The 107,161-nt window shown below is 48.0% G+C and overlaps 1 protein-coding gene across 1 annotated transcript; it reads right to left on the reverse strand.

Annotated features, from left to right (window-relative positions):
- Positions 1–1,675: 1,675 nt before the first annotated feature.
- On the reverse strand, positions 1,676–90,099 carry LOC139393678 (CCR4-NOT transcription complex subunit 2-like). The gene is made up of 15 exons (XM_071142021.1): positions 89,849–90,099; positions 53,996–54,118; positions 43,647–43,719; positions 41,111–41,258; positions 40,490–40,693; positions 29,530–29,609; positions 24,594–24,719; positions 22,123–22,247; positions 19,576–19,696; positions 16,486–16,642; positions 14,039–14,100; positions 13,892–13,941; positions 12,914–13,014; positions 10,309–10,453; positions 1,676–3,373 (listed from the first exon to the last, which is right to left on the reverse strand). Exons 1-15 carry the CDS (start codon positions 90,080–90,082, stop codon positions 3,287–3,289), a joined length of 1,836 nt encoding a protein of 611 aa, XP_070998122.1. The 5' UTR covers positions 90,083–90,099; the 3' UTR covers positions 1,676–3,286.
- Between the last annotated feature and the right edge of the window lie 17,062 nt (positions 90,100–107,161).

Below are 107,161 nucleotides of genomic sequence, written 5' to 3' on the forward strand. Positions count from 1 at the left end.
ATCTGGTATATGTTTATTGTTTTTAATATTTGACCTTGACTACTTTTCTTAAAGGGTTTTTAGTCTTTTTATGGGGCTCACCTTGGCTCTGGTATGAAATGCTACAACTCAAACCTTGACATACAAGGTCCTGGGGAAAGTTTATCTCCTCTGCTCTCTGTAAAACACAACAATTCCAAACCATTTAGTTTCAGCTCGGCCTGGCTGCATTTACAGGTGATTTATCTTTTGGAAAGGAATGGGTTTTGCTATATGAACCCAAGAGATCGTCTCCTTGGCTTTTTTGTTGTTGTTGTCAGTAATTGTAGAATTCTTTGCAGCTTCCATACTGTTACAGTTCATTTCCTCAGGTCAGGTTGTTTCCTCGTAGCCCAGCTGTGTTGATTCTGAGAGTATACCATATATATAGACTGGTGAGTAGAGTTTCTAAATTCTATCAACATTTACAGGTTTTCTAGATATCCAGGTTGGAAGAGTTCAGAAATAAAACAGACAATCCAGAATCCTCCAACCAGGATTTCTGGAAAAACCTGACAGAGTTTAGCTACTTTACTGCACTGAGGAAAGGTGTGATTTTTCTGCCCACTAAATCATAGGTTGACCACAAGGTGGCACCACATACCACAACTAATAATACTTAATTAACACATCTAGTCACGAGGTTTCCCTTTAGTGGAAGATTGTAGTGGATGGTTGTATGCAGTGGATCTATGCATTTGCATGAAGGCCAGCTACGTGTGAGCAATTATCAAATCCTAACTCCTGGCATGGCTGGGTCAGCCCTGTGGACTGAGGTAGTATGGGAAAAAGATGCACAGAATCAAAAGAAGAAATCAAATAAGATTTCAGATAATTCAATTGAGACCATAAACACACAGAGTCAGACACGCAGACAGACTCACACAGCACCACACAGCTCCACACGCAGACAGACTCACACAGCTCCACACGCAGACAGACTCACACAGCGCCACACACAGCTCCACACGCAGACAGACTCACACAGCACCACACAGCTCCACACGCAGACAGACTCACACAGCTCCACACGCAGACAGACTCACACAGCGCCACACACAGCTCCACACGCAGACAGACTCACACAGCTCCACACGCAGACAGACTCACACAACTCCACACACAGACAGACACACACAGCGCCACACGCAGACAGACACAGCGCCACACACAGACAGACACACACAGCACGACTCACACAGAGCCACACGCAGACAGACACAGCGCCACACGCAGACAGACTCACAGTGCCACACGCAGACAGATTCACACAGAGCCACACGCAGACAGACTCACAGTGCCACACGCAGACAGACCCACGCAGACAGACCCACGCAGACAGACCCACGCAGACAGACCCACGCAGACAGACCCACGCAGACAGACACACAGCGCCACACGCAGACAGACTCACAGCGCCACACGCAGACAGACTCACAGCGCCACACGCAGACAGACTCACAGCGCCACACGCAGACAGACTCACAGCGCCACACGCAGACAGACTCACAGCGCCACACGCAGACAGACCCACGCAGACAGACAGGCCAGGCACACAGAGGAAATCAACCCACCACACCGCAGCATACAGGAGAAAGCCTTTCTACTTGATTAAAGAGAAGCAGCTTTTCTCCAGAACGTGATCAGAAAACACAACTGTTTCTTCATCTCATTTTTATTGGCTTTTTCTTTTCCTATGAAAAGCTGCTGTTGAAAACAGCCAAAGTGAAGTGCTTCAGTCCTCATCTTTCTCCAAATCGCATCCCTCCAAAACTACCATCACATGGGTACGGGTGTTCTTATTGGCTCACTGAGAATGTATCTGACCCTTGATTGTAACGCTTGGTGTTCTTCATTGTTTGCTGTGGTTGTTGAATTGAAAGTGTTCAGGGCGTGAGGCATGGTCCCCTGTCCTGACCAGTTATTGTCGTCCACTGGCTACAGTACAGTTTTAATCCAGGTTGTTGTTGTTGTTGACAGGCATGGTCCCCTGTCCTGACCAGTTATTGTCGTCCTCTATCCACTGGCTCCAGTACAGTTTTAATCCAGGTTGTTGTTGTTGTTAGGCATGGTCCCCAGAACAGTCCTGTTTTATCCACGTCGTACAGTACGTCCAGTATTGCGTCGCACCGTGCTCACCTCCTAAAAACGAGGTACAGCCGGGGCGACAGTCTGTTTTTATTTATTTTTAATCTTCTCCAAAATAGATGTCATATATATAATATATACACATCGCACACATCTCTTTATTCATCTGTGATGCCTGTAAGCCCCCCCCCCCCCCCCCTCCCAAAAAATGGAAAAACATTTTGTACTTTTATTACTAAATTGTAACAAAGACAGTTCTTTCTTGTTCTCCTGTTCATCCCTAGAAGGAGGATGAGGCTCAGTGAATACGGACAGCTGGAGCTTGTCTGTCACTGATTGGTGGATAATTGTTGTGGGCAGAAAAGGGGATGGAAAGGGAGCGAATGACAGAATAAACAGAAGGAAAATAAATGTTATGTGTTTGAGAGTTAATGTCCAAACTGAACTATTGTGGGTCTCGTCTTCACAATATGAACAAATCCACAAACATCTTTTGTGTTCTTTTATTACGAAATAGAGCTACAATATGAACATTGCATTTTCTCCTGGCCTCTTGTCCGTCTGTGGGTCTGTCTGTCTGTCTGTCTGTCTGTCTGTCTGTGGGTCTTCCACTCTGCTACAGTAACATTGTGTTGAGGTATTTTCTGCGGGTCACTGTGTTCTTTGAACACTTCTGTTGGATAATGACAGATCAACCTTGTTCTGTCACAGTCAGAGGGTCTGTGTGTGTGTGTGTGTATTATGATGTCATGGTGCTTCGTGACCAATGGGGAGGTCTGAAGAATGAGGCGTAAACAAAAAGGTTCTGAATGTTTTCAAAATGACAACCAACCAAAACAAAGGGACAAGGTCAGGGAAAAACAGGGAAAAGAAAAAAAAATAAGATTTAAAAAAAAGAGAAACCAGCGTCTGATTGGGCGGCACATCATTCAGTTCAGGGGAAGAAGGACCTGCTCGGAGCCAAAATGGTCGCCGGATTTCCCTCCATTTGGCCTAAAGTCAATTTGCCAGACGGTGGATAGTCGAGGAATAAAAAGCAGGATGCCTGAGCCAGCCACAACGGCATTCGCTGTCTGTAGGTCTGTCCGTCTGTCTGCTGTGAGGAACCAGGGCCAGGGACCAGAACTCTAACCAGGTCTAGGATCCCATGGTGGACTGAGAACGAGGGGAAGGAAGTCTCTCAGAAGGCTTGCTGGGCTGGGTTGTAGTTGAAGGTGGATGGCACGTGGGGTCTCTCCTCTAGCTTCTCGTATTCCAGATGAAACTCCTAGAAAGGGGGGGGAGGAACAAGGGTTTTAGGGACAGCAGTGGACAACGGTAGTGGATAAGGGTAGTGGACAAGGGCAGTGGATAACAGTAGTGGATAAGGGTATTGGACAAGGGTAGTGGATAACGGTAGTGGATAAGGGTAGTGGATAACAACAGTATTTTAGGGAGAGCAGTGGACAACAACAGTATTTTAGGGAGAGCAGAGGACAACAGTATTTTAGGGAGAGCAGTGGACAACAACAGTATTTTAGGGAGAGCAGTGGACAACAACAGTATTTTAGGGAGAGCAGAGGACAACAACAGTATTTTAGGGAGAGCAGAGGACAACAGTATTTTAGGGAGAGCAGTGGACAACAGTATTTTAGGGAGAGCAGTGGACAACAACAGTATTTTAGGGAGAGCAGTGGACATCAGTATTTTAGGGAGAGCAGTGGACAACAACAGTATTTTAGGGAGAGCAGAGGACAACAACAGTATTTTAGGGAGAGCAGAGGACAACAACAGTAATTTAGGGAGAGCAGAGGACAACAACAGTATTTTAGGGAGAGCAGAGGACAACAACAGTATTTTAGGGAGAGCAGAGGACAACAACAGTATTTTAGGGAGAGCAGTGGACAACAACAGTATTTTAGGGAGAGCAGTGGACAACAACAGTATTTTAGGGAGAGCAGTGGACAACAACAGTATTTTAGGGAGAGCAGTGGACAACAACAGTATTTTAGGGAGAGCAGTGGACAACAACAGTATTTTAGGGAGAGCAGAGGACAACAGTATTTTAGGGAGAGCAGTGGACAACAGTATTTTAGGGAGAGCAGAGGACAACAGTATTTTAGGGAGAGCAGAGGACAACAACAGTATTTTAGGGAGAGCAGTGGACAACAACAGTATTTTAGGCAGAGCAGAGGACAACAGTATTTTAGGGAGAGCAGAGGACAACAGTATTTTAGGGAGAGCAGTGGACAACAACAGTATTTTAGGGAGAGCAGAGGACAACAGTATTTTAGGGAGAGCAGAGGACAACAACAGTATTTTAGGGAGAGCAGAGGACAACAACAGTATTTTAGGGAGAGCAGAGGACAACAGTATTTTAGGGAGAGCAGAGGACAACAACAGTATTTTAGGGAGAGCAGAGGACAACAACAGTATTTTAGGGAGAGCAGTGGACAACAACAGTATTTTAGGGAGAGCAGTGGACAACAACAGTATTTTAGGGAGAGTAGTGGACAACAGTATTTTAGGGAGAGCAGTGGACAACAACAGTATTTTAGGGAGAGCAGAGGACAACAACAGTATTTTAGGGAGAGCAGTGGACAACAACAGTATTTTAGGGAGAGCAGTGGACAACAACAGTATTTTAGGGAGAGCAGAGGACAACAACAGTATTTTAGGGAGAGCAGAGGACAACAGTATTTTAGGGAGAGCAGTGGACAACAGTATTTTAGGGAGAGCAGTGGACAACAACAGTATTTTAGGGAGAGCAGTGGACATCAGTATTTTAGGGAGAGCAGTGGACAACAACAGTATTTTAGGGAGAGCAGAGGACAACAACAGTATTTTAGGGAGAGCAGAGGACAACAACAGTAATTTAGGGAGAGCAGAGGACAACAACAGTATTTTAGGGAGAGCAGAGGACAACAACAGTATTTTAGGGAGAGCAGAGGACAACAACAGTATTTTAGGGAGAGAAGTGGACAACAACAGTATTTTAGGCAGAGCAGATGACAACAGTATTTTAGGGAGAGCAGTGGACAACAACAGTATTTTAGGGAGAGCAGAGGACAACAACAGTATTTTAGGGAGAGCAGTGGACAACAACAGTATTTTAGGGAGAGCAGAGGACAACAGTATTTTAGGGAGAGCAGTGGACAACAGTATTTTAGGGAGAGCAGAGGACAACAACAGTAATTTAGGGAGAGCAGAGGACAACAACAGTATTTTAGGGAGAGCAGAGGACAACAACAGTATTTTAGGGAGAGCAGAGGACAACAACAGTATTTTAGGGAGAGAAGTGGACAACAACAGTATTTTAGGCAGAGCAGATGACAACAGTATTTTAGGGAGAGCAGTGGACAACAACAGTATTTTAGGGAGAGCAGTGGACAACAACAGTATTTTAGGGAGAGCAGTGGACAACAACAGTATTTTAGGGAGAGCAGAGGACAACAGTATTTTAGGGAGAGCAGTGGACAACAGTATTTTAGGGAGAGCAGTGGACAACAACAGTATTTTAGGGAGAGCAGTGGACAACAACAGTATTTTAGGGAGAGCAGTGGACAACAGTATTTTAGGGAGAGCAGTGGACAACAACAGTATTTTAGGGAGAGCAGAGGACAACAGTATTTTAGGGAGAGCAGAGGACAACAACAGTATTTTAGGGAGAGCAGTGGACAACAACAGTATTTTAGGCAGAGCAGAGGACAACAGTATTTTAGGGAGAGCAGAGGACAACAGTATTTTAGGGAGAGCAGTGGACAACAACAGTATTTTAGGGAGAGCAGAGGACAACAGTATTTTAGGGAGAGCAGAGGACAACAACAGTATTTTAGGGAGAGCAGAGGACAACAACAGTATTTTAGGGAGAGCAGAGGACAACAACAGTATTTTAGGGAGAGCAGAGGACAACAACAGTATTTTAGGGAGAGCAGTGGACAACAACAGTATTTTAGGGAGAGCAGTGGACAACAACAGTATTTTAGGGAGAGTAGTGGACAACAGTATTTTAGGGAGAGCAGTGGACAACAACAGTATTTTAGGGAGAGTAGTGGACAACAGTATTTTAGGGAGAGCAGTGGACAACAACAGTATTTTAGGGAGAGCAGTGGACAACAACAGTATTTTAGGGAGAGCAGTGGACAACAACAGTATTTTAGGGAGAGCAGTGGACAACAACAGTATTTTAGGGAGAGCAGTGGACAACAGTATTTTAGGGAGAGCAGTGGACAACAGTATTTTAGGGAGAGCAGTGGACAACAGTATTTTAGGGAGAGCAGAGGACAACAACAGTATTTTAGGGAGAGCAGAGGACAACAACAGTATTTTAGGGAGAGCAGAGGACAGCAACAGTATTTTAGGGAGAGCAGAGGACAACAACAGTATTTTAGGGAGAGCAGTGGACAACAACAGTATTTTAGGGAGAGTAGTGGACAACAGTATTTTAGGGAGAGCAGTGGACAACAGTATTTTAGGGAGAGCAGTGGACAACAGTATTTTAGGGAGAGCAGTGGACAACAGTATTTTAGGGAGAGCAGAGGACAACAACAGTATTTTAGGGAGAGCAGTGGACAACAGTATTTTAGGGAGAGCAGTGGACAACAACAGTATTTTAGGGAGAGCAGAGGACAACAACAGTATTTTAGGGAGAGCAGTTGACAACAGTATTTTAGGGAGAGCAGTGGACAACAGTATTTTAGGGAGAGCAGTGGACAACAGTATTTTAGGGAGAGCAGAGGACAACAGTATTTTAGGGAGAGCAGAGGACAACAGTATTTTAGGGAGAGCAGTGGACAACAGTATTTTAGGGAGAGCAGTGGACAACAGTATTTTAGGGAGAGCAGAGGACAACAACAGTATTTTAGGGAGAGCAGTGGACAACAGTATTTTAGGGAGAGCAGTGGACAACAACAGTATTTTAGGGAGAGCAGAGGACAACAACAGTATTTTAGGGAGAGCAGTGGACAACAGTATTTTAGGGAGAGCAGTGGACAACAGTATTTTAGGGAGAGCAGTGGACAACAGTATTTTAGGGAGAGCAGAGGACAACAGTATTTTAGGGAGAGCAGAGGACAACAGTATTTTAGGGAGAGCAGTGGACAACAGTATTTTAGGGAGAGCAGAGGACAACAGTATTTTAGGGAGAGCAGTGGACAACAGTATTTTAGGGAGAGCAGAGGACAACAACAGTATTTTAGGGAGAGCAGTGGACAACAACAGTATTTTAGGGAGAGCAGTGGACAACAGTATTTTAGGGAGAGCAGAGGACAACAGTATTTTAGGGAGAGCAGAGGACAACAGTATTTTAGGGAGAGCAGAGGACAACAGTATTTTAGGGAGAGCAGAGGACAACAGTATTTTAGGGAGAGCAGAGGACAACAGTATTTTAGGGAGAGCAGAGGACAACAGTATTTTAGGGAGAGCAGAGGACAACAGTATTTTAGGGAGAGCAGAGGACAACAGTATTTTAGGGAGAGCAGAGGACAACAGTATTTTAGGGAGAGCAGAGGACAACAGTATTTTAGGGAGAGCAGTGGACAACAGTATTTTAGGGAGAGCAGAGGACAACAGTATTTTAGGGAGAGCAGAGGATAACAGTATTTTAGGGAGAGCAGAGGACAACAGTATTTTAGGGAGAGCAGAGGACAACAACAGTATTTTAGGGAGAGCAGAGGACAACAACAGTATTTTAGGGAGAGCAGAGGACGACAACAGTATTTTAGGGAGAGCAGAGGACAACAACAGTATTTTAGGGAGAGCAGAGGACAACAGTATTTTAGGGAGAGCAGAGGACAACAGTATTTTAGGGAGAGCAGAGGACAACAGTATTTTAGGGAGAGCAGAGGACAACAGTATTTTAGGGAGAGCAGTGGACAACAGTATTTTAGGGAGAGCAGAGGACAACAGTATTTTAGGGAGAGCAGAGGATAACAGTATTTTAGGGAGAGCAGAGGATAACAGTATTTTAGGGAGAGCAGAGGACAACAGTATTTTAGGGAGAGCAGAGGATAACAGTATTTTAGGGAGAGCAGAGGACAACAGTATTTTAGGGAGAGCAGTGGACAACAGTATTTTAGGGAGAGCAGAGGACAACAGTATTTTAGGGAGAGCAGAGGACAACAGTATTTTAGGGAGAGCAGTGGACAACAGTATTTTAGGGAGAGCAGAGGACAACAGTATTTTAGGGAGAGCAGAGGACAACAGTATTTTAGGGAGAGCAGAGGACAACAGTATTTTAGGGAGAGCAGAGGATAACAGTATTTTAGGGAGAGCAGAGGATAACAGTATTTTAGGGAGAGCAGAGGACAACAGTATTTTAGGGAGAGCAGAGGATAACAGTATTTTAGGGAGAGCAGAGGACAACAGTATTTTAGGGAGAGCAGTGGACAACAGTATTTTAGGGAGAGCAGAGGACAACAGTATTTTAGGGAGAGCAGAGGATAACAGTATTTTAGGGAGAGCAGAGGACAACAGTATTTTAGGGAGAGCAGTGGACAACAGTATTTTAGGGAGAGCAGAGGACAACAACAGTATTTTAGGGAGAGCAGAGGACAACAGTATTTTAGGGAGAGCAGAGGACAACAGTATTTTAGGGAGAGCAGTGGACAACAACAGTATTTTAGAAAAAGAAAAGCTGTTATTGTTAGCTTGCCTTGACACCCCCCCCCCCCCCCCCTCACACACACACACACAAAAAACAACAACAGTATTTCTGATTTCTAGTTGTAACTACAACGCATTGGGAAAGTATTCAGACCCCTTCCCCTTTTCCACATTATGTTACAGCCTCATTCTAAAATGGATTCCATTGTTTTTTCCTCATCAATCTACACACAATACCCCATAATGACATCACAATACCCCATAATGACATCACAATACCCCATAATGACATCACAATACCCCATAATGACATCACAATACCCCATAATGACAAAGCAAAAACTTTAATAATGAGAATTGATGGGAATTTATGTAAAATATATCACTAGCCACTTTAAACAATGCTACTTAATATAATGTTTACATACCATACATTACTCATCTCATATGTATATACTGTACTCTATATCATCTACTGCATCTTGATGTAATACATGTATCACTAGCCACTTTAAACTATGCTACTTAATATAATGTTTACATAGCCTACATTATTCATCTCATATGTATATACTGTACTCTATATCATCTACTGCATCTTGATGTAATAAATGTATCACTAGCCACTTTAAACAATGCCACTTTTATATGTTTACATACCCTACATTACTCATCTCATATGTATATACTGTACTCTATACCATCTACTGTATCTTGCCTATGCCGTTCTGTACCATCACTCATTCATATATCTTTATGTATATATTCTTTATCCCCTTACACTTGTGTCTATAAGGTAGTAGTTTTGGAATTGTTAGCTAGATTACTTGTTGGTTATTACTGCATTGTCGGAACTAGAAGCACAAGCATTTCGCTACACTCGCATTAACATCTGCTAACCATGTGTATGTGACAAATACATTTGATTTGATTTGATTTTTGATTTTAGATGCTTCTACAACTTGGACATGATTTGGAAAGGCCCACACCTGTCTATATAAGGTCCCACAGTTGTCAGTGCATGTCAGAGCAAAAACCAAGCCATGAGGTCAAAGGAATTGTCTGTAGAGCTCCAAGACAGGATTGTGTCGAGACACAGCTCTGGGGAAAGGTACCAAAATATTTCTGCAGCATTGAAGGTCCCGAAGGACACAGTGGTTTCTATCATTCTGAAATGGAAGAATTTTAGAACCACCAAGACTCTTCCTAGAGCTGTCAGCCAGGACAAACTGAGCAATCAGGGGAGAAAGGCCATTGGTCAGGGAGTTGACCAAGAACCCGAGAAGAATGGGAGAAAATCCTAAAATACAGGTGTGCCAAACTTACCCATGAAAACTCAAGGCTGTAATCGCTGCCAAAGGCGCTTCAACAAAGTACTGAGTAAAGGGTCTGAATTCTTATATAAATCTTATATTTCTGTAAAAAAAAAATATATTATACATTTGCAAAAATGTCGAATTGTTTTTTAGGGGGTTGAGTGTGTAGAAAAAAACAATTTAAATCAATTTTATAATTTTCTATAAGGCTGTAACAAAGAATATGTGGAGAAAGTCAAGGGGTCTGAATACTTTCTGAATGCACTGTAACTACGGTAACAGTCCTCAAGCCTCTGTCCTTCACCTTGGCTACTTTCCTCCAGTTAAGACAATCAAAGAAGTAGTAGGTGCCTCTCTCATAGGCGTTGGTCTTCAGAGTGGGCTCCATGCCCGGCGCCCGCGTGATCCACACACGCTCCTCCTTGTGGTACCGCCAGTCCCGGTTGAAGCTGAGGTCACAGGTCACAGGTCATACGTTAGGGCAGAGCATTGTATACGGTAGTATCAATTGATTATAAGACTTGAAAATCAAACTACATAGAGGTGGCAGAAGGGGACAGACTACATAGAGGTGGCAGACTACATAGAGGTGGCAGACTACATAGAGGTGGCAGACTACATAGAGGTGGCAGACTACATAGAGGTGGCAGACTACATAGAGGTGGCAGACTACATAGAGGTGGCAGACTACATAGAGGTGGCAGACTACATAGAGGTGGCAGAAGGGGCCAGACTACATAGAGGTGGCAGACTACATAGAGGTGGCAGAAGGGGGCAGACTACATAGAGGTGGCAGAAGGGGGCAGACTACATAGAGGTGGCAGAAGGGGGCAGACTACATAGAGGTGGCAGACTACATAGAGGTGGCAGACTACATAGAGGTGGCAGACTACATAGAGGTGGCAGACTACATAGAGGTGGCAGACTACATAGAGGTGGCAGACTACATAGAGGTGGCAGACTACATAGAGGTGGCAGAAGGGGCCAGACTACATAGAGGTGGCAGACTACATAGAGGTGGCAGAAGGGGGCAGACTACATAGAGGTGGCAGAAGGGGGCAGACTACATAGAGGTGGCAGAAGGGGGCAGACTACATAGAGGTGGCAGACTACATAGAGGTGGCAGACTACATAGAGGTGGCAGACTACATAGAGGTGGCAGACTACATAGAGGTGGCAGACTACATAGAGGTGGCAGAAGGGGACAGACTACATAGAGGTGGCAGAAGGGGACAGACTACATAGAGGTGGCAGAAGGGGACAGACTACATAGAGGTGGCAGAAGGGGACAGACTACATAGAGGTGGCAGAAGGGGACAGACTACATAGAGGTGGCAGAAGGGGACAGACTACATAGAGGTGGCAGAAGGGGACAGACTACATAGAGGTGGCAGAAGGGGACAGACTACATAGAGGTGGCAGAAGGGGACAGACTACATAGAGGTGGCAGAAGGGGCCAGACTACATAGAGGTGCATAGAGGTGGCAGAAGGGGCCAGACTACATAGAGGTGCATAGAGGTGGCAGAAGGGGGCCAGACTACATAGAGGTGGCAGAAGGGGACAGACTACATAGAGGTGGCAGAAGGGGCCTGACTACATAGAGGTGGCAGAAGGGGACAGACTACATAGAGGTGGCAGAAGGGGACAGACTACATAGAGGTGGCAGAAGGGGACAGACTACATAGAGGTGGCAGAAGGGGACAGACTACATAGAGGTGGCAGAAGGGGACAGACTACATAGAGGTGGCAGAAGGGGCCAGACTACATAGAGGTGGCAGAAGGGGGCCAGACTACATAGAGGTGGCAGAAGGGGCCTGACTACATAGAGGTAGCAGAAGGGGCCTGACTACATAGAGGTGGCAGAAGGGGCCAGACTACATAGAGGTAGCAGAAGGGGCCTGACTACATAGAGGTAGCAGAAGGGGGCCTGACTACATAGAGGTAGCAAAAGGGTCCAGACTACATAGAGGTAGCAGAAGGGGCCTGACTACATAGAGGTGGCAGAAGGGGCCAGACTACATAGAGGTGGCAGACTACATAGAGGTAGCAGAAGGGGCCTGACTACATAGAGGTGGCAGAAGGGGCCTGACTACATAGAGGTAGCAGAAGGGGCCTGACTACATAGAGGTGGCAGAAGGGGCCTGACTACATAGAGGTAGCAGAAGGGGCCTGACTACATAGAGGTGGCAGAAGGGGCCAGACTACATAGAGGTAGCAGAATGGGCCTGACTACATAGAGGTAGCAGAAGGGGGCCTGACTACATAGAGGTAGCAAAAGGGTCCAGACTACATAGAGGTAGCAGAAGGGGCCTGACAGACTACATAGAGGTAGCAAAAGGGTCCAGACTACATAGAGGTGGCAGAAGGGGCCAGACAACATAGAGGTGGCAGACTACATAGAGGTAGCAGAAAGGGCCTGACTACATAGAGGTGGCAGAAGGGGCCTGACAGACTACATAGAGGTGGCAGAAGGGGCCTGACTACATAGAGGTGCATAGAGGTGGCAGAAGGGGGCCAGACTACATAGAGGTGGCAGAAGGGGCCAGACTACATAGAGGTGGCAGAAGGGGCCAGACTACATAGAGGTAGCAGAAGGGGCCAGACTACATAGAGGTGCATAGAGGTGGCAGAAGGGGGCCAGACTACATAGAGGTGGCAGACTACATAGAGGTAGCAGAAGGGGCCTGACTACATAGAGGTGGCAGAAGGGGCCAGACTACATAGAGGTAGCAGAAGGGGCCTGACTACAGAGGTATGTTCTGCTTCATGTTCCACGTCAGTACCACTACAACCCAGAGGAGGGCGCTCGATCACAAGAAAAGGTGAGTAAAACAAACACCTCACCAAGCCTGTTACCATAGCAGACACTAGCTAGCCTTCACACAGTGTGGTGTGTCTGTATACGTACAGCTCTACTGCTGCCAGCAGCTGAAGGAGGTCTCCTCCGTTCATGTAGTAAAGATAGAACAGCAGGTCCTCCCCATACCGAGACAGTTTGATTGCAGCAAGCTGCAGAGAGAGGGAGAAAGACAGAGGGGGGGGAACGAGAGAGAGGGGGGGAACGAGAGAGAGAGAGAGGGAAAAGAGAGAGGAAAGAGGAAAGAGAGACAGAGAGAGAGAGTAAAGAGAGAGAGAGAGGAAAGAGAGAGAGAGAGAAAAGAGAGAGAGAGGAAAGAGAGAGAGAGAGGAAAGAGAGAGAGAGAGGAAAGAGAGAGAGAGAGGAAAGAGAGAGAGAGGAAAGAGAGAGAGAGGAAAGAGAGAGAGGAGAGAGAGAGAGGAGAGAGAGAGAGGAAAGAGAGATGAAAGAGAGGGGGGAAAGAGAGGGGGGAAAGAGAGAGGGGAAAGAGAGAGGGGAAAGAGAGAGGGGAAAGAGAGAGGGGAAAGAGAGAGGGGAAAGAGAGAGGGGAAAGAGAGAGGGGAAAGAGAGAGGGGAAAGAGAGAGGGGAAAGAGAGGGGAAAGAGAGAGGGGAAAGAGAGAGAGGAAAGAGAGAGAGGAAAGAGAGAGAGGAAAGAGAGAGAGAGGGGAAACAGGTTATTGATCTAGTCAGCGACCTGGCACCATCAACAGAAGCTAACCGTGCCATTCTTATTTCAACCATGCTAGATAAAAAGATGATTCAACTCTCACAGTGGACAGAGCAGTTACAACAAGTGTGGCTAGTGCACCCAAACAGAGGGGCCAATAACACGAGGGTCAAAACAACAACGTTACATTGAGCTGGTTAGAAAAAGTACTTTAACCATCCTTAATGAACAACTTAGAAGAAGGTCTGAATCAGAGAGGTGCGGGGGGGCTGCCATAAGGGTGAATGGGGGTGTGTTGTTGCCATGTTGGCCAACAGCAACCCAACCCTGGGTGGGTTTATTCTGTCTCTGAGGTACATACCTTGTCCCTTATGTGAATGTTGGTTAAATACTCAGATGGAACATGGAAGTCTGGAAGGAAAGAGAGAAGTGGTTAGAGAGAACCAGACGGGGAAACTGGCAGAATCTATCCCACCTCTAGAGCACTCTGGCTGGGTAGGATACGTACCGATGTCCTGGGGTCGACACGGTGCTGACGCCCAGGGAGACGCAAACTTGGGGTACAGGTTTCTGAAGGACGAGAAAGTGGTCATGCTGTTACTGACAGATTATTTTGTTGCCATGTTAACAGGCTACAATGGCGTGTCCTTTTCTTCGTTTTTAGATTGTAAAAAAATGACAGAATTGGACATAATAGCAGCCTATTGTCCAGTGAGTGTGTGTTTTTCAGGAGGCTACAGCAGAGATCAGCTGCCTGCTACTACTCTCAGGCTGTCAGGAGGAGACAACATGTAGCAGGAGGACTGATTAGTGAAGGCTGCTCATCTTCTTATGACTGGAGGAGGGAGATGCCAAGAGAGGTGTACAGGTGTGTGAAAGAGCCACTCCTCACCCCGTCCCAGTAACAGCCCGCTCCACTCCCAGTAACAGCCCGTTCCACTCCCAGTAACAGCCCGCTCTACTCCCAGTAACAGCCCGTTCCAATCCCAGTAACAAGCCCGCTCCACTCCCAGTAACAGCCCGCTCTACTCCCAGTAACAGCCCGCTCTACTCCCAGTAACAGCCCGCTCTACTCCCAGTAACAGCCCGCTCTACTCCCAGTAACAGCCCGCTCTACTCCCAGTAACAGCCCGCTCTACTCCCAGTAACAGCCCGCTCTACTCCCAGTAACAGCCCGCTCTACTCCCAGTAACAGCCCGCTCTACTCCCCAGTAACAGCCCGCTCTACTCCCAGTAACAGCCCGCTCTACTCCCAGTAACAGCCCGCTCTACTCCCAGTAACAGCCCGCTCTACTCCCAGTAACAGCCCGCTCTACTCCCAGTAACAGCCCGCTCTACTCCCAGTAACAGCCCGCTCTACTTCCAGTAACAGCCCGCTCTACTCCCAGTAACAGCCCGTTCCAATCCCAGTAACAAGCCCGCTCCACTCCCAGTAACAGCCCGCTCTACTCCCAGTAACAGCCCGCTCTACTCCCAGTAACAGCCCGCTCTACTCCCAGTAACAGCCCGCTCTACTTCCAGTAACAGCCCGCTCTACTCCCAGTAACAGCCCGCTCTACTTCCAGTAACAGCCCGCTCTACTCCCAGTAACAGCCCGCTCTACTCCCAGTAACAGCCCGCTCTACTCCCAGTAACAGCCCGCTCTACTCCCAGTAACAGCCCGCTCTACTCCCAGTAACAGCCCGCTCTACTCCCAGTAACAGCCCGCTCTACTCCCAGTAACAGCCCGCTCTACTCCCAGTAACAGCCCGCTCTACTCCCAGTAACAGCCCGCTCTACTCCCAGTAACAGCCCGTTCTACTCCCAGTAACAGCCCGTTCTACTCCCAGTAACAGCCCGTTCTACTCCCAGTAACAGCCAAACTGTCACTATTATCTTCAGAAGGACTGTTATAGTAGAGATCAGCCAAACTGTCACTATTATCTTCAGAAGGACTGTTATAGTAGAGATCTAGAGATCAGCCATCCTCACATCACATTAGACAGACAGCAGCTACTCCTCACAGCACATCAGACAGACAGCAGCTACTCCTCACAGCACATCAGACAGACAGCAGCTACTCCTCACAGCACATCAGACAGACAGCAGCTACTCCTCACAGCAGACAGACAGACAGCAGCTACACCACAGAGCACATCAGACAGACAGACAGCAGCTACTCCTCACAGCACATCAGACAGCAGCTACACCACACAGCACAGACACAAACAGCAGCTACACCACACAGCACATCAGACAGCAGCTACACCACAGACAGACAGACAGCAGCTACACCACACAGCACATCAGACAGAGAGACAGCAGCTACTCCTCACAGCACATCAGACAGGAAGCAGCTACACCACACACCAGACAGACAGCAGCTACACCACACAGCACAGACAGACAGCAGCTACACCACACAGCACAGACAGACAGCAGCTACACCCCACAGCACAGACAGACAGCAGCTACACCACACACACCACACAGCACAGACAGACAGCAGCTACACCACACAGCACAGACAGACAGCAGCTACACCACAGACAGACAGCAGCTACACCACAGACAGACAGCAGCTACACCACACAGAACAGACAGACAGCAGCTACACCACAGACAGACAGCAGCTACACCACACAGAACAGACAGACAGCAGCTACACCACAGACAGACAGCAGCTACACCACAGACAGACAGCAGCTACACCACACAGCACATCAGTTTATTATACTGCATCTACTGATGGATAATGAAGCGTCACTCCGTCTGACTCCATAAATTAGAGTCTAACTACGGCTGCAGCCTAAACTGCTCCTGGATCAGTTATTCCCAGGTCCTGTTGAGAGAGTTTCTAAATGTCCTCCATAAATTAGAGTCTAACTACGGCTGCGGCCTAAACTGCTCCTGGATCAGTTATTCCCAGGTCCTGTTGAGAGAGTTTCTAAATGCCCTAGAGACGACCAGACTTACTCTGGCGAGTTGAGGTTGAGTCCTAGTGTTGTCAGGTCACTGCCCAGTGCTAGGTGCACCATGCCAGGGTCCGTCTCCGCTGCCCTGATGAACGTTAACAAGCCAATCATCCCAAACTGGTCTGTTACCATGCCCCCGGGAATGTTCGTCACGCGACCTGGAGGGGAGGAGGAGAGGAGAGACCAATGAGGATGGGACCCGTGTGTGTGTGTGTGTGTGTGTGTGTGTGTGTGTGTGTGTGTGTGTGTGTGTGTGTGTTTGAGTGTGTGTTTGTGTGTGAGACCCCGTCTAACTGGAGTTGAACGTTGACCTTCGTGCCCGGCTGATGGCAAAATGACTAGGTTAAATTTTTCCTGACCATGGAAAAGTCTTAGTTAAAACGTTGTAATGTCACGTGAACAACTACAGTCAAATTCCTTTCTTGTAGCGCTAAACACAACAATGCAGTAATCAATATCAACTCATTACTAGAAAAAAACATCAGAAACAAGGAAATATAAAATACACGAAGTGAGCACCCATACTATATATAGGAAATGTTTAAAAAGTGGCGTGTAGCTCGGCCCCGGTGATGTACTGGGCTGTCCGTACGACCCTCGGCAGCGTCACGTGATCCAGGGCGGTGCAGTCGTCATACCAAGCAGTGATGTACTGGGCTGTCCGTACGACCCTCTGCAGCGTCACGTGATCCAGGGCGGTGTGGTCATGATACCAAGCGATGATGTACTGGGCTGTCCGTACGACCCTCTGCAGCGTCTCGTGATCCAGGGCGGTGCCGTTGTCATACCAAGCGGTGATGTACTGGGCTGTCAAGCGGTGATGTACAACCCTCGGCAGCGTCACGTGATCCAGGGTGGTGCAGTCGTCATACCAAGCAGTGATGTACTGGGCTGTCCGTACGACCATCTGCAGCGTCACGTGATCCAGGGCGGTGTGGTCATGATACCAAGCGGTGATGTACTGGGCTGTCCGTACGACCCTCTGCAGCGTCTCGTGATCCAGGGCGGTGCCGTTGTCATACCAAGCAGTGATGTACTGGGCTGTCCGTACGACCCTCTGCAGCGTCTCGTGATCCAGGGCGGTGTGGTCGTCATACCAAGCGGTGATGTACTGGGCTGTCCGTACGACCCTCTGCAGCGTCACGTGATCCAGGGCAGATCAGCTCCTGTTGACCTCTTGTTGACGTTGAGGGAGAGGTTGTTGCTCCAGCACCACACTGTCAGGTCACGGACCTCCTCCCTGTAGTCCAGGATCAGCTCCTTGTCTTGTTGACGTTGAGGGAGAGGTTGTTGCTCCAGCACCACACTGTCAGGTCACGGACCTCCTCCCTGTAGTCCAGGATCAGCTCCTTGTCTTGTTGACGTTGAGGGAGAGGTTGTTGCTCCAGCACCACACTGTCAGATCACGGACCTCCTCCCTGTAAGCTGACTCATCGTCGCTAACTTAGTGTTGGAGACCTGCATGGCGCCACAGTCGTGGGATAACAGGGAGTACAGGAGGGGACTAAGCACACACCCCTGTGGGGTCCCTGTGTTAAGGGTCAGCGTGGCGGAGGTGATGCTGCCAACTGTCCCCACCTGCAGTTGGCCAGTCAGAAAGTCCCAAGATTCAGTTGCAGGGGGAGGTGTCCAGACCCAGAATCCTAAGCTTGGTGATGATCTTGAAGGGGACTAAGGTGTAGTCAATGAACAGCATTTTCACATAGGTATTCCTCTCATCTAGGTGGGTGAGGAGAGTAGTTGAGATCGCATCGTCGATGGATCTGTTGGGGCGGTATGCAAATTGAGGCTGGGTCTAGGGGGCTGGGGTTAACCAGCCTATCAGAGCACTTCATGATTACAGAAGTGACTGCTACAGGACGGTAGTCGTTGTGGCACGAAGCCTTAAGAGTTCTTAGGAACAGGAATCATGGTGAAACATCTTAAAACGTGGGGATTAACAGACTGGGACAAGGAGAGGTTGAACGTTACTGTGAATATGCCTGCCAGCGGTCCTGCGCCCTGGAATGCTGTCGGGGGTCCGCGGCCTTGACCTGATTAAAGACCCTTCTCACGTCGGACTGGCAGAGTGAGATCACCCAGTCCTCTGGGTCGGCGACGGCCCTCACACCCGGCTCCATGTGGTTGTGAAAGCGTGGAGAGCGTCTGATAGAGGCATCGTTGGGCAGATCACGGCCGGTTCTTCCTCTGTAATTCGTAATGGTCTGTAGCCCCGGGACACATGAGGCTGGCGTCAGAACCTGTGTAGGAGGATTCCACCTTGTTCCTGTATTGTCCGTTTGCTGGTTTGATGACTAAGGAGGTCGTAGCGTGCCTTCTTGTACTTATTCCTGTCCTCAGCCGTAGCATCGAGGTTGTCTACGATACCTCTACGTGTGGTAGCCCTGATCTTTAGTTTAGCCCCAACCTCTGTGTTAATCCAGGGCTTTTGACCAGAGAAGCAGCGAACACTCACCGTGGGGACAACATCGCTGATTCATTTTATAATTAAGTCATCACCTATACCAGGTCTTCCTAGTCATCACCAGCACCAGGGTCTTCCTAGTCATCACCTACACCAGGTCTTCCTAGTCATCACCTATACCAGGGTCTTCCTAGTCATCACCAACACCAGGGTCTTCCTAGTCATCACCAACACCAGGGTCTTCCTAGTCATCACCAACACCAGGGTCTTCCTAGTCATCACCTACACCAGGTCTTCCTAGTCATCACCTATACCAGGTCTTCCTAGTCATCACCTATACCAGGGTCTTCCTAGTCATCACCAACACCAGGTCTTCCTAGTCATCACCAACACCAGGTCTTCCTAGTCATCACCTACACCAGGTCTTCCTAGTCATCACCTACACCAGGTCTTCCTAGTCATCACCTACACCAGGTCTTCCTAGTCATCACCTACACCAGGTCTTCCTAGTCAGGTCCTGTCCTGTGACAGGTGAAAGGTTGGATGGAGTGAAGGACAGCGTGAAGGACAGAGTGAAGGACAGAGTGAAGGACAGCGTGAGGGACAGCGTGAGGGACAGAGTGAGGGACAGAGTGAGGGACAGAGTGAGGGACAGAGTGAGGGAGAGAGAGAGGAATTGAGCCTCACCGTCCGGTAACACCTGTATGCCTTTCTTCGACTGGTTGTTGTTCTGGGCTGTTGAGCTCTTGTCCCCGGGGAACTTGGGCCCGTCTGTGCTGCTGGAAGTCTTACCTGAAGAGTTTAGATTCTGGAGAGAGGGACATGAAGAGAAGCAGGGTTTAGATTCTGGAGAGAGGATCAGGAAGAGAAGCAGGGTTTAGATTCTGGAGAGAGGAACAGGAAGAGAAGCAGGGTTTAGATTCTGGAGAGAGAGAGAGAGAGGAAGAGAAGCAGAGTAGATTCTGGAGAGAGACAGGAAGAGAAGCAGAGTAGATTCTGGAGAGAGAGAGACAGGACGAGAAGCAGGGTTTAGATTCTGGAGAGAGACAGGAAGAGAAGCAGAGTAGATTCTGGAGAGAGAGAGACAGGAAGAGAAGCAGAGTAGATTCTGCAGAGAGAGAGACAGGAAGAGAAGCAGAGTAGATTCTGGAGAGAGAGAGACAGGAAGAGAAGCAGAGTAGATTCTGGAGAGAGAGACAAGAAGAGAAGCAGAGTAGATTCTGGAGAGAGAGACAGGAAGAGAAGCAGAGTAGATTCTGGAGAGAGAGACAGGAAGAGAAGCAGAGTAGATTCTGGAGAGAGAGACAGGAAGAGAAGCAGAGTAGATTCTGGAGAGAGAGACAGGAAGAGAAGCAGAGTAGATTCTGGAGAGAGAGACAGGAAGAGAAGCAGAGTAGATTCTGGAGAGAGAGACAGGAAGAGAAGCAGAGTAGATTCTGGAGAGAGACACAGGAAGAGAAGCAGAGTAGATTCTGGAGAGAGACACAGGAAGAGAAGCAGAGTAGATTCTGGAGAGAGGAACAGGAAGAGAAGCAGAGTAGATTCTGGAGAGAGGGACAGGAAGAGAAGCAGGGTTTAGATTCTGGAGAGAGGAACAGGAAGATAAGCAGAGTAGATTCTGGAGAGAAGGACAGGAAGAGAAGCAGAGTAGATTCCGGGGAGAGACAGGAAGAGTAGCAGAGTAGATTCCGGGGAGGGATGAAGAGGCATAGTGGAAGAGTACATTCTACACAGGGAGGAAGAATCCTGTTAGAGTCCCAGTATCTTTCCCTGTGCGGTTGGTTCTCCTCCGAACACTAAAGATAGTCTAATAACGTCACTGAAACGGTCTTCACTAAATTGAACTACTTCCTGTGGGATAAATAGAACTACACTTCAGAACAGAAAAACAGGGAAACTTACACTGGCTTCATTAACTTCTGGGTGACAGGGGGCAGTATTTGCACGTCCGGATGAAATGCATGCCCAAATGCAACTGCCTGCTACTCATCCCCAGAAGATAAGATATGCATATTATTAGTAGATTTGGGTAGAAAACACTCTGAAGTTTCTAAAACTGTTTGAATCATGTCTGTGAGTATAACATAACTTATTTAGCAGGCGAAACCCAGAGGACAAACCATTCAGATTTTTTGTTGTTGAGGTCACTCTTGTCAATGGGATTTCATTGGGAATCCAGATTTCTAAGGGACCTTCTTGCAGTTCCTATCGCTTCCACTGGATGTCAACAGTCTTTAGAAATTGGTTGAGGTTATTCCTTTGTTTAATGAAGAAGTACGGCCATCTTGAACAAGGGTCACTTGAAGTGTACTGTTAGATAGAGGCGCGTGACCAGAAAGCTAGCGTCAGTTTTATCGATTATTTATGTTAAAAAAATACCTAAAGTTGTATTACAAAAGTAGTTTGAAATGTTTTGGCAAAGGTTACAGGTAACTTTTGAGATATTTTGTAGTCACGTTGAGCAAGTTGGAACCGGTGTTTCTCTGGATATATATCGACAGAATTAATTGAACAAAAGGACCATTTGTGATGTTTATGGGACATACTGGAGTGCCAACAAAAGAAGCTCGTCAAAGGTAAGGCATGATTTATATTTTTATTTCTGCGTTTTGTGTCGCGCCTGCAGGGTTGAAATATGTTTTCTCTCTTTGTTTACTATGGTGCTATCCTCAGGTAATAGTGTTGTTTGCTTTCGCCTAAAAGCCTTTTTTGAAATCTAACATGTCGGCTGGATTCACAACGAGTGTAGCTTTAATTTGCTATCTTGCATGTGTGATTTAATGAAAGTTAGATTTTTATAGTAATATATTTGAATTTCGCGCTCTGCATTTCCCCTGGCTTTTGGGACGCTAACGTCCCACATATCCCACAGAGGTTAAACAGCCCTCCTTACAATGGATTTCAAAAGCCACGTCCCATAGTAAACAGCAGCTCACAAGTCCCTCATCCGTCTCCCTCGCAATCCATTAGAGATGCTGTTTCAGACAGTGACCCGTGTTGATTCCCCCAGCAGCTTTCATACCCCCTGCTACTAGAACACATGTCCCTGCGACATGAATCAATAATAAGTTAGTTTTGTCCTAGTTTAGTTCCAGGTCTCTCTACCCATCGACGAAGCCTCCGAGCTGAGCCACATTAGTCACACAGACGATGATCAACTCCACTCAGCAGGAACAACACCAAACGGACCTTATATCAAATGGTCTAAGTTCCTCCTAGAGATTAAAGACCCACCGTTATGCTGTCGTCGTTGTTCGCCGTGGGGTCCTTGTAGTTGGGACCAGGCAGCGCAGGGAAGTCCTCGTTATGGATGGAGAAGTCTTGGGACTGTTCGTTTGAGGGTTTGGTGACCATTCCAACTGCAGTACAGGAGGACAGGATGGACAGGCTGTAGCTCAGGTTAAATACAGGGACAGAGAAGATCTTTTCTCTCCGGGAAGACAACCATCAATATCGTTGCATCCCAGCAACCCAGAAGCAAAGGTAAACATGTTTTATTTTCTCACAGACTGGGACGCACTCTCACCATAGAGAGCCCTCCCAGCCAGTGGGTTGAGGAGAGGAGGTAGGGGGTCTCACCATAGAGAGCCCTCCTAGCCAGTGGGTTGAGGAGAGGAGGTAGGGGGTCTCACCATAAGGAGCCCTCCCAGCCAGTGGGTTGAGGAGAGGTAGGGGGTCTCACCATAGAGAACCAGTGGGTTGAGGAGAGGTAGGGGATCTCACCATAGAGAACCAGTGGGTTGGGGAGAAGGAAGGGGGTCTCACCATAGAGAACCAGTTGGTTGAGGAGAGGTAGGGGGTCTCACCATAAGGAGCCCTCCCAGCCAGTGGGTTGAGGAGAGGAGGGCGTCTCACCATAGAGAACCAGTGGGTTGAGGAGAGGTAGGGGGTCTCACCATAGAGAACCAGTGGGTTGGGGAGAGGTAGGGGGTCTCACCATAGAGAACCAGTGGGTTGAGGAGAGGTAGGGGGTCTCACCATAAGGAGCCCTCCCAGCCAGTGGGTTGAGGAGAGGGGGTCTCACCAAAGATAACCAGTGGGTTGAGGAGATGAGGTTGGGGGGTCTCACCATAGAGAACCAGTGGGTTGAGGAGAGGAGGTAGGGGGTCTCACCATAGAGAACCAGTGGGTTGAGGAGAGGAGGTAGGGGGTCTCACCATAAGGAGCCCTCTCAGCCAGTGGGTTGAGGAGAAGACGGCGTCTCACCATAGAGAACCAGTGGGTTGAGGAGAGGTAGGGGGTCTCACCATAGAGAACCAGTGGGTTGGGGAGAATGAAGGGGGTCTCACCATAGAGAACCAGTGGGTTGAGGAGAGGTAGGGGGTCTCACCATAAGGAGCCCTCCCAGCCAGTGGGTTGAGGAGAGGGGGTCTCACCAAAGAGAACCAGTGGGTTGAGGAGAGGAGGTTGGGGGGTCTCACCATAGAGAACCAGTGGGTTGAGGAGAGGAGTTCTCACCATAGAGAACCAGTGGGTTGAGGAGAGGAGTTCTCACCATAGAGAACCAGTGGGTTGAGGAGAGGAGGTTGGGGGGTCTCACCATAGAGAACCAGTGGGTTGAGGAGAGGAGGTCTCACCATAGAGAACCAGTGGGTTGAGGAGAGGAGGTCTCACCATAGAGAACCAGTGGGTTGAGGAGAGGAGGTAGGGGGTCTCACCATAAGGAGCCCTCCCAGCCAGTAGATTGAGTTGAGGAGGTCTCACCATAGAGAACCAGTGGGTTGAGGAGAGGAGGTCTCACCATAGAGAACCAGTGGGTTGAGGAGAGGAGGTAGGGGGTCTCACCATAAGGAGCCCTCCCAGCCAGTAGATTGAGTTGAGGAGGTCTCACCATAGAGAACCAGTGGGTTGAGGAGAGGAGGTCTCACCACAGAGAACCAGTGGGTTGAGGAGAGGAGGTCTCACCATAGAGAACCAGTGGGTTGAGGAGAGGAGGTCTCACCATAGAGAACCAGTGGGTTGAGGAGAGGAGGTAGGGGGTCTCACCATAGAGAACCAGTGGGTTGAGGAGAGGAGGTCTCACCATAGAGAACCAGTGGGTTGAGGAGAGGAGGTCTCACCATAGAGAACCAGTGGGTTGAGGAGAGGTGGGGGTCTCACCACAGAGAACCAGTGGGTTGAGGAGAGGTGGGGGTCTCACCATAGAGAACCAGTGGGTTGAGGAGAGGAGGTAGGGGGTCTCACCATAAGGAGCCCTCCCAGCCAGTGGGTTGAGGAGAGGAGGTCTCACCATAGAGAACCAGTGGGTTGAGGAGAGGGGTTAGGGGGTCTCACCATAAGGAGCCCTCCCAGCCAGTGGGTTGAGGAGAGGAGGTAGGGGGTCTCACCATAGAGAACCAGTGGGTTGAGGAGAGGAGGTAGAGGGTCTCACCATAAGGAGCCCTCCCAGCCAGTGGGTTGATGAGAGGAGGTAGGGGGTCTCACCATAGAGAACCAGTGGGTTGAGGAGAGGAGGTAGGGGGTCTCACCATAGAGAACCAGTGGGTTGAGGAGAGGAGGTAGGGGGTCTCACCATAAGGAGCCCTCCCAGCCAGTGGGTTGAGGAGAGGAGTAGGGGGTCTCACCATAGAGAACCAGTGGGTTGAGGAGAATAGGTAGGGGGTCTCACCATAAGGAGCCCTCCCAGCCAGTGGGTTGAGGAGAGGAGGTAGGGGGTCTCACCATAGAGAACCAGTGGGTTGAGGAGAGGAGGTAGGGGGTCTCACCATAAGGAGCCCTCCCAGCCAGTGGGTTGAGGAGAGGAGTAGGGTTCCCACCTCCTTCCCTCCGACTCCGGTCTGCTAACGCTGGGAAGTCTGACAAGTCCAGACCTGTCACGTTTTCACTTCCGTCTACAGCAGGAAGAGAGACAGGACAAGAGAACAGTTAGTCAAGTCACCTCCCAATGTATTTAAAAAGCATTTCAGCGTCTCACACTTTACAGATAAAACAAGCTATTCCAGAGCCTCATAGCAAACATCTAGTCAGTTACACTTTACAGATAAAACAGCTATTCCAGAGCCTCATAGCAAACATCTAGTCAGTTACACTTTACAGATAAAACAGCTATTCCAGAGCCTCATATCAAACCCCTAGTCAGTTACACTTTACAGATAAAACAGGCTATTCCAGAGCCTCATAGCAAACCCCTAGTCAGTTACAGAGAAACAAAACCTCCATCTAGTCAGTTACAGAGAAACAAACCTCCATCTAGTCAGAGAAACAAACCTCCATCTAGTCAGAGAAACAAACCTCCATCTAGTCAGAGAAACAAACCTCCATCTAGTCAGAGAAACAAACCTCCATCTAGTCAGAGAAACAAACCTCCATCTAGTTAGAGAAACAAACCTCCATCTAGTCAGAGAAACAAACCTCCATCTAGTTAGAGAAACAAACCTCCATCTAGTCAGAGAAACAAACCTCCATCTAGTTAGAGAAACAAACCTCCATCTAGTCAGAGAAACAAACCTCCATCTAGTCAGAGAAACAAACCTCCATCTAGTTAGAGAAACAAACCTCCATCTAGTCAGAGAAACAAACCTCCATCTAGTTAGAGAAACAAACCTCCATCTAGTCAGAGAAACAAACCTCCATCTAGTCAGAGAAACAAACCTCCATCTAGTCAGAGAAACAAACCTCCATCTAGTTAGAGAAACAAACCTCCATCTAGTCAGAGAAACAAACCTCCATCTAGTTAGAGAAACAAACCTCCATCTAGTTAGAGAAACAAACCTCCATCTAGTCAGTCAGGGAAACAAACCTCCATCTAGTCAGAGAAACAAACCTCCATCTAGTCAGAGAAACAAACCTCCATCTAGTCAGTTACAGAGAAACAAACCTCCATCTAGTCAGAGAAACAAACCTCCATCTAGTCAGTCAGGGAAACAAACCTCCATCTAGTCAGAGAAACAAACCTCCATCTAGTCAGTTACAGAGAAACAAACCTCCATCTAGTCAGTTAGAGAAACAAACCTCCATCTAGTCAGTTAGAGAAACAAACCTCCATCTAGTTAGAGAAACAAACCTCCATCTAGTCAGAGAAACAAACCTCCATCTAGTCAGTTAGAGAAACAAACCTCCATCTAGTCAGAGAAACAAACCTCCATCTAGTCAGAGAAACAAACCTCCATCTAGTCAGTCAGAGAAACAAACCTCCATCTAGTCAGTTACAGAGAAACAAACCTCCATCTAGTCAGTTAGAGAAACAAACCTCCATCTAGTCAGTTAGAGAAACAAACCTCCATCTAGTCAGAGAAACAAACCTCCATCTAGTCAGTTACAGAGAAACAAACCTCCATCTAGTCAGTTAGAGAAACAAACCTCCATCTAGTCAGTTAGAGAAACAAACCTCCATCTAGTCAGTTAGAGAAACAAACCTCCATCTAGTCAGAGAAACAAACCTCCATCTAGTCAGTTAGAGAGAAACAAACCTCCATCTAGTCAGTTACAGAGAAACAAACCTCCATCTAGTCAGTTAGAGAGAAACAAACCTCCATCTAGTCAGTCAGAGAAACAAACCTCCATCTAGTCAGTCAGAGAAACAAACCTCCATCTAGTCAGTTAGAGAGAAACAAACCTCCATCTAGTCAGTCAGAGAAACAAACCTCCATCTAGTCAGTTAGAGAGAAACAAACCTCCATCTAGTCAGTTAGAGAGAAACAAACCTCCATCTAGTCAGTTACAGAGAAACAAACCTCCATCTAGTCAGAGAAACAAACCTCCATCTAGTCAGTTACAGAGAAACAAACCTCCATCTAGTCAGTCAGAGAAACAAACCTCCATCTAGTCAGTTAGAGAAACAAACCTCCATCTAGTCAGTTAGAGAGAAACAAACCTCCATCTAGTCAGTTAGAGAAACAAACCTCCATCTAGTCAGTTAGAGAAACAAACCTCCATCTAGTCAGTTAGAGAAACAAACCTCCATCTAGTCAGTTAGAGAGAAACAAACCTCCATCTAGTCAGTCAGAGAAACAAACCTCCATCTAGTCAGTTACAGAGAAACAAACCTCCATCTAGTCAGTTAGAGAAACAAACCTCCATCTAGTCAGTCAGAGAAACAAACCTCCATCTAGTCAGTTAGAGAGAAACAAACCTCCATCTAGTCAGTCAGAGAAACAAACCTCCATCTAGTCAGTTACAGAGAAACAAACCTCCATCTAGTCAGTCAGAGAAACAAACCTCCATCTAGTCAGTCAGAGAAACAAACCTCCATCTAGTCAGAGAAACAAACCTCCATCTAGTCAGAGAAACAAACCTCCATCTAGTCAGTTACAGAGAAACAAACCTCCATCTAGTCAGTTAGAGAAACAAACCTCCATCTAGTCAGTTAGAGAGAAACAAACCTCCATCTAGTCAGTTAGAGAGAAACAAACCTCCATCTAGTCAGTTACAGAGAAACAAACCTCCATCTAGTCAGTTAGAGAAACAACCCTCCATCTAGTCAGTTAGAGAAACAAACCTCCATCTAGTCAGTCAGAGAAACAAACCTCCATCTAGTCAGTCAGAGAAACAAACCTCCATCTAGTCAGTTAGAGAGAAACAAACCTCCATCTAGTCAGTTAGAGAGAAACAAACCTCCATCTAGTCAGTTAGAGAAACAAACCTCCATCTAGTCAGTTAGAGAAATAAACCTCCATTTTATTTTACCTTTATTTAACTAGGCAAGCCAGTTAAGAACAAATTCTTATTTTCAATGACGGCCTAGGAACAGTGGGTTTACTGCGTGTTCAGGGGCAGAACGACAGATTTGTACCTTATCAGCTCGGGGGTTGACAAGGTAACCTTCCGGTTACTAGTCCAACGCTCTAACCACTAGGCTACCCTGCCGCCCCATCTAGTCAGTTCCAGAGAAACAAACCATCTAGTCAGTTAGAGAAACAAACCATCTAGTCAGTCAGAGAAACAAACCTCCATCTAGTCAGTTACAGAGAAACAAACCTCCATCTAGTCAGTTAGAGAAACAAACCTCCATCTAGTCAGTTAGAGAAACAAACCTCCATCTAGTCAGAGAAACAAACCTCCATCTAGTCAGTTAGAGAAAAACAAACCTCCATCTAGTCAGTTAGAGAAACAAACCTCCATCTAGTCAGTTAGAGAAACAAACCTCCATCTAGTCAGTTAGAGAGAAACAAACCTCCATCTAGTCAGTTACAGAGAAACAAACCTCCATCTAGTCAGTTAGAGAAACAAACCTCCATCTAGTCAGTCAGAGAAACAAACCTCCATCTAGTCAGTCAGAGAAACAAACCTCCATCTAGTTAGAGAAACAAACCTCCATCTAGTCAGAGAAACAAACCTCCATCTAGTCAGAGAAACAAACCTCCATCTAGTCAGAGAAACAAACCTCCATCTAGTCAGTTAGAGAAACAAACCTCCATCTAGTCAGAGAAACAAACCTCCATCTAGTCAGAGAAACAAACCTCCATCTAGTCAGAGAAACAAACCTCCATCTAGTTAGAGAAACAAACCTCCATCTAGTCAGAGAAACAAACCTCCATCTAGTCAGAGAAACAAACCTCCATCTAGTCAGTTAGAGAAACAAACCTCCATCTAGTCAGAGAAACAAACCTCCATCTAGTCAGAGAAACAAACCTCCATCTAGTCAGAGAAACAAACCTCCATCTAGTTAGAGAAACAAACCTCCATCTAGTCAGTTAGAGAGAAACAAACCTCCATCTAGTCAGTTACAGAGAAACAAACCTCCATCTAGTCAGAGAAACAAACCTCCATCTAGTTAGAGAAACAAACCTCCATCTAGTCAGTTACAGAGAAACAAACCTCCATCTAGTCAGTTACAGAGAAACAAACCTCCATCTAGTCAGTTACAGAGAAACAAACCTCCATCTAGTCAGTTAGAGAAACAAACCTCCATCTAGTCAGTTACAGAGAAACAAACCTCCATCTAGTCAGAGAAACAAACCTCCATCTAGTTAGAGAAACAAACCTCCATCTAGTCAGAGAAACAAACCTCCATCTAGTCAGAGAAACAAACCTCCATCTAGTCAGAGAAACAAACCTCCATCTAGTCAGAGAAACAAACCTCCATCTAGTCAGTTAGAGAAACAAACCTCCATCTAGTTAGAGAAACAAACCTCCATCTAGTCAGTTAGAGAAACAAACCTCCATCTAGTCAGTTAGAGAAACAAACCTCCATCTAGTCAGTTAGAGAAACAAACCTCCATCTAGTCAGTTAGAGAAACAAACCTCCATCTAGTCAGTCAGAGAAACAAACCTCCATCTAGTCAGTTAGAGAGAAACAAACCTCCATCTAGTCAGTTAGAGAGAAACAAACCTCCATCTAGTCAGTTACAGAGAAACAAACCTCCATCTAGTCAGTTACAGAGAAACAAACCTCCATCTAGTCAGTTAGAGAAACAAACCTCCATCTAGTCAGTTAGAGAGAAACAAACCTCCATCTAGTCAGTTACAGAGAAACAAACCTCCATCTAGTCAGTTACAGAGAAACAAACCTCCATCTAGTCAGAGAAACAAACCTCCATCTAGTCAGTTAGAGAAACAAACCTCCATCTAGTCAGAGAAACAAACCTCCATCTAGTCAGTTAGAGAAACAAACCACAAAATAAATGATCAAATTACTACTATAACTTTCTGTCATCAATGAAGGGTATCAATCATACAGCCAATCAATGTCTTGAACATCACCTGTTCCGTTGAAGATGTTGCTGGATAACGAGTTGTTCATCCCGAACGATGGATTCCGGTTCATTCCAAACCCCGACATACTGAAACAGAGACACTATTTCAGTCGGAATTCAATTTCACATTTGACTCATTCAGCAGATGCTCTTATCCAGGGGCAAATGACAAAACATGGACATCCTGAAACATGGAGAGAGAAACATAATTTCCCTTTAATTCCTGTTCAAGTTGTTAAGTCTTAAAACCACGCAATATAGAAAAGTCCCTAAAAAAGTCCAAACACCCCATAACACCCTAAGGCCATAGGGTCATAGGTACAGGCTGATATGACATACGGTAACCTAGTAATAATGGGTCACTAACAGAGCACCCCAGTCACTGCTGAGCACCCCAGTCACTACAGAGCACCCCAGTCACTACAGAGCACCCCAGTCACTACAGAGCACCCCAGTCACTACAGAGCACCCCAGTCACTACAGAGCACCCCAGTCACTACAGAGCACCCCAGTCACTGCAGAGCACCCCAGTCACTGCAGAGCACCCCAGTCACTGCAGAGCACCCCAGTCACTGCAGAGCACCCCAGTCACTACAGAGCACCCCAGTCACTACAGAGCACCCCAGTCACTGCAGAGCACCCCAGTCACTGCAGAGCACCCGAGTCACTGCAGAGCACCCCAGTCACTACAGAGCACCCCAGTCACTACAGAGCACCACAGTCACTACAGAGCACCACAGTCACCACAGTCACTGCTGAGCACCACAGTCACTGCTGAGCACCACAGTCACTGCTGAGCACCACAGTCACTGCTGAGCACCACAGTCATCACATGATCTGACTCTGAACCAAGCTAAAGGTCATTTCTCCCTGTTTCAAGGCTAATTTCATGTCATTGATGAGACCAATAACAGACATTTCATAGCACTGTGTCTGGTAGAGCTTGACATAGAAACTACTAAGGATAGTTGGCTTCCACATTTGCCTCTGAATGCAGATGGGCCACAGTGAAGACCTGTAAAGGACTGTATTCTCAGGCTCAAGGTGCTGATCTAGAATCAGGTCCCCCATGGCCATATAATGATGATAGAAAAGTCTAAACGGATCCCAGATCAGCACTGGTTGCTGTAATCCTACAATAGAGACTGGGGAAACAACGGACGGAAGTCTCCTCTGGCTAACTGACTAGCGTGTTACATCAGGAAGGAGTGATGCATTACAAACTACACTGTTTTCTAACCAGTGAAATGGTGTTCGCTCAGCTGTGAGGAGGGCATTTTAAAACATCCCCACTCCCCCCATGCCAAATGGGAATCTGTAGGCCAATCAGGTTCTTCAAAAACAGCCCTTTCATCCAATGAAAACATTCGACCTTGTGCTTGATAGAAAGCCCTTATTAACTTCTTATGGCTGGGGGGGCAGTATCGAGTAGCTTGGATGAATAAGGTGCCCAGAGTAAACTGCCTGCTACTCAGACCCAGAAGCTAAGATTTGCATATTATTAGTAGATTTGGATAGAAAACACTCTGAAGTTTCTAAAACTGTTTGAATGATGTCTGAGCATAACAGAACTCATACGGAAGTCAAAAACCCGAGAAAAAAATCTAACCAGGAAGTGGAAAATCTGAGGTTTGTAGTTTTTCAACTCTTTGCCTATCCAAGATGGTGTAAATTTGGTGAGATTGCACTTCCTAAGGCTACCACTAGATGTCAGTCTTTAGAACCTTGTTTCAGGCTTCTACTTTGGAGGAGAGAATAAGAGCTGATTGAGTAAGGGGTCTGCCTGAAGGCCATGAGCTCAGTCAGGCGCGCTCCCGTGACAGGTAGCTGCTTTCCATTGCATTTCTAAAGATAAAGGAATTCTCAGATTGAAACATTATTGAAGATTTGTTAAAAACATCCTAAAGATTGATTCTATACATCGTTTGACATGTTTCTACGAACTGTAATGGAATTTGACTTCTCGTCTGGCCTGCGCATCGCGAATTTGGATTTGTGAACTAAAAGGTGCGAACAAAAAGGAGCTATCCGGACATAAATGGACTTTATCGAACAAAACTAACATTTATGGTGGAACTGGGATTCCTGTGAGTGCATTCTGATGAAGATCATCAAAGGTAAGTGAATATTTATAATGCTATCTGACTTCTGTTGACACAACATGGCGAATATCTGTATGGCTTGTTTTGGTCTCTGAGCGCTGTACTCAGATTATAGCATGGTGTGCTTTTTTGGTAAAGCTGTTTTGAAATCTGACACAGCGGTTGCATTAAGGAGAAGTTTATCTAAAGTTCCATGCATAACACTTGTATCTTTTATCAATGTTTATTTTGAGTATTTCTGTAAATTGATGTGGCTCTCTGCAAAATCACCGGATGTTTTGGAAGCAAAACATGACTGAACGTAACACGCCAATGTAAACTGAGATTTTGGGATATAAATTTGAACTTTATCGAACAAAACATACATGTACTGTGTAACATGAAGTCCTATGAGTGTCATCTGATGAAGATCATCAAAGGTTAGTGATTAATTGTATCTATATTTCTGCTTTTTGTGACTCCTCTCTTTGGCTGGAAAAAATGGCTGTGTTTTTCTGTGACTAGGTACTGACCTAACATCGTCAGATGGTGTGCCTTCGCCGTAAAGCCTTTTTGAAATCGGACACTGTGGCTGGATTAACAACAAGTTTACCTTTAAAATGGTGTAAAATACTGTTTGAGGAATTTTAATTATGACATTTCCGTTGTTTGAATTTTGGCGCCCTGCACTTTCACTGGCTGTTGTCATATCGATCCCGTTAACGGGATCTCAGCCGTAAGAGGTTTTTAATGCACTGGAATGATCCTAATGGGTTAGCTAGACAGATACATAACTACCACACACACACTTATCTATGGTTGTCACATATAAACAGGTTTACACACCATCTCCATGGAGACAGATGTGGACCACTTCCTCTGTACTGTAGTGTGGGGACTAATTAGCTACACTGGGGAAGAATCAAAGTGATGACAGAGGAGAAAAGGAGAGGAAGTGCGGAGGAAGAGGAGAGAGATGAGATTAAAACTGCTTAGTTGACACCTATTCTCAGACCACTAAACACACCTTCAGGATAACGCAGTAGATATGTCTTCACACTCATCATTCTCCACATCATTAAGAGACAAAGAGAAGAGAGGATGAATAATACAATCTAGGCTACAATACAGTCTACAATACAGTATAGGATGCAATACAGTCTACTCTACAGTCTAGGCTACACTACAGTCTACAATACAGTCTAGGACGCAATACAGTCTACTCTACAGTCTAGGCCACTCTACAGTCTAGGCTACAATAGTCTACAATACAGTCTAGGCTACAATAGTCTACAATACAGTCTATGCTACACTAGTCTACAATACAGTCTAGGCTACAATAGAGGCTAGGCTACACTACAGTCCACAATACAGTCTAGGACGCAATACAGTCTACAATGCAATACAGTCTAGGCTACACTCTACAGTCTACAATACAGTCTAAGCTATGCTACACTAGTCTATGCTACAATAGTCTACAATACAGTCTATGCTACAATAGTCTACAATACAGTCTATGCTACACTAGTCTACAATAGAGGCTAGGCTACACTACAGTCCACAATACAGTCTAGGACGCAATACAGTCTACAATGCAATACAGTCTAGGCCACACTCTACAGTCTACAATACAGTCTAAGCTATGCTACACTAGTCTATGCTACACGGGTCTACAATACAGTCTAGGACGCAATACAGTCTAGGATGCAATACAGTCTAGGCCACACTACAGTCGTCTACAATACGGTCTAGGCTACACTACAGTCTACAATACAGTCTAGGACGCAATACAGTCTACAATGCAATACAGTCTAGGCCACACTCTAGTCTACAATACAGTCTAGGCTATGCTACACGGGTCTACAACACAGTCTATGATACAATACAGTCTACAATACAGTCTAGGACGCAATACAGTCTACTCTAGTCTAGGCCACAATCTAGGCTACAATACAGTCTAGGCTATGCTACAGTCTACGCTACACTAGTCTACAATACAGTCTAGGCTACAAGAGGCTAGGCTACAATAGAGTCTACAATACAGTCTAGGCTATGCTACACGGGTCTACAACACAGTCTATGATACAATACAGTCTACAATACAGTCTAGGACGCAATACAGTCTACTCTAGTCTAGGCCACAATCTAGGCTACAATACAGTCTAGGCTATGCTACAGTCTACGCTACACTAGTCTACAATACAGTCTAGGCTACAAGAGGCTAGGCTACAATAGAGTCTACAATACAGTCTAGGATGCAATACAGTCTAGGACGCTCTTCAGTCTAGGCCACACTACAGTCTACAAAACAAGTTACGCATTTTAACTGACCTTACTCATACCTCTTCTCTCCCTCACCCTCCCTTCTCTCTGTGCAGAGTTCTCAATCCCAGCTTGTGTTTACCCAAGGCAGTAAACAGCTCCCGACAGACAGACTCACTCTGTTAATGTCCTTACAGTACAACAACGTCTCCTTTCAGCCACAGAGGCCATCAATCACATCATAGGACAACCATTTTGATTGAGACTCAAGACTCCTTGATACTTTATTGTTCTCATAGTTGCTAGTCTAATGTATCTATCCTCTTATATACCTGACAGGGGTGTACCGGAGCACACCTGGGGGAAGAGGAGCTGGGCTCTTGTGCCGTTAAAATCGAATTGTATTTGTCACATGCGCCGAATACAACAGGTGAAGACGTTGTCGTGAAATGCTTCCTGACGTAAACCCACAATGCAGTTCAAGAAGAGTTAAGAAAATATTTACTAAATAAACAAAAGTTTTAAAAAATTAAAGCGAGGCTATATACAGGGGGTACCGGTTAGTAACGAGTCTATATCCAGGGGGTACCGGTTAGTAACGAGGCTATATCCAGGGGGTACCGGTTAGTAACGAGTCTATATCCAGGGGGTAACGGTTAGTAACGAGGCTATATACAGGGGGTACCGGTTAGTAACGAGGCTATATCCAGGGGGTACCGGTTAGTAACGAGGCTATATCCAGGGGGTACCGGTTAGTAACGAGTCTATATCCAGGGGGTACCGGTTAGTAACGAGGCTATATACAGGGGGTACCGGTTAGTAACGAGTCTATATCCAGGGGGTACCGGTTAGTAACGAGGCTATATCCAGGGGGTACCGGTTAGTAACGAGGCTATATACAGGGGGTACCGGTTAGTAACGAGGCTATATCCAGGGGGTACCGGTTAGTAACGAGTCTATATCCAGGGGGTACCGGTTAGTAACGAGGCTATATCCAGGGGGTACCGGTTAGTAACGAGGCTATATACAGGGGGTACCGGTTAGTAACGAGGCTATATCCAGGGGGTACCGGTTAGTAACGAGGCTATATCCAGGGGGTACCGGTTAGTAACGAGTCTATATCCAGGGGGTACCGGTTAGTAACGAGGCTATATACAGGGGGTACCGGTTAGTAACGAGGCTATATCCAGGGGGTACCGGTTAGTAACGAGGCTATATACAGGGGGTACCGGTTAGTAACGAGTCTATATACAGGGGGTACCGGTTAGTAACGAGGCTATATACAGGGGGTACCGGTTAGTAACGAGGCTATATCCAGGGGGTACCGGTTAGTAACGAGGCTATAACCAGGGGGTACCGGTTAGTAACGAGGCTATATCCAGGGGGTAACGGTTAGTAACGAGGCTATATACAGGGGGTACCGGTTAGTAACGAGGCTATATCCAGGGGGTACCGGTTAGTAACGAGGCTATATCCAGGGGGTACCGGTTAGTAACGAGGCTATATCCAGGGGGTACCGGTTAGTAACGAGGCTATATCCAGGGGGTACCGGTTAGTAACGAGGCTATATCCAGGGGGTAACGGTTAGTAACGAGGCTATATCCAGGGGGTACCGGTTAGTAACGAGGCTATATACAGGGGGTACCGGTTAGTAACGAGGCTATATCCAGGGGGTACCGGTTAGTAACGAGGCTATATCCAGGGGGTACCGGTTAGTAACGAGGCTATATCCAGGGGGTACCGGTTAGTAACGAGGCTATATCCAGGGGGTACCGGTTAGTAACGAGGCTATATCCAGGGGGTACCGGTTAGTAACGAGTCTATATCCAGGGGGTACCGGTTAGTAACGAGTCTATATCCAGGGGGTACCGGTTAGTAACGAGTCTATATCCAGGGGGTACCGGTTAGTAACAAGTCTATATCCAGGGGGTACCGGTTAGTAACGAGTCTATATCCAGGGGGTACCGGTTAGTAACGAGGCTATATACAGGGGGTACCGGTTAGTAACGAGGCTATATACAGGGGGTACCGGTTAGTAACGAGTCTATATCCAGGGGGTACCGGTTAGTAACGAGGCTATATACAGAGGGTACCGGTTAGTAACGAGTCTATATCCAGGGGGTACCGGTTAGTAACGAGGCTATATCCAGGGGGTACCGGTTAGTAACGAGGCTATATACAGGGGGTACCGGTTAGTAACGAGGCTATATCCAGGGGGTACCGGTTAGTAACGAGTCTATATCCAGGGGGTACCGGTTAGTAACGAGGCTATATCCAGGGGGTACCGGTTAGTAACGAGGCTATATACAGGGGGTACCGGTTAGTAACAAGTCTATATCCAGGGGGTACCGGTTAGTAACGAGGCTATAAACAGGGGGTACCGGTTAGTAACAAGTCTATATCCAGGGGGTACCGGTTAGTAACGAGGCTATATCCAGGGGGTACCGGTTAGTAACGAGGCTATATACAGGGGGTACCGGTTAGTAACGAGGCTATATCCAGGGGGTACCGGTTAGTAACGAGTCTATATCCAGGGGGTACCGGTTAGTAACGAGGCTATATACAGGGGGTACCGGTTAGTAACGAGGCTATATCCAGGGGGTACCGGTTAGTAACGAGGCTATATCCAGGGGGTACCGGTTAGTAACGAGTCTATATCCAGGGGGTACCGGTTAGTAACGAGGCTATATACAGGGGGTACCGGTTAGTAACGAGGCTATATCCAGGGGGTACCGGTTAGTAACGAGGCTATATACAGGGGGTACCGGTTAGTAACGAGGCTATATACAGGGGGTACCGGTTAGTAACGAGGCTATATACAGGGGGTACCGGTTAGTAACGAGGCTATATCCAGGGGGTACCGGTTAGTAACGAGGCTATATCCAGGGGGTACCGGTTAGTAACGAGTCTATATCCAGGGGGTACCGGTTAGTAACGAGGCTATATCCAGGGGGTACCGGTTAGTAACGAGGCTATATCCAGGGGGTACCGGTTAGTAACGAGGCTATATCCAGGGGGTAACGGTTAGTAACGAGGCTATATACAGGGGGTACCGGTTAGTAACGAGGCTATATACAGGGGGTACCGGTTAGTAACGAGGCTATATCCAGGGGATACCGGTTAGTAACGAGGCTATATCCAGGGGGTACCGGTTAGTAACGAGGCTATATCCAGGGGGTACCGGTTAGTAACGAGGCTATATCCAGGGGGTACCGGTTAGTAACGAGGCTATATCCAGGGGGTACCGGTTAGTAACGAGTCTATATCCAGGGGGTACCGGTTAGTAACGAGGCTATATACAGGGGGTACCGGTTAGTAACGAGGCTATATACAGCGGGTACCGGTTAGTAACGAGGCTATATCCAGGGGGTACCGGTTAGTAAAGAGGCTATATCCAGGGGGTACCGGTTATTAACGAGTCTATATACAGGGGGTACCGGTTAGTAACGAGGCTATATCCAGGGGGTACCGGTTAGTAACGAGGCTATATCCAGGGGGTACCGGTTAGTAACGAGGCTATATCCAGGGGGTACCGGTTAGTAACGAGGCTATATCCAGGGGGTACCGGTTAGTAACGAGTCTATATCCAGGGGGTACCGGTTAGTAACGAGGCTATATCCAGGGGGTACCGGTTAGTAACGAGGCTATATCCAGGGGGTAACGGTTAGTAACGAGGCTATATACAGGGGGTACCGGTTAGTAACGAGGCTATATCCAGGGGGTACCGGTTAGTAACGAGGCTATATCCAGGGGGTACCGGTTAGTAACGAGGCTATATCCAGGGGGTACCGGTTAGTAACGAGGCTATATCCAGGGGGTACCGGTTAGTAACGAGGCTATATCCAGGGGGTACCGGTTAGTAACGAGGCTATATCCAGGGGGTACCGGTTAGTAACGAGGCTATATCCAGGGGGTACCGGTTAGTAACGAGGCTATATCCAGGGGGTACCGGTTAGTAACGAGGCTATATCCAGGGGGTACCGGTTAGTAACGAGGCTATATCCAGGGGGTACCGGTTAGTAACGAGGCTATATCCAGGGGGTACCGGTTAGTAACGAGTCTATATCCAGGGGGTACCGGTTAGTAACGAGGCTATATCCAGGGGGTACCGGTTAGTAACGAGGCTATATACAGGGGGTACCGGTTAGTAACGAGGCTATATACAGGGGGTACCGGTTAGTAACGAGGCTATATCCAGGGGGTACCGGTTAGTAACGAGGCTATATACAGGGGGTACCGGTTAGTAACGAGGCTATATACAGCGGGTACCGGTTAGTAACGAGGCTATATCCAGGGGGTACCGGTTAGTAACGAGGCTATATACAGGGGGTACCGGTTAGTAACGAGGCTATATCCAGGGGGTACCGGTTAGTAACGAGGCTATATACAGGGGGTACCGGTTAGTAACGAGGCTATATACAGGGGGTACCGGTTAGTAACGAGGCTATATACAGGGGGTACCAGTTAGTAACGAGTCTATATACAGGGGGTACCGGTTAGTAACGAGTCTATATACAGGGGGTACCGGTTAGTAACGAGGCTATATACAGGGGGTACCGGTTAGTAACGAGTCTATATACAGGGGGTACCGGTTAGTAACGAGTCTATATACAGGGGGTACCGGTTAGTAACGAGGCTATATCCAGGGGGTACCGGTTAGTAACGAGGCTATATCCAGGGGGTACCGGTTAGTAACGAGGCTATATCCAGGGGGTACCGGTTAGTAACGAGGCTATATACAGGGGGTACCGGTTAGTAACGAGGCTATATCCAGGGGGTACCGGTTAGTAACGAGGCTATATCCAGGGGGTACCGGTTAGTAACGAGTCTATATACAGGGGGTACCGGTTATTAACGAGGCTATATACAGGGGGTACCGGTTATTAACGAGGCTATATACAGCGGGTACCGGTACCGAGTCAATGTGCGGGGGTACCGGTTAATAATGAGGCTATATACAGCGGGTACCGGTACCGAGTCAATGTGCGGGGGTACCGGTTAGTAATGAGGCTATATACAGCGGGTACCGGTACCGAGTCAATGTGCGGGGGTACCGGTTAGTAATGAGGCTATATACAGGTGGTGCTGGTTAGTAATGAGGCTATATACAGGGGGTACCGGTACCGAGTCAATGTGCGGGGGTACCGGTTAGTCGAGGTAGTTTGTACATGTAGGTAAGGGTAAAGTGACTATGCATAGATAATAAACAGCGAGTAGCAGCAGTGTATTAAACAATGTGGTTGGTGTCACTGTAAATAGTCCAGGTGGCCTTTTGATTAATAGTCCAGGTGGCCATTTGATGAACTGTTCAGGAGTCTTATGGCGTGGGGATAAAAGCTGTTAAGGAGCCTTTTGGACCCAGACTTGGCGCTCCGGTACCGCTTGCCGTGCGGTAGCAGAGAGAACAGTCTATGACTAAGGTGATCGGGCCTACCACCGCTGAGTGATCGGGCCTACCACCGCTGGGTCGTCAGCAAACTTGGTGGTGTTGGAGTCGTGCCTGGCCACGCAGTCGTAGGTGAACAGGGAGTACAGGAGGGGACTGAGCACGCTCCTCTGAGGGGCCCCGTGTTGAGGATCAGCGTAGGCAGATGTGTTTTTACCTAGCCTTATCACCTGGGGGCGGACCATCAGAGTCCAGGATCCAGTTGCAGAGGGAGGTGTTTAGTCCCAGGGTCCTTAGCGTAGTGATGAGCTGTGAGGGGACTATGGAGTTGAACGCTGAGCTGTAGTCAATGAACAGCATTCTCACATAGGGGTTCCTTTTGTCCAGGTGGGAAAGAACAGTGTGGAGTGGGTCTAGGGTTTTCTGGGATAATGGTGTTGATGTGAGCCATGACCAGCCTTTCAAAGCATTTCATGGCTACAGGGTGGTAATCATTTAGGAAGGTTACCTTCGCTTCCTTGGGCACAGGGACTATGGTAGTCTGCTTGAAACTTGTAGGTATTACAGACTCAGTCAGGGAGAAGTTGAAAATGTCAGTGAAGACACTTGCCAGTTGTTGTGGTAGTGATATTGTTGGTCTGACTGGTTTGACTGGCTTCTATTCCATGGTTTTATACTGTAGTAGGGAGGTAAAAGGTTTGACTGGCTCCTATTCCATGGTTTTATACTGTAGTAGGGAGGTAAAAGGTTTGACTGGCTCCTATTCCATGGTTTTATACTGTAGTAGGGAGGTAAAAGGTTTGACTGGCTTCTATTCCATGGTTTTATACTGTAGTAGGGAGGTAAAAGGTTTGACTGGCTCCTATTCCATGGTTTTATACTGTAGTAGGGAGGTAAAAGGTTTGACTGGCTCCTATTCCATGGTTTTATACTGTAGTAGGGAGGTAAAAGGTTTGACACTGGTTTTATACTGTAGTAGGGAGGTAAAAGGTTTGACTGGCTCCTATTCCATGGTTTTATTCTGTAGTAGGGAGGTAAAAGGTTTGACACTGGTTTTATACTGTAGTAGGGAGGTTTGACTGGCTCCTATTCCATGGTTCTATACTGTTAATTGTCTCACCGTTTCAAAGTCTGTCTTTATTATATGTGACCGACAGGTCTTCATGGTTTCTATGTCCTGTCTTCACAATGGTCAATACATCACCCATTGATACGGTCTGGCTTCATTCTAGTGTTACCTGTTGATGGTGAAAGGTTGCCGTGACTGCTGTTGCTTGGGCATGCAGATGATGCTGGGAGAGGCACGGTTGGGGCTGCCCAGGCCCGAGCTGCCCAGGCTGTTGGTCCTGCCCCCACTAGGCATGCCCCCCACCATGACCTCCTGGCGCCCCACCTGCTGAGGGGTGTTCATCATGTTCCGCGTGTTCATGGGCAGGATGCCCCTGCAGAGCAGAGGAGAGAGGAGAGGAGAGGAGAGGAGAGGAGAGGAGAGGAGAGGAGAGGAGAGGAGAGAGTCATGGATATGATCAGGGTGGCGTGATCAGGACAACATGAAAAGCACATCAGTTAAAAAGAGAACGGAATAAGATTAGCTGATTCATCAAAACCTTGTTTTTATTAGACACGATGAGTGATATTTACCTACTAAAAACAACAGTCCTAACCCCATAGGGAGGAGCTCACCGGGCTTGCTGACAGCTGCTCTGTCATGAACAATATGCTCCTTTTACCAAGCAACTAATGCATCAGTCGGCTGAACCAGGTCGGTAGAACCAGACATGCTGAGATGAATCCCAGAGCCAACTAGGTGACTGTCAATGGAAATGGTCAGCACGTGGCCTATAAGTGGAGGGGTGTACCTGCTTGGCGAGGGAGGAGTATGGAGGGACATTGTGGGGGCGACTCCAGAGGCAGGGGTAACGTGGCTCGGTAGCTGGTTGCCCTGTGGTAAGCTGCGATTCAACTGAGCCGTGTTGCTCATGCCCCTCATAGGGAACCCTAGGGCACCTGGACGTCACAGACAACACAGACACACAGGGGAGAAAGGTGGTTATAGTTGGGAGAAATACAGGCTTTAAAACGGTCAGCTATATTCCTTTATTCAGTAGACATACACAGAAAGACAGGGGAGAAAGATGATTATAGTTGGGAGAAATACAGGCTTTAAAACGGTCAGCTATAATCCTTTATTCAGTAGACATACACAGAAGGACGGGGGAGAAAGGCAGTGGGTTAGAGTCGGAGATAAACAGGCTTTGGACTGGTAAGCTCTGAAGACGCTAGTCTATATTCCTGTAAAATACTTGGGAGAAACAGAGATTGAGTATTTCAAGACAACAGCTGACAGGAGAAGCCCGATAGTGACAACATGGAACGGGGCCTAAAACCCAGAGGGCTACTGTATTTACATTGATCTGTGTACCAAGGTCAGCCTCAATTACACTTTCAACTCAGCCAATTCAATCCACTTCCTGCACTGAACAGGATATGGTGTTGACCGCAATCCTTTCCTGTAGAGCATTATGCCATAGGTAGGACATATTAACCCAGCTAAAGGATCAGACCGGAGGACGTGTGTTTAGTCCCAAATGGCATCTTATTCCCTATTAAGTACACTACTTTTGACCAGAGCTCTAAATGCAGGCTAAGCAGTGACAGAATGCAGGCTAGGCAGTGACAGAATGCAGGCTAAGCAGTGACAGAATGCAGGCTAAACAGTGACAGAATGCAGGCTAAGCAGTGACAGAATGCAGGCTAAGCAGTGACAGAATGCAGGCTAAGCAGTGACAGAATGCAGGCTAAGCAGTGACAGAATGCAGGCTAAGTAGTGACAGAATGCAGGCTAAGCAGTGACAGAATGCAGGCTAAGCAGTGACAGAATGCAGGCTAAGCAGTGACAAAATGCAGGCTAGGCAGTGACAGAATGCAGGCTAGGCAGTGACAGAATGCAGGCTAAGCAGTGACAGAATGCAGGCTAAGCAGTGACAGAATGCAGGCTAAGCAGTGACAGAATGCAGGCTAAGCAGTGACAGAATGCAGGCTAAGCAGTGACAGAATGCAGGCTAAGCAGTGACAGAATGCAGGCTAAGCAGTGACAGAATGCAGGCTAAGCAGTGACAGAATGCAGGCTAAGCAGTGACAGAATGCAGGCTAAGCAGTGACAGAATGCAGGCTAAGCAGTGACAGAATGCAGGCTAAGCAGTGACAGAATGCAGGCTAAGCAGTGACAGAATGCAGGCTAGGCAGTGACAGAATGCAGGCTAAGCAGTGACAGAATGCAGGCTAAGCAGTGACAGAATGCAGGCTAAGCAGTGACAGAATGCAGGCTAAGCAGTGACAGAATGCAGGCTAAGCAGTGACAGAATGCAGGCTAAGCAGTGACAGAATGCAGGCTAAGCAGTGACAGAATGCAAGCTAAGCAGTGACAGAATGCAGGCTAAGCAGTGACAGAATGCAGGCTAAGCAGTGACAGAATGCAGGCTAAGCAGTGACAGAATGCAGGCTAAGCAGTGACAGAATGCAGGCTAAGCAGTGACAGAATGCAGGCTAGGCAGTGACAGAATGCAGGCTAAGCAGTGACAGAATGCAGGCTAAGCAGTGACAGAATGCAGGCTAAGCAGTGACAGAATGCAGGCTAAGCAGTGACAGAATGCAGGCTAAGCAGTGACAGAATGCAGGCTAAGCAGTGACAGAATGCAGGCTAAGCAGTGACAGAATGCAGGCTAAGCAGTGACAGAATGCAGGCTAAGCAGTGACAGAATGCAGGCTAAGCAGTGACAGAATGCAGGCTAAGCAGTGACCGAATGCAGGCTAGGCAGTGACAGAATGCAGGCTAAGCAGTGACAGAATGCAGGCTAAGCAGTGACAGAATGCAGGCTAAGCAGTGACAGAATGCAGGCTAAGCAGTGACAGAATGCAGGCTAAGCAGTGACAGAATGCAGGCTAAGCAGTGACAGAATGCAGGCTAGGCAGTGACAGAATGCAGGCTAAGCAGTGACAGAATGCAGGCTAAGCAGTGACAGAATGCAGGCTAAGCAGTGACAGAATGCAGGCTAAGCAGTGACAGAATGCAGGCTAGGCAGTGACAGAATGCAGGCTAAGCAGTGACAGAATGCAGGCTAAGCAGTGACAGAATGCAGGCTAAGCAGTAACAGAATGCAGGCTAAGCAGTAACAGAATGCAGGCTAGGCAGTGACAGAATGCAGGCTAAGCAGTGACAGAATGCAGGCTAAGCAGTGACAGAATGCAGGCTAAGCAGTGACAGAATGCAGGCTAAGCAGTGACAGAATGCAGGCTGGGCAGTGACAGAATGCAGGCTAGGCAGTGACAGAATGCTGAGCAGCGGTGGAGTGTTCATAGCCATGCATGGATGGTGTAGGGACAAGCAGTGCTTACTTTGTGGCCCGTATAAACTGGCACCAAGCTGCGACAATTGACCTGACGACGATGGGGATGGAGATGCCAGCATCTGGAAGACAGGAAGCAGGAAATGCATGTTAGTGGAGATTCATTCACTTCTCTTCCAGGTCACTTACAAGAGAAGGAAACTGGTAGGGGGGGGGGGGTTTAAGTCAAAATATATTTTCCATTCACTTTACAAAGAAAGTCATCTGTTTTGTGGGATAAAATGGTATCTAATGTTAAACAAGCAGGGCTCCCTTATGCTGCTCTTGTACAGGCTACGTCACCTACACTCAGTCAGACCAGGCCAATTGGCTCTACTAGATGGAAGACAGCGTGTGTGGCGTTGTGTGGGCGAGCGATTTGCTGATGTGAACGTTGTGAACAGAGTGCCCTATGGTGGCGGTGGGGTTAAGATATGAGCAGGCATAAGCTAAGGACAACGCCCACAATAGCATTTTATTGATGGCAATTTGAATGCACAGAGATACCATGACGAGATCCTGAGGCCCATTGTCGTGTCATTCATCCGCCACCATCACCTCATGTCCCAAGGATCTGTACACAATTCCTGGAAGCTGAAAGCGGCCTGCATACTCAGACATGTGACCCTATTGAGCATGTTTGGGATGCTCTGGATCGACATGTACGACAGCGTGTTCTAGTTCCCGAACGATATCCAGCGACTTCACACAGCCATTGAAGAGGAGTGGGACAACATTCTACAGGCCACTATCAACAGCCTGATGTGTTGTGCTGCATGGAGAAAATGCTGGTCACACCAGATATACTGCCTGCTTCTCTGATCCAGGCCCCTAACTATTATTTACGGTAATTATGCCCAGATGAATATCTATTCTCCGTCATGTGAAATCCATAGATTAGGACCCGATGAATTTATTTTCAATTGACTGGTTTCCTTATTATGAATTGTAACGTCAGAAATATTTTGGAAATAGTTTCATGTTGCATTTATTTTTGTTCAGTGTATACTACATGGTTAGCTGTCATCAGGCAAAGCTGTATATGGTTGGTTGTCATCAGGCAAAGCTGTATATGGTTGGTTGTCATCAGGCAAAGCTGTATATGGTTGGTTGTCATCAGGCAAAGCTGTATATGGTTGGCTGTCATCAGGTAAAGCTGTATATGGTTGGCTGTCATCAGGTAAAGCTGTATATGGTTGGCTGTCATCAGGTAAAGCTGTATATGGTTGGCTGTCATCAGGTAAAGCTGTATATGGTTGGCTGTCATCAGGTAAAGCTGTATATGGTTGGCTGTCATCAGGTAAAGCTGTATATGGTTGGCTGTCATCAGGTAAAGATGTATATGGTTAGCTGTCATCAGGTAAAGGTGTATATGGTTGGCTGTCATCAGGTAAAGGTGTATATGGTTGGCTGTCATCAGGTAAAGGTGTATATGGTTGGCTGTCATCAGGTAAAGGTGTATATGGTTGGCTGTCATCAGGTAAAGGTGTATATGGTTGGCTGTCATCAGGTAAAGGTGTATATGGTTGGCTGTCATCAGGTAAAGGTGTATATGGTTGGCTGTCATCAGTCATCAGGTAAAGCTGTATATGGTTGGCTGTCATCAGGTAAAGATGTATATGGTTAGCCGTCATCAGTCATCAGGTAAAGGTGTATATGGTTGGCTGTCATCAGGTAAAGGTGTATATGGTTGGCAGTCATCAGGTAAAGGTGTTTATGGTTGGCTGTCATCAGGTAAAGGTGTATATGGTTGGCTGTCATCAGGTAAAGGTGTATATGGTTGGCTGTCATCAGGTAAAGGTGTTTATGGTTGGCTGTCATCAGGTAAAGGTGTATATGGTTGGCAGTCATCAGTCATCAGGTAAAGGTGTATATGGTTGGCTGTCATCAGGTAAAGGTGTATATGGTTGGCAGTCATCAGGTAAAGGTGTTTATGGTTGGCTGTCATCAGGTAAAGGTGTATATGGTTGGCAGTCATCAGGTAAAGGTGTATATGGTTGGCTGTCATCAGGTAAAGGTGTTTATGGTTGGCTGTCATCAGGTAAAGGTGTATATGGTTGGCAGTCATCAGTCATCAGGTAAAGGTGTATATGGTTGGCAGTCATCAGGTAAAGGTGTATATGGTTGGCAGTCATCAGGTAAAGATGTACAGTGCCTTGCGAAAGTATTCGGCCCCCTTGAACTTTGCGACCTTTCGCCACATTTCAGGCTTCAAACATAAAGATATAAAACTGTCTTTTTTTGTGAAGAATCAACAACAAGTGGGACACAATCATGAAGAGGAACGACATTTATTGGATATTTCAAACTTTTTTAACAAATCAAAAACTGAAAAATTGGGCGTGCAAAATTATTCAGCCCCCTTAAGTTAATACTTTGTAGCGCCACCTTTTGCTGCGATTACAGCTGTAAGTCGCTTGGGGTATGTCTCTATCAGTTTTGCACATCGAGAGACTGAAATTTTTTCCCATTCCTCCTTGCAAAACAGCTCGAGCTCAGTGAGGTTGGATGGAGAGCATTTGTGAACAGCAGTTTTCAGTTCTTTCCACAGATTCTCGATTGGATTCAGGTCTGGACTTTGACTTGGCCATTCTACCACCTGGATATGTTTATTTTTGAACCATTCCATTGTAGATGTTGCTTTATGTTTTGGATCATTGTCTTGTTGGAAGACAAATCTCCATCCCAGTCTCAGGTCTTTTGCAGACTCCATCAGGTTTTCTTCCAGAATGGTCCTGTATTTGGCTCCATCCATCTTCCCATCAATTTTAACCATCTTCCCTGTCCCTGCTGAAGAAAAGCAGGCCCAAACCATGATGCTGCCACCACCATGTTTGACAGTGGGGATGGTGTGTTCAGCTGTGTTGCTTTTACGCCAAACATAACATTTTGCATTGTTGCCAAAAAGTTCCATTTTGGTTTCATCTGACCAGAGCACCTGCTTCCACATGTTTGGTGTGTCTCCCAGGTGGCTTGTGGCAAACTTTAAACGACACTTTTTATGGATATCTTTAAGAAATGGCTTTCTTCTTACCACTCTTCCATAAAGGCCAGATTTGTGCAATATACGACTGATTGTTGTCCTATGGACAGAGTCTCCCACCTCAGCTGTAGATCTCTGCAGTTCATCCAGAGTGATCATGGGCCTCTTGGCTGCATCTCTGATCAGTCTTCTCCTTGTATGAGCTGAAAGTTTAGAGGGACGGCCAGGTCTTGGTAGATTTGCAGTGGTCTGATACTCCTTCCATTTCAATATTATCGCTTGCACAGTGCTCCTTGGGATGTTTAAAGCTTGGGAAATCTTTTTGTATCCAAATCCGGCTTTAAACTTCTTCACAACAGTATCTCGGACCTGCCTGGTGTGTTCCTTGTTCTTCATGATGCTCTCTGCGCTTTTAACGGACCTCTGAGACTATCACAGTGCAGGTGCATTTATACTGAGACTTGATTACACACAGGTGGATTGTATTTATCATCATTTGTCATTTAGGTCAACATTGGATCATTCAGAGATCCTCACTGAACTTCTGGAGAGAGTTTGCTGCACTGAAAGTAAAGGGGCTGAATAATTTTGCACGCCCAATTTTTCAGTTTTTAATTTGTTAAAAAAGTTTGAAATATCCAATAAATGTCGTTCCACTTCATGATTGTGTCCCACTTGTTGTTGATTCTTCACAAAAAAAAAACAGTTTTATATCTTTATGTTTGAAGCCTGAAATGTGGCAAAAGGTCGCAAAGTTCAAGGGGGCCGAATACTTTCGCAAGGCACTGTATATGGTTGGCTGTCATCAGGTAAAGCTGTATATGGTTGGCTGTCATCAGGTAAAGGTGTATATGGTTGGCTGTCATCAGGTAAAGGTGTATATGGTTGGCTGTCATCAGGTAAAGGTGTATATGGTTGGCTGTCATCAGGTAAAGGTGTATATGGTTGGCTGTCATCAGGTAAAGGTGTATATGGTTGGCTGTCATCAGGAAAAGCAACCAACTTCAGGAGCAGAGAAAGTGACAATAATGAAATGTTTAATTTTCAAAATGATGGGGCTTTACACTGTTTCACTACTTATGTTGTTGTTCCTTTTAATCTAAAAATGAGACCAGTCTGTCAGTACATCATGTGATCAGTGTTTAGTTCTCTGGTTCAGTCTAAATGAGACAAGCCTGTCAGTTCATCATGTGATCAGTGTTTAGTTCTCTGGTTCAGTCTAAATGAGACAAGCCTGTCAGTTCATCATGTGATCAGTGTTTAGTTCTCTGGTTCAGTCTAAAAGGGGACAAGCCTGTCAGTTCATCATGTGATCAGTGTTTAGTTCTCTGGTTCAGTCTAAATGAGACAAGCCTGTCAGTTCATCATGTGATCAGTGTTTAGTTCTCTGGTTCAGTCTAAATGAGACAAGCCTGTCAGTGCATCATGTGATCATTGTTTAGTTCTCTGGTTCAGTCTAAATGAGACAAGCCTGTCAGTTCATCATGTGATCAGTGTTTAGTTCTCTGGTTCAGTCTAAAAGGGGACAAGCCTGTCAGTTCATCATGTGATCAGTGTTTAGTTCTCTGGTTCAGTCTAAATGAGACAAGCCTGTCAGTTCATCATGTGATCAGTGTTTAGTTCTCTGGTTCAGTCTAAATGAGACAAGCCTGTCCGTTCATCATGTGATCAGTGTTTAGTTCTCTGGTTCAGTCTAAATGAGACAAGCCTGTCAGTTCATCATGTGATCAGTGTTTAGTTCTCTGGTTCAGTCTAAATGAGACAAGCCTGTCATTTCATCATGTGATCAGTGTTTAGTTCTCTGGTTCAGTCTAAATGAGACAAGCCTGTCAGTTCATCATGTGATCAGTGTTTAGTTCTCTGGTTCAGTCTAAATGAGACAAGCCTGTCAGTTCATCATGTGATCAGTGTTTAGTTCTCTGGTTCAGTCTAAATGAGACAAGCCTGTCAGTTCATCATGTGATCAGTGTTTAGTTCTCTGGTTCAGTCTAAATGAGACAAGCCTGTCCGTTCATCATGTGATCAGTGTTTAGTTCTCTGGTTCAGTCTAAATGAGACAAGCCTGTCAGTGCATCATATGATCATTGTTTAGTTCTCTGGTTCAGTCTAAATGAGACAAGCCTGTCCGTTCATCATGTGATCAGTGTTTAGTTCTCTGGTTCAGTCTAAAAGGGGACAAGGAAAACAACGTTGAGAAACATGACGGTCTGAAACAGAACCAGCATTAACTGGTGTCATTTGCTTAAGCACATGAAATATGCAAATGGTGTGAATTATACCCCACAATGAGAGAATATCTTTAGCACAGAACACAAGTGTGTAAAAAAAAATATGAACCAAATGTGTGATGAGAGGATATTATTGAGATAATACAGCTATTTTACAGGGGAGACAAATCCATCCTCTGGCTAGAAGCAGTATGGCACAGCAGACGACTAGAAGTTGTCTGAATTCTTCCAGACTGGACTGAACCGAGCCCTGCTACCTGCTCCTTGAACCCAAGAACTCCGGAATCCTGTCCCACCTATAGAACCCAGAGCCGGTTGGCGTCACATTCCATCAGCACGGCTCGTTACCTCTGACCCGAGGGAAGTTTCTGGGTTGGACTTAAGACTTGGACCTGCTCATCTCGTTATCCTTTCTACCAAAGTGGCCTACACACTGTACTGGTATGAAGGGACAGAACCTAGTCCAAGCTGAGCTGCACATCTTTAGACCACCCATACGTTAACATGTATGCAGGCATGACTGACACAAAGCTGTCTGCTAAACGGTATATTACATGATGATATCCTCAGCACTCGTCTAAATGAGAGGTGATCACAGCGTTGAGGTTATAACACATATTTATCATCACACCCACTAGCAGAGTCCAGTTTAGCTGGCCATAAAATAACCCTTTAGATGTCAGAGTCCCTTCCCAGTTTCACTACTGCTCTGCTAAGAAGCTCCTTGTACAGAGAGTTTAGATGCCCATCAGATGTGTCTGCTTACCAGGTGCTGGTTATAAGGTTATAAGTTATAAGTTCTTTAAAGTCCTGGGAGTCTAAACTATCCAATAGAGAAGCACCAGTCAGTAGAGCTGTTATCAGACAGGTCTGGTTTCAGGACAGATGATGATCTCTCTAGGTTCAGTAGAGCGGTTATCAGACAGGTCTGGTTTCAGGACAGATGATGATCTCTCTAGGTTCAGTAGAGCTGTTATCAGACAGGTTTCAGGACAGATGATCTCTCTCTAGGTTCAGTTGAGCTGTTATCAGACAGGTTTCAGGACAGATGATGCGCTCTCTAGGTTCAGTAGAGCTGTTATCAGACAGGTTTCAGGACAGATGATCTCTCTCTAGGTTCAGTAGAGCTGTTATCAGACAGGTTTCAGGACAGATGATCTCTCTCTAGGTTCAGTAGAGCTGTTATCAGACAGGTCTGGTTTCAGGACAGATGATCTCTCTCTAGGTTCAGTAGAGCTGTTATCAGACAGGTCTGGTTTAAGGACAGATGAGGCTCTCTCTAGGTTCAGTAGAGCTGTTATAAGACAGGTCTGGTTTCAGGACAGATGATGCTCTCTAGGTTCAGTAGAGCTGTTATCAGACAGGTTTCAGGACAGATATGCGCTCTCTAGGTTCAGTAGAGCTGTTATCAGACAGGTTTCAGGACAGATGAAAATCTCTAGGTTCAGTAGAGCTGTTATCAGACAGGTCTGGTTTCAGGACAGATGATGCGCTCTCTAGGTTCAGTAGAGCTGTTATCAGACAGGTTTCAGGACAGATGATCTCTCTCTAGGTTCAGTAGAGCTGTTATCAGACAGGTTTCAGGACAGATGATCTCTCTCTAGGTTCAGTTGAGCTGTTATCAGACAGGTTTCAGGACAGATGATGCGCTCTCTAGGTTCAGTAGAGCTGTTATCAGACAGGTTTCAGGACAGATGATCTCTCTCTAGGTTCAGTAGAGCTGTTATCAGACAGGTTTCAGGACAGATGATCTCTCTCTAGGTTCAGTAGAGCTGTTATCAGACAGGTCTGGTTTCAGGACAGATGATCTCTCTCTAGGTTCAGTAGAGCTGTTATCAGACAGGTCTGGTTTAAGGACAGATGAGGCTCTCTCTAGGTTCAGTAGAGCTGTTATAAGACAGGTCTGGTTTCAGGACAGATGATGCTCTCTAGGTTCAGTAGAGCTGTTATCAGACAGGTTTCAGGACAGATATGCGCTCTCTAGGTTCAGTAGAGCTGTTATCAGACAGGTTTCAGGACAGATGAAAATCTCTAGGTTCAGTAGAGCTGTTATCAGACAGGTCTGGTTTCAGGACAGATGATGCGCTCTCTAGGTTCAGTAGAGCTGTTATCAGACAGGTTTCAGGACAGATGATCTCTCTCTAGGTTCAGTAGAGCTGTTATCAGACAGGTTTCAGGACAGATGATCTCTCTCTAGGTTCAGTTGAGCTGTTATCAGACATGTTTCAGGACAGATGATCTCTCTCTAGGTTCAGTAGAGCTGTTATCAGACAGGTTTCAAGACAGATGATCTCTCTAGGGGTTCAGTAGAGCTGTTATCAGACAGGTTTCAGGACAGATGATCTCTCTCTAGGTTCAGTAGAGCTGTTATCAGACAGGTCTGGTTTCAGGACAGATGAGGCTCTCTCTAGGTTCAGTAGAGCTGTTATCAGACAGGTCTGGTTTCAGGACAGATGATGCTCTCTAGGTTCAGTAGAGCTGTTATCAGACAGGTTTCAGGACAGATGCTGCTCTCTCTAGGTTCAGTAGAGCTGTTATCAGACAGGTTTCAGGACAGATGATCTCTCTAGGTTCAGTTGAGCTGTTATCAGACAGGTTTCAGGACAGATGATCTCTCTAGGTTCGGTAGAGCTGTTATCAGACAGGTTTCAGGACAGATGATCTCTCTCTAGGTTCAGTAGAGCTGTTATCAGACAGGTCTGGTTTCAGGACAGATGATGCTCTCTAGGTTCAGTAGAGCTGTTATCAGACAGGTTTCAGGACAGATGATGCTCTCTCTAGGTTCAGTAGAGCTGTTATCAGACAGGTTTCAGGACAGATGCTCTCTCTAGGTTCAGTTGAGCTGTTATCAGACAGGTTTCAGGACAGATGATCTCTCTCTAGGTTCAGTAGAGCTGTTATCAGACAGGTTTCAGGACAGATGATCTCTCTAGGGGTTCAGTAGAGCTGTTATCAGACAGGTTTCAGGACAGATGATCTCTCTAGGGGTTCAGTAGAGCTGTTATCAGACAGGTTTCAGGACAGATGATCTCTCTAGGGGTTCAGTAGAGCTGTTATCAGACAGGTTTCAGGACAGATGATCTCTTTAGGGGTTTAATACCTCTTCTCTGACCGATGAGCTGAGGTACCTGTTTTGATGATGGCGGTGAGCCTTAAACCAGCAGAATTCCCTCAGAGCAGACTGTGTGGGTGATAAACCCTTTGATATGTTATTGGCTGATAACAGAAGCCCTTATATGGCTGTTAGACACCATAATAATGGAGGCTATGGTAAAGCATGGGGACTCAACACAAACCACAATGCCCACACCATCAGTAGTTGGGTTCATGCTTGGCCGCTGTCACCATTGTCCCCTCACCCGCAGCGTGGTCCTGCGCAGCGTGTCCTGCGTAGGGGCCTTGCTCCGAGGTTAGAGTAGAAAGGCATTCCTCTGCCTCCCACAGAGTTGGGCTCCAGTCAGTCTGCCTCCCACAGAGTTGGGCTCCAGTCAGTCTGCGTCCCACAGAGTTGGGCTCCAGTCAGTCTGCCTCCCACAGAGTTGGGCTACAGTCAGTCTGCCTCCCACAGAGTTGGGCTCCAGTCAGTCTGCCTCCCACAGAGTTGGGCTCCAGTCAGTCTGCCTCCCACAGAGTTGGGCTCCAGTCAGTCTGCCTCCCACAGAGTTGGGCTCCAGGCAGTCTGCCTCCCACAGAGTTGGGCTCCAGTCAGTCTGCCTCCCACAGAGTTGGGTCCAGTCGGTTCTTCTCAGGGAGGGAACGTAGCCTTGGAGTAGTGGGCACAACTGACAACAACGTCTGTTGTTGTGGGACTGGGAACATGATGACGGGTGCTCAGAGTCAAGGATCTTTCTCAAAAACATCTCCTCGCTACTTATCAAACAGCACTGGAGGAGAAGATCTGAGGCTCTCCATAACTTGGCCAGGAGAGAGGACCGGAGGAACTGGGGGTAAAGACTTGACAAAGAGACTGTCAGCATATTTCCTGAGCCTTCTCCTGACTCCTGTATGTTTGTCTGTCTGACTAACAGGCTGGATCATTATGAAGGGAACCTCGGAGATGATCACAACACACAGAGATGCTTGCTAACTGAGGGTTTTATGTCCCTGGCTGTCTGCCCTGTCTCTGGTCCCAGAGAACACTGTAGGTCCATTGTTCCTTCCCACACAAGTGTCAACTAACCAACATGGTTCGTCCTGGGCAGCTTCTGAAAAGGCAATCTATTTACTATATAAACACCCTACTTTTTGACCAGGGCCCACAGGGTAGTGCACTACATAGGGAATAGGGGTCCATTTGGGACACATACCTGATTGTATCCCCCCCCATTCCCAGAGAACTGAAGGAAAACTCAGAACTCTTCAGGCACCAGATCAAGGTGGCCTGCTCGGGTCTTTGGCACCAACAATTCCGCAGGGAGCCAACGGCTCCAATGTGGCCTCTGATTAACAAATGGAAGGAGTCCCAGGCAGAGGTTGTGTCCCAAATGCACCCTATCCCCTGAGTTCCATATTCTCCTTTCATAGGAGCCCTGGTCAAAAGTAGTGCACTATATAGGGAATAGGGTGCCATTTGGAACACAAGCAGAGTGAAAGCTCTATTGAACTCTGAGACCTGGGTTATGAATGCCTTGTTCTGCTCTTCTCTATGGATATCCTGTCTAGATGGTCCGGGTTAGATGTCATCCTGTCTAGATAGAAGGCTTAAATCTAACCTGGTCTCTATGTGATCAGTCACATAGCAGGCCCAGGATTCAGAGGAGTTCATCTCGTAGAGACCACTGTTAGGATGTTCCATATCTGGATGTAGTAATGTCACCATGTGACTCCTCTCTATTCACTGTAACTAAGAGTGAATGAGTCATGTCCACTTCCCTATAAACCACCCAACCAGACACACATTTAACCAAACCGTTACTGAGGAAAAGCAGAAACGCCAAAAGATCAGCTTTGAAAATAATGTCATAGCAACAGAAACATAAGCTTAGATGACTGCAACGAAGCCGTTCACCCCCACATGAATCCAGACCACAGAGAGCCAAGGAGTCTGGATTCAACCTCTACGGGTTTTACTGACTAAGTGACAACTGACGAATCAGTCACCTCATAATAGGGGGTCAAAGGTTGCAACATGCTGGTAGCATCACTTACGTCTTTGTCTGATGGATGAGGGAACATGGATGTCTGGCCATAATACACAGTGTCGTCGGGGTAGTCACTCTCCACCCCTTCTACAAACCTCTTTCTGGTAGCACTAAACATGCTGTTAGTCACCTGTAGAGGGGAGGAAAGGAGGAAAGCGTTTAGGACACAGGTCACCAACTGGTCGATCGCCATCCACAAGGCATTCCTAGTCGATCACCAAACATTTCTGGACAAAAGACAACGATGAAGACATGAGCTACATTTATATTATTATTTGTGTTGCCATGTTGGCGGTGGGTGCACTTGATTCAGAAGCCCTGTTGGCGGTGGGTGCACTTGATTCAGAAGCCCTGTTGGCGGTGGGTGCACTTGATTCAGAAGCCCGGTTGGCGGTGGGTGCACTTGATTCAGAAGCCCTGTTGGCGGTGGGTGCACTTGATTCAGAAGCCCGGTTGGCGGTGGGTGCACTTGATTCAGAAGCCCTGTTGGCAGTGGGTGCACTTGATTCAGAAGCCCTGTTGGCGGTGGGTGCACTTGATTCAGAAGCCCTGTTGGCGGTGGGCGCACTTGATTCAGAAGCCCTGTTGGCGGTGGGTGCACTTGATTCAGAAGCCCTGTTGGCGGTGGGTGCACTTGATTCAGAAGCCCTGTTGGCGGTGGGTGCACTTGATTCAGAAGCCCTGTTGGCGGTGGGCGCACTTGATTCAGAAGCCCTGTTGGCGGTGGGTGCACTTGATTCAGAAGCCCTGTTGGCGGTGGGTGCACTTGATTCAGAAGCCCTGTTGGCGGTGGGTGCACTTGATTCAGAAGCCCTGTTGGCGGTGGGTGCACTTGATTCAGAAGCCCTGTTGGCGGTGGGTGCACTTGATTCAGAAGCCCTGTTGGCGGTGGGCGCACTTGATTCAGAAGCCCGGTTGGCGGTGGGCGCACTAGATTCAGAAGCCCTGTTGGCGGTGGGCGCACTTGATTCAGAAGCCCTGTTGGCGGTGGGTGCACTTGATTCAGAAGCCCTGTTGGCGGTGGGTGCACTTGATTCAGAAGCCCTGTTGGCGGTGGGTGCACTTGATTCAGAAGCCCTGTTGGCGGTGGGTGCACTTGATTCAGAAGCCCGGTTGGCGGTGGGTGCACTTGATTCAGAAGCCCTGTTGGCGGTGGGTGCACTTGATTCAGAAGCCCGGTTGGCGGTGGGTGCACTTGATTCAGAAGCCCTGTTGGCGGTGGGTGCACTTGATTCAGAAGCCCTGTTGGCGGTGGGTGCACTTGATTCAGAAGCCCTGTTGGCGGTGGGCGCACTTGATTCAGAAGCCCTGTTGGCGGTGGGCGCACTTGATTCAGAAGCCCTGTTGGCGGTGGGTGCACTTGATTCAGAAGCCCTGTTGGCGGTGGGTGCACTTGATTCAGAAGCCCTGTTGGCGGTGGGTGCACTTGATTCAGAAGCCCTGTTGGCGGTGGGTGCACTTGATTCAGAAGCCCTGTTGGCGGTGGGCGCACTTGATTCAGAAGCCCTGTTGGCGGTGGGTGCACTAGATTCAGAAGCCCTGTTGGCGGTGGGTGCACTTGATTCAGAAGCCCTGTTGGCGGTGGGTGCACTTGATTCAGAAGCCCTGTTGGCGGTGAGTGCACTTGATTCAGAAGCCCTGTTGGCTGTGGGTGCACTTGATTCAGAAGCCCTGTTGGCGGTGGGTGCACTAGATTCAGAAGCCCTGTTGGCGGTGGGTGCACTTGATTCAGAAGCCCTGTTGGCAGTGAGTGCACTTGATTCAGAAGCCCTGTTGGCGGTGGGTGCACTCGATTCAGAAGCCCTGTTGGCGGTGGGTGCACTCGATTCAGAAGCCCTGTTGGCGGTGGGTGCACTCGATTCAGAAGCCCTGTTGGCGGTGGGTGCACTTGATTCTGAAGCCCTGAGCACCTGATAGGCCAAGTGTTCCCATGTTCAACCATTTAAATTTGTCTAAAAACACAAACTCGTCCTACCCGGCGGACTGGGAGATCTGTGGCTAAATCAAGTGGGCCCGCTGCACTGGCCAATCGGATAGCTCAAAAATCACCATGCCGACATCTTCCACAGCAACGTTTGATACTAGCCTACGTGAGATTTCATACCTTTTAAAACCATAAAGAGACTGGCAAAGAATACAGCAAAGAGCTGCTGTTTTTATGACTTCATGTTAAAGTTAATATTCAACAGTATTACAGAACATAAAAGCTCTTCTCCCGACTTCCACTCGCCCTGCAGCTGAAATGAATGAGTAGCCGTGTGTATCGACAGCCCTTCCTTTTTCTTATTATTAGCAGCTCGTCTATTTTAATATCAAGGAATCTTTCACTTTCTCTGGTCATGAATTTGTGCAATGCAGTGTGACTCAAGTTCCACGTGTAAGACAGTGTATCCCCTCCTCTCTGGTCAGACTCACCGGAGGAAAGGAAAACCAGAGCAGGGATCCTCCTCTGCTGCTCTCTCTCTCTCTCTGCTGAGACTAATGATGTGTTCAAAACAACGGAGAACTCGGAAATCTCAGACTTCAGTGTGTTCAAGACAACTGGGAAGGACGAGATCTGACTGGGAAAAAAATGTTTTTGAACGGTCATCCAAGTCGGACAACCTGAAGATCACGGACGTCATGATTCGCTCAGCTCTGCCGAGCGACTGCTACACCAACTGTTGTGTTGTCATGATACGCTCAGCTCTGCCGAGCTACTGCTACACCAACTGTTGTGTTGTCATGATACCCTCAGCTCTGCCGAGCTACTGCTACACCAACTGTTGTGTTGTCCTGATACGCTCAGCTCTGCCGAGCTACTGCTACACCAACTGTTGTGTTGTCATGATACCCTCAGCTCTGCCGAGCTACTGCTACACCAACTGTTGTGTTGTCATGATACCCTCAGCTCTGCCGAGCTACTGCTACACCAACTGTTGTGTTGTCATGATACCCTCAGCTCTGCCGAGCAACTGCTACACCAACTGTTGTGTTGTCATGATACCCTCAGCTCTGCCGAGCTACTGCTACACCAACTGTTGTGTTGTCATGATACCCTCAGCTCTGCCGAGCTACTGCTACACCAACTGTTGTGTTGTCATGATACCCTCAGCTCTGCCGAGCAACTGCTACACCAACTGTTGTGTTGTCATGATACCCTCAGCTCTGCCGAGCAACTGCTACACCAACTGTTGTGTTGTCATGATACCCTCAGCTCTGCCGAGCAACTGCTACACCAACTGTTGTGTTGTCATGATACCCTCAGCTCTGCCGAGCTACTGCTACACCAACTGTTGTGTTGTCATGATACCCTCAGCTCTGCCGAGCAACTGCTACACCAACTGTTGTGTTGTCATGATACCCTCAGCTCTGCCGAGCTACTGCTACACCAACTGTTGTGTTGTCATGATACCCTCAGCTCTGCCGAGCTACTGCTACACCAACTGTTGTGTTGTCATGATACCCTCAGCTCTGCCGAGCTACTGCTACACCAACTGTTGTGTTGTCATGATACCCTCAGCTCTGCCGAGCTACTGCTACACCAACTGTTGTGTTGTCATGATACCCTCAGCTCTGCCGAGCTACTGCTACACCAACTGTTGTGTTGTCATGATACCCTCAGCTCTGCCGAGCAACTGCTACACCAACTGTTGTGTTGTCATGATACCCTCAGCTCTGCCGAGCTACTGCTACACCAACTGTTGTGTTGTCATGATACCCTCAGCTCTGCCGAGCTACTGCTACACCAACTGTTGTGTTGTCATGATACCCTCAGCTCTGCCGAGCTACTGCTACACCAACTGTTGTGTTGTCATGATACCCTCAGCTCTGCCGAGCTACTGCTACACCAACTGTTGTGTTGTCATGATACCCTCAGCTCTGCCGAGCTACTGCTACACCAACTGTTGTGTTGTCATGATACCCTCAGCTCTGCCGAGCTACTGCTACACCAACTGTTGTGTTGTCATGATACCCTCAGCTCTGCCGAGCTACTGCTACACCAACTGTTGTGTTGTCATGATACCCTCAGCTCTGCCGAGCTACTGCTACACCAACTGTTGTGTTGTCATGATACCCTCAGCTCTGCCGAGCAACTGCTTCACCAACTGTTGTGTTGTCATGATACCCTCAGCTCTGCCGAGCTACTGCTACACCAACTGTTGTGTTGTCATGATACCCTCAGCTCTGCCGAGCTACTGCTACACCAACTGTTGTGTTGTCATGATACCCTCAGCTCTGCCGAGCTACTGCTACACCAACTGTTGTGTTGTCATGATACCCTCAGCTCTGCCGAGCTACTGCTACACCAACTGTTGTGTTGTCATGATACCCTCAGCTCTGCCGAGCTACTGCTACACCAACTGTTGTGTTGTCATGATACCCTCAGCTCTGCCGAGCTACTGCTACACCAACTGTTGTGTTGTCATGATACCCTCAGCTCTGCCGAGCTACTGCTACACCAACTGTTGTGTTGTCATGATACCCTCAGCTCTGCCGAGCTACTGCTACACCAACTGTTGTGTTGTCATGATACCCTCAGCTCTGCCGAGCTACTGCTACACCAACTGTTGTGTTGTCATGATACCCTCAGCTCTGCCGAGCTACTGCTACACCAACTGTTGTGTTGTCATGATACCCTCAGCTCTGCCGAGCTACTACTACACCAACTGTTGTGTTGTCATGATACCCTCAGCTCTGCCGAGCAACTGCTTCACCAACTGTTGTGTTGTCATGATACCCTCAGCTCTGCCGAGCTACTGCTACACCAACTGTTGTGTTGTCATGATACCCTCAGCTCTGCCGAGCTACTGCTACACCAACTGTTGTGTTGTCATGATACCCTCAGCTCTGCCGAGCTACTGCTACACCAACTGTTGTGTTGTCATGATACCCTCAGCTCTGCCGAGCTACTGCTACACCAACTGTTGTGTTGTCATGATACCCTCAGCTCTGCCGAGCTACTGCTACACCAACTGTTGTGTTGTCATGATACCCTCAGCTCTGCCGAGCTACTGCTACACCAACTGTTGTGTTGTCATGATACCCTCAGCTCTGCCGAGCTACTGCTACACCAACTGTTGTGTTGTCATGATACCCTCAGCTCTGCCGAGCTACTGCTACACCAACTGTTGTGTTGTCATGATACCCTCAGCTCTGCCGAGCTACTGCTACACCAACTGTTGTGTTGTCATGATACCCTCAGCTCTGCCGAGCTACTGCTACACCAACTGTTGTGTTGTCATGATACCCTCAGCTCTGCCGAGCTACTGCTACACCAACTGTTGTGTTGTCATGATACCCTCAGCTCTGCCGAGCTACTGCTACACCAACTGTTGTGTTGTCATGATACCCTCAGCTCTGCCGAGCTACTGCTACACCAACTGTTGTGTTGTCATGATACCCTCAGCTCTGCCGAGCTACTGCTACACCAACTGTTGTGTTGTCATGATACCCTCAGCTCTGCCGAGCTACTGCTACACCAACTGTTGTGTTGTCATGATACCCTCAGCTCTGCCGAGCTACTGCTACACCAACTGTTGTGTTGTCATGATACCCTCAGCTCTGCCGAGCTACTGCTACACCAACTGTTGTGTTGTCATGATACGCTCAGCTCTGCCGAGCTACTGCTACACCAACTGTTGTGTTGTCATGATACCCTCAGCTCTGCCGAGCTACTGCTACACCAACTGTTGTGTTGTCATGATACCCTCAGCTCTGCCGAGCTACTGCTACACCAACTGTTGTGTTGTCATGATACCCTCAGCTCTGCCGAGCTACTGCTACACCAACTGTTGTGTTGTCATGATACCCTCAGCTCTGCCGAGCTACTGCTACACCAACTGTTGTGTTGTCATGATACCCTCAGCTCTGCCGAGCTACTGCTACACCAACTGTTGTGTTGTCATGATACCCTCAGCTCTGCCGAGCTACTGCTACACCAACTGTTGTGTTGTCATGATACCCTCAGCTCTGCCGAGCTACTGCTACACCAACTGTTGTGTTGTCATGATACCCTCAGCTCTGCCGAGCTACTGCTACACCAACTGTTGTGTTGTCATGATACCCTCAGCTCTGCCGAGCTACTGCTACACCAACTGTTGTGTTGTCATGATACCCTCAGCTCTGCCGAGCTACTGCTACACCAACTGTTGTGTTGTCATGATACCCTCAGCTCTGCCGAGCTACTGCTACACCAACTGTTGTGTTGTCATGATACCCTCAGCTCTGCCGAGCGACTGCTACACCAACTGTTGTGTTGTCATGATACCCTCAGCTCTGCCGAGCTACTGCTACACCAACTGTTGTGTTGTCATGATACCCTCAGCTCTGCCGAGCGACTGCTACACCAACTGTTGTGTTGTCATGATACCCTCAGCTCTGCCGAGCTACTGCTACACCAACTGTTGTGTTGTCATGATACCCTCAGCTCTGCCGAGCTACTGCTACACCAACTGTTGTGTTGTCATGATACCCTCAGCTCTGCCGAGCTACTGCTACACCAACTGTTGTGTTGTCATGATACCCTCAGCTCTGCCGAGCTACTGCTACACCAACTGTTGTGTTGTCATGATACCCTCAGCTCTGCCGAGCTACTGCTACACCAACTGTTGTGTTGTCATGATACCCTCAGCTCTGCCGAGCTACTGCTACACCAACTGTTGTGTTGTCATGATACCCTCAGCTCTGCCGAGCTACTGCTACACCAACTGTTGTGTTGTCATGATACCCTCAGCTCTGCCGAGCTACTGCTACACCAACTGTTGTGTTGTCATGATACCCTCAGCTCTGCCGAGCTACTGCTACACCAACTGTTGTGTTGTCATGATACGCTCAGCTCTGCCGAGCTACTGCTACACCAACTGTTGTGTTGTCATGATACCCTCAGCTCTGCCGAGCTACTGCTACACCAACTGTTGTGTTGTCATGATACCCTCAGCTCTGCCGAGCTACTGCTACACCAACTGTTGTGTTGTCATGATACCCTCAGCTCTGCCGAGCTACTGCTACACCAACTGTTGTGTTGTCATGATACCCTCAGCTCTGCCGAGCTACTGCTACACCAACTGTTGTGTTGTCATGATACCCTCAGCTCTGCCGAGCTACTGCTACACCAACTGTTGTGTTGTCATGATACCCTCAGCTCTGCCGAGCTACTGCTACACCAACTGTTGTGTTGTCATGATACCCTCAGCTCTGCCGAGCAACTGCTACACCAACTGTTGTGTTGTCATGATACCCTCAGCTCTGCCGAGCTACTGCTACACCAACTGTTGTGTTGTCATGATACCCTCAGCTCTGCCGAGCTACTGCTACACCAACTGTTGTGTTGTCATGATACCCTCAGCTCTGCCGAGCTACTGCTACACCAACTGTTGTGTTGTCATGATACCCTCAGCTCTGCCGAGCTACTGCTACACCAACTGTTGTGTTGTCATGATACCCTCAGCTCTGCCGAGCTACTGCTACACCAACTGTTGTGTTGTCATGATACCCTCAGCTCTGCCGAGCTACTGCTACACCAACTGTTGTGTTGTCATGATACCCTCAGCTCTGCCGAGCTACTGCTACACCAACTGTTGTGTTGTCATGATACCCTCAGCTCTGCCGAGCTACTGCTACACCAACTGTTGTGTTGTCATGATACCCTCAGCTCTGCCGAGCTACTGCTACACCAACTGTTGTGTTGTCATGATACCCTCAGCTCTGCCGAGCTACTGCTACACCAACTGTTGTGTTGTCATGATACCCTCAGCTCTGCCGAGCTACTGCTACACCAACTGTTGTGTTGTCATGATACCCTCAGCTCTGCCGAGCTACTGCTACACCAACTGTTGTGTTGTCATGATACCCTCAGCTCTGCCGAGCTACTGCTACACCAACTGTTGTGTTGTCATGATACCCTCAGCTCTGCCGAGCTACTGCTACACCAACTGTTGTGTTGTCATGATACCCTCAGCTCTGCCGAGCTACTGCTACACCAACTGTTGTGTTGTCATGATACCCTCAGCTCTGCCGAGCTACTGCTACACCAACTGTTGTGTTGTCATGATACCCTCAGCTCTGCCGAGCTACTGCTACACCAACTGTTGTGTTGTCATGATACCCTCAGCTCTGCCGAGCTACTGCTACACCAACTGTTGTGTTGTCATGATACCCTCAGCTCTGCCGAGCTACTGCTACACCAACTGTTGTGTTGTCATGATACCCTCAGCTCTGCCGAGCTACTGCTACACCAACTGTTGTGTTGTCATGATACCCTCAGCTCTGCCGAGCTACTGCTACACCAACTGTTGTGTTGTCATGATACCCTCAGCTCTGCCGAGCTACTGCTACACCAACTGTTGTGTTGTCATGATACCCTCAGCTCTGCCGAGCTACTGCTACACCAACTGTTGTGTTGTCATGATACCCTCAGCTCTGCCGAGCTACTGCTACACCAACTGTTGTGTTGTCATGATACCCTCAGCTCTGCCGAGCTACTGCTACACCAACTGTTGTGTTGTCATGATACCCTCAGCTCTGCCGAGCTACTGCTACACCAACTGTTGTGTTGTCATGATACCCTCAGCTCTGCCGAGCTACTGCTACACCAACTGTTGTGTTGTCATGATACCCTCAGCTCTGCCGAGCTACTGCTACACCAACTGTTGTGTTGTCATGATACCCTCAGCTCTGCCGAGCTACTGCTACACCAACTGTTGTGTTGTCATGATACCCTCAGCTCTGCCGAGCTACTGCTACACCAACTGTTGTGTTGTCATGATACCCTCAGCTCTGCCGAGCTACTGCTACACCAACTGTTGTGTTGTCATGATACCCTCAGCTCTGCCGAGCTACTGCTACACCAACTGTTGTGTTGTCATGATACCCTCAGCTCTGCCGAGCTACTGCTACACCAACTGTTGTGTTGTCATGATACCCTCAGCTCTGCCGAGCTACTGCTACACCAACTGTTGTGTTGTCATGATACCCTCAGCTCTGCCGAGCTACTGCTACACCAACTGTTGTGTTGTCATGATACCCTCAGCTCTGCCGAGCTACTGCTACACCAACTGTTGTGTTGTCATGATACCCTCAGCTCTGCCGAGCTACTGCTTCACCAACTGTTGTGTTGTCATGATACCCTCAGCTCTGCCGAGCTACTGCTACACCAACTGTTGTGTTGTCATGATACCCTCAGCTCTGCCGAGCTACTGCTACACCAACTGTTGTGTTGTCATGATACCCTCAGCTCTGCCGAGCTACTGCTACACCAACTGTTGTGTTGTCATGATACCCTCAGCTCTGCCGAGCTACTGCTACACCAACTGTTGTGTTGTCATGATACCCTCAGCTCTGCCGAGCTACTGCTACACCAACTGTTGTGTTGTCATGATACCCTCAGCTCTGCCGAGCTACTGCTACACCAACTGTTGTGTTGTCATGATACCCTCAGCTCTGCCGAGCTACTGCTACACCAACTGTTGTGTTGTCATGATACCCTCAGCTCTGCCGAGCTACTGCTACACCAACTGTTGTGTTGTCATGATACCCTCAGCTCTGCCGAGCTACTGCTACACCAACTGTTGTGTTGTCATGATACCCTCAGCTCTGCCGAGCTACTGCTACACCAACTGTTGTGTTGTCATGATACCCTCAGCTCTGCCGAGCTACTGCTACACCAACTGTTGTGTTGTCATGATACCCTCAGCTCTGCCGAGCTACTGCTACACCAACTGTTGTGTTGTCATGATACCCTCAGCTCTGCCGAGCTACTGCTACACCAACTGTTGTGTTGTCATGATACCCTCAGCTCTGCCGAGCTACTGCTACACCAACTGTTGTGTTGTCATGATACCCTCAGCTCTGCCGAGCTACTGCTACACCAACTGTTGTGTTGTCATGATACCCTCAGCTCTGCCGAGCAACTGCTACACCAACTGTTGTGTTGTCATGATACCCTCAGCTCTGCCGAGCTACTGCTACACCAACTGTTGTGTTGTCATGATACCCTCAGCTCTGCCGAGCTACTGCTACACCAACTGTTGTGTTGTCATGATACCCTCAGCTCTGCCGAGCTACTGCTACACCAACTGTTGTGTTGTCATGATACCCTCAGCTCTGCCGAGCTACTGCTACACCAACTGTTGTGTTGTCATGATACCCTCAGCTCTGCCGAGCTACTGCTACACCAACTGTTGTGTTGTCATGATACCCTCAGCTCTGCCGAGCTACTGCTACACCAACTGTTGTGTTGTCATGATACGCTCAGCTCTGCCGAGCTACTGCTACACCAACTGTTGTGTTGTCATGATACCCTCAGCTCTGCCGAGCTACTGCTACACCAACTGTTGTGTTGTCATGATACCCTCAGCTCTGCCGAGCTACTGCTACACCAACTGTTGTGTTGTCATGATACCCTCAGCTCTGCCGAGCTACTGCTACACCAACTGTTGTGTTGTCATGATACCCTCAGCTCTGCCGAGCTACTGCTACACCAACTGTTGTGTTGTCATGATACCCTCAGCTCTGCCGAGCTACTGCTACACCAACTGTTGTGTTGTCATGATACCCTCAGCTCTGCCGAGCTACTGCTACACCAACTGTTGTGTTGTCATGATACCCTCAGCTCTGCCGAGCTACTGCTACACCAACTGTTGTGTTGTCATGATACCCTCAGCTCTGCCGAGCTACTGCTACACCAACTGTTGTGTTGTCATGATACCCTCAGCTCTGCCGAGCTACTGCTACACCAACTGTTGTGTTGTCATGATACCCTCAGCTCTGCCGAGCTACTGCTACACCAACTGTTGTGTTGTCATGATACCCTCAGCTCTGCCGAGCTACTGCTACACCAACTGTTGTGTTGTCATGATACCCTCAGCTCTGCCGAGCTACTGCTACACCAACTGTTGTGTTGTCATGATACCCTCAGCTCTGCCGAGCTACTGCTACACCAACTGTTGTGTTGTCATGATACCCTCAGCTCTGCCGAGCTACTGCTACACCAACTGTTGTGTTGTCATGATACCCTCAGCTCTGCCGAGCTACTGCTACACCAACTGTTGTGTTGTGTTTTGAAATATAATACGGCTTGAGAAGAACAAGATTGTCAGGCCAGGCATATGGTGAATATGCTGTGATAATGTATTAGGAATACTGCACCAACCTCATTCCTAAATAACTATTTTTTTAGGAGGTTAATGGTACATTTTTTAAGAAATGTTTTACTGTATATTTAAGAACTTAGATCTTGGCTTTTTGACTGGGAAAGGTTGCTGACCACTGGTTTATGACAACATAGAGTGACTGACAACGAGTGATGATAGCCAATCACAGTCTGGAGCTGGCCATAAGCCCCTCCTCCCTGTCAAAGTCCTTGCCAATAGGAGCCAGGGGTAGGGGTGAACTCCATGTCCTGGTTGGTCACATAGCTGAGCAGTGGAAGTCATTGATCATAGGAGTTGGATTAGCTGGTTTGTTGACAACAGCTGACCTGACCTACTAGTGCAGCCAGCTTCAGTGAGGTCAGGTTGTCTTATCTTCCTAAAAACACATGGCTCCTGTGGAAGAGGCTCGTCTATCATGAAAGCACCGAGTATCAACCCTCACACACACCCTCACACACACACACTGCTCATCTAATAGTATTAGCTTTTAGCAGATAAAGTGTTTGGTGCAATGTCACTATCCTTAGTTTAGGATTATGTAAAGTGTCGCTGAAAAGTGATATTTTTTTAAGTGTTTTTTTAATAACTAGCTGAGCAAAAAAACAACCAGCCTAAACGTAGGCCCGGATGCAGTATCTTTGACTTCCCAGATGCCTTCATGTTGTATTTTGAAAATATGTTTTCTACATTTCCCTTTTTGAAGCAAAAATTCTCCATCTAGCAGCACAAACTAGACATGTCGGACCCATGTTACAGTTTAGGCCAAAGACCGTTGGTGGGGACTAGATGAAGACCAGTCATCAGGACATTAAGGAGTAGGGGGGTAAAGGATGGTGACTAGATGAAGACCAGTCATCAGGACATTAAGGAGTAGGGGGGGTAAAGGATGGTGACTAGATGTACAGTCATCAGTACATTAAGGAGTAGGGGGGGTAAAGGATGGTGACCAGTCATCAGGACATTAAGGAGTAGGGGGGTAAAGGATGGTGACTAGATGTAGACCAGTCATCAGGACATTAAGGAGTAGGGGGGGTAAAGTATGGTGACCAGTCATCAGGACATTAAGGAGTAGGGGGGTAAAGGATGGTGACTAGATGTAGACCAGTCATCAGGACATTAAGGAGTAGGGGGGGTAAAGGATGGTGACTAGATGAAGACCAGTCATCAGGACATTAAGGAGTAGGGGGGGTAAAGGATGGTGACCAGTCATCAGGACATTAAGGAGTAGGGGGGTAAAGGATGGTGACTAGATGAAGACCAGTCATCAGGACATTAAGGAGTAGGGGGGTAAAGGATGGTGACTAGATGTAGACCAGTCATCAGGACATTAAGGAGTAGGGGGGGTAAAGGATGGTGACTAGATGTAGACCAGTCATCAGGACATTAAGGAGTAGGGGGGTAAAGGATGGTGACTAGATGTAGACCAGTCATCAGGACATTAAGGAGTAGGGGGGGTAAAGGATGTAGACCAGTCATCAGGACATTAAGGAGTAGGGGGGGGTAAAGGATGGTGACCAGATGAAGACCAGTCATCAGGACATTAAGGAGTAGGGGGGGTAAAGGATGGTGGTGACTAGATGAATACCAGTTATCAGGACATTAAGGAGTAGGGGGGGGTAAAGGATGGTGACTAGATGAAGACCAGTCATCAGGACATTAAGGAGTAGGGGGTAAAGGATGGTGACTAGATGTAGACCAGTCATCAGGACATTAAGGAGTAGGGGGGTAAAGGATGGTGACTAGATGTAGACCAGTCATCAGGACATTAAGGAGTAGGGGGGTAAAGGATGGTGACTAGATGAAGACCAGTCATCAGGACATTAAGGAGTAGGGGGGGTAAAGGATGGTGGTGACTAGATGAAGACCAGTTATCAGGACATTAAGGAGTAGGGGGGGGTAAAGGATGGTGACTAGATGAAGACCAGTCATCAGGACATTAAGGAGTAGGGGGTAAAGGATGGTGACTAGATGTAGACCAGTCATCAGGATATTAAGGAGTAGGGGGGTAAAGGATGGTGACTAGATGTAGACCAGTCATCAGGACATTAAGGAGTAGGGGGGGTAAAGGATGGTGGTGACTAGATGAAGACCAGTTATCAGGACATTAAGGAGTAGGGGGGGGTAAAGGATGGTGACTAGATGAAGACCAGTCATCAGGACATTAAGGAGTAGGGGGTAAAGGATGGTGACTAGATGTAGACCAGTCATCAGGATATTAAGGAGTAGGGGGGTAAAGGATGGTGACTAGATGTAGACCAGTCATCAGGACATTAAGGAGTAGGGGGGGGTAAAGGATGGTGACCAGATGAAGACCAGTCATCAGGACATTAAGGAGTAGGGGGGGTAAAGGATGGTGGTGACTAGATGAAGACCAGTTATCAGGACATTAAGGAGTAGGGGGGTAAAGGATGGTGACTAGATGTAGACCAGTCATCAGGACATTAAGGAGTAGGGGGGTAAAGGATGGTGACCAGTCATCAGGACATTAAGGAGTAGGGGGGTAAAGGATGGTGACTAGATGTAGACCAGTCATCAGGACATTAAGGAGTAGGGGGGGTAAAGGATGGTGATTAGATGAAGACCAGTCATCAGGACATTAAGGAGTAGGGGGGTAAAGGATGGTGACTAGATGAAGACCAGTCATCAGGACATTAAGGAGTAGGGGGGTAAAGGATGGTGACCAGTCATCAGGACATTAAGGAGTAGGGGGGGGAAAGGATGGATGGTTCAAGCCCGGACTTGAACCCGATTGAACATCTCTGGAGAGACTTGAAAATAGCTGTGCAGCGATGCTCCCCATCCAACCTGACAGAGCTTGAGAGGATCTGCAGAGAAGAATGGGGGGAAACTCCCCAAATACAGGTGTGCCAAGCTTGTAGCGTCATAACCAATAAGACTTGAGGCTGTAAATCGCTGCTTCAACAAATTACTGAGTCTGAAAAATATGGTACATTTGTCTTTTTATTATCATTTTTAAATAAAATGGGCAAACATTTGTTTTTGCTTTGTCATGATGGGGTTGTGTGTGTAGACTGATAAGGGGGGATTGCAAGTCAATCCGCCATCACCCACCCATTGAGTTGAATGTCCATTCTTGTGATTCCAATTCTATGGTGCTGCTGCCTGCTACCAACCAACAGTTCTGTTCAGCAGGTTATCCAGGTCAACAACAAACCCAGCAAGAAACCTCTCTGCCTTCCTTCCTGCCTGGTGTCGGTTTCACACAACAGCCAAATATAAGCCTGGGAACACCTCACACTATTACACAGACTAGTACCATTTGATAAGCCTACTGGTACCGCTGAAGGCAGTACTGATGGAGAGGGAATAGGCTTTGTGTAGAGACGTGAAAGGATGTCATCTGTCCACGAGAAGAGTTCACGGCTTTAGATGGATTTTCTAAACAGTTTGGTTCTGGCTGTTTAGGGAAACATCAGACTGAAGTTGGTAGATTCAGAGAGCATTGAGTGCAATGTCCACAATGGGGCCCAGAGTCAGGCAGATGGATGCGGGGGTGGCTGATGTCTCAGTCTTCAGCTGCTTCCTACACGGAGCAGTCAGTTATGGAACCAACACAAGGTCTTATATAGGCGGATTGATGTGTATCAGTTCAGAAAGTAGGAGTCATGTTTAGAAACCTCTATAGGTTATGAAATACACCTAACATGGCCTGACAGCATCTGTAACAAAACGAAACTCATCGGCAATAATACTGTAATAACAGTGTCACCTATTCTTCATATATCTGTTCTTCTTCAGCCTCGTTCAAAACCACCACCTGCAATTTTATACATAAAAGCCTGGTCCCTGTGAGAGATGGGCACCTGGGAGTCAGTGTGTGAAGTGGGCCTCTTCCTCAGAGCAGCTGGGACTCCCTGCCCGCCTCGGCACCCCTCCTTCCCTTCCTACCAACCTCCCTCCTTCCCTCCCTGCCCGCCTCAGCGCCCGCCTCCCTCCTACCCTCCCTGCCCGCCTCCCTCCTTCCTTCCCGCCTCCCTCCTTCCTGCCCGCCACGGCGCCCGCCTCCCTCCTTCACTCCCTGCCTGCCTGCCTGCCTGCCTCCCTCCTTCCTTCCCTCCCTGCCCGCCTCCCTCCCTCCCTCCCTCTCTCCCTGCCCGCCTCCCTCCCTCCTTCCCGCCCTCCCTCCTTCCCTCCCTGCCCGCCTCCCTCCCTCCTTCCCGCCCTCCCTCCTTCCCTCCCTGCCCGCCTCCTTCCCTCCCTGCCCGCCTCCCTCCTTCCCTCCCTGCCCGCCTCCCTCCTTCCCTCCCTGCCCGCCTCCCTCCCTGCCCGCCTCCCTCCTTCCTTCCCTCCCTGCCCGCCACAGCGCCCGCCTCCCTCCTCCCCGGCTGACTGGCTCCTTGCTGGAGCTCAAGAGCCAGACACGCCTCAGAAACTGTTCCTGGCAGGAGTGGTCGTCCAATCAGTGGACCGTATACTACATACAGCACCGTCAGCAGCAGACTCCACCTGAGGAGAATCACCGACTTCCTCTACCTGACAGGGTAACATATGTGCTCCGCGCTAGCGTTGGACTGAAACTCCGCGCTAGCGTTGGACTGAAACTCCGCGCTAGCGTTGGACTGAAACTCCGCGCTAGCGTTGGACTGAAACTCCGCCGCTAGAACATGAAAAACGGTCCTATACTCCAATTCTGTCAATTTCTGTACTCAAATGTGTCTCACGGATCAATCCAGTCAATGTCCCCTTTATTAGCTCCCACCAAACACAGGTACTGCACAGCCTGCACTGGGAGATCAACCTAACATGGCAACAGGGATCTTGATCGGGAGGCGGGGGGGGGGGGGGCTGAATATCTCTGCTGTAACCAAGTAGTTTGATCTTGACATCTAGACACTTAGCTAGCAAGTTAGCAAACCAAATGTATAGCTGGAGCCCTGAGCTGGATAGAATGTATTCAAGACGTCAGATATCTCAGAGTTCTACTTAACCTCATTGTTGGTTATAAGCAGTGGAGCAGCACGTAACCCCGCAGTGACCCAAACTGCCCCGTAAAATAAATATTTATTTTAAATCGGTATTGAAAATCATACCGTGGGTATTTCACAATACCCCGGTATAAAACGGTATGTCGTCCAAGCCTAATGATGCCCGCACACCCAGAGTAGGCAACAACATGGGGGTTTTGTCTCCCTTCTCAAAGACTTGTCTGGGCCAGATAAATCATGCAGTGTAGACTGGCTTTAGTCTACTTTTAAAACATATTTGTTTAAATGACAGGGGCCCATTAACCACAACAGAAATCCAGCGGTAGTATATTTTGCTAGAATTGTATGGTAGGGACCAGGACGTTGAGCAGACGACATTAAACTGACCTCTGAACAGATGTTCCTAAACACATTGGAGTTCCAGACAGATGTGTCCCAGCCAGGCCAGAGAGGCCATGGAGGAGGAGAGAGGCCGTGGAGGAGGCTAGGACAGGAGGAGGAGAGAGGCCGTGGAGGAGAGGCCGTGGAGGAGAAGAGAGGCAGTGGGTGGAGGGAACAGAATAACACCTCACCTCCAGTCCTGACAAAAAGACTGATGACCCACCATTTAGCTGGAGATAAATCAAGATGGACGCCAGAAGCACTTACTGATTAAGTGTCAGGAATCAGAAGTGCCCCACTCACAGCCAATACACTACAGTCCAGTCTGGCTCTCTGTCAAGAGTAGAATACTAGAGAAGGCCATGCTGGGAGGACAAAAGGAACGTCTTATCATCCCACTGGAATCAGACAGACCTGGGAGTATAAACAGACAGGTCACCCCACCGGGAGGTTAAACAGACAGGTCACCCCACCGGGAGGTTAAACAGACAGGTCACCCCACCGGGAGGTTAAACAGACAGGTCACCCCACCGGGAGGTTAAACAGACAGGTCACCCCACCGGGAGGTTAAACAGACAGGTCACCCCACCGGGAGGTTAGACAGACAGGTCACCCCACCGGGAGGTTAAACAGACAGGTCACCCCACCGGGAGGTTAAACAGGACAGGTCACCCCACCGGGAGGTTAAACAGACAGGTCACCCCACCGGGAGGTTAAACAGACAGGTCACCCCACCGGGAGGTTAGACAGACAGGTCACCCCACCGGGAGGTTAAACAGACAGGTCACCCCACCGGGAGGTTAGACAGACAGGTCACCCCACCGGGAGGTTAAACAGACAGGTCACCCTACCGGGAGGTTAAACAGACAGGTCACCCCACCGGGAGGTTAAATGTAGACCGAGTCATCTGTTCTTTCGACTGGTAGAAATGTTAAAACTTGTGTTTTTATACATGGAAAATACATCTTATTGAAAGGATCTTCAACGGGACAATCTTTTCTGGAACGGACGGTCGGGAACATCATGACAAATCATTCGTAGACTGGAAATTGACCACAAGAAGAACAAATCAGATAATATGACTAAAACAATAATTTCTAACCTTGATTAAATTGTATCTGATCACGTGTCTCTATCATGCCTGGGAATACCTGGGAACAGCTTTACTCAATTAAAATCACTTGGTGTTTTTACAGTCTGAAGGTCCAACAATGAACATTAAAAAAATATATCATTTTAAAAGGTTCATTTTTATTGGTTCAGAAAACTTAGGGGGCCAAACAAAAGCAAGCCAACCAGTGAGCACCGAGCTGCTTTAAACAAGCCAACCAGTGGGCACTGAGCTGCTTTAAGCAAGCCAACCAGTGGGCACTGAGCTGCTTTAAGCAAGCCAACCAGTGGGCACGGAGCTGCTTTAAGCCAGCCAACCAGCGGGCACTGAGCTGCTTTAAGCCAGCCAACCAGTGGGCACGGAGCTGCTTTAAGCCAGCCAACCAGTGGGCACGGAGCTGCTTTAAGCCAGCCAACCAGCGGGCACTGAGCTGCTTTAAGCCAGCCAACCAGTGGGCACGGAGCTGCTTTAAGCCAGCCAACCAGTGGGCACGGAGCTGCTTTAAGCCAGCCAACCAGCGGGCACTGAGCTGCTTTAAGCAAGCCAACCAGCGGGCACTGAGCTGCTTTAAGCCAGCCAACCAGCGGGCACTGAGCTGCTTTAAGAGGACTGTTTATGGAAGACAGATGACTCCAGAGGGAGCCAGATGGAAACTGATTTGGGCCGGGCCGGGCGCGTGTCTCTCTCTCCTCCTGCAGCGACCACAGAAACACCAACAGTGTGATTGCCGCTGTCCGTGGTGCTGAAGCTGCAGCGTAAGACATCTCTAGTTTCTTACTTGTTTTTCCCCCTTGACTGAAACACTTCATTACAGAAATCCCTCATTTGTTTAGGATATACATTCCCTATTCCCTCAAACCTTGCTCTCTTTACGTGACACATGTAAACATCGCATGCATGTGACCAATAGGGACTGACCTATAGCCTGTCATAACCACATTAATAACTTGGTTATAACTAACTCCCAACACCGTAACATGTGTAAAAACATAGAGGACGTGAAAAATAAACTCCAAAACAGGAGACTGCTGGACTAAAGAACTCTCAGTTGACCAACGGAGTCCATTCATCAACCCCTTGGTGGAACAGGTGAATTTAGAGGCTGCTTGTATTCAGCTCCAACTTCTCTCGTCGTGAGAGACTTCCTCTCATCATACCCTGCTCTTTCAGGGCTAGATCACTGGGAAACATGACGACTTCCTCTCATCATACCCTGCTCTTTCAGGGCTAGATCCCTGGGAAGCATGACTTCCTCTCATCATACCCTGCTCTTTCAGGGCTAGATCACTGGGAAACATGACTTCCTCTCATCATACCCTGCTCTTTCAGGGCTAGATCACTGGGAAACATGACGACTTCCTGCTTCTTATTGATCCCTTTCAGAACACCAGTATGCAGCTCACAGGAGGCTGGTGGCGCCTTCATTAGGGAGGACGGCTCATAGTAACGGCTGGAACAGAATAAACGGAAAGGTATGAAACTCATGAGCTCATGGAATGCATGTGTCTGATACCATTCCATTCACTCTATTCCAGCCATTATTATGAGCCATCCTCCCCTCAGCAGCCTCCTGTGCTGCAGCCAGAGTTATAGAGCTGGCAGGGTGGCATTGTGATGTTCTGCAAACCCATTCAGACAGCTGGGTTTCCTCCCTCCTACTCAGCAGCAGTAGTTTAACCGCCGTGCCCCAGCGCCCACCTAACAGCTCTGGAGCCAGGTGCAGCACTCAAGTCCATTACCTCCACTCCAGGCAGGGCTCACACCTTCCCACTGGGACGCCATTTTGGATCTAATTCTCACCAGTCACCTATCCAGCTGGTGGCTGCAGGCTCTAATCTAGTGGGCATCAGCGGCACAGTCCCATTACCTCCACTCCAGGCAGGGCCCACACCTTCCCACCGGGACGCCATTTTGGATCTAATTCTCACCAGTCACCTATCCAGCTGGTGGCTGCAGGCTCTAATCTAGTGGGCATCAGCGGCACAGTCCCATTACCTCCACTCCAGGCAGGGCCAAAACCTCTCCACTGGGCCTCCATTTTGGATCTCCTTTCCTCTCCTACCCATCTGGCTACTGGAGACTCTAGTCTAGTGGGTATCAATGGCACAGCTTGACAGAGGAGGAGATACAGGGGTTAATAAACAGAGTCAGACTACAACTCAGACTAGTAGTACAGCTATAAACTCTTAATTCTGTTAGAGGCCAGCCAACACAGTTAGACACACCGAGCGTGCAGATGTAGGTTAAGTGGTGGTTTTTCATGTGCAGCTCTGGAAAGCAACAACATGCAATAGAACCCCATCCGTTCATAAAGTGTCTGCAGTCTAGAAGAGATGCATGTGTGATGTGTCAATGGGAGACAGTGAGGTGACCTATAGACCACCTGACTGTAGTCTAGTAGTAGTAGTAGAGGTGGTATAGACTACCTGACTGTAGTCTAGTAGTAGTAGTAGAGGTGGTATAGACCACCTGACTGTAGTCTAGTAGTAGAGGAGGTATAGACCACCTGACTGTAGTCTAGTAGTAGTAGTAGTAGTAGAGGAGGTATAGACCACCTGACTGTAGTCTAGTAGTAGTAGAGGAGGTATAGACCACCTGACTGTAGTCTAGTAGTAGTAGAGGAGGTATAGACCACCTGACTGTAGTCTAGTAGTAGTAGTAGTAGTAGAGGAGGTATAGACCACCTGACTGTAGTCTAGTAGTAGTAGAGGAGGTATAGACCACCTGACTGTAGTCTAGTAGTAGTAGAGGAGGTATAGACCACCTGACTGTAGTCTAGTAGTAGTAGAGGTGGTATAGACCACCACCTGACTGTAGTCTAGTAGTAGAGGTATAGACCACCACCTGACTGTAGTCTAGTAGTAGTAGAGGTATAGACCACCACCTGACTGTAGTCTAGTAGTAGTAGAGGAGGTATAGACCACCTGACTGTAGTCTAGTAGTAGTAGAGGAGGTATAGACCACCTGACTGTAGTCTAGTAGTAGTAGAGGAGGTATAGACCACCTGACTGTAGTCTAGTAGTAGAGGAGGTATAGACCACCTGACTGTAGTCTAGTAGTAGAGGTATAGACCACCTGACTGTAGTCTAGTAGTAGTAGTAGAGGAGGTATAGTAGTAGTAGTAGAGGAGGTATAGACCACCTGACTGTAGTCTAGTAGTAGTAGAGGAGGTATAGACCACCTGACTGTAGTCTAGTAGTAGAGGAGGTATAGACCACCTGACTCTAGTCTAGTAGTAGAGGAGGTATAGACCACCACCTGACTGTAGTCTAGTAGTAGAGGTGGTATAGACCACCACCTGACTCTATTCTAGTAGTAGAGGAGGTATAGACCACCACCTGACTGTAGTCTAGTAGTAGAGGAGGTATAGACCACCACCTGACTGTAGTCTAGTGGTAGAGGAGGTATAGACCACCACCTGACTGTAGTCTAGTAGTAGAGGAGGTATAGACCACCACCTGACTGTAGTCTAGTAGTAGAGGAGGTATAGACCACCACCTGACTGTAGTCTAGTAGTAGAGGAGGTATAGACCACCTGACTGTAGTCTAGTCATAGAGGAGGTATAGACCACCACCTGACTGTAGTCTAGTAGTAGAGGAGGTATAGACCACCACCTGACTGTAGTCTAGTCGTAGAGGTGGTATAGACCACGTGACTGTAGTCTAGTCGTAGGTGGTATAGACCACCTGACTGTAGTCTAGTAGTAGAGGTATAGACCACCTGACTGCAGTCTAGTAGTAGTAGTAGTAGAGGTATAGACCACCTGACTGTAGTCTAGTAGTAGAGGAGGTATAGACCACCTGACTGTAGTCTAGTTGTAGAGGAGGTATAGACCACCTGACTGTAGTCTAGTAGTAGAGGAGGTATAGACCACCTGACTGTAGTCTAGTAGTAGAGGAGGTATAGACCACCTGGCTGTAGTCTAGTAGTAGAGGTATAGACCACCTGACTGTAGTCTAGTAGTAGAGGTATAGACCACCTGACTGTAGTCTAGTAGTAGAGGAGGTAAAGACCACCTGACTGTAGTCTAGTAGTAGAGGAGGTATAGACCACCTGACTGTAGTCTAGTAGAGGTATAGACCACCACCTGACTGTAGTCTAGTAGTAGAGGTATAGACCACCTGACTGTAGTCTAGTAGTAGAGGTATAGACCACCTGACTGTAGTCTAGTAGTAGAGGAGGTAAAGACAACCTGACTGTAGTCTAGTAGTAGAGGAGGTATAGACCACCTGACTGTAGTCTAGTCATAGAGGAGGTATAGACCACCACCTGACTGTAGTCTAGTCGTAGAGGTGGTATAGACCACGTGACTGTAGTCTAGTCGTAGAGGTGGTATAGACCACCTGACTGTAGTCTAGTCGTAGGTGGTATAGACCACCTGACTGTAGTCTAGTAGTAGAGGTATAGACCACCTGACTGCAGTCTAGTAGTAGTAGTAGAGGTATAGACCACCTGACTGTAGTCTAGTAGTAGAGGAGGTATAGACCACCTGACTGTAGTCTAGTAGTAGAGGAGGTATAGACCACCTGACTGTAGTCTAGTAGTAGAGGAGGTATAGACCACCTGGCTGTAGTCTAGTAGTAGAGGTATAGACCACCTGACTGTAGTCTAGTAGTAGAGGTAAAGACCACCTGACTGTAGTCTAGTAGTAGAGGTATAGACCACCTGACTGTAGTCTAGTAGTAGAGGAGGTATAGACCACCTGACTGTAGTCTAGTAGAGGTATAGACCACCACCTGACTGTAGTCTAGTAGTAGAGGTATAGACCACCACCTGACTGTAGTCTAGTAGTAGAGGTATAGACCACCTGAATGTAGTCTAGTAGTAGAGGTATAGACCACCTGACTGTAGTCTAGTAGTAGAGGTATAGACCACCTGACTGTAGTCTAGTAGTAGAGGTAAAGACCACCTGACTGTAGTCTAGTAGTAGAGGTAAAGACCACCTGACTGTAGTCTAGTAGTAGAGGAGGTATAGACCACCTGACTGTAGTCTAGTAGAGGTATAGACCACCACCTGACTGTAGTCTAGTAGAGGTATAGACCACCTGACTGTAGTCTAGTAGTAGAGGTATAGACCACCTGACTGTAGTCTAGTAGTAGAGGTAAAGATCACCTGACTATAGTCTAGTAGTAGAGGTAAAGACCACCTGACTATAGTCTAGTAGTAGAGGTGACCTATAAGACCAGCTGTTGTACAAAACCTAAAATGTCATGTTTTTGTGATAAACAATGAATGCCCTGAAGGTTAGATTATTTAAGCTCACTATCTGAGTGACTAGTTAGACTAAACCATCTCTTAGTAAATGATCAGAACAGAGTTGGTTTGTAATAGAAAGTCAACGTAGTGGAGGATACATGCACTAAGAGATATCTGACCTTGATCTTCACATTAAGAGAGGACTGACATGTCAGTGTCACTCATTAACTTGCTGACCTGATAAGAGCTACTCTCTGCTTCCGGGCAACATAGTTTATCACGTCCCAAATTCTGCAAGGCCTTGGACGGGCACCGTTACTTCTTGACAAGATCGACCGAGCTGTGTAGCATCCTGTCCAAACCCAGCCACAGTAAGTCTACTTAGCAATCCCAAATGGCAACCTGCACCCTGTATAATGCACTACTTTAGACCAGGGCTTGTGGGCTCTGGTTAAAAAGTAGTGCACTACATACGGAATAGGGTGCATTATGGGACACCGTCGGCGTATCAGCTAAGGAAGCAGATTAACGAGATTCTGTGAGAAGCTAGCCAATCAGTATCTGTACTGCATTGAATACTAATGTGACCCATTTCTCATGTGTTTTTCCCGACTAAAATGGGCTTAGCCCAACCAGTTCCTCTGTTATGCCTCAGATGGATACGAGATCACAACAGAAGGATTAGTCACAAATAAAAGAGAAAACGATGCAGTAGCCAGCCTAGTTACATCATGTTAATGACATCATTTCCTTGGTACATTTTGATCTGGAAAGAAATAAAAATCATCAAGACGGGGGAAATGAGGCCGCTCCTCGTCAAATGAGGCGGCTCCTCGTCAAATGAGGCGGCTCCTCGTCAAATGAGGCGGCTCCTCGTCAAATGAGGCAGCTCCTCGTCGAGACGGGGAGAAATGAGGCGGCTCCTCGTCGAGACGGGGAGAAATGAGGCGGCTCCTCGTCGAGACGGGGAGAAATGAGGCGGCTCCTCGTCGAGACGGGGAGAAATGAGGCGGCTCCTCGTCGAGACGGGGAGAAATGAGGCGGCTCCTCGTCGAGACGGGGGAAATGAGGCGGCTCCTCGTCGAGACGGGGGGAAATGAGGCGGCTCCTCGTCGAGACGGGGGGAAATGAGGCGGCTCCTCGTCGAGACGGGGGAAAATGAGGCGGCTCCTCGTCGAGACGGGGAGAAATGAGGCGGCTCCTCGTCGAGACGGGGAGAAATGAGGCGGCTCCTCGTCGAGACGGGGAGAAATGAGGCGGCTCCTCGTCGAGACGGGGAGAAATGAGGCGGCTCCTCGTCGAGACGGGGAGAAATGAGGCGGCTCCTCGTCGAGACGGGGAGAAATGAGGCGGCTCCTCGTCGAGACGGGGGAAATGAGGCCGCTCCTCGTCGAGACGGGGGAAATGAGGCCGCTCCTCGTCGAGACGGGGGAAATGAGGCCGCTCCTCGTCGAGACGGGGGAAATGAGGCCGCTCCTCGTCGAGACGGGGGAAATGAGGCCGCTCCTCGTCGAGACGGGGGGAAATGAGGCGGCTCCTCGTCGAGACGGGGGGAAATGAGGCGGCTCCTCGTCGAGACGGGGGGAAATGAGGCGGCTCCTCGTCGAGACTGGGGGAAATGAGGCGGCTCCTCGTCGAGACGGGGGGAAATGAGGCGGCTCCTCGTCGAGACGGGGGGAAATGAGGCGGCTCCTCGTCGAGACGGGGGGAAATGAGGCGGCTCCTCGTCGAGACGGGGGGAAATGAGGCGGCTCCTCGTCGAGACGGGGGGAAATGAGGCGGCTCCTCGTCGAGACGGGGGGAAATGAGGCGGCTCCTCGTCGAGACGGGGGGAAATGAGGCGGCTCCTCGTCGAGACGGGGGGAAATGAGGCGGCTCCTCGTCGAGACGGGGGGAAATGAGGCGGCTCCTCGTCGAGACGGGGGGAAATGAGGCGGCTCCTCGTCGAGACGGGGGGAAATGAGGCGGCTCCTCGTCGAGACGGGGGGAAATGAGGCGGCTCCTCGTCGAGACGGGGGGAAATGAGGCGGCTCCTCGTCGAGACGGGGGGAAATGAGGCGGCTCCTCGTCGAGACGGGGGGAAATGAGGCGGCTCCTCGTCGAGACGGGGGGAAATGAGGCGGCTCCTCGTCGAGACGGGGGGAAATGAGGCGGCTCCTCGTCGAGACGGGGGGAAATGAGGCGGCTCCTCGTCGAGACGGGGGGAAATGAGGCGGCTCCTCGTCGAGACGGGGGGAAATGAGGCGGCTCCTCGTCGAGACGGGGGGAAATGAGGCGGCTCCTCGTCGAGACGGGGGGAAATGAGGCGGCTCCTCGTCGAGACGGGGGGAAATGAGGCGGCTCCTCGTCGAGACGGGGGGAAATGAGGCGGCTCCTCGTCGAGACGGGGGGAAATGAGGCGGCTCCTCGTCGAGACGGGGGGAAATGAGGCGGCTCCTCGTCGAGACGGGGGGAAATGAGGCGGCTCCTCGTCGAGACGGGGGGGAAATGAGGCGGCTCCTCGTCGAGACAGGGGGAAATGAGGCGGCTCCTCGTCGAGACAGGGGGAAATGAGGCCGCTTCTCGTCCCAGGTGGGCTCTTCAGTCAGACTATTCATTTCCCAAACAGGACAGACCTCCAGCAGTGTGAATGTGCAATACTGGAACTCCAGGCTCTCCTAGGTGTGTCCAACAACACATATCCCTATAGATAGACTGGCCCTACCTATGACAGACCAGTCTGTCACCATTTCCATTCAAGCTGGTTGCAGAACAGTCGAGTGTTAAAAACAGAAAGGACCAAAGAGACTGAACACATTCAGCCTACAGAATGACATGGTCATAACATAAGGGTTGTTAGGATGAAGACAGACACACTGGTTATAGGAGAGGAAATCTGACCCACTCTGTCCTTCTCTGGGGAGCTACCGATTACACAAACACAGAGACAGATGGAGACCGAGACAGATGGAGACCGAGACAGATGGAGACCGAGACAGAGGGAGACCGAGACAGAGGGAGACCGAGACAGAGGGAGACCGAGACAGAGGGAGACCGAGACAGAAGGAGACCGAGACAGACACCGACAGAGGCAGACACCAAGAGAGGCAGACACCAAGAGAGGGAGACACCAAGAGAGGGAGACACCAAGAGAGGGAGACACCAAGAGAGGGAGACACCAAGAGAGGGAGACACCAAGAGAGGGAGACACCAAGAGAGGGAGACACCAAGAGAGGGAGACACCAAGAGAGGGAGACACCAAGAGAGGGAGACACCAAGAGAGGGAGATGAGTGAGACACCAAGAGAGGGAGATGAGAGTGAGACACCAAGAGAGGGAGATGAGAGTGAGACACCAAGAGAGGGAGATGAGAGTGAGACAGAGAGGAGAAGAAGAGGAGAGAGAGTAGAAGAGAGCGTGGTCACTTCAAAAGTGCAGCCAACTGGATTGTAAGGACAGCCTCCGGCTCAACATATGGAAATGAACCTACTGTACACAGGCTCAACAAGGACCCTGGTACCCAATATGGAAATGAACCTACTGTACACAGGTACCCAATATGGAAATTAACCTACTGTACACAGGCTCAACAAGGACCCTGGTACCCAATATTAAAATGAACCTACTGTACACAGGCTCAACAAGGACCCTGGTACCCAATATGGAAATGAACCTACTGTACACAAGCTCAACAAGGACCCTGGTACCCAATATGGAAATGAACCTACTGTACACAAGCTCAACAAGGACCCTGGTACCCAATATGGAAATGAACCTACTGTAGACAAGCTCAACAAGGACCCCAGTACCCAATATGGAAATAAACCTACTGTACACAAGCTCAACAAGGACCCCAGTACCCAATATGGAAATGAACCTACTGTACACAAGCTCAACAAGGACCCCAGTACCCAATATGGAAATGAACCTACTGTACACAAGCTCAACAAGGACCCCAGTACCCAATATGGAAATGAACTTACTGTACACAGGCTCAACAAGGACCCCGGTACCCAATATGGAAATGAACCTACTGTACACAAGCTCAACAAGGACCCCAGTACCCAATATGGAAATGAACCTACTGTACACAGGCTCAACAAGGACCCTGGTACCCAATATGGAAATGAACCTACTGTACACAGGCTCAACAAGGACCCTGGTACCCAATATTAAAATGAACCTACTGTACACAGGCTCAACAAGGACCCTGGTACCCAATATGGAAATGAACCTACTGTACACAAGCTCAACAAGGACCCTGGTACCCAATATGGAAATGAACCTACTGTACACAGGCTCAAAAAGGACCCTGGTACCCAATATGGAAATGAACCTACTGTACACAAGCTCAACAAGGACCCTGGTACCCAATATGGAAATAAACCTACTGTACACAAGCTCAACAAGGACCCCAGTACCCAATATGGAAATGAACCTACTGTACAGAAGCTCAACAAGGACCCCAGTACCCAATATGGAAATGAACCTACTGTACACAGGCTCAACAAGGACCCTGGTACCCAATATGGAAATGAACCTACTGTACCACAAGCTCAACAAGGACCCTGGTACCCAATATGGAAATGAACCTACTGTACCACAAGCTCAACAAGGACCCTGGTACCCAATATGGAAATGAACCTACTGTACCACAAGCTCAACAAGTAGCCCGGTACCAAAACATAACTAATATTGTTATAGTCAAGGACAGTCAGTATTTGGTGCTGTAACTGACAGAGCTCAGAGGTGCCACATTCATGGCTGTGTTTTTGTTATGGTTGTTTGTGGACAGATTTTAGAATCTGGGTCTGGGGACCACAGGGGCCCAGCAGAGCAGAGGAGAGGTGTAAGTAACAGCTGTAACACATTGGGGGGGGGGGGGGGGGGGGGCAGAGACTGAACAGAGACTAGATCAGGGCCATGTAACTGGGGAGGACAGAGCACTGAGTAGTCACCTAACCTCTGCCTGTCTTCCTGGGAACATCCCCCTATTCCCTAGCCAACTAGTTTAGACCAAGCCCATTTGACTCCGGTAAAGAAACTAGTGCACTTTATAGGGAGCCATTTGGGACACAGATTATGTCTGATCTGCCTGAACTGCTCTACAAATGAAAACAGGCTAGCTCAAGTCCCAGGCCCTTCATATGGGAAGTTACCGACCCCTGAACTAGAGGATAGTGCAACACATCACATGAAACCCATTCATTAATAACAAATGAGTTATTCAGTCTTCAGACGACGTGGTCAGATATCCCTCCTCTGTAACAAGGCTGGCCAGACTAAAAAGGAGTCCTCTGGGCAAACTGCCTTCTGGCAACAGATAAACCACCATGGGAGTATTCATCAAGTCCTCAGAGACTTCCAGAGGGGTTTTAGAGAGAGTAGTTAAAGACAGGGAAGAGTAGTGTGGTCAGAGGGGTTTTAGAGAGAGTAGTTCAGACAGGGAAGAGTAGTGTGGTCAGAGGGGTTTTAGAGAGAGTAGTTAAAGACAGGGAAGAGTAGTGTGGTCAGAGGGGTTTTAGAGAGAGTAGTTAAAGACAGGGTAGAGTAGTGTGGTCAGAGACTTCCAGAGGGGTTTTAGAGAGAGTAGTTAAAGACAGGGTAGAGTAGTGTGGTCAGAGGGGTTTTAGAGAGAGTAGTTAAAGACAGGGAAGAGTAGTGTGGTCAGAGGGGTTTTAGAGAGAGTAGTGAAAGACAGGGAAGAGTAGTGTGGTCAGAGGGGTTTTAGAGAGAGTAGTTAAAGACAGGGTAGAGTAGTGTGGTCAGAGGGGTTTTAGAGAGAGTAGTTAAAGACAGGGAAGAGTAGTGTGGTCAGAGGGGTTTTAGAGAGAGTAGTTAAAGACAGGGAAGAGTAGTGTGGTCAGAGGGGTTTTAGAGAGAGTAGTTAAAGACAGGGAAGAGTAGTGTGGTCAGAGGGGTTTTAGAGAGAGTAGATAGGACAGGGAAGAGTAGTGTGGACAGAGGGGTTTTAGAGAGAGTAGTTAAGACAGGAAAGGCAGTAGGGTGGACAGGGACTTCCAGAGGGGGTTTTAGAGAGAGTAGTTAAAGACAGGGAAGGCAGTAGTGTGGTCAGGGGGGTTTTAGAGAGAGTAGTTAAAGACAGGGAAGAGTAGTGTGGTCAGAGGGGTTTTAGAGAGAGTAGTTAAAGACAGGGAAGAGTAGTGTGGTCAGAGGGGTTTTAGAGAGAGTAGTTAAAGACAGGGTAGAGTAGTGTAGTGTGGTCAGAGGGGTTTTAGAGAGAGTAGTTAAAGACAGAGTAGTGTAGTGTAGTCAGAGGGGTTTTAGAGAGAGTAGTTAAGACAGGGTAGAGTAGTGTAGTGTGGTCATCTCTATTGTCAAGAGATAGAAACAGAAGAACAAAGCAATGCATTGGTCACTACACCAAAGAAATAGCATCTCATTCCAGTAGGGTTGTAACGAGTACCAGCACCGTGACAAAACAATGCCTGATCTTCCACGGCAAAAAGAACACCAATCAGAAACCCAAGGTGGTTCTGGGTGACACCATAACGGCTGCTCGTCACGGGGAGGCAGGTAGCCCAGCAGTTAAGAGCGGTTAAGAGCATTGGTTTGAATCCTCGAGCCGGCAAGGTGGACAAATCTGCCGTTCTGTCGTTGAGCAGGGCAGTTACCCTCAACAACAACTGCTCCCCAGGCAGCGACGATGTGGATTAAGTCGTCAACTGACTAGGTCTCCCCTTTCAACATCAGGACTGTTGTCCTCAACTGACTAGGTCTCCCCTTTCAACATCAGGACTGTTGTCCTCAACTGACTAGGTCTCCCCTTTCAACACCAGGACTGTTGTCCTCAACTGACTAGGTCTCCCCTTTCAACATCAGGACTGTTGTCCTCAACTGACTAGGTCTCCCCTTTCAACATCAGGACTGTTGTCCTCAACTGACTAGGTCTCCCCTTTCAACATCAGGACTGTTGTCCTCAACTGACTAGGTCTCCCCTTTCAACATCAGGACTGTTGTCCTCAACTGACTAGGTCTCCCCTTTCAACATCAGGACTGCTTTCCTCAGTAAACAGAGTCTGCTTCATGTTTTGTTTCCTCTGAGGATGGCAATAGTGGTATCCTGACAACCCTACATTCTAGTTATGTGGGCAACACACAGGAGTGGTGAATCTGGTGCGAGAGCAGTATGAAATGGTGTTGTGAATCCGGTGCGAGAGCAGTATGAAATGGTGTTGTGAATCCGGTGCGAGAGCAGTATGAAATGGTGTTGTGAATCCGGTGCGAGAGCAATATGAAATGGTGTCATCATGTCAGGTAGTCCTGAGGCTGTCGTACCCTGCTCTGTCCTGCTCTGCTCTGTCGTGCCCTGCTCTGTCCTGCCCTGCTCTGCTCTGTCCTGACGTGCCCTGCCCTGTCGTGCCCTGCTCTGTCCTGTCCTGACGTGCCCTGCTCTGTCCTGTCCTGACGTGCCCTGCTCTGTCCTGTCCTGACGTGCCCTGCTCTGTCCTGTCCTGTCGTGCCCTGCTCTGTCCTGTCCTGTCGTGCCCTGCTCTGCCCTGACGTGCCCTGCTCTGCCCTGACGTGCCCTGCTCTGCCCTGACGTGCCCTGCTCTGCCCTGACGTGCCCTGCCCTGTCCTGACGTGCCCTGCTCTGTCCTGACGTGCCCTGCCCTGTCCTGACGTGCCCTGCTCTGTCCTGACGTGCCCTGCCCTGTCCTGACGTGCCCTGCTCTGTCCTGTCCTGACGTGCCCTGCTCTGTCCTGTCCTGTCGTGCCCTGCTCTGCCCTGACGTGCCCTGCTCTGCCCTGACGTGCCCTGCTCTGCTCTGTATCTCATTGACACTGATGACTATGACACCTATATACAGGGTCTGGTTAAATTGCCCCATTTGGCTGTGTGACAGGAGGCCCGTTCCTTCGGTCAGGGTTCACTGAAGCACAGCTCCTGCCAGGGAGGCAGCTCAAGACACGCGCCGCCGGTTGATTGACACACTAACAATGGTAGTGCACTGTACACCCCTTGTTTATGGCTCTGCACAGAGGTAATGGGGATGCTGCTACAACAAGCTACACTATTCTTCAGTATTCAGTTGTAGTGCTCTTTCCTGGTTGGTGTTGATTAGGAGTCCTGTGACTTAATATTTTCTGGTAATATATATTTGGTTTAACATCCAGCCCCAAGTGGTGCATGAAGGTACACATGAACAAGAGTGTGTGGACACCTGCAGGTCGAACATCTCATTCCCATCGCTGCTATAACAGCCTCCACTCTTCTGGGAAGGCTTTCCACTAGAGGTCAGGCACTGATGTTGGGTGATTAGGCCTAGCCTCCAGTCGACGGTCCAATTCATCCCAAAGGTGTTCAGTGGGGTTGTGAGGTCAGGGCTCTGTGCAGGACAGTCAAGTTCATCCACATCAATCTCGACAAAGCATTTCTTTGGGCCTTCCCCAAATTGTTGCCACAAAGTTGGAAGCACAGAATCGTCTAGAATGTCATTGCATGCTGTAGTGTTAAGATTTCCTTTCACTGGAACTAATGGGTCAAGCCCGAACCATGAACAGCCCCAAATCATTATTCCTCCACCAAACTTTACAGCGGGCACAATGCAGTCGGCAAGGTAGCGCTCCGCTGGCATCAGTGTTAAACAAAACAAAAGATATCTGTTTGAGATTCTTCAAAGAAGCCAACCTTTGCATTGACAGCTTTGGAAACTCTTGGCATTCTCTCAACCAGCTTAACCTGGAATGATTTTCCAACAGTGTTGAAGGAGTTCCCACATATTCCGAGCACTTGTTGGCTGCTTTTCCTTCCCTCTGCGGTCCAACTCATCCCAAACCATCTCAATTGGGTTGAGGTTGGAAAATTGTGGAGGCCAGGTCATCTGATGCAGCACTCCATCACTCTCCTTCTTGGTCAAATAGCCCTTAGACTGCCTGGCGATGTCTTGGGTAATTGTCCTGTTTAAATCTCAAAATTTGGATTCATCAGCCCAAAGGACAGATTTCCACCGGTCTAATGTCCATTACTCATGTTTCTTGGCCAAAGCAAGTCTCTTCTTCTTATTGGTGTCCTTTAGTAGTGTTTTCTTTGCAGCAATTCAACCATGAAGGCCTGATTCACACTGTCGCCTCTGAACAGTTGATGTTGAGATGTGTTCTCTTCGCTTATTTGTTCTTTTACCAAATAGGGCCATCTTCTGTGTACCCCCCAACCTTGTCACAACACAACTGATTGGCTCAAACGCATTAAGGAAAGAAATTCCACAAATTAACTTTTAGCAAGGTACACCTGTTAATTTAAATGTATTCCAGGTGACTACCTCATGAAGCTGGTTAAGAGAATGCCAAGTGTGCGCAAAGCTGTCATCAAGGCAAAGGGTGGCTACTTTGAAGTAACTAAAATATATTTTGATTTGTTTAACACTTTTTTGGTTACTACATGATTCCATGTGTTATTTCATAGTTTTGATGTCTTCGCTATTATTCTACAATGTAGAAAATAGTAAACATAAAGAAAAACCCTTGAATAAATAGGTGTCCAAACGTTTGACTGGTTCTGTATACATTTTTGAATACGGCTGTAACGTAACAAAATGTGGAAAAAGTCCAGGGGTCTGAATACTTTGAATGCACCGTATTTCTAAACAAATATGCTTAATCCTCCCCCACCCACCCCACAGCAGCACCTCCACCCCCCCCCACAGCAGCACCTCCACCCCAACAGCAGCACCTCCACCCCCCCACAGCAGCACCTCCACAGCAGCCCCAACAGCAGGACCCACCCACCCCACAGCAGCACCTCCACCCCACAGCAGCACCTCCACCCCCCCACCCACCCCACAGCAGCCCCCACAGCAGCACCTCCACCCCCCCACAGCAGCACCTCCACCCCCGCCACAGCAGCACCTCCACCCCACAGCAGCCCCAACAGCAGCCCCCACCCACCCCACAGCACCTCCACCCCCCCACCCCCCCCACAGCAGCACCTCCACCCCCCCCCCACAGCAGCACCTCCACCCCCCCCCCCCCACAGCAGCACCTCCACCCCCCCCCCCACAGCAGCACCTCCACCCACCCCCCCACAGCAGCACCTCCACCCCCCCCCCACAGCAGCACCTCCACCCCCCCCCACAGCAGCAGCACCTCCACCCCCCCCCCACAGCAGCAGCACCTCCACCCCCCCCCCACAGCAGCAGCACCTCCACCCCCCCCCCCACAGCAGCAGCACCTCCACCCCCCCCCCACAGCAGCAGCACCTCCACCCCCCCCCACAGCAGCACCTCCACCCCCCCCCCCCCCCCCACAGCAGCACCTCCACCCCCCCACAGCAGCACCTCCACCCACCCCACAGCAGCACCTCCACCCACCCCACAGCAGCACCTCCACCCACCCCCCCCCACAGCAGCACCTCCACCCCCCCCCCCCCCCCCCACAGCAGCACCTCCACCCACCCCCCCCCCCCCACAGCAGCACCTCCACCCACCCCACAGCAGCACCCCCCCCCCCCCCCCCCCCCCCCCCCCCCCCACAGCAGCCCCGCCGTCAAACACAGGTTATCCTACTTCCAGCGTTTCCAGGGGGGATTTTGGCCAATATGTTTCTTAAAACACATCACTGATTCACTAAAGAGATCCCAATCCCACCGTCTGTCTGTTAGGGCAGATCAAACGGCCTGGCACACCTTTCTCTGTGGTTGCTGCATGCCTGCACAGCTCTTTGGTTTAACTCCTCAGAAGCAGTTCCCATTGATGTGGTTCAGCAACTGTTTTTAACTACTGAGCCAGGTATGATGTGAGGCTGAGGCTCCATCACAAACCCATAGACCTTGGCTACCAGTTTAGGGGCTTTTTAATACTTACAGAATATGTGACGTAACATCTGTCGGGCTTCCACATCAGATGTGCAGCTTTGTCTGTTTACAGTATCCTTACATTTGTCTTGAATGTGGACACCTGAAGACCCATTGGATCTCTCCTCGGTACTGCATGTTCTTTGGCAGTAGAAATGACGACAAGGGCTGTGGACTAGCTTGAGTTTTAATAGAAACACATGTGTGATCCAACTCCATCTGAACTAGAGTCGCTGAAGACAGAACACAACAGTGTGTGGCTGCTGATCCCTCTGCTCCAACAGCCGTTGTGCCACTGCACAGCCAGGGAAGCCAGGGCACACACACACAGACACAGGGCAGCAGCTTGCAGACACAGGGCAGCAGCTTGCAGACAAGAAGCTTTCTTGCCTTCTTTGCTTGCATCTCACCCACCCACCCACAAACAAGATATGCTTGAGCCTCTCTCTGTGCTGTGTGCACTCAACAGCAGCCAATCTGGGACTACACTAATGAGAAATGTTGGGGACTGTTAGTGCACTGTAAAAAATGTAGGCTATTCCCAGCAGTGGGTCACAACAAATGTTCTGGATTAAAAGAGATTAAGCCACACTCCTCACGCCAATCAAAAATAAACAGTAAGCGGACAGGCCAAGCAGAACAACAAACAAACAGCCTCCTTTAGAGAAGGTTGAATTGATTAACGAGGGAAGAAATAAAAGACTCAATTTATTTTTAAAAAACGCATTCCTGTCATAAAAGACTATCTTCCAAAGGGGCAATGATGGAAGCAGTAGTTCATCAGAGAAACAAAGACCACAAAAAAATATTGTTGAATCCTTTTAGGCATGAATCATTTAATTCAACCCTTATCTAAAAACATGTATTATTTTGTCATTACCGATAACACTGAGGAAATCAGACAGCGTCACCGGAGGTCAGGGGCCGTGTCAACATCACATCAATCACCATTCTGATTGCTGTCAGTCTTCAGTTTTCTAAATTACAGATTCAGACTGACTCAAACAACCCAAATTCATAACAGAGTGTTCATTGGAATATGAAAAGAGAATGGGGCCTAAATGCATTAAATCCACAGCTGGACATCCTGGACAAAAACACAGAGTTGGGCTGAAAAAAAGTTTGCTCATTTAGAGTAGGTATATTCTTCCCAATAGCTATTTCATTTCAGTCAAGACCTCCAAATCACCACCTGCAACCAAAACCTTTCCCTGAGTGTCAATGCAGATAAATAGCTGGTAGATCTTGTAACAGAGAGTCATGAGTCTTTGTCCTTTAGCTACACGGTCATGTAATACCACAGGATGTGTAGCTACTCATCTCTCTTCAGACCAAGAACAGCATAGGCTAATGTTTTGTTCTCAGATTGTAGAGACTACTGGATGAACTGACGGGATGGGGGAAATCATGATATTATCGTGTAGGTATTGTGTGTGTTGAGTAGCTAACGACGTGGCTTGGAAGTTGCCTTAAATAGCTACTGTGTTGTCAAAGTACCAGCAGGCTACTATGGCTATCAACTCATGCAACTAGTCAGGTGTAACTGGCAAACATTCAATGGACCACGATGAGTTTAGGCTGACGTTTGATTTACATTCCCCTCGAACTGGACAACTAGGAAGAAGTAGTGAATTCACTGGTTAGATAAAGTTGGATGAATAAATACTTCGGTTGTTAAGTTATTAGGATTAGCAAAAGTCGGCTAACTAGAAACACTGGAACTAAATTAGACATAACAATCATACGAGGTACCGTTAGCTGAACACAACCAAAACATCACGATAAGCGACAATAACTACATGTATAGGCCAGATATTTGTGGATGTTTGAACAGTGAACATTGTAAAGGTTAGCTGCTCGCTAAGCAGAGATAACATAGCAGGCTAACAAGCTAACCAAAATACGCGCTAGTTGGTTTGACTTGAATAGCTCATTGAAAACTGTGACTTAGTTATCTATACCTGTAATGAAAATGCCCTCCATAAAAACAGGAGAAATCAGCTGGCTTGTAAGACATCAGTAGGACTCAATGTTCAAACCTTGGGATAACTATTTGACTACAGCAGAGGGGGAGGGCTGCTGTGCGGACTGGGCCTGCAATGTCTTGGTTCTCTGTCGCTCTCAATTTGTACAGACAAAAACGTTAACGCCAAAGGTCGGATTACACCTCGACCACTGGCCCAATTTCCCCCAAACCGGGGTCGCTGGGTGCCAAAATAATACCGGTTTGACATGCAACGCTTCCCTGGTGGAGCATCGTGGATATTTTTAAAGGAAAAAACAGAGGGAAAAAAAACTCACCGCATTAATTTCTCTTCTCCTCGCAGATCCAAGATGGCTGTGTACTCTAAAATCGAGGATGCTGGGTATACAGCCTTTACCCTCTGACCCTGCCTCAACCTCCAAAGGCATCTCCTGTAGCTGTTGCCGTGTTGGGCGGGTGCTCTTTCTGCGACTGTTGCCACCGAAGACTCGTCTCCCTCGCTTCATGTTTCTCTCTAAACAGACCGTGAAACATCTTCCGTGACCGAGCATGATCTATATAGACATTGAAGACGTGAATTGTGACGTGGCCTATGAAATGACATTAGAAATATGACACATTAAATGTAAAGAATTGTTTTCACCCCCCCCCATCTCCCTTTCATCACAGAACCTCACTGTTTTGTCATTTGTTGCAGACAAAATGATACACATGTAAGTGAACAATTTGATAGTTTGCTCATTGGAATTCATGCTCAGTTGCAGGGGTCATGGGATAAAAAGTGATGATGATTTTGATGATTGTGATGATGATATGGAGACACTGCCCCAATCAATCACATGTTGGAATATAGTTTAACATGATATTGAAGTGATATGACTAACTTTAATGTGCAAGATGCCCAACCATGTTGTATGTATTGTCTGTTTGCTTTGACAGACAGCCACCATTTTCCTCACCATTCAGTGTTTATCCTCCTTTTAATCTGACCGTTTTCAGGTTATAAATAAAAGACAATGCTCTTTTGAGGCAACAAGAGATGTTAATAGACGAGCCAGTGTTATTACCGCTCCGGCTCACTCACTCATAGCTCAACCTCTTCTGCACAGAACATTACATATACCGCAACACAATTATTTCATTCAATCTTCTTCGTCTGCTTTTATGGGAAATACAAGGTCACGGTAAATATTGCACGATGAATCTCACATATGTTTCAATGTAATATGGAGATCCGTTGCGTTTCTACATGTGCAGTGTCATTCATTGATTTATGGCTCAATTTATTTTTTATACACAAAAGATGGAGATACCTGGTGGTTGCTGCTCGTGCTTCTGTTGACTTCCCCCTGTTGGTAAGGAAGTGAACTACTACAGATCTGTTCTTTCAGCGTACTGAGCGTACAGTTACTGTAGCATCAGCATTACCCTGGGCAATGAATATCAGACAGTTACCCACTTTCAATTCACTTTGCATTATTCATTCACACCTCTTGCATGTTTAGGCCAACATCTTTGTTCCCCGGGTGGAACTAGAGTCTTCATCTCATTTAATTAATCTGTCCTTTGTGTTGTTGTTGTTTGTCAATGGTCAGGTCGTCTGTTGATGTTACCCAGACTATGCTTCGGTTGACCTATACCTTTCTGTTTGGGCAGCTCTACAATAGCTACATATCCTCTGTTCTCCTCCAGACCAAGACAGGTCTCAATGGGCCAGTGACAGGAGCGGTAAGGGACTGACTGACGCTCGTCCAGGTGTGTATAATGCATTCTGCCAGAGCCAACCCATTCAGCATGAAGGAAACGTGAGCATGATGAGAACCTGCCAGAATCTGCCACCTGGTTCCAACGGTCACCTAGAAGGAACTGTCACTGGTCGCGTTCCCTTGCTCAGACGTTGCATGCATCAACCAATGGTTGCGTGCCACGTCATCGACTGCGCTGTCGGGCACCAGATGGCAATAACATATGTGGTTAGGTGATAGGTAAAATATCTATCCAGGCGGTGTGTAAGATCTGGCTCCAGCAACATCTCAGTATGGGTACATGAACATTGTCTTAAAAAACAAATATGGCCACTCAGAGCAGACAGTGGAGCAGGGTAATTAACTAAATATGACTAATGATTCCATTCTACAAGGCTGAATGAACACAGTTATTAATTCATGTATTATTATTTTTTAAACATGGCTGTGTTGGCTTGAACTCTTGAAGGCTTCCACTGTGAGGAGGGAGGGAGAGAGAGAGAGAGAGAGATGGAGGGAGGGAGGGAGAGAGGGAGGGAGGGAGAGAGGGAGGGAGGGAGAGAGGGAGGGAGGGAGGGAGGGAGAGAGAGAGAGAGGGAGAGAGAGAGAGAGAGATGGAGGGAGGGAGGGAGAGAGGGAGGGAGGGAGAGAGGGAGGGAGGGAGGGAGGGAGGGAGGGAGGGAGGGAGGGAGGGAGGGAGGGAGAGAGATGGAGGGAGAGAGAGAGAGAGATGGAGAGAGAGAGAGAGAGAGAGAGAGAGAGGGAGGGAGGGAGGGAGGGAGGAATGGGTGTTGGGTGGAAGGTAGAGCAGCCGAGCTATCCGTCTGATTAGCGAACTGTCAGTCACAAGCTTGCCCTGTGCCATGTTTCCAAACCGATCACATTGAACGCAGCTTAGAGAGAGACAGCAACCACTGTGAGAAAATAAACCCACGCTAATTGTCTTGAAGTTAAGATGAGGTGCAGCAAATTCATCCATAATGGAGGAAATGAAGTTGACACACGACTACGGGCTTGGGGTTTTCTAAAAAAAAAAAAATACTTTTCTTTGGTTCTGTATAAGAGCCAGTTTATAAGGTAATGGGTTCCAAACAGAGGACATTTTGTCACAACAAACTAAAACTTTACAAAAATATAAAACTGTATCAGACCCCCTTGACTTCTTCCACATTTTGTTAGGTTACAGCCTTATTTTAAAATGTATTAAATAGTTTATCCCCCCTCATCAATCTACACACATTACCCCATAATTACAAAGCAAAAATGTTTTTTCGAAATTTTTTGCAAATTTCTTTAAAAAAAAAGAAAGAAAAGAAATGGAAACATTCCATTTTATTCAGTTTGTTGAAACACATTTGGCAGCGATTACAGACTCGAGTCTTCTTGGGTATGACGCTACAAGCTTGGTACACCTGTATTTGGGGAGTTCTTCCCATTCTTCTCTGCAGATCTTCTCAAGCTCTGTCAGGTTGGATGGGGAGCTTCGCTGCACAGCTATTTTCAGGTCTCTCCAAAGATGTTCAATCGGGTTCAAGTCCGGTCTCTGGCTGGGCCACTCAAGGGCATTCAGAGACTTGTCCCGAAGCCACTCCTGCACTGTCTTGGCTGTGGGCTTAGGGTCGTTGTCCTGTTGGAAGGTGAACCTTCGCCCCAGTCTGAGGTCCTGAGCGCTTTGGAGCAGGTTTTCATCAAGGATCTCACTGTATTGTGCTCCATTCATCTTTACCTCGATCCTGACTAGTCTCCCAGTCCCTGACGCTGAAAAACATCCCAACAGCATGTTGCTGCCACCACTATGCTTCACCGTAGGGATGGTGCTAGGTTTCCTCCAGACGTGACGCTTGGCATTCAGGCCAAAGAGTTCAATCTTGGTTTCATCAGACCAGAGAATCTTGTTTCTCATGGTCGGTGAGTCCTTAGGTGCCTTTTGGAAAACTCCAAGCAAGAGGTCATGTTTATTTTACAGAGGAGTGGCTTCAGTCTGGCCTATCTACCATAAAGGCCTGATTGGTGTAGTGCTGCAGAGATGGTTGTCCTTCTGGAAGGTTCTCCCATCTCCACAGAGGAACTCTAGATCTCTGTCAGAGTGACCATCGGGTCCTTGGTCACCTCCTTGACCAAGGCCCTTCTCCCCCATTTGCGGCCAGCTTTAGGAAGAGTCTAGGTGGTTCCAAACGTCCTCCATTTAAGAATGATGGAGGCCACTGTGTTCTCGGTGAACTTCAATGCTGCAGAAATGTGGTGGACTCCAATCGAGTTGTGGAAACATCTCAAGGATGATAAATGGAAACAGGATGCACCTGAGCTCAATTTCGAGTCTCATAGCAAAGAGTCAGAATACATATGTAAATAAGGTGTTTTTTAATTTATTTTTATACATTTGCACACAAAAAATGAACAACCTGTTTTCTCTATGTCATTGTGGTGTATTGTGATTCATTGTGGTGTATTGTGATGTCATTGTGGTGTATTGTGTGTACATTACTGAGGATTTTTTATTTTATTTAATCCATTTTAGAATAGGCTGTAACGTAACAAAATGTGGAAAAAGGGGAGGGGTCTGAATACTTTCCGAAGGCAGTGTATATCAGTATATTGGCAAAGTAAGAAATACCGGAGAGAGAGCATATAGATATCCAAAATATTCTTTGTGACTTTCTTTTTTCCCAATGCAGTACAGAATGTTAAAAGAAGCAGCGTTCAGCAGGACTTGTGAATGACATAGTCCTGTGTCCCACAGTGGTACATGGAAGTGGAACCGATGAACTGTCACACGCATCCTCCCAGACTGCACTCCTATTCTACTTCCTCTTCTTCTCATCTCTGCCACTTCTTCTTCTTCGTCTTGTTACTGTTGCCTTTTCTAACAGTCTGAATAGGGAGACAGTAGATGTGCATCGGGATGTTCTTGTAATAGCTGGTTACAACGGGCCTGGCAAAACATAGAGTCAGCATGGTGTAAATAGAGTAAAACAGCATCTGTAGAATAAATTGTACTACCAGGTATCAACAGGTTACCAGTAGGTTATCTCCTTTGGGAGGAGACTGTACTACCAGGTATCAACAGGTTACCAGTAGGTTATCTCCTTTGGGAGGAGACTGTACTACCAGGCATCAACAGGTTACCAGTAGGTTATCTTCTTTGGGAGGAGACTGTACTACCAGGCATCAACAGGTTACCAGTAGGTTATCTCCTTTGGGAGGAGACTGTACGACCAGGCATCAACAGGTTACCAGTAGGTTATCTCCTTTGGGAGGAGACTGTACTACCAGGTATCAACAGGTTACCAGTAGGTTATCTCCTTTGGGAGAAGACTGTACTACCAGGTATCAACAGGTTACCAGTAGGTTATCTCCTTTGGGAGGAGACTGTACTACCAGGCATCAACAGGTTACCAGTAGGTTATCTTCTTTGGGAGGAGACTGTACTTCCAGGCATCAACAGGTTACCAGTAGGTTATCTCCTTTGGGAGGAGACTGCACTACCAGGCATCAACAGGTTACCAGTAGGTTATCTCCTTTGGGAGGAGACTGTACTACCAGGTATCAACAGGTTACCAGTAGGTTATCTCCTTTGGGAGGAGACTGTACTACCAGGTATCAACAGGTTACCAGTAGGTTATCTCCTTTCGGAGGTGACTGTACTACCAGGCATCAACAGGTTACCAGTAGGTTATCTCCTTTGGGAGGAGACTGTACTACCAGGTATCAACAGGTTACCAGTAGGTTATCTTCTGTGGGAGGAGAGTGTACTACCAGGCATCAACAGGTTACCAGTAGGTTATCTCCTTTGGGAGGAGACTGTACTACCAGGCATCAACAGGTTACCAGTAGGTTATCTCCTTTGGGAGGAGACTGTACTACCAGGTATCAACAGGTTACCAGTAGGTTATCTCCTTTGGGAGGAAACTGTACTACCAGGTATCAACAGGTTACCAGTAGGTTATCTCCTTTGGGAGGAGACTGTACTACCAGGTATCAACAGGTTACCAGTAGGTTATCTCCTTTGGGAGGAGACTGTACTACCAGGCATCAACAGGTTACCAGTAGGTTATCTCCTCTGGGAGGAGACTGTACTACCAGGTATCAACAGGTTACCAGTAGGTTATCTCCTCTGGGAGGAGACTGTACTACCAGGTATCAACAGGTTACCAGTAGGTTATCTCCTTTGGGAGGAGACTGTACTACCAGGTATCAACAGGTTACCAGTAGGTTATCTCCTTTGGGAGGAGACTGTACTACCAGGTATCAACAGGTTACCAGTAGGTTATCTCCTTTGGGAGGAGACTGTACTACCAGGCATCAACAGGTTACCAGTAGGTTATCTTCTTTGGGAGGAGACTGTACTACCAGGCATCAACAGGTTACCAGTAGGTTATCTTCTTTGGGAGGAGACTGTACTACCAGGCATCAACAGGTTACCAGTAGGTTATCTCCTTTGGGAGGAGACTGTACTACCAGGTATCAACAGGTTACCAGTAGGTTATCTCCTTTGGGAGGAGACTGTACTACCAGGTATCAACAGGTTACCAGTAGGTTATCTCCTTTGGGAGGAGACTGTACTACCAGGCATCAACAGGTTACCAGTAGGTTATCTCCTTTGGGAGGAGACTGTACTACCAGGTATCAACAGGTTACCAGTAGGTTATCTCCTTTGGGAGGAGACTGTACTACCAGGTATCAACAGGTTACCAGTAGGTTATCTCCTTTGGGAGGAGACTGTACTACCAGGCATCAACAGGTTACCAGTAGGTTATCTTCTTTGGGAGGAGACTGTACTACCAGGTATCAACAGGTTACCAGTAGGTTATCTCCTTTGGGAGGAGACTGTACTACCAGGTATCAACAGGTTACCAGTAGGTTATCTCCTTTGGGAGGAGACTGTACTACCAGGCATCAACAGGTTACCAGTAGGTTATCTTCTTTGGGAGGAGACTGTACTACCAGGTATCAACAGGTTACCAGTAGGTTATCTCCTTTGGGAGGAGACTGTACTACCAGGTATCAACAGGTTACCAGTAGGTTATCTCCTTTGGGAGGAGACTGTACTACCAGGCATCAACAGGTTACCAGTAGGTTATCTCCTTTGGGAGGATTAATGTAGTATATGTCCTTGATAGCCTTTCACTATCTCATAAATTCATACTACAGTATCATATCTGGAGAGAAAAAAAATGATATTGTAAAGTCTGTGGTACGTACTTTTTGAGGCGCTGGTTGAGCTGGAGGAAGCACAGTGTCCTCCAGCGTAGCCTGTTGTCCTCCTGTCGCAGAACGTTCAGCTCTCTCTGTCTCGCCACCTCCCTGCGAAGACGGTCTATCAGCTCCTCCTCCATACGCGCCAGCTGCACAGCAGAGAACCCAGGGAGACTCCTTTTAGTATCCACATCACTGCTTTAGTTAACCACAGGGAGTTATAGCTGTGGCTCTTCTGTGTGTTGACTGCAAGGTCAACACACAGAAGCACTATCCTCATGTATCCCACCCAAACACACAAGAAGCACTATCCTCATGTATCCCACCCAAACGCACAAGAAGCACTATCCTCACGTATCCCACCCAAACACACAAGAAGCACTATCCTCATGTATCCCACCCAAGCACACAGAAACACTATCCTCATGTATCCCACCCAAACACACAGAAACACTATCCTCATGTATCCCACCCAAACACACAAGAAGCACTATCCTCACGTATCCCACCCAAACACACAAGAATCACTATCCTCATGTATCCCACCCAAACACACAGAAACACTATCCTCATGTATCCCACCCAAACACACAGGTGACAACCCTCGCTGCTCACTCACACAAAAAGCCATCTGTTCCAGCTTGAGGACGACTTATCGACACCGTAAAGGAACTCCTTCTCCATCTCCGGTGGGCTGCGGTCCAGACACCATTTCAGACAGAACATCTTAATGGGATTCTGGCTCGGGCCTTGAGTTTCCAATCTGCTTCATTCTCACCTAACAACCCTCCAACTGGGCAACAACATTGTGGTCATTTCAGCCAGCACGGAGCCCATCATTTCAGCCAGCACGAAGCCCATCATTTCAGCCAGCACGAAGCCCATCATTTCAGCCAGCACGGAGCCCATCATTTCAGCCAGCACGGAGCCCATAATTTCAGCCAGCACGGAACCCATCATTTCAGCCAGCACGGTGCCCAGAGGCTTTATGACTGCAGTTGTGAATGAACAGAGACAAACTCTCTGAAACAAGATGTTATGAGTATCTTCTGTTGTGGTTAAACACAAACAATACTGTATGTTGGGGACATCATATTGCATTGGTAAAGGATTCCCAGCCACGGTCCAATGAGGCAGATTAAATCTAATGATGTATTTTAGTGTATTTATTTACCTCTTCTCTCTGTCGCTATCAGTCAGATAACAACCCTGTAAGATGGCTGAGATAAGACATGATGATGACAGTCAGTACAGCCTCTATAGCGTTATCTCCTCTCACAGTCAGTACAGCCTCTATAGCGTTATCCCCTCACAGTCAGTACAGCCTCTATAGCGTTATCTCCTCTCACAGTCAGTACAGCCTCTATAGCGTTATACATTCTCTATAGCGTTATCCCCTCACAGTCAGTACAGCCTCTATAGCGTTATCCCCTCTCACAGTCAGTACAGCCTCTATAGCGTTATCCCCTCTCAGTCAGTACAGCCTCTATAGCGTTATCCCCTCTCACAGTCAGTACAGCCTCTATAGCGTTATCCTCTCTCACAGTCAGTACAGCCTCTATAGCGTTATCCCCTCAAAGTCAGCACAGCCTCTATAGCGTTATCCCCTCTCACAGTCAGTACAGCCTCTATAGCGTTATCCCCTCTCACAGTCAGTACAGCCTCTATAGCGTTATCCCCTCTCACAGTCAGTACAGCCTCTATAGCGTTATCCCCTCACAGTCACTACAGCCTCTATAGCGTTATCCCCTCTCACAGTCAGTACAGCCTCTATAGCGTTATCCCCTCTCACAGTCAGTACAGCCTCTATAGCGTTATCCCCTCACAGTCAGTATAGCCTCTATAGCGTTATCCTCTCACAGTCAGTACAGCCTCTATAGCGTTATCCTCTCACAGTCAGTACAGCCTCTATAGCGTTATCCTCTCACAGTCACACTCTGCTGTGATCTGATAGCTGTGAAGATGTCACCACCGCTGCAAGACAACTAACCGACTGCTGATCCCATCTCATCTCTCTCTCTCTCTCGCACACACACACACACTGCTAGCCCCATCTCATCTCTCTCTCTCTCTCACACACACACACACACACTGCTGATCCCATCTCATCTCTCTCTCACACACACACACACACACACACACACACACACACACACACACATCAGTCAACTGTGTGATATTCAATATGAGTGTTTCTCTCTCTCCACCCACCCGGGGGCAAGCATCTTCTGAGGTAGACTCCATGACTACCTTTCCCACAAGTCCTAGAGGCATAATAGAAGACGTTGTAGTTCCTACCACATGTACTGTACCTCCTCAAGTAGATGCTTGTTGCCCTCCACTTTCCTCTGGTGCTCCTGGATAGGGAGCTCCTGGAGGGGGAGCTCCCGGAGGGGGAGCTTGGCTGGGTCTCCCCTCTCTTTGCTTTGAGTAGCAGGGTTGATGGGAGGGAAAATACATGGCCTGTAAAAGGAGAACGGGGGGGACATTAGATGATGCTCCTTTTTCTAACACATTCTTAAATATATTACTTTATTTTCCAACACATTTCCAGAACATTTAAACCTCCAGACGTGGTTTTCATAAGCGTTTCGTTCCACTGACAGCAGGTTTTCTAAGTGAGCAAACGGCACGTTGACAAAGTGAATGATGGCGCAGCAGCAGTCCACATACAGTGTAACCGTGAAGTCTCCCATTTACCAATGTCTTCCTCTCTCGTTGCTTCCTTCCCTGCCTGCTGTTAACCAATCAGATGTCTTTACTGTACATTGAGCCTTGCCACTGTAACGTATCCCTGCTCCTGAAGGAGAGGTTGTGGTTCGGTCCTGCATCGCCGTGGAAAATCTGAGTAATCATCATTATTCAGGTCAGTAGCCAAGGGCCCTTCAGTTAAGAGAGGAGAGGCCTGATAGAGGTGTTGGCTTGCCTGGGTCTGTATCACAGCACACACACACACACACACACACACACACACACACACACACAGAGCGCAGGGAGAAGTGAGCTCACGTTGAGGTTGTCTTCGGGAGCTTATTTTACAGGTTTGCCTCAATGTGATCATGATGGAACACTAAGTGTTGGGTTACTGGATGGAAACGACACCAAGACATGAGATCGATAGCACCTTGACGTGGCCCACCCTGTCTCTCTCTCATTAGAGCCCACCCTGTCTCTCTCTCACTAGAGCCCACCCTGTCTCTCTCTCTCACTAGAGCCCAACCTGTCTCTCTCTCTCACTAGAGCCCACCCTGTCTCTCTCTCTCACTAGAGCCCACCCTGTCTCTCTCTCTCACTAGAGCCCACCCTGTCTCTCTCTCTCACTAGAGCCCACCCTGTCTCTCTCTCTCACTAGAGCCCACCCTGTCTCTCTCTCTCACTAGAGCCCACCCTCTCGCTCTCTCTCACTAGAGCCCACCCTGTCTCTCTCTCTCACTAGAGCCCACCCTGTCTCTCTCTCTCACTAGAGCCCACCCAGAGAGAGCGACAGAGAGAGAGAGAGAGAGAAAGAGAGCGAGAGAAGGAAAAAAGAGAGCCAGAGAGAATGAGCGAGAGCAAGAGAGAGAGAGTGAAAGAAAGAAAGAGCGCGAGAGAAGGAAAAAGAGAGAGGGAGAGAAAGAGAGAGAGAGAATGAGAGAGAGAAGGAAAAAGAGAGAGGGAGAGAATGAGAGAGAGAGGAGTCACCTGAAACCCTCACCTTCCTGCTGCTGAATGTGAGAGGTAAAGACGTCTTAATGTCCGGTCCACTAGCGCCTGTCAAATAAAAGACAGAAGGGGATTATCCCTAAGTAACATCCCAGTTTACTGCAGCTGAACAAGAGCCAGCCACCTAAAAGCAATACTTCATTTATTTTACTTTCACACTTTCATTGAGTGAGGTGTCTTTACAGTTTGAGCTGAGTGAGAGGTGGGACCGTGGGAGCTAGGGATGGGCGGACTTGTTTTACGACTCTGGTCAACATTGCTGTAATCAAATCGTGTCTCTGTTCATTATGCCTCTGTCTGTCTGTCTGTCTGTCTGTCAGAGAGAGAGAGAGAGACAGAGAGAGAGACAGAGAGAGAGAGAGACAGAGAGAGAGAGAGAGAGAGACAGGGAGAGAGAGAGAGACAGAGAGAGAGAGAGAGAGACAGGGAGGGAGAGAGAGAGAGACAGGGAGAGAGAGAGAGACAGAGAGAGAGAGAGACAGAGAGAGAGAGAGACAGAGAGACAGAAAGAGAGAGAGAGAGAGAGAGAGAGAGAGAGAGAGAGAGAGTGTGTGTGTGTGTGTGTTGTCACTAAGGAACCGGACACCTCTCCCACTGCAGCTGAGTTGAGCTTATTTACCTCAGTAGAACTGAACTAGGTAGAGTGGACTGACATCTGAGCCCTCAGTAGAACTGAACTAGGTAGAGTGGACTAACATCTGAGCCCTCAGTAGAACTGAACTAGGTGGAGTGGACTAACATCTGAGCCCTCAGTAGAACTGAACTAGGTAGAGTGGACTGACATCTGAGCCCTCAGTAGAACTGAACTAGGTGGAGTGGACTAACATCTGAGCCCTCAGTAGAACTGAACTAGGTGGAGTGGACTAACATCTGAGCCCTCAGTAGAATTGAACTAGGTAGAGTGGACTAACATCTGAGCCCTCAGTAGAACTGAACTAGGTAGAGTGGACTAACATCTGAGCCCTCAGTAGAACTGAACTAGGTAGAGTGGACTAACATCTGAGCCCTCAGTAGAACTGAACTAGGTAGAGTTGACTAACATCTGAGCCCTCAGTAGAATTTAACTAGGTAGAGTGGACTAACATCTGAGCCCTCAGTAGAACTGAACTAGGTAGAGTGGACTAACATCTGAGCCCTCAGTAGAACTGAACTAGGTAGAGTTGACTAACATCTGAGCCCTCAGTAGAATTGAACTAGGTAGAGTGGACTAACATCTGAGCCCTCAGTAGAACTGAACTAGGTGGAGTGGAACTGAACTAGGTAGAGTGGACTAACGTCTGAGCCCTCAGTAGAACTGAACTAGGTAGAGTGGACTAACATCTGAGCCATCAGTAGAACTGAACTAGGTAGAGTGGACTAACACCTGAGCCCTCAGTAGAACTGAACTAGGTAGAGTGGACTAAAGCCTGAGCCCTCAGTAGAACTGAACTAGGTGGAGTGGACTAACATCTGAGCCCTCAGTAGAACTGAACTAGGTAGAGTGGACTAACATCTGAGCCCTCAGTAGAACTGTACTAGGTAGAGTGGACTAAAGCCTGAGCCCTCAGTAGAACTGAACTAGGTAGAGTGGACTAACATCTGAGCCCTCAGTAGAACTGAACTAGGTAGAGTGGACTAACATCTGAGCCCTCAGTAGAACTGACCTAGGTGGAGTGGACTAACGTCTGAGCCCTCAGTAGAACTGAAGTAGGTAGAGTGGACTAACATCTGAGCCCTCAGTAGAACTGAACTAGGTAAAGTGGACTAACATCTGAGCCCTCAGTAGAACTGAACTAGGTAGAGTGGACTAACATCTGAGCCCTCAGTAGAACTGAACTAGGTAGAGTGGACTAACATCTGAGCCCTCAGTAGAACTGAACTAGGTAGAGTGGACTGACATCTGAGCCCTCAGTAGAACTGAACTAGGTAGAGTGGACTAAAGCCTGAGCCCTCAGTAGAACTGAACTAGGTAGAGTGGACTAAAGCCTGAGCCCTCAGTAGAACTGAACTAGGTAGAGTGGACTAAAGCCTGAGCCCGTGGACTAAAGCCTGAGCCCTCAGTAGAACTGAACTAGGTAGAGTGGACTAAAGCCTGAGCCCTCAGTAGAACTGAACTAGGTAGAGTGGACTAAAGCCTGAGCCCTCAGTAAAACTGAACTAGGTAGAGTGGACTAACATCTGAGCCCTCAGTAGAACTGAACTAGGTAGAGTGGACTAAAGCCTGAGCCCTCAGTAGAACTGAACTAGGTAGAGTGGACTAACATCTGAGCCCTCAGTAGAACTGAACTAGGTAGAGTGGACTAACATCTGAGCCCTCAGTAGAACTGAACTAGGTAGAGTGGACTAACGTCTGAGCCCTCAGTAGAACTGAACTAGGTGGAGTGGACTGACATCTGAGCCCTCAGTAGAACTGAACTAGGTAGAGTGGACTAACGTCTGAGCCCTCAGTAGAACTGAACTAGGTAGAGTGGACTAACGTCTGAGCCCTCAGTAGAACTGAACTAGGTGGAGTGGACTGACATCTGAGCCCTCAGTAGAACTGAACTAGGTAGAGTGGACTAACGTCTGAGCACTCAGTAGAACTGAACTAGGTAGAGTGGACTAAAGCCTGAGCCCTCAGTAGAACTGAACTAGGTAGAGTGGACTAACATCTGAGCCCTCAGTAGAACTGAACTAGGTAGAGTGGACTAACGTCTGAGCCCTCAGTAGAACTGAACTAGGTAGAGTGGACTAACATCTGAGCCCTCAATAGAACTGAACTAGGTAGAGTGGACTAACATCTGAGCCCTCAGTAGAACTGAACTAGGTGGAGTGGACTGACATCTGAGCCCTCAGTAGAACTGAACTAGGTAGAGTGGACTAACATCTGAGCCCTCAGTAGAACTGAACTAGGTAGAGTGGACTAACGTCTGAGCCCTCAGTAGAACTGAACTAGGTAGAGTGGACTAACATCTGAGCCCTCAGTAGAACTGAACTAGGTAGAGTGGACTAACATCTGAGCCCTCAGTAGAACTGAACTAGGTGGAGTGGACTAACATCTGAGCCCTCAGTAGAACTGAACTAGGTAGAGTGGACTAACATCTGATCCCTCAGTAGAACTGAACTAGGTAGAGTGGACTAACGTCTGAGCCCTCAGTAGAACTGAACTAGGTAGAGTGGACTAACATCTGAGCCCTCAGTAGAACTGAACTAGGTAGAGTGGACTAACATCTGAGCCCTCAGTAGAACTGAACTAGGTAGAGTGGACTAACGTCTGAGCCCTCAGTAGAACTGAACTAGGTAGAGTGGACTAACGTCTGAGCCCTCAGTAGAACTGAACTAGGTAGAGTGGACTAACATCTGAGCCCTCAGTAGAACTGAACTAGGTAGAGTGGACTAACATCTGAGCCCTCAGTAGAACTGAACTAGGTAGAGTGGACTAACGTCTGAGCCCTCAGTAGAACTGAACTAGGTAGAGTGGACTAACATCTGAGCCCTCAATAGAACTGAACTAGGTAGAGTGGACTAACATCTGAGCCCTCAGTAGAACTGAACTAGGTGGAGTGGACTAACGTCTGAGCACTCAGTAGAACTGAACTAGGTAGAGTGGACTAAAGCCTGAGCCCTCAGTAGAACTGAACTAGGTAGAGTGGACTAACATCTGAGCCCTCAGTAGAACTGAACTAGGTAGAGTGGACTAACGTCTGAGCCCTCAGTAGAACTGAACTAGGTAGAGTGGACTAACATCTGAGCCCTCAATAGAACTGAACTAGGTAGAGTGGACTAACATCTGAGCCCTCAGTAGAACTGAACTAGGTAGAGTGGACTAACGTCTGCCATGAAATACATTCGATAGTATCATAGTGTTTGTTTCATGTGGGTACATTCATGAGTTACAAATCCCACATTTCTGTTGACATCTGAGTCAAGTTCATTTGCAAATTGTCCAATACAAATTCTAGATGAAGGGGAGGAGACAGGTTATAGATGAAGGGGAGGAGACAGGTTATAGATGAAGAGGAGGAGACAGGTTAAAGATGAAGGGGAGGTGCCAGGTTAAAGGAGGAGTTTTCAGCCTTGAGACCATTGAGACATAGATTGTGTTTGTGTCAGAGGGTGAACGGCCAAGACAGAATATTGAAGTGTCTTTGAACAGGGTCTGGTAGTATTGAACCTTTACTTAACTAGGCAAGTCAGTGAATTAAGAACAAATTCTTATTTACAATGACGACCTACACCGGCCAAACGACGCTGGGCCAATTGTGCGCCACCCTATGGGAGTCCCAATCACGGCCGGTTGTGATACAACCTGGATTCGAACCAGGGACTGTAGTGACGCCTCTTGCACTGAGATGCAGTGCTGCCAGGCTCACAGGTTTGCGTCAAGAACTACAACGCTGCTGGGGTTTTTCACCCTCAACAGTTGTCTGTGTGTATTAAGAATGGTCCACCACCCAAAGGACATCCAGCCAACCTGACACAACTGTAGGAAACATTGGAGTCAACATGGTCCAGCATCCCTGTGGAACGCTTTCAACACCTTGGAGAGTCCATGACCTGATGAATTGAGGCTGTTCTGAGGGCAATAGGGGGTTCAACTCAATATTAGGAAGGTGTCCTTAATGTTATGTCCACTCAGTGTAGAGTCCATGACCTGATGAATTGAGGCTGTTCTGAGGGCAATAGGGGGGTGGAGTGGATTAGTACGAAGGTGTTCTTAATGTTTTGTCCACTCAGTGTAGAGTCCATTTCTCTTCTGAAGTTCTCTCTTCTATTAAAAATAAATAAATCCAAGTAGCCTATGCACACAAATTCGATGAAAATGTCTAAACATAATTTGCAATACATCTTTCATCGATTTGGCATCACGCGAATGTTACTAATCCTCAAGTGTTAGCAGGCTGTGTAGCCCAACTAACACATACATACGTATAACATGCATTATGTTCACCCTGGGATTAAACAGGCTATTTCTGCTTTAGTGTTTACATTGTAGACAGAGAAGAACACATTAAAAGTAACTGAATCAATACATTATACATTCTCTGTGTACTAATGAATAATACATTCTACATGCAGATATTTATCAAATGTTTTCTGTGGCAGTAACTCACCTCTACGTCCATCTCTGTTGCAGAGGCTTGTGGGAATGCTGCTGGTGTGTGGTCTGGGCTGTGTGCCTCTGTCCCCCCCACCCCCTGTCCCAGCCTAGTCTACTCTCTCTGCCTCCACCCCTGTCAGCCACAGCCTAGTCTACCCCCTCTGACTCTCTCTGCCTTCACCCCTGTCAGCCACAGCCTAGTCTACCCTATCTTACTCTCTCTTCCTCCACCCCTGTCAGCCACAGCCTTATCTACCCTCTCTGACTCTCTCTGCCTCCACCCGTCAGCCACAGCCTAGTCTACCCTCTTTGACTCTCTCTGCCTCCACCCGTGTCAGCCACAGCCTACTCCTGACCGCCTGGCTAACCAGTGTCTTCACTGTTCGTCAATAATGCAGCAGAATCTTCTACAGTTTCTCCCATCCCTCCAGGTAGAGCAGAAGGATGTGTCTTCTGAATCTTCCAGCCGTCATTCTCCACGCCGTCTACTGCCACCTAATTAGTCTTTCAGAGTGCTGCTTGGGTTGCGCTTGAATAAGTCATAAAACACACAGAGAGATGGGTTGTGTGTCAACGTGTTCCTCTGTGTTTCTGGTTGTAAGACCACGTCATGTCTGTTGACGGATATTTTGTTCTTTACTTTAATGAAGGAATTAGTTGACGACTAAATGAATGACGGTGTGGTCCTGTGGCGGTGGGGTCCTGTGGGGTCCTGTGGGGTCCTGTGGGGTCCTGTGGGGTCCTGTGACGGTGGGGTCCTGTGGGGTCCTGTGGGGTCCTGTGACGGTGGGGTCCTGTGACGGTGGGGTCCTGTGGGGTCCTGTGACGGTGGGGTCCTGTGACGGTGTGGTCCTGTGGGGTTCTGTGGCGGTGTGGTCCTGTGGGGTCCTGTGACGGTGTGGTCCTGTGGGGTCCTGTGACGGTGGGGTCCTGTGGCGGTGTGGTCCTGTGGGGTCCTGTGGCGGTGTGGTCCTGTGGGGTCCTGTGGGGTCCTGTGACGGTGGGGTCCTGTGGGGTCCTGTGACGGTGGGGTCCTGTGACGGTGGGGTCCTGTGACGGTGGGGTCCTGTGATGGTGGGGTCCTGTGACGGTGGGGTCCTGTGACGGTGGGGTCCTGTGCTTGATCAGGATAATATTGGGAGCATCATTCTCCGTAACACACAGCTAATTCATTCAGACCTACAGCGTCCACTTATCGTTTGTTCTAACATCTCTAATCCACTCCAACCAACTTTTCTCCCTCCATCCCCCATTTTTCCCTCAACCCCCTAGCTCTCCCTCTACTCCTCTCTCTCCCTCCATGCATTACCCCCATCTCCTTCCGTCCATCACCCCCATTTCTCCCTCCATCCATCACCCCCATTTCTCCCTCCATCCATCCCCCATCGATTCCCCCATCCCCCATCTCTCCCTCCACCCCACTTCTCTCCCCCCATCTATCCCTCCATTCCATTTCTCCCTCCATCCCCCACTTCTCTCCCCCCATCTATCCCTCCATCCCATTTCTCCCTCCATCCCCCACTTCTCTCCCCCATCTATCCCTCCATCCCCCATTTCTCCCTCCATCCCCCACTTCTCCCTCATCAATCCCTCCATCCCCCATTTCTTCCTCCATCCCACTTCTCTCCCCCATCTATCCCTCCATCCCATTTCTCCCTCCATCCCCCACTTCTCCCTCATCTATCCCTCCATCCCCCATTTCTTCCTCCATCCCACTTCTCTCCCCCATCTCCCATCTATTCCCCCATCCCTCCCTCTATCCCCATCTCCCATCTATCCCTCCATCCCATTTCTCCCTCCATCCCCCATTTCTCCCTCATCTCTCCCTCCATCCCCCACTTCTCCCTCATCTCTCTCCCCATCCCCCACTTCTCCCTCCATCCCCCATCTCTTCCTCCATAACCCCCATCTCTCCCTCCATCCCAACC

This window comes from Oncorhynchus clarkii, unplaced genomic scaffold (genome assembly GCF_045791955.1).
Source record: "Oncorhynchus clarkii lewisi isolate Uvic-CL-2024 unplaced genomic scaffold, UVic_Ocla_1.0 unplaced_contig_795_pilon_pilon, whole genome shotgun sequence".
In the NCBI taxonomy this organism is placed as follows: Eukaryota; Metazoa; Chordata; class Actinopteri; order Salmoniformes; family Salmonidae; genus Oncorhynchus; species Oncorhynchus clarkii.

Excerpts from the sequence above, each read along its gene's own strand:
- LOC139393678 (XM_071142021.1), bottom strand. The coding sequence starts at position 90,082 with ATGCTCGGTCACGGAAGATGTTTCACGGTCTGTTTAGAGAGAAACATG. Across the intron at positions 13,942-14,038 it reads GTGTCGACCCCAGGACATCG|ACTTCCATGTTCCATCTGAG; the intron begins GTACGTATCCTA and ends CTTTCCTTCCAG. Across the intron at positions 13,015-13,891 it reads ACATTCACATAAGGGACAAG|CTTGCTGCAATCAAACTGTC; the intron begins GTATGTACCTCA and ends CTCTCTCTGCAG.